The sequence below is a fragment of the Salmo salar genome, chromosome 12 (genome assembly GCF_965601325.2).
Source record: "Salmo salar chromosome 12, fSalSal1, whole genome shotgun sequence".
Taxonomy (NCBI): Eukaryota; Metazoa; Chordata; class Actinopteri; order Salmoniformes; family Salmonidae; genus Salmo; species Salmo salar.
Window position 1 is genome coordinate 49845305 of NC_138302.1, and position 115146 is coordinate 49960450.

General features: G+C 41.2%; 1 protein-coding gene and 1 long non-coding RNA gene across 2 annotated transcripts; one reads left to right on the plus strand and one right to left on the minus strand.

The window, feature by feature from the left end:
- The first annotated feature begins 49096 nt into the window (after positions 1–49096).
- On the plus strand, positions 49097–106750 carry LOC106565237 (integrin alpha-5). The gene is made up of 30 exons (XM_014132131.3): positions 49097–49466; positions 71405–71535; positions 77292–77392; positions 77756–77879; positions 78146–78207; positions 80700–80745; positions 81384–81509; positions 82543–82587; positions 83130–83173; positions 86301–86357; positions 88030–88082; positions 88732–88943; positions 89210–89401; positions 89526–89571; positions 89810–89923; positions 91666–91721; positions 92115–92275; positions 92812–92949; positions 95050–95117; positions 98991–99141; positions 99422–99514; positions 99814–99893; positions 100175–100255; positions 100529–100634; positions 100808–100966; positions 101309–101419; positions 103026–103139; positions 103731–103832; positions 104031–104153; positions 104599–106750. Exons 1-30 carry the CDS (start codon positions 49258–49260, stop codon positions 104680–104682), a joined length of 3189 nt encoding a protein of 1062 aa, XP_013987606.2. The 5' UTR covers positions 49097–49257; the 3' UTR covers positions 104683–106750.
- Positions 53986–75575, minus strand: LOC123725513 (uncharacterized). The gene is made up of 3 exons (XR_006758006.2): positions 75441–75575; positions 60010–60245; positions 53986–57120 (listed from the first exon to the last, which is right to left on the minus strand). It is a non-coding gene; the product is annotated as an uncharacterized LOC123725513 (long non-coding RNA).
- Positions 106751–115146: the final 8396 nt, after the last annotated feature.

Consider the following 115146-nt stretch of genomic DNA (forward strand, 5'->3'; position numbering starts at 1 on the left):
TATCTAATTGTCAGCCATTCTGTTAATGCAAATTAGTGCTAGTTTGACCACCAGAGGGCATCTTTGAGAAGCATTTGATAGTCTTCCATATTGGCATTACCAGAGAATGTAATTTTTTTTTGTTTGTAATAACATAGTATATGGGATTGATTTTAAGAAATTTGGCTTAATTTGATTAATATTATGGTGTTTCTGTTCTGAGAAAAATGAAACCCTCAGGGTTTCCGTTAGGATAGAATGGAAAATATGGCGATGTACGTGACGGTCGGGAGCGGGCTACTGCATAAGAAGATTGGAGGATTCTAAATTGTTTGCCTTCATTAGACAACTTTGTTCCAATATTTCTGTAAATCAGTGATATTTATTCCCATAGTAATTCGTTATAACTAAATCAACATATGCATTTTGAAAGAGTATTTATCATTATTTTATTAAAGAAAGCATACAGATGCTGAAGAAATACAGTACTGCATATGCTTTTACATTTGGATAATAATGCATTTAGAAGACATAAGCCATCTGCATTTGTTTATTAAGCGACTGTGCAGTCTGACAAGGAAACATAGCCTACAATACATACTGTAGTAAACATGGGAAAGTGCCTAATTCCCTTCATAAGGGAGAGCAGGCCATGTCTGTACTACAGAATTCGGGCACGGAGGGAGACCTGGGTTCAATTCCCTGACGGGGAGGAAGGAGTAGGCTGCCCTTGTAAATAAGAATTTGTTCTTAACTGATTCCATATGTGTTATTTCATAGTTGTGATGTCTTCACTATTATTCTACAATGTAGAACATTTTAGAAATAACAAAAAATCCTGGAATGTGTAATGTATACTGAGGGAGAAAAAGGTGTAGATTCACACGCAGATCGCGGCAGGTGTTTATTTCACCTTCGCAGAAGGCAGGAATCGTGGTCACAGGCAGGCAATGGTCATACACAGGAAGGCAAACAGGCAGGTGAATCAAAACTAGGACTGAAGGCTATAACTGGTTCTCACAAACGAGCTAGGAAAAGGCTTAGTAGAGTCAAAACGAACAAAACCTCACAAAGGCACAAACAGAATGAACTGAACTAAAGAAGGAGCTGATGAGACCAGGTGAGTAACTAACACAGGTGAAATCAATGAACAAAAATGAAAGACAGGGCTACATTCAAGAACACAACGAAACAGAACACAAAGTTAACTAAGAAAATAAATACAGAACCTTACAGAATGAGTAGGTGTGTCCAAACTTTTGACTGGTACTTGCTTAATTAATTTGATTAATATTATGGTGTTTCTATTCCAAGAAAAACGACAAACCCTCTGGGTTTCCGTTAGGATGGAACGGAAAATATGGCGCTGTACAATGTGACGGTCGGCAGTACAGTACTGGGCTATTTAGCTAAAGAATCCCTGTGTCGTGCGGGCATGGCATGTGGGAGACCGGTGTTCAATTGCCCGACGGGGAGGAAGGAGTATGCTGTCCTTGTAAATAAGAATTTCTTCTTAAAAACCTGTTGGGGGTAGGGGGCAGTATTGACACGGCCGGATAAAAAACGTACCCGATTTAATCTGGTTACTACTCCTGCCCAGTAACTAGAATATGCATATAATTATTGGCTTTGGATAGAAAACACCCTAAAGTTTCTAAAACTGTTTGAATGGTGTCTGTGAGTATAACAGAACTCATATGGCAGGCAAAAACCTGAGAAGATTCCTTACAGGAAGTGGCCTGTCTGATAAGTTGTTGTTCATCTTAGCTCTTTTTATTGAAGACTGAGGATCTTTGCTGTAACGTGACACTTCCTACGGCTCCCATAGGCTCTCAGAGCCCGGGAAAAAGCTGAATGATATCGAGGCAGCCCCAGGCTGAAACACATTTACGCTTTTGGCAAGTGGCCGATCAGAGGACAATGGGCTTAGGCGCATGCCCGAGTCGACCCTATGCTTTATTTTCTTTCGTCTGTTTACCTAAATGCAGATTCCCGGTCGGAATATTATCGCTTTTTTACGAGAAAAATGGCATAAAAATGGATTTTAAACAGCAGTTGACATGCTTCGAAGTACGGTAATGGAATATTTAGATTTTTTTTTGTCACGAAATACGCCATGCTCGTCACCCTTCTTTACCCTTTCGGATAGTGTCTTGAACGCACGAACAAAACGCCGCTATTTGGATATAACAATGGATTATTTGGGACCAAACCAACATTTGTTATTGAAGTAGAAGTCCTGGGAGTGCATTCTGACGAAGAACACCAAAGGTAATAACATTTTTCTTATAGTAAATCTGACTTTGCTGGGTGTCTAAATAGCTAGCCCTGTGATGCCGGGCTATCTACTCAGAATATTGCAAAATGTGTTTCACCGAAAAGCTATTTTAAAATCGGACATATCGAGTGCATAGCGGAGTTCTGTATCTATAATTCTTAACCTGTTAGGGCTAGGGGGCAGCATTGACACGGCTGGATAAAAAACATACCCGATTTAATCTGGTTACCACTCCTACTCAGTAACTAGAATATGCATATACTTATTACATATGGATAGAAAACACCCTAAATTTTCTAAAACTGTTTGAATGGTGTCTGTGAGTATAACAGAACTCAAATGGCAGGTCAAAACCTGCGAGATTCCTTTACAGGAAGTGGCCTGTCTGACCATTTGTTGAACTTCTTTTCCATCTCTATCATTTACTAAGGATCTCTGCTCTAACGTGACACTTCCCACGTCTTCCATAGGCTCTCAGAGCCCGGGAAAAAACAGAATGTCGTCATTCCAGCCCCAGGCTGAAACACATTATCGCCTTTCTCAAGTGGCCCATCAAGAGACACTAGCTTATGCGCGTGACCCCGACCGCCCCCGCCTTTGGGATTTTTTCCTCTGTTTGCCGAAAAGGAGATTCCCTGTCGGAATATTATCGCTTTTCTACGAGAAAAATGACGTAAAAATTGATTTTAAACAGCGGTTGACATGCTTCGACGTACGGTAATGGAATACTTTGAATTTTATTGTCAGGAATTGCGCCAAGCGCGTGACACTTCTTTACTATTTCGGATAGTGTCTGGAACGCACGAACAAAACGCCGCTATTCGGATATAACGATGGATTATTTTGGACCAAACCAACATTTGTTATTGAAGTAGCTGTCCTGGGTGTGCATTTTGACGAAGACAACAAAAGGTAATGACATTTTTATAATAGTAAATATGATTATGGTGAGTGCTAAACTTGCCGGGTGTCTAAATAGCGAGCCCGTGATGCCTGGGCTATGTACTTAGAATATTGCAAAATGTGCTTTCACCAAAAAGCTATTTTAAAATCGGACAGAGTGCATAGAGGAGGTCTGTATCTATAATTCTTAAAATAATTGTTATGCTTTTTGTGAACGTTTATCGTGAGTAATTTAGTAAAATGTTAGCGAATTCCCCGGAAGTTTGCGGGGGGTATGCTAGTTCTGAACGTCACATGCTAATGTAAAAAGCTGGTTTTTGATATAAATATGAACTTGATTGAACAAAACATGCATGTATTGTATAACATAATGTCCTAGGTGTGTCATCTGATGAAGATCATCAAAGGTTAGTGCTGCATTTAGCTGTGGTTTGGGTTTATGTGACATTATATGCTAGCTTGAAAAATGGGTGTCTGATTATTTCTGGCTGGGTACTCTGCTGACATAATCTAATGTTTTGCTTTCGTTGTAAAGCCTTTTTGAAATCGGACAGTGTGGTTAGATTAACGAGAGTCTTATCTTTAAATGGCTGTAAAATAGTCATATGTTTGAGAAATTGAAGTAATAGGATTTTTAAGGTTTTGAAAATCGCGCCACAGGCTGGCAGTGGCTGTTACGTAGGTGGGACGAATTCGTCCCGCCTAGCCTATTAAAATAATTGTTATGCTTTTTGTGAACGTGTATCGTGAGTAATTTAGTAAATTCACCGGAAGTATGCTAGTTCTGAACGTCACATGCTAATGTAAAAAGCTGGTTTTTGATATAAATATGAACTTGATTGAACAAAACATGCATGTATTGTATAACATAATGTCCTAGGTGTGTCATCTGATGAAGATCATCAAAGGTTAGTGCTGCATTTAGCTGTGGTTTGGGTTTATGTGACATTATATGCTAGCTTGAAAAATGGGTGTCTGATTATTTCTGGCTGGGTACTCTGCTGACATAATCTAATGTTTTGCTTTCGTTGTAAAGCCTTTTTGAAATCGGACAGTGTGGTTAGATTAACGAGAGTCTTGTCTTTAAAATGGTGTAAAATAGTAATATGTTTGAGAAATTGAAGTAATAGCATTTCTAAGGTATTTGAATAACGCGCCACAGGATTCCACTGGCTGTTACGTAGGTGGGACGATTTCGTCCCGCCGGCCCTAGAGAAGTTAACTGACTTGCATAATTAAATTCAATTTGGAGTGCCTGCGCTCATAAATTCAGAGCGCTGTCAGTTTGTAATTTCAGACAGTTTTGCTCTTGGAGTGCACACTGGACATTCGGGCCGAGGAGTAGAGTTGATTTGAGCGTTCTGGCCTTTGGCCTTACAATGGCAGTCAAGCACCGAAGCTAACATTGGCTAGCTTGCTTCTTCTAGACACAAATGAGACCACTCTGACCATTTTACTCCCCCTAGCAGAGCTGGTTAGGCAATTTTTGTGTTAACCAGAGCATTGGTGACTGTAACTGTGCTGTTGGAAACAATTTAATTACGCTTTTTGCCAACATTTTCTCACACCGGCCATTCTCAATGGGTGTTGAGCGCTCGTAAATTCATTATTCTGCGCTCTGGTACACTCAGATGAGAGTGCTCTGAATCGGAGTAAATAGCCAGAGTGATTTTACGAAAGCACCCGAATGTCCATTGAGAACGAACAACAACTATACCATTTAGCTAAGCAGGTTAATAGGTAAAACATTTCACTTTTAATTCCAATGCTTTTTTTCAAGATACAACATTATCATCTTTGGCGGTAGAGATGGGTTTTCAAGGAAGGTAAGTATATTATATATTTGTATGCATATTGCATATTTCCCATCACCTAATGAACAACCACAATACCAGTCTGGTGTTAAGCTTTCTGTGCTGTACTGACATATCCTGAAAATTACATCTGCTGCTGTAACGGCCGTCGTCAGAAAGAGACCAAGGTGCAGCGGAGGATGTGTTCATCATAAAGGATTTAATGAATCGCATTAACACTATAAAATAAACAAAACGAATAGCAACAGTTCTGTCCGGTTACACACTAAACAGAAAACAATCACCCACAAAAACCCAAAGGAAAACCAGGCTACTTATGTGTGACTCCCAATCAGCAACAACGAACTACAGCTGTGCCTGATTGGGAGCCACACACGGCCCAAAACAAAGAAATACAAAAACATTGAAAAATGAACATAGAACGCCCACCCAATGTAACACCCTGGCCTAACCAAAATAAAGAACAAAAAACCCTCTCTATGGCCAGGGCGTTACAGCTGCTTTAGATTGAACGGTCATATCTCAGTTATTGTATTCATATCTACAAAAAATAAGCTATTATCTTTACTTTCAGAGTGCGAGCTGATCAAGGGGTAGAAAATGTAGATATTGCCAGATGTACTTTCACTGTCCGAGGAACAGGCCGTGGAAGCTTTATTGCTGGCAAAAGTGTCCATAAGCAGAGGTAATTTAACTGTTGTGTTCTTTTTCTCTCTTCCTCTCTGCCTATCTTGTTGTACATGGAACCTGTCTCACATGCATTAATATAAAAAAAAACTTAAGATGTCAGCTGATAATTTTCAGATTTACACCACATAAATACCATTTTCACTGGACTATCAAGCCCCTGTTGCTGCCAAGTCATGATTTCAATAACCAATAACCAAGTGGTGAGACACATAGCCCTCTATATTTAAATGTTTCAGGTACACTCGGATAGGTGTCTGCGTCACAAATAGTCAGTAACCACTCACAGAGGCACACATAACTTATAACCTCGGACCAACCTCAGTGTTCACAATCATGGAGGAAGACCATAGGACCACAGAGATTATGTCGTCGCCCACCCCCCCCACAAAACCTTTTCTTTCTCTCTGTTAGAGTGGAAAGTTTATGGATAGATGTTTGGACTGCTGTGACATGTCAGTACTACAATTTGCTGAACAGTTTGGAGGAAGAAGGCTACCTTGACCTGTCGAATTCTATCCACCTCTTCTGTGTGTGATATGTGTTCCTACCTTGTACCGGGCAGATCTGCAGCATTTCACAGAGAGTTGGAATAATCACCCTTTAAGTACAGAGGCGAACCTGACACCTCACCACCAGCTTCAAGTGGTATTTATGTATTAATTTGTGATGTGGTAATGTAAAAGTTTAATAATGACATTATCTTCTATTATTTGTCCTCATGTGTCTGTTTTTCAGCATAAAGTACTCTGTAGCCACTTAGTGTGGACACCATGTGAGATTACACACACACAGTTATATCAGCTGTGTTGGTGAACCCCTCCCGGATCTGAACTGGCTGACACAGAGGGCACAGCATGATCATAGGTGAGAGGTCACTTGGTCGGGTCAACAGGAAGTATTATTAAGAGATGCTTCACATTGAAATACAGATAGAGATGTCCCAGAGTTAATAATCCAAGGTCAGTTTTGCATTTCACCTCCTGATGATTATGATGACTGACTGTGTTAGAATTTAAAAAAACAAAGCTTAATCATGCTCTCTCTCTATCCATTTGTCTCTCGTCGGCAGGTATGTTTTGATGTGAGAGAGGAAGCCAGTCCCGTCATCGCCACCTCACCCGCTCGTAAGATAACCTTCGGGCCGACTGGGAGCCCAATGCTGGTTAGGAGACACTGCTAGAGACGCTATGTAATTGTAATGAACTGAGAGAATATTATAATTCATGAATCATATGCCGCTCCTCTGTTTTACCTCTTTCCTTTTCTGTCTTCTACACCTCTCTCCCCACCTCCTCATTGTTCCTCTTTTTTTTATAATGCATACCATATGTGCATTGAAGTAGTATCTTGTATTTATAATATAATATCACAATTATAATATTTGCAATGCATGTATTATGTATTTATAGCACCTGGATAATGAACTTTCAATAAAGCGTTTCACATTCTCCACTGGTTGAAATTAAATATCTCATTGAAATACTACACCTATCCTGTGTCCTCAGATTAATGAAGATGAAGGGAGTTAGATATAAATAGGAAGTGTAGTGTACTGTTTTTTCTGTATATATGAATTACAAATCAGCCTTACTTAAATCATGTTTATAGTCTATTGCATAGTTACAATGTGTAATCATTGATGGAGCAGGAGTGGTAAACACTGTCGAAGTGTATAATTGTAATACATACATGCAGACACAGCATCAGTCAAAGAATGGAGTTTGATACACCTGGTATTGGATATGACTGAAAAATGTCTCACAGAGATTCATACCTGAACCGCACCTTTATTTGCCAAGGAAGAGTACATGATCAGTGAATATATTCAATGTACAGGCTACAATGTGGGGATCTCATGCGTGGTAATAACTGCAGTACATGTATCAGCCGATAGACGATGTTCTGAAAGAGCTGCAAAATCTGGACCCTTACAAATCAGTCGGGCTAGACAATCTGGACCCTCTTTCTAAAATTACCCACCCCAATTGTTGCAACCCCTATTACTAGCCTGTTCAACCTCTCTTTCATATCGTCTGAGATCCCCAAAGATTGAAAAGTTGCCGCAGTCATCCCCTCTTCAAAAGGGGAGACACTCTAGACCCAAACTGTTACAGACATATCTATCCTACCCTGCCTTTCTAAGGTCTTCGAAAGCCAAGTTAACCTGTTGGGGCTAGGGGGCAGTATTTTCACGGCTGGATAAAAAAAACGTACCCGATTTAATCTGGTTACTAATCCTACCCAGTAACTAGAATATGCATATACTTATTATATATGGATAGAAAACACGCTAAAGTTTCTAAAACTGTTTGAATGGTGTCTGTGAGTATAACAGAACTCATTTGTCAGGCAAAACCCTGAGACATTTTCTGACAGGAAGTGGATACCTGATGTGTTGAATTACCTTTAAGCCTATGCCATTGAAACACACAGGGGGTGATTAATGTTTTGGCACTTCCTATTGCTTCCACTAGATGTCACCAGCCTTTACAAAGTGTTTTGAGTCTTCTACTATGAGATCTGACCGAACAAGAGCCTTGGAACGGTGATGGCCGATTAGACTCTGGCGCGCGAGGTCATGTTGGGTACCCTCGTTCCAATACGTTTTAAAAGAGAATGCATTCGTCCACCTTGAATATTATTCATGTTCTGGTTAAAAAAGGCACTAATGATTTATGCTATACAACGTTTGACATGTTTGAACGAACGTAAATATATTTTTTCCCCTCGTTCATGAAGTGAAGTCCGGCGGGCTTAGATCATGTGCTAACAACACGGAGCTTTTTGGACATAAATGATGAGCTTTTTTGAACAAAACTACATTCGTTATGGACCTGGGATTCCTGGAAGTGACATCTGATGAAGAGAATCAAAGGTAATGGATTATTTACATAGTATTTTCGATTTTAGATCTCTCCAACATGGCCGTTTGTCTGTATCGCAAAGCGTATTTTTCTGGGCGCAGTGCTCAGATTATTGCAAAGTGTGATTTCCCAGTAAGGTTATTTTTAAATCTGGCAAGTCGATTGCGTTCAAGAGATGTAAATCTATAATTCTTTAAATGACAATATAATATTTTACCAATGTTTTCTAATTTTAATTATTTAATTTGTGGTGCTGACTTGACTGCCGGTTATTGAAGGGAAACGATTTCCTGAACATCAACGCCATAGTAAAACGCTGTTTTTGGATATAAATATGAACTTGATAGAACTAAAAATGCATGCATTGTCTAACATAATGTCCTAGGAGTGTCATCTGATGGAGATTGTCAAAGGTTAGTGCATCATTTTAGCTGGTTTTATGGTTTTGGTGATGCCTGTCTTTGAATTGACAAAACATTACACACAGCTATTGTCAATGTACTCTCAAACATAATCTAAGTTTATGCTTTCGCCGTAAAACCTTTTTGAAATCGGACAACGTGGTTAGATTAAGGAGATGTTTATCTTTCAAAGGGTGTAAGATAGTTGTATGTTTGAAAAATTGGAATTTTGACATTTATTTGGTTTCAAATTTGCCGCTCTTGAAATGCACCTGCTGTTGATAGGGTGCACCACGGGTGGCACGCTAGCGTCCCACCTAGCCCATAGAGGTTAACTAACCTCCAGACGAGCTTCAATGCCATACAACTCTCCTTCAGTGGCCTCCAACTGCTCTTAAATGCAAGTAAAACTAAATGCATGCTTTTCAACCGATCGCTGCCCGCACCTGCCTGCCTGTCCAGCATCACTACTCTGGACGGTTCTGACTTAGAATATGTGGACACCTACAAATACCTAGGTCTCTGGTTTGATTGTAAACTCTCCTTCCAGACTAACATTAAGCATCTCCAATACAAAATTAAATCTAGAATCAGCTTCCTATTTTGCAACAAAGCATCCTTCACTCATGCTGCCAAACATACCATCGTAAAACTGACTATCCTGCCGATCCTTGACTTCGGCGATGTCATTTACAAAATAGCCTCCAACACTCTACTCAGCAAATTGGATGCAGTCTATCACAGTGGCATCTGTTTTGTCACCAAAGCCCCATATACTACCCACCACTGCAACCTGTATGCTCTCGTTGGCTGGCTCTCACTTCATATTCGTCGCCAAACCCACTGGCTCCAGGTCATCTATAAGTCTTTGCTAGGTAAAGCCCCACCTTATCTCAGCTCACTGGTCACCATAGCAGCACCCATCCGTAGCTCGTGCTCCAGCAGGTATATTTCACTGGTCACCCCCAAATTCAATTCCTCCTTTGGCTGCCTTCCAGTTCTCTGCTGCCAATGACGTGAACGAATTGCAAAAATCACTGAAGCTGGAGACCCATATCTCCCTCTCTAACTTTAAGCACCAGCTGTCAGAGCAGCTCACAGATCACTGCACCTGTACATAGCCCATCTGTAAATAGCCCATCCAACTACCTCATCCCCATACTGTTATTTTTTTTGCTCCTTTGAACCCCAGTATCTCTACTTGCACATTCATCTTCTGCACATCGATCACTCCAGTGTTTAATTGCTAAATTGTAATTATTTCACCACTATGGCCTATTTATTGCCTTACCTCCCTTATCTTACCTCATTTGCACACACTGTATATATACTTTTCTATTGTGTTATTGACTGTGTTTGTTTATTCCATGTGTAACTCTGTGTTGTTGTTTGTGTCCCACTGCTTTGCTTTATCTTGGCCAGGTCACATTTGTAAATGAGAACTTGTTCTCATCTGGCCTACCTGGTTAAATAAAGGTGAAATTTAAAAGATATATATAAAAAAATGTATATAGGACTTGCATGCTTGGCACATTAAAGTTATTATATTGTACTCAATCCACAGGCTTCATTAATGCCATTTAGACTTGTCGATACAACAACTATGATAGCTGAGATGCATAGGTTCTGAACTATGCATAGGTTCTGAACTATTCTGAATTATTCTGAAGTCGATACAACAACTATGATAGCTGAGATGCATAGGTTCTGAACTAACCTGTTAGGACTAGGGGGCAGTATTTACACGGCCGGATAAAAAACGTACCCGATTTAATCTGGTTACTACTCCTGCCCAGTAACTAGAATATGCATATAATTATTGGCTTTGGATAGAAAACACCCTAAAGTTTCTAAAACTGTTTGAATGGTGTCTGTGAGTATAACAGAACTCATATGGCAGGCAAAAACCTGAGAAGATTTCATGCAGGAAGTGGCCTGTCTGACAAGGTGTTGTTGTTCTTGCCTCTGTTTATTGAAGAGTCAGGATCTTAGCTGTAACGTGACACTTCCTACGGCTCGAATAGGCTCTCAGAGCCCGGGAAAAAGCTGAACGATGTCGAGGCAGCCCCAGGCTGAAACACATAATCGCCTTTGCCAAGTGGCCGATCAGAGGACAAAGGAATTAGGCGCGTGCCCGAGTCGACCCCATGCTGTATTTTCTTTCGGCTGTTTACCTAATTGCAGATTCCCGGTCGGAATATTATCGCTTTTTTACGAGAAAAATGGCATAAAAATTGATTTTAAACAGCGGTTGACATGCTTCGAAGTACGGTAATGAAATATTTAGAAATCTTTTGTCACGAAATGCGCCGTGCGCGTGACCCTTATTTACCATTCGGATAGTGTCCTGAATGCACGAACAAAACGCCGCTGTTGGAACATAACTATGGATTATTTGGGACCAAACCAACATTTGTTATTGAAGTAGAAGTCCTGGGAGTGCATTCTGACGAAGAACAGGAAAGGTAATCAAACTTTTCTAATAGTAAATCTGATTTTGGTGAAGGCTAAACTTGCTGGGTGTCTAAATAGCTAGCCCTGTGATGCCGGGCTATCTACTTAGAATATTGCAAAATGTGCTTTCACCGAGAAGCTATTTTAAAATCGGACATATCGAGTGCATAGAGGAGTTCTGTATCTATAATTCTTAAAATAATTGTTATGCTTTTTGTGAACGTTTATCGTGAGTAATTTAGTAAATTGTTAGTGAATTCGCCGGAAGTTTGCGGGGGGTACGCTAGTTCTGAACGTCACATGCTAATGTAAAAAGCTGGTTTTTGATATAAATATGAACTTGATTGAACAAAACATGCATGTATTGTATAACATAATGTCCTAGGTGTGTCATCTGATGAAGATCATCAAAGGTTAGTGCTGCATTTAGCTGTCTTCTGGGCTTTTGTGACATTATATGCTAGCTTGAAAAATGGGTGTCTGATTATTTCTGGCTGGGTACTCTGCTGACATAATCTAATGTTTTGCTTTCGTTGTAAAGCCTTTTTGAAATCGGACAGTGTGGTTAGATTAACGAGAGTCTTGTCTTTAAATAGCTGTAAAATAGTCATATGTTTGAGAAATTGAAGTAATAGCATTTCTAAGGTATTTGAAAATCGCGCCACAGGATTTAACTGGCTGTTACGTAGGTGGGACGATTTGGTGCCACCTAGCCCAGAGAGGCTAATATTCATACCAAATGTTAAGTTCCCCAGTTTCTGTGTTGTGGGTTTGTGTATATGTATGTGTGTATTTCAGGAAATGGCATCCTGGATCCCCCCAAGTAGCTGATTGGTCGGCCCCATTGCAGATTGGAGCTCTGAGCCCGCCCTCTCGTCAGGAGATACAGCTGTCTGCAATTACCGACTCCTTCTGCAGCTTGAAAAGACAGTTTTCCTTTGTCCGGAAGAGAGAGCTTCTTGGATGTCCTGTGTTGGTTGTTGCGCATAGGCAGTTTTGTTGTAAAGTATTTTGTAGCTGCAACTTCTGAGGTATGTGTGCCAATAGAATTGTGTTTTGATTATTGAAATTGTTCACTTTAAGTTTGTATTCTGTTTCAGTTGTTCCCAGGGGGGAAGGCACATTGGGAGTGCTTAGGCAAGAGGCCTGCGGGCATACATATTCCCGTAGTATGTACTGTCTATGCACACTAGTTAAGAACTGGGCGCACCATCCCCTGTATTTTGGTTACCTAAACGCCACCTGGCGCGCTAAGTAGTGGGTAAGGTAGGAGAGGGGACTCTAACTTTTACTTTCTTTGCTTTGGTTCCATCCAGCCCTTTTTCTCCACATTACTGTGTTAAGGAAATAAATTCCCAGTTAAGGGTAATATTCTCTGCCTCTGTCATCCTTACCCGCACCTACAATCACATTCCTCTTTCACTCCACGGGGAGTTGCGTGTAGCAGGGTGTTGCGTTCCATCTTCCAAGATGCGTACGTAACACCAAACATTTTAGGGTCCATACACAGATCGGCTACATACTGAAGCTAGCTACACATCCATAGGCATAGTTATTTTTATCCTCCATTATACAATAAGCAAATAAATAGTTAGCTAGCTATGTTACTTCAGCTGCATAGCAAATATAAACAAGGCAAGCTAACACAATTGTACATTCAATTTGCAGTAAATGCTATATTTAGCTAGCTAGATTCTTTACAACCACTGTTTCACAAGACAATAGCCTGGTTTGCTGGTTTTCTCAGGAGTCCCCAAAACAAACACAAATTACAATTTCATTTAATAACGCTAGCTAGCTGGCTAATGTTAGCTAGTCAGCTAACTTGCTAAATTGTGATTTTTCTGGAAATTAACCATGACACACAATATGCACAATTGTTTGTCTCTACATTAACATATTCCTCTCAATTGTAAAAACATTGACTCATTATAATTACTTACATTTGCTTCCACTGTAATGTTTTGTCAGCCATCTTTGCTGAAGAAAGTCACCAGCGACAGATGGCTCGCGTCAAATTCGTCATTGGAACCACTCAATATGATTGGTCATATGACAACCTTGGGACCCAAATGCATAGAGTGCTCTAACTCCCTCTTGCGGTGGTCTGGAGCAATGAAGACGTGACGCTGGAGACCTCTAAGTCCTGCGGTGTACGCTTGCAACCTTTAAAGGAGGAAACACTGTACCTTCAAACATGGATAACCCTTTATCATTTTGGACCTGACACAACCTCAACGATAATACACCGTCAATCAGTTGGGATAATTCCCATAAAAGAATCGGGCAAAATAGTTCCTCTAAAAACATAACTACATTTCTTGGAAATTCTGTAACAAAAGGGCAAAACAAGGACAATCGGCTACTGAGGGGGTGCCCTGGCTTTCCTGGAAGGACACTGTCACAACTGTCATGGAAGAGAGAATGGGACCAAGGTGCAGCGGAGTTAGTGTTCATCATATTCATTATAACAATGAGAACACCACGGAAAAACAATAAACAAACTAACGACAGGAACAGAGAAGCAGGCTCAACAAAAGCAGTGCTCTCAAACAACTACCCACAAGTGACAAACAAAACACACACCTATTTATAGGACTCCCAATCAGAGGCAACTAGAAACACCTGCCTCCAATTGAGAGTCCAGCACCCAACCTACACATAGAAAAACTACCCTAGAATATACACATAGAAATACAAACATAGACCAGTGACCAAAAACCCCGTAATACATAAATAAACTACCCTCTGCCACGTCCTGACCAAACTACAATAACAAAATATCCTCTATACTGGTCAGGACGTGACAGAGACTAGGTTGTCTTGATCAATAGCAAAGGAAATCTCCATGTGACAACTGTTCCAAGATGATGTCGGAATATGTTGAGTTCAACAGTGTTTTTTGTGATGTAATGACTGACGTGGTAATGACAGTCTATAACTTAGAGGTGATGATATGTGGTTTGACCTATGGCTTTGACTGTTGGACTGCTTTAGAAGGAGAGAACAGGATTTGGCAACAATCTCTTCCTCAATGGTAAGTACAATTACCATCAATAAATCAGCTATTCAAACTACAGGAAGCCATTGGAGGACAGGATGCATGTTGATAACAGCGATAGACACCTTATCAATTTCAGCAAAATTATTGATTATTATTATATTATTATTTGTATCCTGGTCCTAATAAGAGCTCTTTGTCACTTACCACGAGCCGGGTTGTGACAAAAACTCACACTCATTCTTATGTTTAATAAATGTATCGTGTAGTGTGTGTGTGGCAGGCTTACAATGATGGCAAAAAACAAAATTTGAGAGTGTGCTGACCCTGGTGTTAGAGGGGGTACACAGCTGGAGGTTGAATGTTTTCAAGGGATACGGGACTATAAAAAGTTTGAGAAGCACTGCCTTGGGGAATTTAGATCAGAAGAAAGGGTGCATCCTACTGGCTATCCAAAACTTAGCTTCAGAAGCAAGCCAGCAGTGGGACGCAGGGTGGTATGCTGCTGTCAAGTATAGTGTAGAGAATCATTGTACCATCTAAACCAGTGTGAAATATAATTTCTATAACAAAAGATATTGTATTTTCATATGTTTAAGCTGTTGTACACAACCGAAAGTAAAACATGCAAAAATGAAACATAAGAACAGGAAGCATAGAAATAGTGCACATAGAACAGATCTACCGCTTCTTAGACTTGCTTTCAATGAGTGACAGATCTATAACACACATTTTTATGTGAACTTGGTCAGGTCGCCAAAAAGTAACATATTGCAGCTTTAAGTGGAGTTCCTCAAGCAACAAGGCAATCTAGTGTCACAAAATCTATGCAGCATTTCCTTGTTCAAGGAACATTTTGCTCCATTCAAGTACAATCCGTTCAAGTACAATCTGCTCCATTCACTGTTTCCCTGTTGTGCAGGTTGTCCAATGGCTGACAATATTGTTTCCTCTTTTTTTCATGCAGTAGGTTAAAGGAATAGGTCAGGATTTTGGCAATGAGACCCTGTATCTACTTCCCTGGAATCAGATGAACTCGTGGACACCATGTTTATGTCTCTAATTTGTTAGAGGGAGCAGACTGCAACAGGGAGTATTAGAAGCAGTGCCATCATCAACAACACTTCATTTGTGTGTCTCTTCCAACTGCATTATAAACAGCTTATTTTTCTCTTGGCTATGCAGGTCACATATGGGCGCACAGAATGAAGTTCATGAATATTAGTCCTCTCCCCTGGCCCTCATAGCGCCAGACTTTCGACAGGGCCATTTCTCAGTTGACCATTGGGAATACACACACACATGCATACACTTGCAAACTCCAGTCTAACAACAGGTGCCAAAAGGGGGTCACACACTATAACAACCCCCTCAGTAGAATAGACTGAAAGTCTGTTATTAATAGTACTCTTACAAAGGTCTGAAAGGTTAACTTCTTCGTCAAAGGTTAGTGATTAATCTTAGTTGTATTTCTGGTTTTTGTGACGCTTCTCCTTGCTTGGAAAATGGCTGTGTGGTTTTTCTTGTCTAGGCGCTGTCCTAACATAATCTAATGGTATGCTTTCGCTGTAAAGCATTTTTGAAATCGGAAACTGTGGTTGGATTAACGAGAAGTTTATCTTTAAAATGGTGTATAATACTTATATGTTTGAGAAATTTGAATTATGAGATTTTTGTTGTTTTGAATTTGGCGCCCTGCTATTTCATTGGCTGTTGGCGAGGGGTTCCGCTCGCCAACATGTCTTTCCACAACAGATTTTAAGAGGCAAAGGTGATATTCTCCTAAAAGGATCGACAGTCCGTTCCTTGTCTTTTCTCAATGAGGGGTCTTACTTTCCCCACTTACTCGTACTTGGTTTTGCTTGCTTGTTGTGTGAGTTTTTCTTCCCAATCCTCTTGGGAAAGGGTGTATGGAGGTTGCGCAAGCATAACTGTGTTTTATTAGTGTTTGGTCCCATTAAGAAATATCACTTTGTCGACAAGGCAGATAATTGATGATCAGATACGTTTTTATACAGTCCCCTAGAGACCTTTGGAGTTTGAACCGATGCTGACATTGTTCTTCTTTGGTTGCATGCATGCCCAAGGTAATCGAGATGGGATATTAAACTAAGGACTGGATTCAATCTAAGCTACATGGCTGTAGCCGTGTCTATGCAGTTGTTTATACAACTACTCCCCTCAAAGACAATTGTCTTCTTTGGAAAACTGGAGGTCTTTATAAAAATTGGAAGCATCTTCCTGTGAACGTTGTCTCCCGAAAGGTGGTGTCATTCATACATGATGTTAGTGCTTGGACGAACAGTTCATTTAGCCTTTAGGGTGCATTCCAAATACACATTTTATGTGCAGGTCTGCTCAGATTATAGGATTGTTCATTATAAAAATCTGATGACCTGCACAGAAAATGTGCAAACGTTTGTTGAGGGAACCTACCTAATGTCTCCTCAACTGAAAAATCAGTCAAGATGTTTGATTGAAAAAGTAAAACATGAGGTAAACATTAAACATGGATTCTCACTCTAGAGAAGTGAGGGCTGAGATGTTGTACCCTTGAGCTACATTATATTTGCATGTGTGGTCGGAGGGTGTCACTCAATCACCGCAGGGGTCATATAAAAAAAATGGATTCGCGGGCCAGACATGGCCTATGTATATTTTTGGGTTGTTTAAAAAACATGTATTCTGCTACGACCTAAAATGGCAATTATTTAATAAAAAAAGATGACACTTTAAATTGTTTCAAAACTCCAAATAACAACACGTAGACGTTGTAATATTCAAACTTAAAACAATCATATAATCATAATTGTCCAACCTATTTAAGGGTCCCCCAGGAGGTTTGTAGGCCGATTGAAGCTACAGATTTCCTACTGCTTGAGCAAGACACCTGCCTTATTTTCTTTGATGCAAGTTTATCAATCTTTGGGTTGGCTGCTGCAACTCTCAGAATGGAGCGATGTTAATCAGTAAGATGTGAGATTTTTTTGTTTATTTTCATCACGGAGAACAGCTGCTCACAAAGGTATGTGCTACCACACATGCACAGCATACGGGCGGCCTGTAGGCGGAGCCATGGCATTTTTTTCTGGGATGAAAGGGGGAAAGTGGTCTGCCCCGACTGAATCCTACTAAGCCTTCAGTGTGCTGTTACATTGCAGTTCTATCAGCTCCATTTGAATGTCCATTGGTGTGCTGTCCACATCAACTGCAAACTATTACCAAGCTCAAAATTGAATTTCTGAGCCTCAGAAGTCTGCAAATCTTATTTTTGACAGTGCATGTGAGAGCAAAAACCAAGCCATGAGGTCGAAGGAATTGTCCATAGAGCTCCGAGAAAGGTTTGTGTCGAGGCACAGATCTGGGGAAGGGTACCAAAAAATGTCTGCAGCATTGAAGTTCCAAGAACACAGTGGCCTCCATCATTCTTAAATGGAAGAAGTTTGGAACTATCAAGACTCTTCCTGAGCTGGTCGCCCGGCCAAACTGAGCAATCGGGGGAGAAGGGCCTTGGTCAGGGAGGTGACCAAGATCCCAAAAACTCCAGAGTTCCTCTGAGGGGATGGGAGAACCTTCCAGAAGGACAACCATCTCTGCAGCACTCCACCAATCAGGCCTTTATGTAAGCCATTCCTCAATAAAATGCATGACATCCCACTTGGAGTTTGCCAAAATGCACCTAAAGGACATTTGCACCTAAAGATTCTCGGTTCTGATGAAACCAAGATTGAACTATTTGGCCTGAATGCCAAGTGTGACGTCTGGAAGAAACTTGGCATCATCCCGATGGTGAAGCATGATGGTGCCAGCATCATGCTGTGGGGATGATTTTCAGCGGCAGGGACTCGGAGACTAGTCGGGATCGAGGGAAAGATGAATGGAGCAAAGTACAGAGATCTTTAATGAAAACCTGCTCCAGAGCGCTCAGGACCTCAGACTGGGGCTAAGGTTAATCTTCCAACAGGACAATGACCCTAAGCACACAGCCAAGACAACGCAGAAGTGGCTTTGGGACAAGTTTTAGAATGTCCTTGAGCGGCCCAGCCAGAGCCCGGACTTAAACCCGATCGAACATCTCTGGAGAGACCTGAAAATAGCTGTGCAGCGACGCTCCCCATCCAACCTGACAGAGCTTGAGAGGATCTGCAGAGAAGAATGGGAGAAACTCCCCAAATCCATATGTGCCAAGCTTGTGGCATTATACCCAAGAAGACTCAATGCTGTAATTTCTGCCAAAGGGTCTGTAAACGGTCCGAAAACTTACAGTATGTAAATGTTATATTTCATTTTTTTATTTGTAATAAATTTGCCAAAATGTCTAAAAACCTGTTGTAGCTTTGTCACTATGGGGTATTGTGTGTAGATTTAAAAAAAAATCCATTATAGAATAAGGCTGAAACGTAACAAAATGTGGAAAAAGTGAAAGGGTCTGAATACTTTCAGAATGCACTGTAGGTGTTATTTTTTGTCCAGGTTGGAAAAGGCAGTGTGGAGTGCAATAGAGATTGCGTCATCTGTTGATCTGTTGGGACGGTCTGCGAACTGGAGTGGATCTACAGTTTCTGGGATGATAATGTTGATGTGAGCCATTACCAGCCCTTCAAAGCACTTCATGGCTACAGATGCGAGTGCTACGGGTCGATAATCATTTAGGCAGGTTATCTTGGCATTCTTAGGCACAGGGGCTATGGTGGTCTGCTTGAAACATGTAGACATTACAGACTCGGTCAGGAATAGATTGAAAATATCAGTGAAGACTCTTGCCAGTTGGCCAGCGCATGCTCTGAGTACACGTCCTGGTAATCCATCTGGATCTGCGGCCTTGTAAATGTTGACCTTTGTAATCCATAATAGTTCGCAAGCCCTGCCACGTCTGATGAGTGTCAGAGCCAGTGTAGTAGAATTCAATCTAGTCCCGTATTGCAGTTTTGCCCGTTTGATGGTTCATCAGAAGGTATAGCGGGATTTCTTATAAGCGTCTGGATTAGTGTCTCGCTCCTTGAAAGTGGCAGCTCTAGCCTTTAGCCCAGTGCGGAGGTTGCCTGTAATCCATGGCTTCTGGTTGGGATATTACGTACGGTCACTGTGGGGACGATGTCATCGATGCACTTATTGATAAAGCCAGTGACTGATGTGGTATACTCTTCAATTCCATCGGATGAATCTCGGAACATATTCCAATCTGTGCTAGTAGGATTTTAGATGTGCAGATAGACCAAAGCCCAGTCTATTTTACCATTACTACAGTCAGGTCTGTGGGTTATGGTATTTTAATATAGATGTTACCATTTTAGTAATCAATTTAGCTAGCTAGTAAAATAAATGTTTGTTTTTTTTGTCTTTCAGATGGGCGGACTGGAAACCCAGTGACAAGACTTGTGTCTGCAGCTGCCATTTTCTGGTTGGAAAGAGAAATTACCCTGTATTTACAAGAAAAGGTAGCTTATCCACCATGGCAGAAGAGGAAGATCAAGACTGTTGATTGGGAAACAAGAACAAACAATGAGGCATGAGGATTGGTTGTTGAGGGACCACTTGTCACATTGTCCAAGGTGGGTTGTCTGTGTTATAATAAACAATGCATTTTCTGCCCAGACAAAGATGTTGATACGGCATTGAAAAAGAAGCCCACTGACCAAATGTCACTTTGTTTTCCAGTCCAACAGGAGTGCATCCTTCAGACCATCTGGTGCATGTACATCCTGTGCCAATGTGATCTGAGCATTAGCGTCCAGTTATGGAGACTACAGCACATTGAACCTGCGGACGGACAGGTCAGTAACTCATCAAATATGACATCATATAGTGTAAAACATTGAATTCATAGATGCATCAAAGAAAGAAAATCCCCATGTTTTAGACATAAGACGTGACATGCGGAACATCTGGCGCATGATCAACAGCGCATGATCAACACCACCCTCAGCAAGAATATCTGCTGGAAGTGATGCACTCTCACTCACTCTGGGGTTAAGACATAATTTAAACATCACAGTTATAAATTCCCACTGTGCTCATGATAAAATGCAATGTGAGTTGTGTTGTACTACTGAATGAAACTGTGAGAAGATGCGTTTAGACCAGACTTTGTGATACTCCCCTCGCTCACACATATCTAAATAGGAGATTTTTTATGTATTATGTACTTTTATGTATTTTTTTTACCGCTTTTTCTTGATATCCAATTGGTAGTTACAGTCTTGTCCCATCACTGCAACTCCCATATGGACTCAGGAGAGGCAAAGGTCAAGAGCCATGCATCCTCCGAAACATGACCCTGCCAAGCCAGACTGCTTGCTTAACCCAGAAGCCAGCCACACCAATGTGTCAGAGGAAACGCCATCCAACTGGCGACCGTGTCGGCATGCATGCGCCCAGTACGCCACATTAGTCGCTAGAGTGCGATGGGACAAGGACATCCCGGTCAGCCAAACCCTCCCCTAATGACGCTGGGCCAATTGTGCACCACCTCATGGGTCTCCCGGTCGCGGCCGGCTGCGACACAGCCCAGGATCGAACCCGGATCTATAGAGACACTTCTAGCACTGCCTTAGACCGATGCGCCACTTGGGAGACCCTAGGTTGTTTACTTTTACTGCAGAATATTAACAATAAAACACAGTTGGGAGTGATTTTTCTTCTCCCCCAAAGCATCTTCAGGTGAGTCATGTCAGGATCTGTGAATACCTAGACAGTTACTTCAGACGTCGAAACTGGGTTCCCACGCCTACCATGTTTTTGTTTAACCTGTTGAACCCCGTTCCGCCTGCGGAACCCCTAGCCAACAGCCAATGGCATAGCACGGGGCGAAATACAAAACCAACTAAAATACCACAATTCAATTTTCTCAAACAATCAACTATTTTACACCATTTTAAAGACAAGACTCTCGTTAATCTAACCACATTGTCCGATTTCAAAAAGGCTTTACAGCGAAAGCAAAACATTAGATTATGTTAGGAGAGTACATAGACACAAATAATCACACAGCCATTTTCCAAGCAAGCATATATGTCACATAAACCCAAACCACAGCTAAATGCAGCACTAACCTTTGATAATCTTCATCAGATGACACTCCAAGGACATTATGTTATACAATACATGCATGTTTTGTTCAATCAAGTTCATATTTATATCAAAAACCAGCTTTTAACATTAGCATGTGATGTTCAGAACTAGCATACCCACCGAAAACTTCCGGTGAATTTACTAAATTACTCATGATAAACGTTGACAAAATATGTAACAATTATTTTAAGAAATATAGATACAGAACTCCTTTATGCAATCGCTATGTCCGATTTTAAAATAGCTTTTCGGCAAAAGCACATTTTGCAATATTCTGAGTACATAGCTCGGCCATCACGGCTAGCTATTTTGACATCCGTCAACTTCGGGGTCACCTAAACTCAGAATTACTATTAGAAGAATTGGATTACCTTTGCTGTTCTTCATCAGAATGCACTCCCAGGACTTCTACTTCAACAACAAATGTTGTTTTGGTTCCAAATAATCCATAGTTATATCCAAATACCTCTGTTTTGTTCGTGCGTTCAGGTCACTATCCGAAGGGTAACGCGCGAGCACATTTCGTTACAAAAAAATTCAAAATATTCCATTACCGTACTTAGAAGCATGTCAAACGCTGTTTAAAATACATTTTTATGCTATTTTTTCTCGTAAAATAGCGATAATATTCCAACCGGGCAACGTTGTATTCATTCAAAGGCTGAAAGAAAAAAATGGAGAAGTCTCGTGAACGTGCATCTCAGTCTCACTGTCCCCAGGCTGACCACTTACAAAGTCTGCTGCTGTACTTTGCCCAGAGACAGCAGACACCCCATTCCACTTTCTGCCGGCTTTAGAGAGCCAATGGAAGCCTTAGAAAGTGTCACGTTACAGCACAGATGCTGTAATGTCGATAGAGATGCAACAGAAGGACAACAAATTGTCAGACAGGGCACTTCCTGTATGGAATCTTCTCAGGTTTTGGCCTGTCATATGAGTTCTGTTATACTCACAGACACCATTCAAACAGTTTTAGAAACTTTAGAGTTTTCTATCCAAATCTACAAATTATATGCATATTCTAGTTTCTGGGCAGGAGTAGTAACCAGATTAAATCGGGTACATTTTTTATCCGGCCGTGAAAATACTGCCACCTATCCCAAAGAAGTTAAATAGCTCTAATTCTGTGGTTTCCTATGTGTGTGGCGTGCGGACATGCAAGCGTGGGTGTGTTTAGAAATGATCGCTCTCGCCATCTTTCACAAATCACAAGGCAAGAGACAGCCACGTGGGTGTCGTGTTTCTTAGAACTTTGTTCTGACACAATACAGACATGAGCCTGTCATGCTGGTGTGAGTGTGAAGGGTGGATGAAGGAGAGCATAGATAAAGAAAACAACATTGAGTCATCCAGACTTATGTCTGCTCAAAGACCTCTTTGTATTGCTGACAACAATGTGATTATTGTGGCTAGCCAGGTTAATATAATAGTTTGTCTAAAATGTTTACATGCTTTGCAAGAAGAATGATTTCCCTAATAATCCTGTTTACATGGACACATCTGAAATCAAGCTACTGATGGGACTTGTGATAAATGCAGAAAATCGCTGGTCAAAATAAACTTTTCATCCACAGTGACCATGTTATTTTTGATTCCGAGTTCGGACATATAAAGTTTGCATGTAAAAACGATTTATGAGATGCATACTTTCAGTTCCCGAACTCACTTCACTTGACTTGTGCATAAGAGGGAGGCTTGCGCTCCCCACTGCTGGCACATGTGCAGATCAAATACACAGCTGGAACGCCGATTAAAGGAGCATTATGTTGAATTTTGCATTATAATGTAATAAAGTCATAAAATGTCCATAATATATCTGCAGTAATAGTGGAATGATAGTGTTTCACAACAAAAAAATGCTTTGGGCCTTGCATTTAGGTTTTCAGTTATCCTATTGGTCAACAAAAGCCGGTACGGCTCTTGTTTTCGAATTGGAGGGCTGCACCCTCTTTGAGCAGCGTCACGCGGAGAGGTGGTCATCTTCTTCCGAGTGCAATCAACAATGGCAGATTTCTTAGGCAAGCGTCCAGCCCCACAGGTTGCGGATACAGGTGCAAAACAAATAAGACGTTTAGTCAAGCAATTTAATGATAAGGCTCAGGGGGAAAAACAGAGTAAATATAGGTAACAATTTTAATCACTGGAGAGAAGTTATGGCCCTAAAAGGGCTGAAGTCTGATGCAGCGATGGCCTGTTTTCTGCATGACAGGTAACGTTACCAAGACGTTGCACCAGCTAGCTACAGCTAACTAACTAATGTTAGCTGTGATGTTTGTGAATGGAAAATCCGGGTTAGCTTTATGCTATTTAAATTAAATGGCGGTCTTGAAAAATAACTAAGGTGTGCATGGTATTTACGATCTAAAACCAGTCAGGATATTGATATAAGCATTGGTGTTTTTGAGAGTCATGATCATTTAGAACCTACTTACATTTTGCATTGGCGGTTAGCCAACGTTTCATGTGCATTTCTTTGTTTGAGAGTGATAGAACTGTAATGAAGTTAGCAGCTGTAATGGTGCTCAGTAGTATAGTTAGCCTCACCTTTTCGAGACTTCCAAGTGACTAACGTTTTTACAGGCCAAAAAAACGTGAACCCCAATAGCTGTCCCTCAACCATTCGAGACCCCTCCCACAGCCCCCCCCCCCCAAGAATAAAAATACAAAATACAATGAATTCCATTCCCCACCCCCAAGAACCCCCAATGCACCCAACAACCAAGAGAATGAACTAAAGAGAAAAAAGAAAAAGACAGAAGAAAACAGCACAAAACAAAGCAAAAAATAAAAATAATAATAAATAAAATAAAAACAAAGGACATCAAGGACAACTAAAATCATAACAGCAATGCCAACTGTATATGTTTGTGTGCATGTCTGGCACTATTACATGTTAAAGATAAATGCTTTTACTAAGACTGTTAGTATATTAATAATTGTGTAACCCTGTCACCAGGCTCGAATTTTACTCTCACGATATTACCTTACATAGAATATCTCAACAGCATGGGATGTTAGGTGAGAAGGACATCTCCAATAAGAAACCCTATTGTAAACTATCTAGGGTGATGACAATTAGGGTATTAACTTCAGATGAAATGATTATAGGTTTCTGTTATTTTATCCGGATATACTTTCCCATGCATTAAATTAAATTGAAACAGTAAATGACTCCACCAAGGAAACATACATAAGGTTCAAAATGTGTATTATTACATTTTCAAAGCACGACATCAAAATAAATAAAAATAATAAACCCCAATGAGTCGTGCACAACCCATGTCCAAATTATTTCAAGTTTGTTTAAACCTGTTAGGGCTAGGGGGCAGTATTGACACGGCTGGATAAAAAACATACCCGATTTAATCTGGTTACCACTCCTACCCAGTAACTAGAATATGCATATACTTATTACATATGGATAGAAAACACCCTAAATTTTCTAAAACTGTTTGAATGGTGTCTGTGAGTATAACAGAACTCAAATGGCAGGTCAAAACCTGAGAGATTCCTTTACAGGAAGTCTGACCATTTCTTGAACTTCTTTTCCATCTCTATCATTTACTAAGGATCTCTGCTCTAACGTGACACTTCCCACGTCGTCCATAGGCGCTCAGAGCCCGGGAAAAAACAGAATGTCGTCATTCCAGCCCCAGGCTGAAACACATTATCGCCTTTCTCAAGTGGCTGATCAAGGGACACTGGGCTTAGGCGCGTGACCCGACCGCCCCCGCCTTTGGGATTTTTTCCTCTGTTTGCCGAAAAGGAGATTCCCTGTCGGAATATTATCGCTTTTCTACGAGAAAAATGGCGTAAAAATTGATTTTAAACAGCGGTTGACATGCTTCGAAGTACGGTAATGGAATATTTAGAATTTTATTGTCACGAATTGCGCCATGCGCGCGACACTTCTTTACTATTTCGGATAGTGTCTTGAACGCACGAACAAAACGCCGCTATTCGGATATAACGATGGATTATTTTGGACCAAACCAACATTTGTTATTGAAGTAGCAGTCCTGGGTGTGCATTCTGACGAAGACAACAAAAGGTAATCAAACTTTTATAATAGTAAATATGATTATGGTGAGTGCTAAACTTGCCCGGTGTCTAAATAGTGAGCCCGTGATGCCTGGGCTATGTACTTAGAATATTGCAAAATGTGCTTTCACCAAAAAGCTATTTTAAAATCGGACATATCGAGTGCATAGAGGAGGTCTGTATCTATAATTCTTAAAATAATTGTTATGCTTTTTGTGAACGTTTATCGTGAGTAATTTAGTAAAATGTTAGTGAATTCCCCGGAAGTTTGCGGGGGGTATGCTAGTTCTGAACGTCACATGCTAATGTAAAAAGCTGGTTTTTGATATAAATATGAACTTGATTGAACAAAACATGCATGTATTGTATAACATAATGTCCTAGGGTTGTCATCTGATGAAGATCATCAAAGGTGAGTGCTGCATTTAGCTGTCTTCTGGGTTTTGGTGACATTATATGCTGGCTTGAAAAATGGGTGTCTGATTATTTCTGGCTTGGTACTCTGCTGACATAATCTAATGTTTTGCTTTCGTTGTAAAGCCTTTTTGAAATCGGACAGTGTGGTTAGATTAACAAGAGTCTTGTCTTTAAATAGCTGTAAAATAGTCATATGTTTGAGAAATTGAAGTAATAGGATTTTTAAGATTTTGAAAATCGCGCCACAGGCTGCCAGTGGCTGTTACGTAGGTGGGACGAATTCGCCCCGCCTAGCCCAGAGAGGTGTTGGAGCGCGTTGGAGATCCAAAAAATTACGACACACATAAAGTCCAGAAGCACCCCACCATTGTGGTTACTCACTACTCGTATAAGATATTCCCTCAGCGAAGTATGGCAGTTCCTTGCAGGTTTCCTCACAAGATCCACAGCAAGCACAGCTATCAATGCAGTCAGTACTCCTTAGCCGTAACCGATATCCCATGGAAACATGAACTCGTTAAGCTTTCCCAAGCAACTCTCTCGGTTTCACACGATGCTAGGCTAACCTCAAGGCTGTCAAATACCTCCACGATGAGACGGTAGCTTCAGTCTTTACAAAGTCTTTCTTAACAAAATTATAACAACTCTCTTATAAAATAAAATCGGTATTTCCCTTCAATCTCGGTAGGTATTTGTTTTGTTCAAATTTTTATAACAAATAAACTCAATACTTGGTTTTAACAAGAATAAACTCAATACTTGTTTCTAACAAGGGTATTACAATTGTTATTATTAGTAATTATAAATGCCTGGATTTTTTCAATTTCGGTAATTCTCTTATAAATTGGGTAAAAATAAGGCATTTCACTATTAGTATATTAGTAATTGACTGACCCAGTCTCTCCAGATCTCCTAACAGTACTACAGTCATGGCCAAAAGTTTTGAGAATATTATTTTTCACAAAGTTTGCTGCTTCAGTGTCTTTAGATATTTTTGTCAGATGTTACTATGGAATACTGAAGTATAATTACAAGCATTTCATAAGTGTCAAAGGCTTTTATTGACAATTACATGAAGTTGATGCAAAGAGTCAATATTTGCAGTGTTGACCCTTCTTTTTGAAGACCTCTGCAATCCACCCTGGCATGCTGTCAATTAACTTCTGGACCATATCCTGACTGATGGCAGCCGATTCGTGCATAATCAATGCTTGGAGTTTGTCAGAATTTATGGGTTTTTGTTTGTCCACCCGCCTCTTGAGGATTGACCACAAGTTCTCAATGGGATTAAGGTCTGGGGAGTTTCCTGGCCATGGACCCAAAATATCGATGTGTTGTTCCCCGAGCCACTTAGTTATCACTTTTGCCTTATGGCAAGGTGCTCCATCATGCTGGAAAATGCATTGTTCGTCACCAAACTGTTCCTGGATGGTTAGGAGAAGTTGCTCTCGGAGGATGTGTTGGTACCATTCTTTATTCATGGCTGTGTTCTTAGGCAAAATTGTGAGTGAGCCCACTCCCTTGGCTAAGAAGCAACCCCACACATGAATGGTCTCAGGATGCTTTACTGTTGGCATGACACAGGACTTAAGGTAGCGCTCACCTTGTCTTCTCCGGACAAGCTTTTTTTCCGGATACCCCAAACAATCTGAAAGGCGATTCATCAGAGAAAATGACTTTACCCCAGTCCTCAGCAGTCCAATCCCTGTACCCTTTGCAGAATATCAGTCTGTAATTGATGTTTTTCCTGGAGAGAAGTGGCTTCTTTGCTGCCCTTCTTGAGACCAGGCCATCCTCCAAAAGTCTTCGCCTCACTGTGCGTGCAGATGCACTCACACCTGCCTGCTGCCATTCCTGAGCAAGCTCTGTACTGGTAGTGCCCCGATCCCGCAGCTGAATCAACTTTAAGAGACGGTCCTGGCACTTGCTGGACTTTCTTGGGGACCTTGAAGACTTCTTCACAACAATTGAACCGCTCTCCTTGAAATTCTTGATGATCCGATAAATGGTTGATTTAGGTGCAATCTTACTGGCAGCAATATCCTTGCCTGTGAAGCCCTTTTTGTGCAAAGCAATGATGACGGCACATGTTTCCTTGCAGATGACAGAAGAAGAACAATGAATCCAAGCACCACCCTCCTTTTGAAGCTTCCAGTCTGTTATTCGAACTCAATCAGCATGACAGAGTGATCTCTAGCCTTGTCCTCGTCAACACTCAGACCTGTGCTAACGAAAGAATCACTGACATGATGTCAGCTGGTCCTTTTGTGGCAGGGCTGAAATGCAGTGGAAATGTTTTTTGGGGATTCAGCTCATCTGAATGGCAAAGAGCGACTTTGCAATTAATTGCAATTCATCTGATCACTTTATAACATTCTGGAGTATATGCAAATTGCCATCATACAAACTGAGGCAGCAGACTTTGTGAAAATTAATATTTGTGTCATTCTCAAAACTTTTGGCCACGATTGTATTTCTAGGGTCAATTTTAGATCAATGCTATGCATTTTCAGCCATTCCTGAACCTGAGACCAGAAACAGGCTACCTGAGGGCAATAACAAAATAAATGGTCTATTGATTCTGTATCTTCACAACAAAATCTGCAGAGCTTCGATGATTTTATGCCCCAAATATTCAAAAAAAATATTGGTGGCAAGAATTCTATACAATCATTTTAGCTGAAAAGCATTGAATTTTGCGTTGTTTTATATATCAACTCATACCATACCATGGAATCGGTACATCAAAAATCTCTTCCCAACTATTTTGCAATCTGTATGGCACAGTTGTCAACATCCTGGTCCTCAAATTAAACTGGTATACTTTCCTATTTATGCTTTTTTTATTCTTCCGCCAGTTTTGATTCTTTATATTGGGCAGACAGACCAGTTCCCTACCTCCTCCCGCTGCCACCTGCCTCCTCCATTTTTGGGGAAATGCTGTAATCAATTGGTTGTACTCTTGGATTGAGCAGACCTTCCCATACAATTCTGATAACTCCATGAAGGACATAACTCTACCATTCCAATTTACAATATAATTTAAGAACAAAATACCCTTTTCAAACATCTTTCCCATAAATACAGGTATTATATCAACCAGCACATTTAAGTTCAGCCATAATATTTGTTGTAATATTTCTTCTATCTTTTCAGGTGGATGAAATTGAAATTGCAGCAAGCTCTGCAATGCTTGTTTGAAAAAGAGATGCTTTGAAAAAAGTATTATTTTCAATTAATCAAAAATGAGACATGGCAATCTGCAAAAAGGCAATTTTTAAACAATGGATGAGCTTTTCTTAGTAATCTCCTTGAGAACCATTTAGGGTTCAAGTAAAACTTTTGAATAAGTGAAACTTTTAGAGAGAGGTTTAGTGCTTTTATATTTAATAATCTCAGCCCACCCAATTCATATTCATTATACAGATAGGTACACTTTATTTTGTCTAGTTTAGCGTCCGAGATAAAGCAAAGACATTTTTGCTCATAAGATTTGAAAAACGAATCATCAGGAGTAGGCAGCGCCATAAGTAAGTGAGTTAACTGAGATATGACTAAGGAGATAATCAGGGCAATATTTCCTTAAATAGACAGGTTTTTACCTCTCCATGGTTGCAGGATCTTGTCTATTTTTACAAATTTTCTATTGAAATTCATTGTGGAGAGCTTATTTATATATTTTGTGATATGAATACCAAGTATGTCTACTTCACCATCAGCCCATTTTGTAGGTAAACAGCAGGGTAATGTAAAAGTTGTATTTTTTAAAGATCCAATACGTAATATTGCACACTTAACATAATTACGTTTTAGTCCAGAGAGTACAGAAAAGTTATCTAGATCTTCAATGAGACATTGCAGGGATCTAGCTGGCGGACTTAATATAAAAACGGAGTCATCGGCATACATGGACACCTTTGTTTTTAAGCCTTGGATTTCTAATCCTCTAATGTTGTTATTGATTCTGATTTTAATAGCTAGCATTTCGATGGCCATAACGAGTAGATATTGTTTAACTCCTCTTGACAATTCAAAACTCTGTGAGTGTCACGCTCTGACCTAGGAGAGCTGTGTTTTCTCTGTTTAGCTAGGCCAGGGTGTGATAGGTGGGTGGGCATTCTATGTTTTTGTTTCTATGTTATGGCCGGGTATGGTTTCCAATCAGAGGCAGCTGTCTATCGTTGTCTCTGATTGGAAGCCATACTTAGGCAGCCTGTTTTTCCCTGTGTTTTCGTGGGATCTTGTTTTTGTGCAGCTGTGTTTGTGCAGCCCCAGAATGTCACGTTTGTTTCAGTTTCACCTGTTTATTGTTTTGTTCGAGTTCACAAAGACAGCACTCGTGACAGTGAGAAGTAGCCGCTATTTACTATTTTACATCTGGGGTTGCTATACATTATTTTCTACCCATTCTAAAAGAGAATTACCAAAATTGAAAAAAATCCAGGCATTTATAAATAAAATTCAGTCTTACTTTATCAATTGCATTTTCAAAATCCGCGATAAATACCAGGCCTGGCTTCCTAGATGTTTCATGATGTTCTATTATTTCTAGTAGTTGTTGTATATATCTCCAATGTATCGTCCATGTAAAAAACCTGTCTGATCAGGATGAACAATACCTGGTAAAACACTTTTAATTCTGAGTGCTATGCATTTCGCTAGTATTTTTGCATCACAACAATGAAGTGTAAGTGTTCTCCAGTTTTTTAGATAGACTGGGTCTTTATATTTGCCATCTGGGTCTTGTTTTAATAATAGAGAAATCAGACCTTCCTGCAGAGTACCTGACAGACTACCATTTCTATAGGAGTAGTTAAAACAATCTAACAATGGAGCTTTTAGTACATCAAAAAAGGCTTGATATACCTCTACCAGTATGCCATCAAGCCCTGGGGTTTTTCCAGACTGAAAGGTTTCAATAGGCTCAAAAAGTTCTTCCTTTGTAATTTGGCCTTCGCACTGATCTTTCTGTACATTTGTTAATTTTCCATTTTTTATATTATTTGGAAAGAATTCCTTACCGTAATCTTCATTCAGTGGGAGAGGATGAGACGAAAAAGAAAACATCTGCCTAAAATAATTAGCTTCCTCTTTTAAAATATAATTTGGAGAATCATAGATGACTCCGTCTTCAGTAACGTGTTTCTGCAAGTTCTTTTTGTTAGCGTTCCTGTATTAGAGATTCAGGAAGAATGTTGTGAATTTTTTGCCATATACCATCCAGTTTGCTTTATTTTTGTAATATATTACAATAGATCATTCTTGAATACGTTCCTCAAATTATTTCTATTTTTCCTCTAACTTATTTTGCATCTCTGTAGTATTGCTTTTATTGCTATCTACCTGCACTATTAGTTCATGGATTTCCCTTGTTAGTCTTCTCTTTAGTCAGAAACTGCTTTTTTATTATTGATGAATATTGAATTGAATGACCTCTGAAGGTACATTTAAAGGTATCCCAAACAATAAGGGGATTTGCTGAACCCATATAATACTGTAAAAATTCAGTTATACATTCTTTTGTCTTAGTTTTTGTCTTAGTCTTAAAATAAGTTTTCCTCCAGTAAACTTTGATTAAATTTCCAATATCCCCGTCGAAAATCTATAAGAGTTATGTGAATGCTAATTAGATGACGATCCAATCGCATTCTGTCTCCTATTAAAACTTTTTTAACCTTTGATGCAAGAGAGAAAGAGACAAGAAAGTAGTCAGGCGACTAGCTTGATTAAGTCTCCTCCATGTATATCTCACTAGGTCGGGGTTTTTTAGTCTCCAAATATCCACTATTTCTAATGTGTCCATAATATTTGTGATTTCCTTAAGGGCACGGTGATGATAGTTTGTAGAGTGATTACCTTTATGGTCCATTGAGGTACTTAACACTGTGTTATAGTCTCCTACCCTAATGATTAGATCATTTGTTGCCTGTAAGTTCAATAAATTGGTATAAATGTTTTCAAAGAAGTTTGGATCATCCTGATATGGACCATATAGATTAACGAGCCAAATCTCTTTTTCGTCCACTTTCATATTCTAAAAGATCCACCTTCCTTGCGAATCATTCCTGACTATTTGCACATTCAGATCGACATTTTTGTTATTTAATATCATCACACCTTTTGAGTTCCTTTGTCCATGACAGAAAAGTATTTCACCACACCATTCCTTTTTCCACGCAACTTCATCTAAGGATGTAGAGTGAGTTTCCTGTAAACAGTATATGTTATATTCCTTTTCATTTAGCCATGTAAAGACTGATCTTCTTTTTTATAATCTGCTAAACCATTACAATTATAACTGGCTATACTTATTTCACTCCTTACCATAACTAGATACTGTTCTCAGTCTAAATTGACAATAATTAGTGCTTGTAAAGTTACTGCCATCGGAGGTTTTATGACGGTCAAAATTAGAGCTTTCAAATGTCTGATATTTAGAATTCAAGAAATAGGTTCCAGCAATATTTGTTTTATCCCCTTGCCTGTTTGCCTGTGAGCCAATGCCACAGATGTTAGAAAATTGAGACAAAATATTATGTGTGTAGTAAATCTGAGTAGGTTGATGTGTATGATATTGGATGTGATTTAGTGAGAGTGTGTATGATGCCATTGTAAGAGTAAGACTATAATGTGTGATGTCCAAATAAATAATAACTCCGCCAATTTGCATGGTTGAGTGTCTACGTGTGTAACATGTTGTGTGTATAGCCTTAATATTTATGATGATAATTGTAATCCATATCGTATCACCGTCATAGTTGCATCATAATTACCTTTAACATCATTGACAAACACATCCCAGCATTTCCATAGCAACTGATGTTACACATGATCATGAAAGAGACCTTGAATTACTCTAGAGACGGCTTCACTACAGTACAAATGTATTCCGTACAATATGTTATTATTCCCCAATGCCCCTATTCTGATATCTTCCCCTTGCTTGTTGTAAAAATATATAAACTTGTAGACAAATACATAAAAAAGATAGACAAACAATAAACATATTAAATTATAAAATGGTTCTCGACAATAGAGAGAGAAGAAGAGAAAAGAGAGAGAGTGAGAGAAGAGAGCGATATCAGGTGTGTATGTATAAGTCTGTATGTGTAAGCGAGCATGTAATTGAGTACGTGTCTGTTCATATCCACTTCATAGTGTTCAGATATTTTTACAGTTCCCATACTTTCTTTTTTTCGTAACCTGAAGTCCCTGTAGAATATAGTACAGCCATAGTGTTATGGAGCTGTCTCGGAAAAGTTGTCCATCACACAGTCGTGAAGAAGGTGCGACAGTGCCTTAAGAGTTCTTACTCTAAGGATTGTTGTACAGATCTTATTCAGTCAATTTACTTTTTTGGTTATGTTTTATCCCTTCTAAAGAAACGTCCCTTTTTCAATTTGGAGGTGGAGGGTCTGTCATGCTCTGGGGCGGTGTGTCACAGCATCATCGGACTGAGCTTGTTGTCATTGCAGGCAATCTCAACGCTGTGCGTTACAGGGAAGACATCCTCCTCCCTCATGTGGTACCCTTCCTGCAGGCTCATCCTGACATGACCCTCCAGCATGACAATGCCACCAGCCATACTGCTCGTTCTGTGTGTGATTTCCTGCAAGACATGAATGTCAATGTTCTACCATGGCCAGCGAAGAGCCCGGATCTCAATCCGATTGAGAATGTCTGGGACCTGTTGGATCGGAGGATGAGGGCTAGGGCCATTCCCCCCAGAAATATCCGTGAATTTGCAGGTTGCCCTGGTGGAAGAATGGGGTAACATCTAACAGCAAGAACTGGCAAATCTGGTGCAGTCCATGAGGAGGAGATGCAGCTGGTGGCCACATCAGATACTGACTGTTACTTTTGATTTTGACCCAGCCTTTGTTCAGGGACACATTATTCAATTTCTGTTAGTCACATGTCTGTGGAACTTGTTCAGTTTATGTTTCAGTTGTTGAATCTGGTTATGGTCATACAAATATTAACACATGTTAAGTTTGCTGAAAATAAACGCAGTTGACAGTGAGAGGACGTTTATTTTTTTGCCGAGTTTATTTATCCTGATGAATATGAGCATCTCCGAAGAGACCATAGAATTAAATGAATAGTGTGTAAGATTTTTCTTAGTATTTGTGATGTGCTAGTGTGCTTACTTTTGTTGTTTGTATTTACAATGTACCATTATAATATTATGTCTTATTTGTGATAGCATCGATTGGGATGATGAAGTTGGTGCTGATGAGAGTGGTGCCGATGAGACCTGGAGTCCTTCAAAGGAATCCCAGGTGAATGAAGATTCTGATGAAGAGGAGTCTGACGAGTTTTAAGATTCTGGGGACAGCAACTCAAAAACTGTCCTCCTTTTCAAATTCATGAACATGGGGATGGTTTCCAGTAGCACTTTTTTCAACATTCAAGACTCGTACTGTGTGGACTCAATAAAATTGTTGGAGAAAAGGGATGTGATCATTGACCGTCTGCGAACCAAAGACAGTGTTGTAGTCCTAGGTAGGACTTAATTGTTTGTGTGCTTACAGTACACCACAATTATTTAACACGGATGTAATGTTTTTTTATTGATTACTTCAATGTCTCTTACAATTTCAGCTGATGGCCGCATGGACTCGCCAGGCTACTCTGCACAGTATTGCACCTACACTATATTGGAGAATGATTCCAGAGACATCATCTCCGTAATGAACATTGACAAGAGGGAGACTCAGAGAAACTGTCACCATGGATTAGGACCATGGATCAACTGATTACAGAGATCCCGCTAAAATAAATCTGCACAGATGCACATTCTCAAAATTCTGCTTTAAGGGAGTAAGTTTGGTTATGACCATGCACATCTAAAATGTTTATTTTGCAAGATTGAATCGTTTTAGAAATATATACATCTCATGTTTTTTCAGCCCCAGCAAAAGGAAAATATGAACACAGCGGAATAAAGCACTCTCTTGATATGTGGCATGGTGTGAAGATGTTGCTCCAGTGTTGGAATTGTTATCATATCTAAACAGCACAGATTAAAGGCCAGGCAGAACTCATCCTGTGGTTGAAGGAGGTTGTCAACCACTTTTGGTTGTTCTGTAAAAGGGCTGACACATATGAGGAGTTTATTGTAAGTCATATTTATCTTGTCTTATTTATTACTCTCATTTATGTATTATGGTTGAGTGATATTGTACATACTGTATTGTGCTTTGCTGTGAGCAAGTACTTGTCCCTGAGTCTGTGAAATCATATCTGCAATACGTAAAATGGGGAATGACACTGTGTTGAGGACAATGTCTGTGAAAGCCTGATGTGCCTAACCCAAACCCTTTTTTATCCATTCCTTCGTGAAGTTGTCCCCTAGGCAGTTATGTTCGAAATGTCCCAGTGTCCATGTGTGTTCATTCACCACATGGTGAAAAACACCGCTCCACAGGTCCTGAAACATACAATTGCAATGCATGCATTTTTTCAACAATAATCAAAGTGGCTGAAAGATCTTCATAAATACAAGAACTTCAGGTTGGTTACATATTTTCTCAAGAATCCTTCCCACTATTTAGCAATTGGTTACAGATAATGCTCCATTATGCATTAGTGCAGTACTGTCCTTGGGCAGTACAAGAACATTTATAAAAAATATTGGTATATTGGTCACAGAGGAGATGGTTGGGAATCCTGGTATTAGGGCTATGTTTGACATTTACACATCCGAAGGAGGATTACACATTTCTTGATTTCATGATTCATTCAATTTGACTTGTCTGTGTTCAATTATTATTTTAACTTTTTTACAGATCAACAGCTGATATGTGACTTACCTGCTCGATTCCGTCTTATGTAGCAACATTTGAAATTGTGTTTTTTACATTAGATAAAAGTAGAGACTCAGAGCTAGAAAATGGTATATCATACACTACAGTTGAGGAACAATGGGAAAGTAATTCTGCTTTGAAAGTTGATAAACTTGTAACCCCACTTTTGAAAAAATGGCGCTTGAATGTTTTGGTACACCTACTGGTGAGCTATTCTTTGTCTACACCCATTCAGCATCATTCACACCCTCTTAAGCGTTATCCCCACCCATCTCTTTAAGAATTCACATGCATGACATCAGCAGCCTGGTGGTCCAAAATAGCATAACTGGTGTATTTTAACACCAATAATCACATCTGTTTAAAAATGTATTAAGTATATCTCAATCTAAAAGCAGCTTTCTAAACAATGTTTTGGTTCGTTTCTAGCATGTTAAGTTAGCTGGCTAGCCAGTTCAAATAATGACCATATCATATAGCTGACAACGTCTTAACTTTAGCTAATTTGTATTCATTATTACAGGAAAAGAAACTCACAACAAGACCATTATTTACAAGTTAATGGAAAGCTAAATACAGAAAATAGCTTACGGTTGTGAGTCTGACGAAATAAAAGCAGGGCATACTACCAGAGAATTTTAGAACTTGGACACTGTCTGGTTGGCCTAACTTTATATCCTAATTTGACTTTGGTGCAGGTCATGTTGTTCTTCACATTACCATCTCTGGTAAACACACACTATATCAAATAAAATCTAACTTTATTTGTCACATGCACAGGATACAGAAGGTGTAAACGGTACAGTGAAATGGTTACTTGCATAGTGGAGTCTTGTTTAGAGATGTAGCTAGCTAACTAAACAATGAACCATAATCCCAACTCATAACGTTACTGCCCTGCATGAATCTACAGGTAACTAACACACTACGTTCAATGTTAGCTAGCTAGCTAACATTAGGTTATAACCAGCAATGCAAATGGCTCTGAGACACAAATAATATTACTACACAGATCATACACGTAACGTTAGCTAGTAAGCCAGCCACTAGGCTCGCAATTTAACAATTGTATTCATATTTACAGATGGCACACAAGTTTGTTATTAAGGCACATGAAAGTTCACGTTCCAGAAGGCATTACTGCATTACTGCCAAAAAGATTTAAAATGCCTCTCCTGTGACTTTTCTTTTGGCAGAAATGCCTTGTGGAACGTGTTTCCTGAAACGAGTCACATATTGAGTCCTACCAGAATCATATTCTGATGTAGGCAAGCAAGCATTTTTCCTTTTCACCACCAGTCTATGAAGCCCAATCATTGCTGGTAGCACTAGATTACAAATTCCACAGGAACAGACCAGCCAGGCAGAACGTACATGGCACCAAGTCCCCACTCTATTAAGTCGATAGGTTAGAGAAGGAAGTTTTGAACAACAGAACTTTTCAAGTCTGACCACGCACCTTTTCTCACTCACAAAATGGCTAGCTAGTTATGCCTATGTAAACAAATCCACACGTTTTAAAATGAAAGAGAGAGTGTGCAAAGTGGGAGTGACTTTTGGCTTGTTGAGAAAGGGGGCAGGGGACGACCGGGGGAAAGTTGTTTGAAAATAGCCTAACCGTTGTTGTAATTCGCCAAGCTTCCACAATGTGGAATCGGAGAGGTGCGGAGGGCTGCCTTAATCGACATCCACATCTTAAGGTGTTTACATGAGTAATGCTATACTTGGCCAGCTGCCATAATCAAATTAATATTGAATTATTAGTGTGCATGTAAACATACTCATTGTAGACAACCTTTAATGTCCTATTTCTGTGCAATGTCTGAAACAATGATTTGTTGCATATTATGCGTGTTTATAGCAGAGAAACAAGGGAAATGTCAGAGGTGGTGTGTGTGTAAGTACATCTGACTGTGAAAACAGGCACCAATAAAATCCTCTAGGTACTTTATTAAGAGGTTCTCAGTCATGCTTTGCACAAAGTCAGCCAGAGTAAAATAAAATCCCATATACTTAATGAGCAATTACATTACAAAATAATGACAGAGTAATTGCAGTGAAAGCTGCAATAGGTGTTCTAAACGGCTTCCCTCAGACTGTTTGAATTACCCAGCACACTGTCCTGAAATGTGCTCTTTTTCCACAGAAAGGAGCCAAAACTTAAAAAGGTCAGTCATTATTCTCTCCTGTTTTTCCGGGTAATCACTAGTTAGCAGAGCCACAAAGTCAGAAGCCTGTCTACCTGACTAGTCAGATGAGGGAGTGTGATGATGTGTATTCTGGTAAGTGGAGAAACGCCTCATTTTTGAAATGGCAAGTTTGAGGACCAAATAACTAAATACATTCGGGATCAATAATATCACTAGAATTCATAACATTGAGAAAGGACAAAAAGATGAGTTATCTTTTCTTTTTTGGTATTCCATACGGGATTCCGAACATTGTTAGGTTCTCTACAAGCCTCAGTAATATAGAAAATTATTGAACTTCAATGCAGGAAAATAAATGCAGTTGGGAGAGTAAAAGTCTCCCATTCAGTGGTGTTCTGTTTCAAGTTGTGGGCACAAAGTTGTATGAATGCCACCGGGGGAAAGACAAACAAAAGCCAAAGAGAAATATGCTGCTGAAATGAACAAGGCCATAAGTTAAAAGACATATCGCTGTAATTTATACCATTCACTTTTACAATATCTATTTCATTTTGATCATGTTGAAGTACAAACTAACAATGGAATGTTCCTCAATGAAATTGAAGATGGGACTTTAAACGGGTGACCCAACTCTGTGGTCACTAAAGATCCCATGGGGGGCGTATATTTGTCCTGTTTTCACTGCATGTGTATATCAAACTGTATTCCTATCATGTAATACTGTGTATACAGTGAGGGGAAAAAGTATTTGATCCCCTGCTGATTTTGTACGTTTACCCAGTGACAAAGAAATGATCAGTCTATAATTTTAATGGTAGGTTTATTTGAACAGTGAGAGACAGAATAACAACCAAAAAATCCAGAAAAACGCATGTAAAAAATGTTAGAAATTGATTTGCATTTTAATGAGGGAAATAAGTATTTGACCCCCTCTCTATCAGAAAGATTTCTGGCTCCCAGGTGTCTTTTATACAGGTAACGAGCTGAGATTAGGAGCACACTCTTAACCTGTTAGGGCTAGGGGGCAGTATTTGCACGGCCGGATAAACAACGTACCCCATTTAAACTGGTTACTACTCTTGCCCAGAAATGAGAATATGCATATAATTAGTAGATTTGGATAGTAAACACTCTAAAGTTTCTAAAACTGTTTGAATGGTGTCTCTGAGTATAACATAACTCATATGGCAGGCCAAAACCTGAGAAGATTCCATACAGGAAGTGCCCTGTCTGACAATTTGTTATCCTTCTGTTGCATCTCTGCTGTAACGTGACATTTTCTAATGCTTCCATTGGCTCTCAGAAGGCGCCAGAAAGTGGAATGACGTGTCTCCTGTCTCTGGGCGAAGAACAGCAGGAGATTTTGTGAGTGGTCAGGCTGGGGACAGTGACACTGGAGATGCGCGTTCATGAGAATTCTCAATTTTCTTCTATCAGCCTTTGAATGAATACAACGTTGCCCGGTTGGAATATTATCGCTATTTTATGAGAAAAGTAGCATAAAAATTGATTTTAAACAGCGTTTGACATGCTTCTAAGTACGGAAATGGAATATTTTGAATTTCTTTGTCACGAAATGCGCTCGCGCGTCACCGTTTGGATAGTTACCTGAACGCATGAACAAAACGGCGGTATTTGGATATAACTATGGATTATTTGGAACCAAAACAACATTTGTTGTTGAAGTAGAAGTCCTGGGAGTGCATTCTGATGAAGAACAGCAAAGGTAATCCAATTTTTCTAATAGTAATTATGAGTTTAGTGAGCACCAAACTTGGTGGGTGTCAAATTAGCTAGCCTGTGATGGCCGAGCTATCTACTCAGAATATTGCAAAATGTGCTTTCGCCGAAAAGCTATTTTAAAATCTGACACCGCGATTGCATAAAGGAGTTCTGTATCTATTATTCTTAAAATAATTGTTATGTATTTTGTGAACGTTTATCGTCAGTAATTTAGTAAATTCACCGGAAGTTTGTGGTGGGTATGCTAGTTCTGAACATCACATGCTAATGTAAAAAGCTGGTTTTTGATATAAATATGAACTTGATTGAACAAAACATGCATGTATTGTATAACATAATGTCCTAGGAGTGTCATCTGATGAAGATCATCAAAGGTTAGTGCTGTATTTAGCTGTGGTTTTGGTTTTTGTGACATATATGCTTGCTTTGAAAATGGCTGTGTGATTATTTTTGGCAGGGTACTCTCCTGACATAATCTAATGTTTTGCTTTCGCGTAAAGCCTTTTTGAAATCGGACAATGTGGTTAGATTAACGAGAGTCTTGTCTTTAAAATGGTGTAAAATAGTCATATGTTTGGGAAATTGAAGTTATAACATTTTTGAGGTATTTGTATTTCGCGCCTCGCGATTCCACTGGCTGTTGACTAGGCCATAGAAATTAAAGGGAGTGCTCCTAATCTCAGCTTGTTACCTGTATAAAAGACACCTGTCCACAGAAGCAATCAATCAATCAGATTCCAAACTCTGCACCATGGCCAAGACCAAAGAGCTCTCCAAGGATGTCAGGGACAAGATTGTAGACCTACACAAGGCTGGAATGTCGCTAGTGGTCATCCAGTGTGATACAACATTAACAATATTGCATCTCTATCATGCCTGAGAACCACTGCATTCATTAGTTATCATTTTCTCTGTCGGGTCCGATTTCCCCATCAGATTTTGTGCAACACGTAAAGAGTGATGTGTTTTCCGATGGTGAGTTGGGCGGTGCCACTGTTCAAGGATATTCTAACGGGTAGTGGTAGGATATCTAGCTAGTTGAGCCCATGTCCACACTTGGCTTTCGGATATCTAGCTAGCTGAGCCCATGTCCACACTTGGCTTGCGGATATCTAGCTAGCTGAGCCTATGTCCACACTTGGCTAGCGGAGACCTAGCTTACAGACATGACAGATGTGAGGGGCAAACGACCTAACCTAGCAGTAGCTACTGTACTCCTCCATCTAAGCCAAAGAAACAGAGACATTTGGAGAGCAGACAGGCGAAAAGGGAAAATGATAGAGCCCTTGCGAAGGCACAAGTAAACCTTGGATTTGCGTTTACACAGTGGAGAGAACTAAAAGAGTTGAAGGGATTCAAAATTTACCCAGAGTTTGCATTGTTTTTCTGTAAAGGTAAGACATTGCTAACTTGATAATATATCACCGGAAAATAAATGGGACGAACTGAAAGCACGTATATCCAACCAACGGGACATTAAAAACTGTAATATCTTATGGTTCACCAAGTCGTGGCTGAACGACGACATTAAGAACATACAGCTGGCGAGTTATACACTCTATCGGTAAGACATGGGTCAGGGGGCCTATGCATTTATGTAAACAACAGCTGGTGCATGATATCTGAGGAAGTCTCAAGGTTTTGCTCGCCTGAGGTAGAGTATCTCATGATAAGCTATAGACCACACTATCTACCAAGAGAGTTTCATCTGTATTTTTTGTAGCTGTCTACATTCCACCACAGAGCGAGGTTGGCACTAAAACTGCACTAAATTAGCTGTATTCCGTCATAAGCAAAAAGGAAAACGCTCATCCAGAGGCGGCGCTCCTAATGGCCGGTGACTTTAAATCAGTTTTACCAAATTTCTATCAGCATGTTAATTGTGCAACCAGAGGGAAAAGAATTCTAGACCACCTTTACTACACACACAGAGATGCGTACAAAGCTCTCCCTCACCCTCCATTTGGCAAATCTGACCATAACTCTATCCTCCTGATTCCTGCTTACAAGTAAAAATTCAAGCAAGAAGCACCAGTGACTCTATAAAAAAGTGGTCAGATGAAGCAGATGCTAATCTACAGGACTGTTTTGCTAGCACAGACTGGAATATGTTCCGGGATTCTTCTGATTGCGTTGATGAGTACACCACATCAGTCACTGGCTTTATCAATAAGTGCATCGAGGACGTCATCCCCACAGTGGCTGTACGTACATATCCCAACCAGAAGCCATGGATTACAGGCAACATTCGCACTGAGCTGAAGGGTAGAGCTGCTGCTTTCAAGGAGCGGGACTCTAATCCGGAAGTTTATAAGAAATCCCGCTATGCCCTCTGATGAACCCTCAAACAGGCAAAGCGTCAATACAGGACTAAGATCAAATCGTACTACACCAGCTCCGATGCTTGTCAGATGTGGCAGGGCTTGCAAACTATTACAGACTACAAAGGGAAGCCCATTTTAAAGACAAGACTCTCCTTTATCTAACCACATTGTCCGATTTCAAAAAGGCTTTACAACGAAAGCAAAACATTAGATTATGTCAGGAGAGTACCCAGCCAGAAATAATCAGACACCCATTTTTCAAGCTAGCATATAATGTCACAAAAACCAAAACCACAGCTAAATGCAGCACTAACCTTTGATGATCTTCATCAGATGACACTCCTAGGACATTATGTTATACAATACATGCATGTTTTGTTCAATCAAGTTCATATTTATATCAAAAACCAGCTTTTTACATTAGCATGTGACGTTCAGAACTAGCATACCCACTGAAACTTCCGGTGAATTTACTAAATTACTCACGATAAACGTTCACAAAAAACATAACAATTATTTTAAGAATTATAGATACAGAACTCCTTTATGCAATCGCTATGTCCGATTTTAAAATAGCTTTTCGGTGAAAGCACATTTTGCAATATTCTGAGTAGATAGCCCGGCCATCATGGCTAGCTATTTTGACACCCAGCAAGTTTGGCACTCACCAAACTCAGATTTACTATAAGAAAAATTGGATTACCTTTGCTTTTCTTCGTCAGAATGCACTCCCAGGACTTCTACTTCAACAACAAATGTTGGTTTGGTTCCAAATAATCCATAGTTATATCCAAATAGCTGCGTTTGTTCTTGCGTTCAAGACACTATCCGAAGGGTGACGCGCTCATATCGTGACTAAAAATGTCAAAATATTCCATTACCGTACTTCGAAGCATGTCAAACGCTGTTTAAAATCAATTTTTATGCGATTTTTCTCGTAAAATAGCGATAATATTCAGACCGGGCGACGTTGTTTTCGTTCAAAGACTGAAAATGTAAAATGGACTCTTCACGTGCGCACCCGTTTCATTGTTCTCAGATCGACCACTATCCAAATGCGCTACTGTTTTTCAGCCAGGGACTGCAGAGTCATCATTCAACGTTCTGGCGCCTTCTGAGAGCCTATGGGAGTCTTAGAAAATGTCACGTTACAGCAGAGATCCTCTGTTTTCGATAAAGAGGCTATAGAAGGCCAAGAAATGCTCAGAGAGGGCACTTCCTGTTTAGAATCTTCTCAGGTTTTGGCCTGCCATATGAGTTCTGTTATACTCACAGACACCATTCAAACAGTTTTAGAAACTTTAGGGTGTTTTCTATCCAAATCAAACAATTATATGCATATTCTAGTTTCTGGGCAGGAGTAATAACCAGATTAAATCGGGTATGTTTTTTATCCGGCCGTGAAAATACTGCCCCCTATCCTAAACAGGTTAACGAGTGCGCTGAGAGTTGGGAAGCAAGTTCAGAGAGTGAATGTTTTAATAAATAAAATTAACAATGAACACGAAACACAAACAACGCATTGACATGAAAGCAGAGTCAATAACACCTGAGGAAAGAACCAAGGGGAGTGACAGATATAGGGAAGATAATGAAGAAGGTGATGGAGTCCAGGTGAGTGTCATAAGACGATGGTGACAGGTGTGAAGGATAATCAGCAGCCTAATGACCTAGAGACCAGAGAGGGAGTATACATGACAGTACCCCCTCCCCGACGCGCAGCTCCAGCCGCAGGATGCCGTCAAAGGGGACGAACTCGGGGATCAGGAGCGGACCGGTCACTCCTGCTGATGTGCGAGAACCTATCACGCACAGCTGAGGCACGGGAACCTTTCGAGTCAGCTGGGGCACAGGAAACCTGACAGATCGGTTGAGGCAGGGGAGCCTTGTGATCCGGCGGAGGCATGAAAGCCCGACGAGCTGGCTGAGGCAGGGGAGACTGGTGATTCGACTAAGGAATGAGAGCCTGATGAGCCATCTGAGGCAGGGAAGCTTGGCGATCTGGTTGAGACATGAGAGCCTGTAGCAGTTCCCGGACCCGACGTCATTACTCTGACACAAAAAAATGCAATAAAAAAATACTTCCTGATGCTTCCCTTAGGTGAGATGTTATTCTGTAACGAGTGCGCTGACAGTTCAGAGAGTGAATGTTGAGTCCGAGTGTCTGAACCGGAGCTACCTGGGAGGCCTCAGCTGGTTTGTCAGGATCCCCTGCCTCAGCTGGCTCGACGGGTTTCCATGCCTCACCGGGATCGATAGGCTCCCATGCCTCAGCGGGCTCGATAGGCTACCATGCCTCAGCGGGCTCGATAGGCTACCATGCCTCAGCTGGTGAACAGGTTCCCATGCCTCGACCGAGGCAACCAGGGACGTCTCAGCTGGCTCATCAGGCTCTCACGCCTCAGCCGGTTCGTCAGGTTTCTGCGCCTGGTCCGCTCCGGATCCTAGGCCGCGCGTCAGGGAGGGGGTACTGTCACGTGTGCTCCCTCTCTGGCCTCTAGATCACCAGGCTGCTCGTTATGGCGCACACCTGTCACCATCGTTACACGCACCTGTGCGTCATCAGACTCACCTGGACTGCTTTTCCTCTTTGATTACCTGCCCTATATATGTCACTCCCTTTGGTTCCTTCCCCAGGTGTCATTGTTTCTGTTTCATGTCTGTGCATTGTTCGTGTTTCTTGTTTTGTATTATGTTTTCATTTATTTCTTAAATGATTCTGTAATGCGTGTATATGGGAGGCGAAGTCAAGTGCAGGAGTGCGAAATATAATAAACAGGTGCACTTTAATACCGGTTACCAAATGACAGCACATAACACATACAAGTGCCAAAAACATGGTCTAAAACAAAAGTGCAACGCCTGACAATCATCCACGTAACAAATAACAATCACTCACTCATACAACATGGGGAACAGAGGGTTAAATAATAAACAAGTGATTGGTGAGTGAAGCCAGGTGTGATAAGACAGAACAAGTGGAAAATGAAAAGTGGATCAGCGGTGGCTATAAAGCCGGTGACGTCGACCGCCAAACTCCGCCCGAACAAGGAGAGGGACCGACTTCGGCGGAAGTCGTGACAGATTCACTCCCTGAACTTGCTTCCCGACTCTCACATCATTACAGTTAGTTGTCCTCTTGTGAAAAAGATTTGCATGATGTAATACCAAAAATGACAATTTATTAGGACTCATTACAATATATTATATGTTATTGCTATTATATTTTCAACAGATGTCAACACTACAGTTCTGCACTGATAGTAATTAAATTCTATAGACAAAAAACTCACCAAATATTATCATTTTTCAGCTAAAGGACTCCACAATAACGAGTCCCGAAGGTGGAGTGCCTACGCCAATGATGTATATACACCCTGGGTTGCTGATAGTATATTTATTGGCCATTAAGAGGCTTTGAAGCCACCGGTTGGCGAAATTGGCACTCCCCAGTAGGAGCTGTCCTCGATAGAAATGAATGGAATTCTACAGTATTGAAATTAAATGTTTCAAGGACAGAATTACATGTATTTAAGTATTTATTTGTTGTAGTGGGGACAGTAACATTAGTAATAAAAAAACATTTTTTATCTAGATTTTATTTTTATATACAGTACCAGTCAAAAGTTTGGACACACCTACTCATTCCAGGGTTTTTCTTTATATTTACTATTTCTACATTGTAGAATAATAGTGAAGACATCAAAACTATGAAATAGCACATATGGAATCATGTAGTAACCAAAAAAGTATTAAACAAATCAAAATACAGTACATTTTATATTTGAGATTCTTCAAAGTAGCCACCCTTTGCCTTGATGACAGCTTTGCACACTCTTGGCATTCTCACCTGGAATGCTTTTCCAACAGTCTTGAAGGAGTTCCCACATATGCTTAGCACTTGTTGGCTGCTTTTCCTTCACTCTGCGGTCCAACTCATCCCAAACCATCTCAATTGGGTTGAGGTTGGGTGATTGTGGAGGCCAGGTCACCTGATGCAGCACTCCATCACCCTCCTTCTTGGTCAAATAGCCCTTACACAGGCTGGAGGTGTGTTGGGTCATTGTCCTGTTGAAAAACAAATTATTGTCCCACCAAGCGCAAACCAGATGGGATGGTGTATCGCTGCAGAATGCTGTGGTAGCCATGCTGGTTAAGTGTGCTAAATCACAGACAGTGTCACCAGCAAGCACCCCCACACCATCACAACTCCTCCTCCATGCTGCACGGTGGGAACCAAACTTTCGGAGATCATCCATTCACCTACTCTGCGTCTCTCAAAGACACGACACATCATGTCATGGAACCCAAAATCTCACATTTTGACTCATCAGACCAAAGGACAGATTTCCACCAGTCTAATGTCCATTGCTCGTGTTTCTTGGCCCAAGCAAGTATCTTCTTCTTATTGGTGTCCTTGAGTAGTGGTTTCTTTGCAGCAATTTGACCATGAAGGCCTGATTCACGCAGTCTCCTCTTAACAGTTGATGTTGAGATATGTCTGTTACTAGAACTCTGTGAAGCATTTATTTAGGCTGCAATTTCTGAGGCTGGTAACTCTAATGAACTTATCCTCTGCAACAGAGATTACTCTGGGTCTTCCTTTCCTGTGGTGATCCTCATGAGAGCCAGTTTCATCATAGCGCTTGATGGTTTTTGCAACTGCACTTGAAGAAACGTTCAATGTTCTTGAAATTTTCCGCATTGACTGACCTTCACGTCTTAAAGTAATGGTGGACTGTCGTATCTCTTTGCTTATTTGAGCTGTTCTTGCCATAATATGGACTTGGTCTTTTACCAAATAGGGCTATCTTCTATATACCAACCCTACCTTGTCACAACACAACTGATTGGCTCAAACGCATTAAGAAGGAAAGAAATTCCACAAATTAATTTTTAACATGGCTACTTTGAAGAAGCCTTTTTAACCAGGCTACTTTGTCGTCTGCGACGACAAAATGCTTTTCACCAGTGTATTTAATGCATATCCCGCTATGTGCATGATGCAATTGTCTATCGGAACTCAGACCTGCACCAGATGATTACCGCCAACCCGCACTCTATGGTGCCCAACGACACCCACATCCTGGGGGATCCAGATTACCCTCTACAACCATGGTTGCTGGCTCCCTTAAAAGAGTGAGTTCATGAGTTCAAAAAAGCTTCAACAACTCATTCTGCAGCACAAAGTGCACAATAGAGAGGTCCTTCGCCCACCTAAAGAGAAGGTTCAGGCACCTGACGTACCTTGATATGAACCACATTGACCTGATCCCACGCTGCATACTCACATTTTGTGTGCTACACAACATTTGCCTCTACAATGATGATACCATTAATGGTGTGCTCCTGGGCATGCTACACTGTGAACAGGAAGAAGAGCAGGATGTCAATGATGAAGAGAGGGTGATGTCTGTTGCATCGTAGAAGCGGAACTACATTCCTGCCCTGTTGTCTCATGAGCTATAGGCTAAAACCCAAACCCACCCCAAGCCCCTGGACCAGAGTTGGGCACCCCACCTCAAGATGTGTGTATGCGATGGAGCCAGCATTTACTATTCCACTGCAGCTCTCTCGCTGTCCCCCCATCTCTCTCTGTATGCCCACATTACATAGTTCACAGTTGAACAAACAAAAACAGAAAACAATGTTAAATAGTTTTTATTGAATAATGTAAGTCAATACATTTAATTTACTACAAATAATGAATTTGTAAATAATTGTTTTGATATGCCTATATCAAACATAAACCTGTTCTGATGTGACTACATTTATTTGATATAGAATTAATAAATAACATTGTTTAATTTCTTTAAATTAATTTAATTTCAGGTTCTTAATTTTTGCCACTTCACTTGATCCATTACATTTGGCAATATGTTGAATTATAACTTCAAGTGTATCAATATACTGTAGCCACATCCATCACATCTTGCAGTTACGTACACTGCCATTTTGAAATTGGATAGAAGGATCGAACTCTTGCAGACGCTTGGATCAACCCTTCTCCTTGGCCAGAGTGTCCAGTGAGTGTCCAGTGTGAACGAACAGACAACCTGACAACGCTCTGAATTTATGAATGCCCAGAACGCCCTCTGAGTGCTCTCTGGAACTCGAGAGTGAATTTTACGAACGCACCCATAGAAATAGAATGAATAGAACGGGTTTGGAAGCTCTAACCCAGGCAATTTGACTTGTATACTCATGGCCCTGGGTACCCTCGTAATGGCTGCCTGGTATAGTGATGCAATCATGTCCATGGTAATTTGGAATGTACTATCAACTGATGCTGGATTGCCATGGTAATAGAATGTTCATTCAAATTATGCTAACTGGTGTGGCTCATGCAATGGAATATATTTTTTGTAATGTCAGTTGAGTTGATTTAACAAATCACAGCATAGATTGAAGGGTATACTTCCTGCATTTAGGGCGCACACTGGACGCTCTGGCTGAGGAGTATGGTTGATCTGAGCGTTCTGACCTCACAATGGCAATCAAGCACCTAAGCTAACTGGCTAACGTTCGCTAGCTAGCTACTTCCAGACAAAAATGAGAGAACCTCATTGTGACCATTTTACTTGCCCAAGAAGAGCTGGTAAGGCTGTTTTCATGTTATCCAGAGCATTGGTGACTGTAACTGTGATGCTGGCAACAATTTAACTACGTTTATTTGCCGACATTTACTGGCACCGGCCAGCGTTCATAAATTCATCAGTTATTCTGCGCTCTGGCACACTCAGATTACATGTTCTGAAATCAGATTAGATAGCCAGAGTGAATTTACGAACGCACCCCTAGGGATGGGTACACTCGAAATGGCTGCCAGTCCGCTCATTATGCCACCATTGACTTGAATGGGGACGCCGGTTCTATTAATTATATTTCTGTGTTCATCTCTGCTGCCCCACCATTCCCCACCCCTTGTCTTTAAATGAAGTGCCCTGTTGAAAATGCATTATATCTTCACAAAATTATAACTAGGCTTTTTTCATCGATTTTGATAGGCCTACATCTCATAGAACACACACCACACACACACACACACACCAAAACAGGTAATGAGTGCTCCCACATCCCAAGTTTAATATCCAAAGCTCCACCCCAAAATGTGTCTCCCTCCCCGAGTCTAAATCAAGTAGCCTATGAGAGCGAGAAGCAGAGCGTAACTGGGTCCTATTCAATTCACAAGGAATTAATGGTCTCTGCTGGAATATGCATTACCAAACATATTACACAGGCGAATGATGAGTTTCACACCTCGCAACATATTAAACAGTATCTAGCGATTCGATGAAAGAAAAGACGCACAAAAGAAATGGGCACTGAACGGCAATTTGCAACAATTTCAGTAAACTCAACCCCGCGAAATCCAGGTTATTGCGCCCTGTTCGTTGTACTTACATTGGTTTTTATCCAGCAGTGCGTAACGTTTAACTTGGAAACGGAAAACCGCGTAGTCTACACTGGACCAAAGGACAGTTTTTTCGGTTATTCGGTGGATGTTTTCTACAATAATTCATCTAGGTGAGTGCTTATTCATTTTACCCCTCGGTTAGCTTTGCTTTCTTTATATTGTTCTAGGCAACTGTTTGGCACAATAATACACAATTTCATTCACTTAAAAAGTTATTATTTTAATGATTCCATATAGGCTATTTCGATATTGTTGTTATTCACAGTCTAATATCACAGTTTAGGCCTATAACTACATTACCATGTTATACAGCTGCCTAACAAGCCTACACATACGATTTGAATAACGGTTTGTAGGCTACATAGAGGCAAAGGGAACACGTTTTTGACAAGCCCACCGCCACAGCTCCTGCCCCCTTCTTCCCTACAATACCACACCGCTTTAGGGGGGATATTATCTAAAGTTTTAGCTCAGGGGTATTCAATCAGGGGTCCACTAAAATATATATATAAAAGGGGGAAATATATATGTTTAAATCAAAGTTTGTATGAATACAGCTAGCAACAAACAGTATAGACGGATTGTGAATTACATACCTACAGTATAAAAGAGGAGAATATCTTCTTTCAAATGATGTCAACTTTATTACACAAATTACACTCACTGGAGTATCTGACATAGGCTTTGTAAAAGCACCCGCCAATAGGCTACCAGTCAAGTGCCGCTGGCTGCAGGGAAGCTTTCTTGACTCGGACACCAACATATAGCTAATACATAACACATTTTTGGCAACACATAGCTAACCTTTTTTTTAACCAGCTTAATGCCTAACACACCTACAGTGTTTTTGCGCAAAATGGTACGCAGCATCATCTGGACATGGGTGGAACAAAAGTTCAACATTCACCTTCTGTCAAGCCTTCTACTTATATAATTTGATGCATGTGTTCGATTTATCCACACAGAAAGCTGCAAGGCAAACGCAACGTTCCATTGAAAATGAATGTACTTGGTTGTTTTTATAAACTAGGGTTCCAGTGAGCATTTCTCGTAGTGGACAACTGTTTCGAGCTGTTACAAAGTCATTCATAATACTAATTTAAAAAAAGAATGTGAATACATTGATATAAAGGGGAACATAGATATATTCAATATAATTCATGAGGTGAAACAAAACCTATGTTTAAACCCTTTCTCATGCCTTGGCAAAAATCGTTTTACATAAAACACTACCTTTCTTTCCTTACATTTATGATAATGTTGTTTGTTGTTATATCATATACTAAGTATTTAACAATTTAATCACACATTGACCTTGATCTTGTGAAATTCCTGGGTATTGCTGTCGGACTCTTTTTTTGTGTGTGGCGATCTCGGAAGTGTACTGTATACTCATAACATTTCGTATCTCCCTATGTTAAGGTGTGAAACGCGTTTTCATGGGCACACATCCAAAATAATGTATGCGATTGCAAAATCCAGTACTTCAAACAGAAATAGTAACTTTAATATGATTAATGAAACAAAAGTCGATACTGTCATTAACAGGATTATTCAATAATTACGCATAAAAGTTGTTTGATGTCTAGCTGTTTAGTTACATGGAGACATTATCGCGCAACAGCTGATTCGGGAAAGGATTTTCTGAATGACAGTCAAGTGATGAAGACCTTGTGTGATACTCCACACGATTTAACAACAGCCAAAGTGTTGGAATTCATGTTGACCTCGAGGATTAACAGAACATTTTAGTGTATATGTTGTTAAAGTGGTCAAGATACAGTAGTTAGTCTACTTTATAGACAACGTTAAATTAATATTGCTGAGGTAAGATTAAGGTCCGTGTACCTTTTGTTTTACAAGTTAAAACGGAACAATCTGGAACGTGAAAACGTCCTGATTATTCGTTTTGAATAAAGTAAAACCCACAAAACTACTCGATATTTTGATGTTCAAATGTAGGTGGGGTTAAATGTGGAATGCCTGGTCAAGTACACATCCAACACTTCCTCTCATTTCAAAGTAGGTCACTCTTCAAACTGCATTCTATAAATCTATAATGTATTAACTCATTGATTAATAGTTGCTCATACTGTGCCACAGTGCCAAGATAAGGTAAGATTTCTCAATTTCTGCATTATATTTATTGTGTATTAGACTTATTAATGAACTGCTGTTACTGTAAATGGTTAGCTGACTGATATTAGGGTTGGGCAGTATCATATCATCATACTGTCCTTCTCTACCCCGGGATTTACAGTATTACCGGTTTAGTACACAAGGGGGCGCCAAAAAAAGCCCATTGTGCATCTATAAACCAGAATGCTTACAAAATTAGCAAAAGTAAAAGTGAGTTTCCATGGAGGCTGCTAGCTAAATATGCTAACCAGCTTAAATGAACATAAACGAATTGCAGACAGGCAATCCAGCTCATAAAGAGATATAGGGCGACGGGCCTGCCTGGTCTGCTTGGAGAAGAGGGGAGAGGAGCTAACGAGCAGAGAACGTAGAAAATGTATTACTAATTTATTTAACTTATGAATTTAGCCACTTACTTATTACATAGCAAGTTATACTTAGGGGTATAACTAGAATTCAGCATTTTTCACTCAGGAAAAAAATATAAAACACTTCAGATATATCTTGCTGCGTTTTGTAAACGCAGATCTAAAATTATTCTTATTGTAATTTCTGCTCGGCATCAGACTAATTTCGTGCTTCAGTTGCACTTCTAAACTCAGATGAGAATTCACAAACGGGCATTCTATCAGCAGACAACGCTCTGACTGATGTGTAGCTACTTTTCTCGCTGTAGCCATCCTAGTTTTCTCCATTAAAATGCATGATTACCTTGAAGCAAAACATTTAGAAATGTAGGTGGTAACACTTTTTCTATGATAGGCCTAAACATTAGAAATACGAAGGCCATCCATCATTTTTGCAAAAAAATTACATCTACTTGTGTGTCTGCCAGCAAAATTGTGTTGCACTGATGAAAATTGAGCTAATGTATTTTCTCTGAAGAAAAACTATAGTTGCATGTCCCTGATCACTCTATTGAAGCAAAAAAACACTGCAGACTTTCAATATATCAGCTGGACACAGCTGGACCGTTTTCTCCCATTGTGCTATTTACAAACAAATACATGACTGGCTCAACTGTTCTGGGTAACTACATAAGTTTCATAATGTAAAAGTTTGTGACAGGTGAAATAAGAACGCGATCTGCTTTATCTCCTAACGCATTGCATCATTTGACAGCAGGTATTTACTTAAAAAATAGCTACAAAGATTAAAATGTATCGGAAAACTTCAAAGATATAGTTTCAACGGTATTGAAAAATACCCCGCTATATGGTATATACTTTATACCGCCCAAGCCTAACTGATATATCCTAGATTCCTAGCTAACCATTGGTCATCTTATTAAAGGATGCTATACAGCCAAAACAACAGTATCTATTGCTAGACTAGAGATATGCCCTAGCTGAAGTTAGCAGTTGCACATCTAACTACCGTAATTTCCGGACTATAAGCCGCAACTTTTTTCCCACGCTTTGAACGTCGTGGCTTAAACAATGACGAGGCTAAAAGATGGATTTTTCCCGCTTTCCATTTTTTTTTCTCCAAAAAAACACATTCTGTGACGTGCTCAGTTTTTTGGCGGCATGAAGCTTTCATTAGACCAATGAAATTGCCGAACGGGTTAAGGTCAAACAACTTTTTGTTTACTGTTTAGATTAAATCGAGCGCTCTCAAACTTCCCATCATTCTGATTACGGTAGTCATTTTGTCACCCTCATCATGGCAAAGACACGGAGAAATGCATATGATGCAGCTTTCAAGTTGAAGGTGATTGATCTGGCTGTTGGAAAAGGAAATAGAGCTGCTGCACGGGAGCTTGGTCTTAATGAGTCGATGATAAGACGTTGGAAACAGCAGCGTGAGGAATTGACTCAGTGCAAAAAGACAACTAAAGCTTACTGCTGATTTTTTATTTTTTGTTACAAGCCGTGTTTCGTTAAAGCCTGTGTAAAGTTAATTTGTTTCAATGTACTGGTAGGCACCTGCGGCTTATAGACATGGCCGGCTTATTTATGTTCAAAATAATAGTTAAAAAAACAACAACATTATATTCAGGTGCGCTCAATAGTCCGGAAATGACGGTATTTGGATTGAAACAAGGGTGTGTGGTTTCAATGGTTTACTGATTTCATTATTGGTTATTATTGTCAATGATTTTGTTGACAGAACCCATTGTATTATATTATTGTATTCAATTCTTATATCAACAATTAAAAATATATAGAAATCCTGTTGTTTATCTTTTATATTCTTCTGAAATATTTAAAAGGGCTATACATGATTGACAAGTTGACTAAAGCACAAACAGACCTGGCTACTAGGCATGACAAAGAAAGATGCAGTGTCCATGTTTCACGTGACATTTTGAATGACATGTAGATGTTTTGTTTTGCTAGGAGTTATGGTCTCATTGAGCCTATCTGGACTCTTATTCCTGTAACTACACATTTGAAACGGAAAGAAAATCATATTTAAATGTATATCAAACCATTTAGAAATGTTGACCCTGATGTCACACATTGCAATGACGCTGTAGGTGGGATCGAGGCGTAACAGCTGCTCTTAGCGAAAATGTGTTTGGAGTTTCCTTTCTAGCTAGTAGACTATGTTATGATGTAGAGAGGTCAAAATAATGTAAAGCTATCGACCAAAACAATTAATTTTAAAATGTTGTTTACTTCTCCTTACCATTATCATTCACCTGATGGTACTTTTTTTTCTTCTGCTAACGTATGATGGTGGTTTCTGGGTCACCAGTTTGCCTGGGAAGGGGTCCCTAGGCAAGAAAATGTTGAAGAACATTGTCTTTGCTTGTAATATCCCTTTCATACACAGACCAAAATCCCACACATTTACCATTCCTGCTTCTTTTTGCCTGTTTTTTGATATATCTGAACGGGGTAAGGGGTAAAACACATGGCAAATTAAAATCCACCTAAAGACCTAATCACGATTCCTGCATTTTCACAGACCTTGTAATCAAAATACAGGTATCGGGTCTGTAAATTCAATAACACTTCCATTGTTTAACACCTGCCTAATTTAAAATGCAAACAGCCCCCATGGTTTAAAAAAAAAAAAAAAAAAACAATTTGCCAGTTACCCACTGATATGTATAAAAGGGGTATACCTACAAGAAAGTGGTATTTTATTTTTATTTTACCTTTATTTAACTAGACAAGGCAGTTAAGAACAAATTCTTATTTACAATCACGGCCTACCCCAGCCAAACCCTAACCCGGACGACTCTGGGCCAATTTTGCGCCGCCCTATGGGACTCCCAATCAAGGCCGGTTGTGATACAGCCTGGAATCGAACTAGTGTCTGTAGTGACGCCTCTAACACTGAGATGCAGTGCCTTAGACCACTGCATCACTCGGTAAATAAGGGGCTGTTTGAAAGAGGGTCATCAATATTGCCATACATTTTTTACAGGTAATATATCACATTTTCTGTCTGAAATTTGTATAACTCAGCTAAGAAAGCTATTTGCCAGATGTTCACTTTCTTCAGCAGAGCCTCTGATCAGTAACTAGGCTTGTACCAGATTGAGCATTTGTCATTATTCAGCTATTATTTTGTGATATATTACACACATACATATTCAGCATTTTGTGGGAGTTGGATAATATATATTAAGAGGAAATTCAAATCATTGGGTGAATAGGGATGTCATTGACTTTGACAAATACAAGAAGGACCCCCTTGCTGTTTTACTAATTGGTGAGTGAGATTAAATAGGATTCAAACACGTAGCTAGGCCTACTTAGCCGATGCCCACAGCAGGTAACACCACTTTCCACCTTTTACTAAAATACAAATCTTAGCATTCACAGCTGAAATTAAGTAACAAAATTATGCCTGTTCTACCAACTGAAATGGGTTTTTGTCTTAGCCCATCAAATTAGGTACTCAAGAGTTGCATTCTTTTTGTCCAACTAATGTTATAGGAATGTAGTGGTACCACAACCTTCACGGATCAAATCAACAACTGAATTTGTGTAATGTGCTCGCACTTCATACAGTACATCACATGTACACAAATGACGCAGTGCATTGTAGGCCTGTTATTGTCATAAACACTTTGACAAGTGTGCATCGCTGCTGTACCACCCCTACCCCATCCCGATCCTTTCAAGACAAATGCATTAAACTTCAAGTTCACTTGTTTATCATCAACTCTGTCATATTTACAGATTCATTGATATAAAATGATATAGGCTACAGTAGAAGGAAAAATGTCATGAAACTTTAACACCATTCCCCTAAAAACTCAAATATTTCCAGGCCTATGCTGATAAAAAAAAATATTCCAATGAATAGGCTTTTCAGCAATTTTGGCAAAGGCTTATCCTACATTTTAGGACGGACACACAGACTATTTAGAATGACTATCGTCGTCAACAGCATCATGGCAGCTGAAGATAAAAGGGCATGGGCCGGAAGGCATCTATTATAGTGAACTTCAACTCCTTTTTCTTTTAAATTACCATTAGGAGACCATCAGCAGAGAGGAAGTCCAATGGTTTTGACTGAACTGAATTATCATCTTGCACTATTACTCAGGAAGTAAGCACAGCCTTTGTACATGTACTGTAGGTTAATCTCATGGTAGCAATTGAGCCTGAGGATGAGGTTATATGTAGGTAGCTTGGTCAAATAGTGAGAGATGATGTACCCTAGACCTAGGTTTTGAACAACTGCAGTGTCATACTATGGTTGGACTAATCCTGAGAAAAGGGCATCAAGTTAGTTATGTTGGCCTAGTTTACAATGGGACCACCAGAGATTTAGCTGTGACATTATCATTAGGCCTATCATGTAAGTCAAGGGTTAGGTCACTTGTTGCAAATGCTCATTTCACTAATTGTCAAGGACAACCCATTTACTCAAATCTGAGGGTCACCATATGGGCTGAGCCAATATTGGCATAGGGGCTGAGCTGAGTGATGTTTAAACAAATAGAGGCCTATATCAACTCCGCCTGTCACAGCGCCCCTTCTACCATCCTCTGAGGCAGAACTGGTTTTATGCCATTGACTTAAATGTACACGTTGTCTGACACCAGCAGGAAGGAAATTGCTTAAGTCTCCCTCTGTTTGCTTAGTTAAGCATTGGGGGGCAGAATGTGTGTTGTGGAGCCATTATGAAAATGTTGATTCAGTCGCCTTGTAGGAGTTGGCTCTTTTTCCCCCCCATGGTGCATTTTTTAATCTGGTTGTAACGGAGATGCTGAGAGTTGAGAAGCAGGTGAAATGTTTAATAAAACATGGAACGAGACAACAGTAGCATCTACACAAACACAGGAACAATACTGACTGGGGAAAGAACCTAAGGGAGTGCCAGATATAGGGGAGGTTATGGAGTCCAGGTGTGTCTCATGATGACGTGCAGGTGCATGTAATGACTGATGCCAGGTGTGCGTAATGATGAATCCCGGTCCGGGAGGCGAAGGTGGAAATCAAGGATGATGTTGGGATCCAGAATGTCCTCCAATGGAACCCAATGCCGCTCCTCTGGGTTCATACCCCTCCCAGTCCACTAGGTACTGGAGCCAACCCCCACGATGTCGGGAGTCCAGTAGAGATCTGACGGCATAGGCTGGACCCCATCGATGTCCGGGGGGGCGGAGGGGTGTTGTGGGGGACAGCATCAGCTAGGGGACCAGGAACCACCGGCCTGAGAAGGGAAACATGAAAAGGTGAGACACAGTAGTCACTGTGAAGCTGTAACATATATGTCACCTTGTTGGGGGGGGGGGGGGGGGGGGTCTGCCTGCCCCTTTTGACAGTAGATGGCACACTGGATCTCAAGTGCACGCCTGAACCACTCATCAACCGCAGGGGCTTCGGTCTGGCCTGGGGTCCACGGAGCCAGGGCCAGCTGAAAACCCAGAACACACTGGAAGGGGGTTAACCCAGTGGAGGAGTGACGTAGCGAGTTCTGGGCGTACTCTGCTCATGGAAGGAATCAAGCCCACTCTCCCTACCGGTCCTGACAGCAACTCCTCAGGAACCTCCCCAGCTCCTAGTTCATCCTCTCCATCTGCCCGTTGGACTAAGGCCTATACCCAGGAGTGAGGCTGACCGTGACCCCAAGCTTCTCCATACCCGTCTGGCGAATGTCCACATTATAGGTGCATTTTTGACAGGACCCTCTCCTGAATCGTAGAAGGGACAGGGCATTGGCCTCGGTGTTTTTTTAACCTGGGCAATAGGTCAGCGTGAAGTCGAACCTCGTGAAGAAAAGGGTCCACCTTGCTTGGTGCAGATTCAGCCTCATCGCTGTCCGTATGTACTCCAAGTTCCGATGGTCAGTGAAGATGACAAATGGTTCCTTGGCTCCCTCCAGCCAGTCTCTCCAATCCACTAATGCCAACTTCACCGCCAGGAGCTCTCGATCACCGACGTTGTAATTCCTCTCTGTGGGAGGAATTTCTGTCGATTACCCTGTCGTTGAGACAGTACTACCCCTACGCCCACCTCTGAAGCATCCACCTCCACCACAAATTATATCCTGGGATCTGGGTGTTTGAGCAATGGGGCGATGGCCTCATTGGCTGCTGGGCTCCACGCCAACCTACGGGGACCACCCTTGAGGAGAGAGGTGAGGCGACAGAGCTGAAATTCCTGATGAAACGGCATTAGAAGTTGGCAAACCCCAAAAACCGTTGTAACCCTTATGGTGGTTGGGACTGGCCATGACCTGACTGCATCTACCTTCTTGTCGTCCTTCCTCACTCCCTGCAGGCTGATTTGGTAGCCTAAAATTGGCACTTCTCAGTCTTGACGAACAGGTGGTTAGTCAGGAGGTTTTCCAGGACTGCTCGAACGTGAGTGATGTGATCCTCCAGGGTAGCCTAGTAGACCAGGATGTTGTCAATATACACGACCACCTGGCATCCCAGCATTTCCTTGAACACCTCGTTAACGAATGCCTGGAACACTGACGGAGAATTGGCTAAGCCAAATGGCATCACTAAGTACTCGTAGTGGCCAGACATCGTGCTAAACGCAGTCTTCCATTCATCCCCCCTCCTGGATGCGGATGAGATTGTATGCACTTTGTAGATCCAGTTTGGTAATGAACTGGGCCCCGCGGAGCTGTTCAATAGCTGCCGGCACCAACAGGAGAGGGTAATGGTATTTCATGGCGATTTCATTGAGTCCTCTGTTATCAATACATGGACGTAACCCTCCATTCTTCTTGGCTACGAAGAAGAAACCAGTCGACGCAGGAGATGTGGACGTGCGGATGAAACCTTGTTGGAGTGCCTCTTGGATGTAATGCTCCATGGACAGGGTCTCAGCCACCGACAGAGGGTAGATGCGTTTGCACAGAGGCACAGACCCTGCAAGCAGTTCGATGGCACAGTTCGCGGGTCTTGGAGAATACCTCCCGCAAGTCCTGGTATACCTCCGGGATGTTGGGCTGAAGGGCAACCTCAGGACTCTCAATCAACGTGGAACCACAGCAGATGGGGGAAGCAGGTCCTCCGGCATTCGGGTGACCAGTCTGATTCTCATCCTCGACCATGGGAAGGTTGGGGTTATGGCATTGAAGCCAAGGGAGGCCGATCTTGTGAACTGGTGCACTGGGGATGTTCTCCTGATGAATGGACTCCATGGTGAGGGTGAGTGGTTGGGTGATGTGTGATGGTTCTGGATCCTAGTGGCCGATTATCGAGGGCTTGAACTGGGAAAGGAGAGGAGAGCAGGTATGATGATGTTAAGAGAGGAGTCAAGGGTCTGGTCAATAAAGTTCCCCGCGGCACCAGAATCCACTAACGCTGTAGACACAGTACATGAGGGACAGTCAACTAGTGTGATGGACACCAAAAAGAGAAAGTGATAAAGATGGAATACTCACTCCTTTTTTTAAATTAAAAAAATAAATCGCATGACTGTCCCTCTGCTCTTGTGGATCCCGGATTAGGAAGTGCCTGACACCGTTGCAGCCCTCCTTGACCACATTACAGACAGAGCCCCGGCTGTCGCCGGCACTCCGCTGGGAGGCGTGTGTTCAGGCTCTGATCCGGAGTGTTCACTCAGGGAGGGAGAGAAGCGATGAGAGTACCGGTGCTTCTGAAGTAGGTTATCCAGACGGATGGCCATTGCAATGAGTGCGTCCAAGGAGAGGTTGTCGTCCCGACAGGATAGTTCCGTCTGGACCTCCTTGTGCAGACCGCTTCTGAGTAGCGTAGAAAGCATCGGTTTGTTCCATCCCCTGGATGCTGCTACTGTCCGGAAGGTGAGCGCATACTCGGCAGCTGTCTGGTCCCCCTGCCATAATTGGAGTAGGCACTCAGCCCCCTATCTGCCCTCCGGGGGATGATCGAAGATGCATTTGAACAGAGCCATGAACCCCTCATATGAATCTAGCTCCTCCTTTCTCCCATTCCAACACCCAACCAGTCAGCAGAGAAATAACCGTGGCAACCTTGGACCTGTCGGTGGTGGGGGCTCCCATCTGGTGCGTAAAGTAGAGGGAGCACTGAAGTAGGAAGCCACAGCATTTACATGGGGTGCCATCATATTTATTCGGGAGGGACAAACGGTTATCACTTACCTGAGCTGGTTGCTGAATGGGCTGTTGTGCTAGCTCGACTGGTTGTAGAGTATCCTCCGTTAGTTGACGACAACTCCTCCCGGGTATGTTTGAGACGTTGCACACTGCGAAGAACCTCTTCCATAACCGTCCCCAGTGGTGTCAGCTGGTCATGGTGTTGACGTAGAAGGTATCCCTGCTTGTCGACCGTCTGGGATATATTCTGTTTTCCTGCTGCTTCCATTGTAACAGAGATGCTGAGAATTGAGAAGCAGGTGAAACGTTTAGCAACAAACATGGACCGAGTCAACATAAAACTAGTGTCTACTCATAAACAAAGGAACAATACTGACTGGGGAAAGAACCTAAGGGAGTGCCAGATATAGGGGAGGTAATAAGTGAGGTAATGGAGTCCAGGTGTGCCTCATGAAGACGTGCAGGTGCGCGTAATGATTGATGCCAGGTATGCGAAATGATGGATCCCAGGACCGGTGGTTAGTATACCGGCGACATCGAACACAGGAGGGGATGAGCGGGAGTAGACGTGACACTGGTTAGGACTGGACAATGTTAGTCTTTATGCTGAAATAAAGAAAATAATTGAATAGCTAGCTATTGTTGCTGTTTTGATTTCCCAAATGTTATCATATGCCTGTTGCAAAAGCTTCTGTCTTGTTTGGGGTCATATAAATCAAGTTGGGATAGGTGGAGCAGTTGCGGTCGTAGAGAGACAAAGAGTGACACACTCGCCCGAAAATGTTCTGCTCAATTTCATGCATGCCACATATTAGATTGTTTTGCCATACAGGCAATATCCAGAGTTTGCTGTTTTTCAGCATGCCACTGTTGTTTGTGTATCGGCGACATCCACAGTGTAAGTCAATAAGCCTGGTGAAGATAGAAGACCGTTGTTTTGGTAAAGAGGGTGTCGGGCAATAATATGTAATGAGCAGTAGCTGTAGAATGGTTTTGGTGAATAAGCAATGTTAATGCAGTGTTTCCCTTAGATTTTCTTTTTTTTAGGCAGAGCAACAACTGCAGTAACACCCTGAGATGACATCAGTTGAAGGGGAGGGGGTTAACCATTCCTATGTACCAGACCTGGGTTCAAATAGTACTTGTTTTCTTTCAAATGCTTTAGTTGCACTTGATTTATCCAGTGGTGGAAAAAGTATCCAATTGTCATACTTGAGAAAAATAAAGATACCTTAATAGAAAATTACTCAAGTAAAAGTCACCCAATAAAATACTGCTTGAGTAAAAGTAAAAAAATATGTGGTTTTAAATATACTCAAGTATCAAAAGTAAATGGAATTGCTAAAAAATACTTATGTAAGTATAAATCATTGAAAGTATAAATCATTTAAAATTCCCTATATTCATTTTCTACTTTTTTTTATTTATTTACGGTAGCCAGGGGCACACTCATACACTCAGTCATGATTTATAAACAATGCATATGTGTTTAGTGAGTCCACCAGATCAGAGGAAAAAGGGATGACCAGGGATGTTCTCTTGATAAGTGCATGAATTTGACCATTTTCCTGTCCTGCTAGCCATTCAAAATGTACTTTTCGGTGTCAGAGAAAATGTATGGAGTAAAAAGTACATAATTTTATGTAAAACTAAAAGTTGTCAAAAATATAAATAGTAAAGTAAAGTACAGATACCCCAAAAAAATGACTTAGTAGTATTTTACTTAAGTACTTTACACCACTGGATTTGGCTTGCCTGGCACCATGGAACCAATGGAATAGACTCAAAGGTGCAAGCCCTACCCATATAGCACTCCAGGCAAGCTCAATTAAAGTACTCAAAGTAACTCAAAGTACTTGAAAGAAAACCATATTATTTGAATCGAGGTGGATAACATAACTGTGTTGCTATATGTTTGGCCAGTAGATTCAAGTTGACTCATTCATGTGTCATTACTCTGATATTGTTTCTCTATGGTATGGTTTTCCTTTGTTGTATGTTTTCATATTCTTTTTAGTTGTATATCATTGACTTAAAGGGCACTTAGCAACTCAACACTTTGAGAAATCACAGGGGAGCTCGAGAGTGTATCTGAAAGAGAACGGTTCCCAAAAACTCAGTCCTCAAGAGTGAGCGACTGCATAGTAAATGGTTTATAGGAAAGTTAATCCTGCCGTGTAAATATTCCTCTTATGCTCGCCAGACATTTGGGGGCCCCTTGACTCGGAGGCTGTCTGATCTCTGTTAATGTCATCATTCATTGACATCTAAAGCTTTGCAATTCCCCTGTGCTCGGCTGTTTGTGTGGCTGCCTTGAAAGGGTAGACGGATTGTCTCTCTCGCTCTATCTTTCTGTCTCTGTCCCCCCCACACACTCTTTTTTTTCAGACCGTTAGCTCAGTTAATTCTCAGTCCCACTTTTTCCCATTTAACATTTTCCATTCTCATTCGTAGGAAACTATAAGGATCCCCAATGCCTAATATTCACTGTATGTCTACGATTACCATCTTGCAAAGTCATAAAAACCTGCTAACTCCCAAAAAGACATGCTTCCCACTGGACACAGACGTCAGTTCAACGACTAATTTTGATTTACATTTGGTTAAGTTGTCAACTAATCTGAAACGTGAAATGAACAAAAATGTCACCATGTCATTGGATTTAGGTTAAAAGTTGAGACGAAATACCCTTACTGTAACGGTCGTCTGAAGGTGAAGAAGTGGACCAAAGCGCAGTGTGGTAAGTGCTCATGATATTTATTTTCAAGAAACACTCAAACAAAATAACAAAAGGGAAAAACGAAAATGCACAGTTCCGTCAGGCACATACGCTAAACAGAAAATAACCTCCCACAAAACTCAGGTGGAAAACAGGCTGCCTAAGTATGATTCCCAATCAGAGACAACGATAGACAGCTGCCTCTGATTGGGAACCACACCCGGCAAAAAAACTAAGAAATAGAAAACATACATATTCCCACCCGAGTGTAATTGTCGTGTGTGTAGGTTGCAGGGAAGTCAGGCGCAGGAGAAACCAACTTAGTGTAACTGGAGTAGTTTAATTTATATAAAACAAACTCCAAGAAACCAACATACATAAAAATAAACACGGGTAAACTAACCCGTCGCACACCTATACAAAATACACGAATACATAACACTAAACAATCTCCGACAAGGACATGAGGGGAAACAGAGGGTTAAATACACAGCATGTAATTAATGGGATTGGAACCAGGTGTGTAGGAAGACAAGACAAAACCAATGGAAAATGAAAAATTGATCAATGATGGCTAGAAGAGCAGTGACGTCGACCGCCGAGCACCACCCGAACAAGGAGGGGTATCGACTTCGGCAGAAGTCGTGACACCGAGTCACACCCTGACCCAACCAAACATAGATAATAAATAACATCTCTAAGGTCAGGGCGTGACACTTACGTTGATTACTTTTTGCATATCCAACCAGTTTTCCGTGTTGATTCAACGTCATCACATTGATTTTTGGGGGGTTGAAATGACGCGGAAACACCGTTGATTCAAACCGTTTTTGCCCAGTGAATTCTGTCTAGGTACACTTGATAGTCCTGTCAGGCAGAATCAAATCTTGATTCAGTAGCTTATTTCTCAGGCATGGGTAGATGGATCCAGAGATCCTAGATATTATCCTTTCATACCCTCAGAAACCAAATACTTTTTAACCACAAACCCAAAACCCTCCACCCCAGCCCCTCTTTAGCCCAATACCTCAATGAAATATGTGCCATGTTTAGCTTCTTCGGTGGAATACTATCTGAACAACTTAATGTTGCATATGTAGTCTTTTTGATTGTGGAAAGATGTTTGAGCCCACTGGAAGTAGACTGGACTAGAATGGGTTTCCTGTTACTTCAGTCTCACCACATGTTCAAAAATGGCCTTTTCACTTTATTCAGATTACAACCTCTTTTTTTAAAACAAGCCATATAAAGTTGGTTGCAATTTCAGTTTAATCCACCAGAAAAGACAGAACAAATAATACAACAAATATTGTGGTTAAACTCAAATGTACTAATTGATTAAAAACACATGATTTTTCAACAACTAATTGCAGCATTACCGCAAAAATGAGACAAGTGGAAGGGGGGAAAAGTAAGGAACTTGTCTGTCGGCCCTGCATTAAAGACCAAAATTGGTTGAAGAAAATTGTAATAAATAGAAAAGTATACCAGTTTCCTCTACGACAGTGGTTCCCAAACTTTTTATAGTCCCGTACCCCTTCAAACATTCAACCTCCAGCTGCGTACCCCCTCTAGCACCAGGGTCAGTGCACTCTCAAATGTTGTTCTTTGCCATCATTGTAAGCCTGCCACACAGACACTATATGATACATTTATTAAACATAAGAATGAGTGTGAGTTTTTGTCATAACCAGGCTTGTGGTAAGTGACAAAGAGCTCTTATAGGACCAGGGCAGAAATAATAATATAATAATAATCAATAATTTTGCTCTTTATTTATCCATCTTACATATGAAACCTTATTTGTTAATCGAAAATTGTGAATAACTCACCACATTTAATGAGAATGGGGTGCTTGAAAGGATGCACATAACTCTGAAATGTTGGGTTGTATTGGAGAGTCTCAAATCTTAAATGATTTTCCACACACTGTCTGTGCCTGTATTTAGTTTTCATGCTAGTGAGGGCCGAGAATCCACTCTCACACGATACTCTGAGAGCAGCCCAATCCAGAAATCTGGCAGTGGCTTCTGATTATATTCAATTTTCACAGAACCGCTTGTTGCAATTTCGATGAGGCTCTCTTGTTCAGATATCAGTAAGTGGACTGGAGGCAGGGCATGAAACAGATAACGAATCCAGTTGTTTGTGTCATCCGTTTTGGGAAAGTACCTGCGTAATTGCGCACCCAACTCACTCAGGTGCTTCGCTACATCACATTTGACATTGTCCGTAAGCTTGAGTTCATTTGCACACAAAAAATCATACAATGATGGAAAGACCTGTGTGTTGTCCTTGCAGACAGAGAAGAGCTCCAACTTCTTAATCATAGCCTCAATTTTGTCCCGCACATTGAATATAGTTGCGGAGAGTCCCTGTAATCCTAGATTCAGATCATTCAGGTAAGAAAAAACATCACCCAGATAGGCCAGTTGTGTGAGAAACGCGCATCATGCAAGTGGTCAGTGTGAAAATTATGGTCAGTAAAGAAAACTTTAAGCTCGTCTCTCAATTCAAAAAATATGTAAATACTTTGCCCCTTGATAACCACCGCACTTCTGTATGTTGTAAAAGCGTTACATGGTCGCTGCCCATATCATTGCATAGCGCAGAAAATACATGAGTTCAGGGGCCTTGCTTTAAGAAAGTTAACCATTTTCACTGTAGTGTCCAAAACGTCTTTCAAGCTGTCAGGCATTTCCTTGGCAGCAAGTGCCTCTCGGTGGATGCTGCAGTGTACCCAAGTGGCGTCGGGAGCAACTGTTTGCACGCGCGTTACCACTCCACTATGTCTCCCTGTCATGGCTTTTGTGCCATCAGGGGCAGAGCACAGCTACGTTTGGCTACATACGGACCATTAGTGGAATTCCCGAGAGAGTAATGGTTAATGTGATTGGATGTTAATTATTTGACTAGGCTACCTGTATTTGACTAGGCTACATTGTGTTGTTATTTCGCTGAACACTAGATGGTTTAATTTAATTTTTGGCAGTGAAACGAGGCTACTCGGGTGAGAAAAAAACCTCACCCAAATGTATAGCCCCATTGGAAAATATAAATGGACTGTTTGAAAATGGACATAGACATATCTTATATGGGCAGAAAGCTTAAATTCTTGTTAATCTAACTGCACTGTCCAATTTACAGTAGCTATTACAGTCAAAGGGTGCACAATTATGAACTTGAAAATGTATTAATAAACTGTAACGACGGTCGTCAGGAATGGACCAAGGCGCAGCGTGTTGAGTGCTCATAATTAACTTTAATGAAAACACTTAGACAAACAAAACAAAACGATGGACGACGAATACAGACTTGAAGGCGAACAACAGCAATTCAAGTGACAACCTCCCACAAATTACAAACACAAACACACCCTAATATATAGGACTCTCAATCAAAGGCAACTAGACAACACCTGCCTTCAATTGAGAGTCCACACCCCAATTAACTAAACATAGAAAACAGACTAACTAGAAAGAACATAGACTAACAGAGCAGTGACCAAAAAAACCCGGAATACATAAATCCACTACCCTCTACATAATACACACACCCCAAACCACATAAACCAAATACCCTCTGCCATGTCCTGACCAGCCTACACTAACAAAATAACCCTCATACTGGTCAGAACGTGACATAAACCAATTAGGCACATTTGGGGAGTCTTGATACAACATTTGGAACAGATATGTAATGGTTCATTGGATCAGTCTAAAGCTTTGCACATGCACTGCTGCCATCTAGTGGCCAAAATCGAAATTGCATCTAGGCTGGAATAATACATTATGGCCTTTCTCTTGCATTTCAAAGATGATGGTACAAAAACAATCCTGTTTTTTCTTTGTATTATCTTTTACTTGATCTAATGTGTTATATTCTCCTACATTCATTTCATATTTCCACAAACTTCAAAGTGTTTCCTTTCAAATGGTATCAAGAATATGCATATCCTTGCTTCAGGTCCTGATCTCCAGGCAGTTCGATTTAGGTATGTCATTTTAGGCGAAAAAAAAAAAGGGTCAGATCCTTAAGAGGTTGGGACCAAAAAATGGACAGCTGTGCCATATAGATTGCAAAATAGTTGGGAAGAGATTTTCGATGTACCGACTCCATGGCACATGGTTTATGAACTGATACGCAAAACAACGGCAGTTTCAAAACTTTTTTCAATTTGAATTATTATATAAAATTCTTGCAACCAATAGAATATTATAAATATGGGGGAATACAACCTTCCCAGCTCTGCAAATTTTGCTGTGAAGAGACCAGAGTCATTCGGATTATTTTGGTACTGTCCATATGTAGCTTGTTTTTGTCACAGGTCCAGGAATGGCTGAAGAATTGCAACATTTACCTGGAGCTAACTCTGCAGATAGCACTACTGGGTGATTTGAAAAGTCATAGTCAATCGATGGATAATATTATAATACTTTTAGCAAAATTGTTTATCTTTAATTTACAATTTGTAAAATCTATGAGAATAGAAAGGTTCAGAACTTTTGTGAAACATCACAGCACAGTTGAAAAATATATGGCAAATAGAAATCCAAAAGGGATGGTGTTAAGAGATAGATGGGAGAGGTTGAATGGAGCTGAAGGGTGGGACTAATAACAACAAGATAATTAATGTAAAATATACTGTGTCCATACAATGTATATAGGTTCAGAACTTTTGGGAAACAGCACAGTTAAAAATATATGGCAAATAGAAATCAAACTGAATGGACATCAGAAATAGATGGGAGAGGTTGAGGGTAGAGGAAGGAGAGGACTAAAAACAAACAAAATATAACTATTGTAAAATAGCTTGTGTCCATAAAATGTATATGTATGTATAAGCTGGAAGTAGAAGTCTAAGTGTTGTTGTTCATTAGTTTACTACAATTAAGGGAGGGGTGGTAGGGTTAGTGGAAAATAATAAAGGAAAATATATTTTTTAAAGATATGTACAGTACCAGTCAAAAGTTTGGACACACCTACTCATTCAATGGTTTTTATTTATGTTTACTATTTTCTACATTGTAGAATAATAATGAAGACATCAAAAATATGAAATAACACATATGGAATCATGTAGTAACCAAAACAGTGTTAAACAAATCAAAATATATTTTATATTTGAGATTCTTCAAAGTAGCCACCCTTTGCCTTGATGACACCTTTGAACACTCTTGGCATTCACTCAACCAGCTTCATGAGGTAGTCACCTGGAATGCATTTCAATTCACAAGTGTGCCTTGTTAAAAGTTAATTTGTGGAATTTCTTTCCTTCTTAATGTGTTTGAGCCAATCAGTTGTGTTGTGACAAGGTAGGGTTGGTATACAGAAGATATCCCTATTTGGTAAAAGACCAAGTCCATATTATGGCAAGAACAGCTCAAATAAGCAAAGAGAAACGACAGTCCATTCATTTCAAGAACTTTAAAAGTTTCTTCAAGTGCAGTCACAAAAACCATCAAGCGCTATGAAGAAACTAGCTCTCATGAGGACACATCCACAGGAAAGGAAGACCCAGAGTTACCTCTGCTGCAGAGGATAAATTCATTAGAGTTTCCAGCCTCAGAAAACAGCAATTAATTGCACCTCAGATTGCAGCCCAAATAAATGCTTCACAGAGTTCAAGTAACAGACACATCTGAACATCAACTGTTCAGAGGAGACCGAATTAGGCCTTCATGGTCGAATTGCTGCAAAGAAACCACTACTAAAGGATAGCAATAAGAAAACAAGACTTGCTTGGGCCAAAAAACAGGAGCAATGGACATTAGACCGGTGTAAATCTGTCCTTCGGTCTGATGAGTCACAATTTGAGATTTTTGGTTCCAACCGCCTTGTCTTTATGAGACACAGAGTAGGTGAACGGATTATCTCTGCATGTGTGGTTCCCACCGTGAAGCATGCAGGTGGAGGTGTGACGGTGCTTTGCTGGTGACACTGTCTGTGATTTATTTAAAATTCAAGGCACACTTAACCAGCATGGCTACCACAGCATTCTGCAGCGATACACGATCCCATCTGGTTTGCGCCTAGTGGGACTATCATTTGTTTTTCAACAGGACAATGACACAAAACACACCTCCAGGCTGTGTAAGGGCTATTTTACCAAGAAGGATAGTGATGGAGTGCTGCATCAGATGACCTGGCCTCCACAATCACCCTACCTCAACCAAGTTGAGATGGTTTTGGATGAGTTGGACCGCAGATCAAAGGAAAAGCAGACAACAAGGGCTCAGCATATGTGGGAACTCCTTCAAGACTGTTGGAAAAGCATTCCTCAGGAAGCTGGTTGAGAAAATGCCAAGAGTGTGCAAAGCTGTTATCAAGGCAAAGGGTGGCAACTTTGAAGAATCAAACATGTGAATTATACTTTGATTTGTTGAACACTTTTTTGGTTACTACATGATTCCATATGTGTTATTTCATAGTTTCTATGTCTTCACTATTATTCTACAATGTAGAAAATAGTAAAAAATAAAGAAAAACCCTTGATTGAGTATGTGTGCCCAAACTTTTGACTGTTACTGTATATATTTACACAAAAATATATGGGGGATTGGAAATCATGCAGACAATTACATTGATGGAATCTACAATCTATCTGCAATATTAAAGTTATATTAAAGCTGATCTACCCCCCCCCCCCCCCCCAAAAAAAAATGGTTTCCTGTTTCTCCCACCTTCGCTCCCATGCTTCTCTCTCTCTTCTACCCCCTCACCCTTCTCCTCCCTCTATCAGTCCAGTAGAGTCAATGGAGATAAGAACTAGCCTTTGCTATGATCTGCCCTTTATCCTTTATCTTTTCCCCAGATTCAGTACCGTCATCATCTGCTCTTTCTTTTTTTGCTCAGAGGAACAACCTCCCAAATGATAACCTTAGTTACGCAAGTCTATTTCCTGAAATGGATCTAATGGGGAACGTTAAGACAGATTGGTGATGATAATGATAGGGCACCTATAAAATGAGAGTTGGGGGACCTCTAAAATGAGGGTGATGCTCACACTGCATAGAGAGGATCCTTGTATTCACAAATTGTCTCAGAGTAGAAGTGCTGATCTAAGATCAGTTTTGCCTTTCAGATCATAATGGAAAAATATAGGCGAGAACCAGATCCTAGATCAGCAATACCTCTTCAAAACGCTTTGTGAAAGGCTTACAACTGTATTTTGGTGGGATTGGATTTCTGACCTATCTGAAAGTATTCAGACCCTTTCACTTTTTCCACATTTTGTTACGTTAACACCTTATTCTAAAATTGATTAAATCGTTTTTTCCTGCTCATCTATCGACACGCAATACCCCATAATGACAAAGCAAAAACAGTTTTTTAGAAATGTTTGCACATAAAAAAAAATAATAATGGAAATATCAAATTTACATAAGTATTCAGACCCTTTAGTCAGTACTTTGTTGAAGCACCTTTGGCAGCAATTACAGCCTTGAGTATTCTTGGGTATGACGCTAGAAGCTTGGCACACCTGTATTTGTGGAGTTTCTCCCATTCTTCTCTGCAGATTCTCTCAAGCTCCGTCAGCTTGGATGGGGAGCGTTGCTGCACAGCTATTTTCAGGTCTCTCCAGAGATGTTCGAACAGGTTCAAGTCCGGGCTCTGGCTGAGCCACTCAAGGACATTCAGACTTGTCCCGAGGCCACTCCTGCGTTGTCTTGGCTGTGTGCTTAGGGTCGTTGTCCTGTTGGAATGTGAACCTTCGCCCCAGTCTGAGGTCCTGAGCACTCTGGAGCAGGTTTTCATCAAGGATCTCGCTATACTCTACTCCATTTATCTTCCCTCAATCCTGACTAGTCTCCCAGTCCCTGCCATTGAAAAACATCCCCACAGCATGATGCTGCCACCACCATGCCTCACCATAAGGATGGTATTGGCCAGGTGATGAGCGGTGCCTGGTTTCCTCCAGACGTGACGCTTGGCATTCAGGACAAAGAGTTCAATCTTGGTTTCATCAGGTCCAGAGAATCTTTTTTGTCATGGTCTGAGAGTCGTTTAGGTGCCTTTTGGCAAACTCCCAAGTGGGCTGTCATGTGCCTTTTACTGACAGGTGTGTGCCTTTCCCAAATCATGTCCAATCAAATGAATTACCACAGGTGGACTCCAAGTTGTGGAAACAACTCAAGGATGATCAATGGAAACAGGATGCACCTGAGCTCAATTTTGAGTCTCATAGCAAAGGTCTGAAGATTTAATGTAAATAAAGTAGTTCTGTTTTTTTGTTTTAATAAATTTGCAAACACTTCAAAAAAACTGTTTTCGCTTTGTCATTTGGGGTATAGTGTGTAGATTGATGACAAAATAAAGTAATTTTATCCATTTTAGAATAAGGCTGTAACATAACAAAATGTGAAAAAAGTGAAGGGGTCTGAATACCTTCTGAATGCACGGATCCATGAAGGGAGAGTAGCCAAATCAATAAAAAATAATTACTTAGGGCAGCAGGTAGCCTAGCGGTTAAGAGTGCTTGGCCAGTAACCGAAAGCTCGCTGGTTTGAAACCCCGAGCCGATTAGGTGAACAATCTGCCAATGTGCCCTTGAGCAAGGCACTTAAACCTAATTGCTCCTGTAAGTTGCTCTGGATAATAGTGTCTGCTATATGACTCAAATGTAAATGCTTCCTGTACTCCCACTTGTTATTTTTGGATGCTGTATTTTAGCCTAACTGTGCGCTAATGTTGTGTTTCTGTGTTCTATTTTAACTTTAGTGTCAGCATTCTGATTGGTGCTCCCAAAGCTAACACCAGCCAACCGAATGTCAACGAAGGTGGATCTGTGTACTTATGTCCCTGGAGCCAGGGCCAATCTAATTGCAGTGTCGTCCACTTTGACAATGAAGGTAAGGTACCTGGCTGAATAACCTGGTGGAATTAGTAGTGAATGAGTAGCACTACCGTAGAGCTAACGTGTCAACTATCCACTGTGTGATTCTCTCAGCTATTCCATCTTAGATCAAAGCCTTTGAGTAAATTAATTTCTTGATTATTTAACCTGTTTGAGGGGATGAGGAGAATTACTTTATTACTCCTTCATAAGAAAACAAGTAACATTACCGTTCATTATAAAACTGGTTGTTTGGATCCTGGATGCTGATTGGACGAGCTGCGTTCTGACACATCTATGCCTGCTAACAGTTCCATCTGAAAATGATCACTGCACCTCCATCAGAATATCATGTTCATGTTGCTGTCCGAATTGTCTCTTGTATTTATTTCAACTCGCACATCATTTCCCCTTGCTTCCAGCCTAGCATTTAGTTTGGTACAGCGGGGGTTAATATAAGCCTCACTGTCTGCAAGTCTGACTTCGGAAACCATGTTTCACTTTTGAAATTTCGGATCTCTGTAGTACCGTACATAGAGTGAACGGTGCTCAGACGAGACAAAACAACGTTTTCTAAGCCAGTCGAAATCACGCATCAACGACATTATCATGGATATATCCAAGTAAATACCAATAGAAAAAAAGCTCAAACAAACAAAAATTCAGCTTGTGTACTGTCATTCCAGGTTCAGTGTTTGACGTGACTGAGTTAGCTGAAGTTGGCTAGCTAGCAAGTGACAAGAACGTTATCCGGCCTGCATAGCAACCATTTTGTTTAGTACGGACGACCAGTCCTTTCACGTCTGTAGCGATATGGCCAAAAGAACTAACAACCAGATTTTTGTCCGGACTATATTTTGGTGGAAGAATGAAATTGTATCAATTGACTTATCAAAATAAAGTTCTAATCAAAATATGTAATTCATTGTTATTTTAATATATTGGTAACAGTTTTATAAAAGTGATAATGTACGCAAGGCTCCGCTATCGTGTCGGGCAGAACAACGGCATTTACCTGTGTGTCGCGTTCCTCGTATTCTCCCTCATCGGAAGATATGTCGAAATCACTCGATGACCAATACGCAGCAGGTTGACTGTTCCACATCATATTTATTTTAGATGGAAACGACAAAACAAAATAAACACTCAGAGGAGAAAGGTGACAGTTTCACAGGTGAAACGAAACACAGTGCAAAATTACAATTACCCACCAAAATCAAACACAAACACACCCCACTATATGGGACTCTCAATCAAAGGCAGATAGACAACACCTGCCTTCAACTGAGAGTCCCAACCCCAATTAACCAAACAAACATACACTCACTAAACTCCACATAGAAATACCTAACCTAGAACCTACCCCAACACTCACAACCCCACTATACCATAACCAAACATAACTGCCACGTCCTGACCAAATATAATACAAAAAAACCTAAGTATATGGTCAGGACGTGACACTGTGACTGTATTCATGATACAGCATTGCCTCTTGTGCCGTGTTGTTTAACTAGTGGTTACAACATTTACTTTTTTTGATTTATTAATTTAACTAGGCAAGTCAGTTAAAAACAAATTCTTATTTTCAATGACAGCCTAGGAACAGTGGGTTAACTGCCTTGTTCAGGGGCAGAATGATACATTTTTTACCTTGTCAGCTCAGGGATTCGATCTTGCAACCTTTCGGTTCCTAGTCCAAAGCTCTAAGCACTAGGCTACCTGCCGCCCCAGCATTATGTCAACTGCTTATGTCAGCTGCCATAATGCGGCTATGGAACCCTGACCTGTTCACCGGACGTGCTTGTTGCACCCTCGACAACTACTATGATTATTATTATTATTTGACCATGCTGGTCATTTATGAACATTTTAACATCTTGACCATGTTCTGTTATAATATCCACCCTGCACAGCCAGAAGAGGACTGGCCACCCCTCATAGCCTGGTTCCTCTCTAGGTTTCTTCCTAGGTTTTTGGCCTTTCTAGGGAGTTTTTCCTAGGGAGTTTTTCCTAGCCACCGTGCTTCTTTCACATGCTTTGCTTGCTGTTTGAGGTTTTAGGCTGGATTTCTGTACAGCACTTTGAGATATCAGCTGATGTACGAAGGGCTATATAAATAAATTTGATTTGATTTGTGTATTTCCTTGTACAAACGTCTAATACAAATGTCTAATGAATTTCCCGATTAACAATGTTAACGTCAGGTGTCACAAAGGTTTCATACGTACATTTTACAAAGAATGTATACCGCAAGGCTTTCATAGCATACCTCTAGTTAAAGTTGGATTGTATATACATAAAAATGTGCCTTCAGCCATTAAAGAATAAGGCTTCTATTAGTGAGCTCACTGGCTATGATGACCCTGAGGTTATAATGGCAAACCTCTCTGTCAAGGCTTAGAGATTCTTCCCCAGCGGTGCTCTGTCTTTATTTAAACCATTCTTTGAAGTTTCTCCTCCTGTGCTTAGTAGTGAGTGAGCCCTGTCTCATCTTCCCCCTTTCTAAAGCCCCTAGTTTGAGGTAAAGTTTAGTTAAAGCTCTGTATCCACTACATCCAGTGTCTCCACAGGATTTTGGTTGATTTCCTGCCTGGCTGGATTGAAGCCCAGTATTGTAACTTTAATTAGGTCAAAGCAATGGGCCAGGGTTCTGGTCTACAAACACGGTTACGACTGCTCTTAGAGTTTTGCTTTGGTACTGCAGTTTACTGACGCCCAGACCAGGAAGACAATTTCCATACACGGCCACATAGAGAAATCAGATTTGAAAATTCCTTTGTGCACATAACATCCATTGAATTATTCAAATAATTGTTGCTGAGGCTCATTATTTTCCCATCAGCCCGAAGATATACATTTTTTATATTCATCCAATGTCTGCCGTGTTTTTGGATGACATGATTACGCCGTTGCTGCTCGCGCTGTGCACTCTGCACAATGAGTGCATGTGATGTTGGTTCGTATAAACTGGATGCAACCCGGATATAAACGGTCTATGAATCAGCGAATGCGAACATGAGTAGATATCTTTGAGAACAACGGGCGGACTTCTTGGACTCGGTCTCCAGTTGTTATTATACTTCATTGGGCCAAAGTCATTATGGGGACAAGGACCCCTGGTCTGCCTGCCCTAGCTCTGCCTGCCAGTGAAGCGGTCACAGCCACATCGGATATAAGCAGGAAGTGATAAGGTCCACAGTTTGAGGATCAGAGAGCATGCGTTATCGCATACGCTCACACACATACTACACATTACATATACACATACACACACTGGATACACACATACTGACACACACCCACACATGCATGTGCACACACATACACACATACCGTACATTACATAGACACATACAGACACTGGACACACATATTCAGACACACAAACATGCATACACAAACTGTTTGCACGCATTCTCGTGTACCTAAACTGTTTATAAATACACAAATATAGACACATGGCACTGCTTACAAACACAAACTATGTACACAAACATGTACACATCCACAGGCTTACATATGCAGTCATGCCCACACACACCCCCTAATATGTACACTCTCCAAATTGAAGGTACAGCTGATGTGATATGTGAATTCAGGAAATTAGCTGACAGCCGTTTTACACAGACAGACAGGTACAGTAGACACACACACACACACACTGCCCCAGGCACTTCCTTTCCCGGTTTTGTGCAGTGCAGATTTTCCCATGCAGGTCTCTGGGTTCAAAAGGCACAGTGTGTACAGACTCCTGCAGCCAGACAGACAGACAGACATAGGGCATTGCAGTGGTTAGGGAAGGTTAATGTCACCTGTCATGTCCATGAGTCAGACAAATGAATCAAACCACACACCCAAGTCTACTGCATTAAAGGGATGGTTCATCCACATTTCTAAATTTGTTCAGATTTTTCTTACCTTGTCAGTAGTCTATTGGCCAGGATTGTTTCACACCCTGATCTGTTTCACGTGTCTTGTGCTTGTCTCCATCCCCCACCAGGTGTTTCCCATTTGTTCCCATTATCCCCTGTGTATTTATACCGGTGGTTTCTGTTTCTGTTGCCAGTTTGTCTTGTCTTGTCAAGCCTACCAGCGTAGTTTTCTGTACTCCTGATTGCCTCGTCCCTGTTTTCTAGTCCTCTCGGTTCCGACCTTTTCTGGCTGCCCTGAGCCTGCCTGCCATTCCATTCTGCCTGCCCTGACCTCGAGCCTGCCTGTCGTCCTGTACCCATCTGACTCTGACCTGGTTTACGAACTTCTGCCTGTCCTCGACCTGCCTCTTGCCTGCCCCTTGTCTATTAATAAATATCGGAGACTCTAACCATCTGCCTCCTGTGTCTGCATTTGGGTCTTGTCCTGTGTCGTTATAGATTGACTGTCTGCAGTTGACGACACATGCTTTTTTAATGAATTTGGGTGAACTATCCCTTTAAGGAACATTTAAGGGTGTTCATAGCAAGGCTTGTCCTCATTCGTTTTCATTCTCTCTCAACATTACTAATATATACTGTAAGTTTGACCTAATGTTACCACCCAGAAATTTTGGGTGTACTCTCTCAAAGCCAGCTGCTCAATGTTTTTGTCTGTCACAGGAGACTGTTTTACCCCCCACGCCTTCATAAAACCGGGACCAGACTACGAAGGACAAATGTTTCGATTTCAGTAAAAACGCGTTCCAAGTCCTGCTGAACAGTTTGATGTTTGCCAATAGCATGGTGGATGGATTAAGAGTTGAGGCCCGGAGACGGAGGTTATAAAAACATCAATGCAAATAACCCAAGGACACACATGGAACCATCTGACATGTAACAGGAACATATGACATGGGGGATCATGTGGAGACATAGTTACAATAGACATCACTATGGTTGTTTGGAAGTTTTGCTCTCAAATAAAGAGTCACGCGATGATATGGTGTGTGGTCCTTCCACTACGACTCGAGAAACCATGCAGTTTATTAGGATACAGATTAAATAAGTTATGAACTTCGCAGGGTGATGAAAGTGCACAGTGATGAGCTTGATGCTGCTTTCCAAGAAATATTGAGGGGTCCTATTCTGGTGACACGATGATCGATGCTTGACTGCCATTTGACATATAAAACTATTCTCGCTCTTATCCATAATAATCTCATCATGTAGACTAGACAACACAAACTGTCCACCCGCACTGTATCTGCGAGCTATTGTCTAGAGCACAGGTGCCAAGACCAGAATAGGCACATTTGCTATTTAACGCAACTGTTTTTGTGACAAAACTATCGGTAAAGTTGAAAATGCGATGGAAACAATTTAAACTTTATATTTTTATTTGGTACATTTTGTGTGCACTACGTCATCATGCACTGATTTCTGTCTGCAGTTAGTCCATTTGGTGGAAACATACCATTAGTGGGAAAATGCAGATATTTTAAACTGCAATATTTTCTCTACGCCCTATGGTAAAATGTGTACAATTGTGGGAAATTAACTCTAAAATGTACATTTCTCTCCGCTGTCAAGAAGGGAGCCGCTAAAATGTTTTGCTCGCAAGATGCCCCCCCCAACAAAATTTCACTTAGGGCCCCCAAAAGGCTAGGGCCAGCTATGACTGAGTGTGTGGGTATGGATATGAGTATGCAGACCCGCAAGCCACTGTGGCCCCTCATGATGAGTTACATTTTTTTGATGCCCCCAACCCATGAAAGTCACACATCCCTGTTTTAGGCTATTAAATTCATAGAAGTATTGTATTATAAATGTAAAGGTGCGTTTCTTTGGCATCGTCCAGGAGATCGCCGTTTCCATGTCAACGACGTCGACGTCCAGGTGGAGTTCAAGTCCCATCAGTGGTTTGGGGCGACAGTGCGTTCCCATGGCAACACTGTCCTGGTAAGATACTATGTTCTGCGGGATAGAGAGAATTAGGTCTAGCTCTCCAGTTAGAATTGATCAGAAAGCCAATACGGACTTGATTGATTTGATGATTTTATGTGTATTTTGATATTGTTTATTATTTGACTACTGTCACAAGTCGACCATAGCCCCAGTCATGAAAAGCTTTTCACAGTGTGTCAGTGATGCCTATGAACATCTGACAGCATTGTCTTCCATCAGATAGCACAACGGTGGTTTTAGAATGACGCCATCTGACGGAAGACAATGCATCTGACAGTTGATAGTTGAGTTTCTTATGTGTTGTTTTGAATTTTAACCCTGTCTAACCCCTATACCCTTCTTTTGAATGTGTCCAAGGCTTGTGCCCCGAGGTATTACTGGAGAACGGAACACGACGACCCCTTCTCTGACGCCACAGGAACTTGCTACCTCTCCGTGGACAACCTCAAGACATTTGTGGAGTACGCACCCTGTCGCACAGGTACAGTATTGCAAATGACACCCTGATTCAAAATACTGTACCTGAAGTCAATTGAATGAAGTAGTGCCAAGGCATGCAGCCACGACTTTGAGTTGTGTGAGGGCTGAATCCTGACTCCAACTTGAACTTTCTTGTAAATTGACCACTGATGTCAATTGGAGATTTGTGTGTGCACATGTTATAATACAGCTCTGGCTAGCCCATTTGGGTAGTAGCCTTTCAGTGTGACTCGTCAATGTTTTCTGCTTCTCTTCCATTTACCTCAGAGAGACATGGTCCTGCCGGACAGGGCTACTGTCAGGGCGGGTTCAGTGCTGACTTCACCAAGGTATGTTCAAGAGGAAAAGGAACAATTCATTAACAATTCAAAATAGATTATCTTGGGAGCTTTTTATATGGGGGCTTATGTCTTGGGGGCTGTCCCAGAAATCAGGATAAATGAGCCAGCTAACTGTCCCAGAAATTCTGATATAACTTAATCCTTTTGAGAAATATATACTTGAAATTAGCATGGAGTAATTGACTCGACAGCCAACAACCTATATTCAAGTTTAGCTTTCTAAATGAATCAGCAAATCATGAGATATACACTGCTCAAAAAAATAAAGGGAACACTTAAACAACACATCCTAGATCTGAATGAAAGAAATAATCTTATTAAATACTTTTTTCTTTACATAGTTGAATGTGCGAACAACAAATTCACACAAAAATAATCAATGGAAATCCAATTTATCAACCCATGGAGGTCTGGATTTGGAGTCACACTCAAAATGTAAGTGGAAAACCACACTACAGGCTGATCCAACTTTGATGTAATGTCCTTAAAACAAGTCAAAATGAGGCTCAGTAGTGTGTGTGGCCTCCACGTGCCTGTATGACCTCCCTACAACGCCTGGGCATGCTCCTGATGAGGTGGCAGATGGTCTCCTGAGGGATCTCCTCCCAGACCTGGACTAAAGCATCCGCCAACTCCTGGACAGTCTGTGGTGCAACGTGGCGTTGGTGGATGGAGCGAGACATGATGTCCCAGATGTGCTCAATTGGATTCAGGTCTGGGGAACGGGCGGGCCAGTCCATAGCATCAATGCCTTCCTCTTGCAGGAACTGCTGACACACTCCAGCCACATGAGGTCTAGCATTGTCTTGCATTAGGAGGAACCCAGGGCCAACCGCACCAGCATATGATCTCACAAGGGGTCTGAGGATCTCATCTTGGTACCTAATGGCAGTCAGGCTACCTCTGGCGAGCACATGGAGGGCTGTGCGGCCCCCCAAAGAAATGCCACCCCACACCATGACTGACCCACCACCAAACCGGTCATGCTGGAGGATGTTGCAGGCAGCAGAACGTTCTCCACGGCGTCTCCAGACTCTGTCACGTCTGTCACGTGCTCAGTGTGAACCTGCTTTCATCTGTGAAGAGCACAGGGCGCGAGTGGCGAATTTGCCAATCTTGGTGTTCTCTGGCAAATGCCAAACGTCCTGCACGGTGTTGGGCTGTAAGCACAACCCCCACCTGTGGACGTCGGGGCCTCATACCACCCTCATGGAGTCTGTTTCTGACCGTTTGAGCAGACACATGCACATTTGTGGCCTGCTGGAGGTCATTTTGCAGGGCTCTGGCAGTGCTCCTCCTGCTCCTCCTTGCACAAAGGCGGAGGTAGCGGTCCTGCTGCTGGGTTGTTGCCCTCCTACGGCCTCCTCCACGTCTCCTGATGTACTGGCCTGTCTCCTGGTAGCGCCTCCATGCTCTGGACACTACGCTGACAGACACAGCAAACCTTCTTGCCACAGCTCGCATTGCTGTGCCATCCTGGATGAGCTGCACTACCTGAGCCACTTGTGTGGGTTGTAGACTCCGTCTCATGCTACCACTAGAGTGAAAGCACCGCCAGCATTCAAAAGTGACCAAAACATCAGCCAGGAAGCATAGGAACTGAAAAGTGGTCTGTGGTCCCCACCTGCTGAACCACTCCTTTATTGGGGGTGTCTTGCTAATTGCCTATAATTTCTACCTGTTGTCTATTCCATTTGCATAACAGCATGTGAAATTTATTGTCAATCAGTGTTGCTTCCTAAGTGGACAGTTTGATTTCACAGAAGTGTGATTGACTTGGATTTACATTGTGTTGTTTAAGTGTTCCCTTTATTTTTTTTAGCAGTATATTTGTCACGTCCTGGCCAGTATAAGGTTAATTGTTTTTGTAGTTTGGTCAGGACGTGGCAGAGGGTATTTGTTTTATGTGGTTCGGGGTGGTGTGTTTGTGTAAAGGGTGTTTGATTTAGTATTTCCGGGTTTTGGTTTATGTTTAGTTAATTCTATGGTTAGTCTAGTGTGTGTGTTTCTATGTTTGGTTGATTGGGGTTGGGACTCTCAGTTGAAGGCAGGTGTTGTCTATCTGCCTTTGATTGAGAGTCCCATATATTAGGGTGTGTTTGTATGTGTTATTTGTGGGTGATTGTTCTGTGTGTAAGCCGTATGCTTTACCAGACTGTTTGTAGTTGTTCGTTCGTTTTGTTATTTTGTATGTTCATTTTTGTAGTTAATAAAAATCAAGATGAGCATACACGTACCTGCTGCGTATTGGTCCTCCTTCACCGACAACAACCGTGACAATATTTGACTGCTTATCAAAGTTAGCTGGCTAACTGAAGGATCCTGCTTTCTGGAACACCCCACTGTATGAATTCTGTATGTTTAGCGACATAAGACTTAAAATGTAGTTATATCTGAAAGCCCCTTATACATATTCTTGATAAAAAGTTGCTTGATATGTAAGGTTCTCATCAGAGTGGTTGTTTTTCTGTTTGTTTCAGGATGGGAAGATTGTTCTTGGAGGACCAGGAAGCTTTTACTGGCAAGGTAAGTGCACTATTGGATTTATAGGATATAGGATCCTATTGGGACCATATGTGGATTTATATGAATTGGTTCAACTACAGGACGTAGAGATAGCATACAGTTTAGCCTAGAAAACCATACATCAACTATTTTTTTTCCCCCTTTTCTTTAAAGACTGGGAATTCCCATTCTTTCAAACGTTTCCTTTTTATTAGACAGATACAGTGTAGAGAGACACGAGAGAGATATTATTTATGTCAGCATAACGACAGAGCGGGATTAAAACCTGCGCAGACGCGTACATATGGTTGCCAAGCAGCGAAGTTACCCCCTAGACCAGTGGTTCTCAAACCTCTCCTCGGGGACCCCCAGCCGTTCCATGTATTTAATCCATTCCAGAGCTAGCACACCTGATTCAACTTGTCAACTAATCATCAAGCCCTTGACTAGGTAAAGCAGGAGCGCTAGTTCAGGGCTCCAACAAAATTGTGAAATGTCTGGGGGTCACCAAGGAGAGGTTTGAGAAGCACTGCCCTAGACCATCCTCAGTGCCAAACTTCAACAGTCATTTTACTGCAGCTAAAACCCCATAAGACAAAGTTCAAAAGTCACAGCTCGTCTTTACCTCTGACCCTTATCCCCATCCGTCCTTCCCACAGGTCAGCTGATCTTAGCCACCACAAAGGAAATAGTCAAGGCCTACTACCCTTCCTACTTCCTGCTCTCTGTTACCGGACAGATCCAGACCCATCAGGTGCAGGGGAGCTATGACGACAGTTACCTGGGTGAGCATGGTCCACTTCTTCATAGGAGTTAGACAGAAGCTGCGTCTGAAATGACACCCTATTCAGTTCACAGTGCACTGCTTTTGACCAGAGCACTAAGTAGTTGCCTTACCCGATTTCGCATTGCACTACTCCCTCTTATTGACCCATCATTTTTCTCCCATTCTCTCTCCCCCTCTCTCTCGCTCTCTGTTCCCCCTCTCCTCTGTCTGTTTCTCTGTCTGTCTGTCTGTTTCTCTGTCTGTCTGTCTGTTTCTCTCTCTGTCTGTCTGTCTGTTTCTGTCTGTCTGTCTGTTTCTCTCTCTGTCTGTCTGTTTCTCTCTCTGTCTGTCTGTTTCTCTGTCTGTCTGTCTGTTTCTCTCTCTGTCTGTCTGTCTGTTTCTCTGTCTGTCTGTCTGTTTCTCTCTCTGTCTGTCTGTCTGTTTCTCTCTCTGTCTGTCTGTCTGTTTCTCTCTCTGTCTGTCTGTTTCTCTCTCTGTCTGTCTGTTTCTCTCTCTGTCTGTCTGTCTGTCTGTTTCTCTGTGTCTGTCTGTCTGTTTCTCTGTCTCTGTCTGTCTGTCTGTTTCTCTGTCTCTGTCTGTCTGTCTGTTTCTCTGTCTCTGTCTGTCTGTCTGTTTCTCTGTCTCTGTCTGTCTGTCTGTTTCTCTGTCTCTGTCTGTCTGTTTCTCTGTCTCTGTCTGTCTGTTTCTCTGTCTCTGTCTGTCTGTTTCTCTGTCTCTGTCTGTCTGTTTCTCTGTCTCTGTCTGTCTGTTTCTCTGTCTCTGTCTGTCTGTTTCTCTGTCTCTGTCTGTCTGTTTCTCTGTCTGTCTGTCTGTTTCTCTGTGTCTGTTTCTCTGTGTCTGTCTGTGTGTCTGTTTCTCTGTCTCTGTCTGTGTGTCTGTTTCTCTGTCTCTGTCTGTGTCTGTTTCTCTGTCTCTGTCTGTGTGTCTGTTTCTCTGTCTCTGTCTCTGTCTGTCTCTGTCTGTCTGTTTCTCTGTCTCTGTCTGTCTCTGTCTGTCTGTTTCTCTGTGTCTGTCTGTCTGTCTCTCTCCAGGTTACTCTGTGGCCGGCGGGGAGTTCAGTGGAGATAACATTGAAGGTGAGGGTCATATTTACAGTGCTGACTGGCTTGCGCATGATTGGGCTTAGGGTTTGCTTACCCCATAATTCTGTCTAATAGTTATTAACTATCGGAAGTCCATCTAAAGTCCCCTATGCACTAATATACTCGTGTGCTCTAATCATTAGAGCTTTAGTCATTAGAGCACACAGTATATCAGAAGAATATCAGAGCACAATGTAATAACCTACTTATTACATGACATTGGAGTCGACTGTACTTAAGTAGCTCACTCAAGGCCACAACATGAAGATGTTCTGCTTGTTTGAAAATAAATGAAAAACTTGCATGGTGTGCTTGGCCGTATTACTTCAGTTCCTTGAGCTTTTAAGATTGAATCAAATTATTGCCACAGACCTGCAACAAGCAAACCTCAGCTTTTCATATTTTAAACACTGCTTATGATCAGCAATGTTTTAACCCCTCGGTTGTTCATATTTGGAAGTGCCTGGAGTCCTAGCCCTAGCTTGACCTCAACTCTTGAACTTCCTTTCTCTCTTTCTCATTTTCTGTCTTTGCAGATTTCGTCACGGGAGTCCCCAAGGGACTCATGTTGTATGGTTTAGTAAGGAGTCCTCATATTTTACACATATTTCATCATTCATTCTAGATGAAAGTTAATGAGGGGTGACATAGGGATGACCTAAGGATGACATAGAGGAATGTTACTGTGAAGAAGAGGAGGGGGTGAGAGAACGCCAATATATGAAACGGGAAAAGTTTCAAGTTTTAATGTCACATGCACAAGTACAGTGAAATTCCTTTCTTGCAAGCTCTAACCGCAGCAATGCTTTAATCAATAACATTGTAATACTTCTGGAAGTGAATTAAGAGAGGGATTTAAAGAAAGATGTTCTTATACAAGACTGATGTGCATACATATTCATAAATGCATGTGTTACAACTAGGGCTGTTACGGTGACCGTATTACCGCCACACTAGCCGTCATTAGTCAAGATGGCAGTCAAAATCCATGTTACCGTTGAGTCACGGTATTTAGGCTTCTCCAAGCTCTGATGCGGCTGATGGTCATTAGTAGCCTGCCAAACTTGCTAACTGCCTGGTACTCCGCACTCTATTGTCCCTCTAATCACTCTGACATCAACACAAATGTAATCGAAAATCTAATCAAACACTTCATGAGAGAGAGCCCATGAGCTTATATTGCGCAACATTGCTATAGGCTATGCAATTGAGTGAGAAAACAGTGATGGCCTCTATTAAATAGAGGAGAATCCCATCAGCTTTCTATAGGCAAGGCCTACAATATTTATTTCTCAACCTTCCTAATATTGAGCACATTGCTTCTTTTTAAAACAGGAGTATAGCCTACCTGGCTGGCATGTATATAAACCACGGGGAAAGCATCCTCCATTCGCTATTTAAGTGCATAGATGACATGCATTTTTCCCCCTGCCCCTGTTTCAAGACAGGTGCATAATAATGGTCCATTCTAAATCAAAACAAATGTCACACTTATATTATTTAGTATATGTAAAGACAAGCTTAAATCAAGAATAGTGTGATGGGTGACAATATTAGCCTATCACTTGTGAATGATATATTATCACTTGTGAATGATGCCCAGCATAAAAGAAACAGCGCATGCCTTTTCTGACTTTTTCAAATCATAGTCCCACACCTCCTGTAGCCTAGCCCATAGCCCTATATGTTTTGATGAAGTTTGTATCACAACTAAAGTGGCCAAATAACTTCTTAAAATTAAGCACATTAATCCGCTTTACAATGGTTGTAGAGCCAAACTGGCATACATACGCAACGTGTGAGTTTCAAGTTTGGGGAAGATCATTTTTACCATAAATGCACCTTTATAATAAAATCTCATTTGTGGTCACTTTTGAGAATTGTATTTTCCTGCAAATGTAACAGTCGCGCTTATAGCCTACTGCCGTGTGCGCATTGCTGCGCTTATAATGTGAAGAAATAGCCTAATAGTTTATCAACATTTTAAGCTAAACGTTTTAATCTGTTGCATCAGGCTCATTGCTTAAAACAGTTTTTTTGATGCTAGTGGTTGTATTAATTTGGGATCTATCGCATCCCACAACTGTCCTGGACTATGCTTGGAATATTTATTTCTCGCACAGAATAAAATAGGTCAATTTTGTACTATGTAATAGGTGTCACAAGCGTCGAAAGGAACAGACCAAGGCGCAGCGTGTAGAGTGCTCATCCTCATTTATTTAAAGAGAACACTTAAACAAAAGAAACAAAATGACATACAGTTCCGTAAGGTACACTTACTATACGGAAAACAACCACCCACAAAACCCAAAGGAAAACAGGCTGCCTAAGTATGGCTTCCAATCAGAGACAACGAAAGACACCTGCCTCTGATTGGAAACCATACTCGGCCAAACCTGGAAAACGAAACATAGAAAATGAAAAATAGAACACATTCCCCTAGAAACACACAAACCCCAAAACACACAAAACAACCCCCCTGCCACGCCCTGACCATTCTACTATGGCAAATGACCCTTTTCACTGGTCAGGACGTGACAATAGGCTAGTGCTTTTGCTGTTCGTTAGACCTACTCATCTTGTTGGCTGACAAAAAGTAAATGTGGACAGTTCTTCCAATATCTTCAATATGTGCCTCGGAATTGGAGAAGGACATGCGCAGTTGCGTACCAAATGTGTCTGTCTTCACTTGTAGCCTGTGAGAAAGACCCTATCACTTGATTGAGAGCCATATGAGTGAGAGGTGCTTCGGCATGCAGTGGGGAGAAAGGAATTATAATTATTATATTCAGCCCAAGGGCATAACGGCCACTGACCTCAAAATATTTTTTTAGGGGGATTATGGCCAAACAAAGGGGATGCAGCCGGGAAATTTGAGGCATTATCAAGTGCATTATCAAGTGCATTATCAAGTGTGTACAGCCTGTGCAAAAAACAAAGCAGAGCTCATGCCTTTCATGCAACTTTTTTCCAATCATCATTAGAGTCCCATCATGCAGCCTTAGAATGTATTCAAATCTAAACATAGAGCTCAACATTGGTATCACAACTAAAGTTACATAAATAACTCTAAATTAAGCATATAGGAGTACACGTTTCTTTGTTAACCGCTCAACACAGAATAGCCGCATGTCGCACTCCATCAAATCCTTTGGAGAAAATATCCTTTGTATTTTATTCAGCTATGTTCAATTGTATTCTTCATACTATAAAATAATTCCACGGAATTCTAAGCAAATCTTGTCTGCTAAATTAACTAGTGTAGCCCACAGCCATATGACATAGTCAGATCACCGCCTAAAATATGGACAATGCAGAGTATGCTATTCTGTTCTTCTGAAATAGACTACATTTTCTTCATATCATGTTTCTTTAGACCTCTCTCAAATAAATAATGGGTTTATTGTGATGGTGTAGGCTATATTATATGGATTTATTAGACTTTTTAAAATGTACATGTTCCAAAGGTCTGCATCAGTGGCTTGTAGGCTATGCGTGGAATACAGGAGATGCTAAATGTGTTTATGTTAATTAAAGGTCAATTATTGTGAGGTCAGCAGTTATTTGCTTGACAATCACCGGCTGACAAAATTTCATGACCGCCACAGCCCTAGTTACAACCAACAGTATTGCATGTCATTTTCATGATGGTTCTCCTACAATCATGGTTGATAACTGAAGGTTTTTTCTAAACTCTCTCAATGCAGGTGTCCATACTCAATGGAACAGACCTGACATCCATGCTGAACCTAACCGGAGAACAGGTTGGTGCAAATCTACTTAACAGCAAGGGGGCTAGGCTATACTGGACTTTTGGCGCCTCTATTTTGATATGTGGGTATATATAGGGGGGCTGAAGGAATTTGCCCCCAGGAGATAACGCTTTATCCCTGGGTCAGAGGTGAGCCCACAAAGCCCTATGTGTTCCATACGTTGTGAATCACGCAATCACATACACACGTAGACACACACACACGAATACATCCAAGTACACACACACACACGTGTGTGTGTGTGTGTATACACATGTCTTGTACTAACCTTGTGGAGACACAAAATTCAGTCCCATTCAAAATCCTATTTTCCCTAAACCCTAACCTTAACCCCAAAACCTAACCTTAACCCTAACCCTAGCTCCTAACCTTAAAACTAACCCTCGCTTCTAATCTTAAACCTAAAAATAATTCTAACCTTAACTTTTAACCCCCCTAGAAATACCATTTGACCATGTGGGGACCAACAAAATGTCTCCAGTTGGTCAAATTTTGGTTTGTTTACTAGTCTCCACAAGTATAATTAAACACGTCCACACACACACACAAACAGTATTACAGCTACATGTTGACTCAGGATTTTGTGTTGCAAAATAAGGGGGTGGGGAGCATGTTTATGTCAACCCACCATTGTGCCAAAGGGTTTGGATTCCTCATTGGCTAAATTGCTGGATTTTTTTGATTATGTGACATGGTTTATTGCATGTTACTCCTGTAGTCTTCTAAATTCTCCATGGCTGATGAACAAGACAACTACTAATGTACATGCATATGTATGCTTTGTATGTATACTTTCTGTGTAAGCTGCTAACGAACTGCTTATTGCATAGTGAGAACGATCTGAAATGAACTCCTGGTTGGATTTGATTTGACGGTCTCTTTAGGTTGACTACTCTCCACATGAGTGCTTTGGACTGCACCGTCGGACTCAGCTGTGTAAACAAAGCTGTGTCAACAATGTCTCCGTGCCATACATTTTACATGTCTCTATACAAGTAGTCATACCATGAAATTGATCTCGCTGGTTCGAGTTTACTGCTGCGAATTCGGGGTTAGCTGAGACCGGGAACTCCAACTCAGGTCCAGGGACTGTTAACCCAACACATTAGCTGATTTACGCCAAGAGATCCAAACCTTTTGACGAGGTCGCTATGTGTTGGGTTACGGTAGCTACACTACAGTAGCTCTAACATCACTTCCTCTCAGCTTTATAGAATGACCAACATACTGTACATTGTCGATTAGTCTGGTGAAGTCATTCACCAGGGGATAATAGCTGTGACATAAAACTCTTGACAACAGTCCATCATTTATGGCATAATATAGAATCGTCAAAGATAACGACACTGAGTGACCAATCCTCCCTGTCTCTCTGAGATGCCTATAGCGGCTTGAGTCCCCCACCTCCTCCGAACACCTACCTCCTTCTACCTCTCATGTAACTCACAGAAGCTCTGGCACTGAGCTTAGAGACAACAGAGAGGAAAGAGGGAGCCAAGGGGGATGGATTTGGGGGGCCCGATTGAAGAGGCTTCTAGGGCAAGGGGATGTAAGAGAGAGAAGTAGAGAGAGAGAGAAAGAGAGAGTGAAGGAGAAAGAAAGAGCGATACTATGCCCACCGGTGTGATTACACGCTAACTCTGTCTGCTCTAATGTCTTCCAGATGGGGTCCTATTTCGGCTACGCCGTGGCAGCCACGGACATCAACAACGACGGGTGAGTGAGCTAGCATAGAGAGAAGGAGAGAGAGATGGAAAGAAAGAGAGAAAAATCGGGCGAGCGATAAAGAGAGAAAGACAAAGTGTGCAAAAAGAAGGCAGGTATGGCAAGATTTGGACAGGCAGACTTGGACGGACAATGTATGCTAACAAGGGAGAAAGGAGAGAGAGATGGAGAGCGAGGAGGTGAAATACAGTATGTCAGAAGATCCCATTGTCATGAATTTCCCTCTGTCATGTGTCATGAAAATTCCTTGTCATACAGTAGCTACTCCTACACTTCCTTTCTCCTGGTTTCAGGTTCTCTATTGGCCAATTCCGCTTTCCCTATCCTATTAGACTCATAGTCAGGAAACTCAGGACATCACACTTGCTACACTAATGCACGCTAGCTCAACTTTAGAGGCCTTGATTTGACCTAAAGTTCTAGTCCAAGACCGTCGTGAAAATAAAATAACATTCATAACCGTAAAATATATATATTTTTCATTTTACCTTTATTTAACTAGGCAGGTCAGTTAAGATCAAATTCTTATTTACAATGATGGCCTAACCCGGCCAAACCCGGACGACGCTATATATATTTTTATGAACAGCTGACTGAATGAGCACACATCATCTCTTCCTCTCTCCTCTCTCTACCCCAGGATGGAAGACCTTGTGGTGGGAGCTCCCATGTTCATGCAGAGGGGTTCCGACGGACTGCGTTGGGAGGAGGTGGGCCGTGTCTATGTGTACCTGCAGCGGCGACCCTTGCTGTTTGAACCCAGGCTGCCCCACCTGGGGGGGAGCCAGGCCTTCGGGAGGTTTGGCAGCTCGCTGGCCCCACTGGGAGACCTCAACCAGGACGGCTTCAACGGTGAGAACTCTGGAAAATCTTGGGTCATATTCATTAATGAACACTGTCGCAAAACATTTTGCAATAGAAATTGAAGCTGAGGATTTCATATTGGACAAGTTCAGTTAGTACCTTTCCTTAGTTTTTCCCATTTGATGCCTAAAGGCCGCACATAACAATATGTGATACATTTCAATCGTTCATGCAAGAACATAACTAAAATCAGGGCAGAGGGAGTGGGGATAAACCATTATCCTGAAGTGTCATAACTCTGTTGATTAACTTAGATATTGCCATCGGCTGTCCCTTTGGCGGAGACGACCAACAGGGATTGGTCCTCATCTATAATGGACATGCCAGTGGACTGATGGACATGCCCACTCAGACTCTATCTGGCCAATGGGCCTCTGGCACTTTTCCAGCCAGTTTTGGCTACGCCCTCCGCGGAAATAAAGATCTGGATCATAATGGCTACCCAGGTAAAAGAGAAAATGGTTTAGTCCAATTGCCCAATTTTGTTTTAAATTATTTAGCTTTTTCCTATTTCAGAAGGCATCACATTGTTCTTGAATTAGTGTTAATCTTGGGGTCATCTTTGTGCAGATCTCATCGTAGGTGCTTTTGGGGCTGACAAGGCTGTTCTGTACAGGTATATCCTCTCACCAGAACATTATTGGCTCATTGCACATGCAAATTAGCTAGCTGACCAATTACACCCCATTTTTGTATTTGTATTTTAATTAAGCATGTACCTTCATCTCAAACTATTGTTTTATATGTGACCTTTGTGTAATTTTGAATTACACTATTATTTTTGTATTGGAATCAAATCTTTTGATTAAGGTAATCATATCACATCTTCCAATTGGTTGCTATTCTTCTATCAGGGCTCGGCCTATTGTCATTGCCAGTGCTTCTCTTACGCTGCAACCTACCATGATCAATCCAGAGGAGAAGAGTTGTACGGTGTCCAATGGGAACGAGACTATCTCTGTTTCTTGGTATGTTGATACAGATGTGCTGTCTTAATTTGACCCTGCTTCTCACAGCAGGAAAATAATCCTGCAGTAACGGGAAATGTAAATTATTATGTGGATTATAATTAATGGACATTTTTGTAGAGTTTGATACATTTTTTGTTAGGGCAAATAAAGTATGAAATGTTAAAGTGTAAATTACACCCTTTAGAAGCCTTTCAAAACCTTGAATACACTACAATTTGTATTTCCTGCTGCGCAGGAAGATTCTGTGTGACAACAGATTGATCAAATTAAGATAACACATTTGTACATCCTTTTTCCTTTTCAAATAAATCTGATTGGTTGAAACACTGCTGATATTCCATGGGTTAAGATCTTTGTGAAGTCAAGCTTAGCCGGTAACACTTCATTTTGAGAGTCCCCTTGTACAGCAAAAGCTATCAGTAACATGTCAATTGTACTTCCGGACACCACCACTATCATTGACTAGGATATTACTATAGCCTCATACAGACCAACCTTGATCGGAGGGAAACTGTCTTCAGCAACAATATAAATTCAAGTGCTAGACATATTATGTAGTACATTTTCCACTCTTAAACCATGTCAATGGACAAAACGTCCGGTATTCACCACTTGAGAATGTCAAATGACACCATGTTTGACAAGCTTTTCCAGTCTCCGGTCAAGTGTGAGCGTTTAATGGCGAAGTCTATATTCTGAGCCCAAGCCAAGGGAACATTTCCCTACTTTTAGTCTCACAAAAATTCCTTCCATAAATTAAAGTAAAACATGAATTATTTTTAGACTCTTCAAAAAAAGTTATGACTAGTGGCTGGTATCTTGGTATCCGCCTTTAGTACAGAACAAGTCGCTTTTGTTTGTGTCTTGATTACCGTTTATGTTGCTGGGAGACTTGGGGAGGCAGAGGGAGGAGTAGAGGTGGGGTGCTGTGGACAGAGGAAAGGGTGGAGAGGGTTGGCATTCACTTTGAATGACATATTATTTGGCACACCAGCCTAGGACACAGAATGCATGAGGTGACACACCCACACACGCACATTCACACGTGCGCAGGCAGATGACCATTGGCCACACACACTCAAACACACACACACAGATTTACAGTGGAGCATATAGATGTTGTATGTGCATGCACACTCTCATAATCAAACACACACATTCTCTGCCTCTGCTTGTAAAGTTTGGGTAATTTCTATTAAAGGGGAGAGGTTGAATTGGGCTTCAATTCTGTGCAAAGATTGAATGCATTTACATTCAACGGGTTTAGCTGAGCATGTACCAATAAGATTAAACTTCTCAGAGATTTCTTACTATTAAATAAAATAGATTTTTAAAGTCATTTTTACATCTGCAGATGTCACAAAGTGCTTATACAGAAACCCAACCTAAAATTCCAAACAGCATGCAATGCAGATGTAGAAGCATGTTGGCTAGGAAAAACTCCCTCGAAAGACAGGAACCTAGGAAGAAACCTAGAAACCTAGAGAAGCACCAGGCTCTGAGGGGTGCCCAGTCCTATTACTTGATCATATGTTCAAACTTAATTACAAGATTAATAGATTTCCATTACAGGGTATCTATTCAAATGTAGCATTTTTTACATGGAATGCATCATTCAAAATGCAGTAGTATTGTATATTATCACCGTATGTATCAGAGCTCTATATGGATCTATTGAATATACTGTATACTGAAATAGTCCCCCTTACTATTTTTTTCTCTGTCTTCACCCCCTCCAGTGTCAACCTCAGTTTCTGCCTCTCGGCCAATGGGAAGCACCTCCCTGCTGATCTAGGTGAGCCCAGTGTTTTCATTTTGAAAGACCCCAACACAGCTGTTCCCTATTACCTTCCCTTGTGTGGCCACAAATATGCCTGAACTCACTGTGGTCAATTTAGCAGTTAAGATTAAGATAAAAGGACAATAGAGTAAGTACAGGGCAAACTTTGCAAGGTTTGTGAGTGTATGTGTGTGTTTATGTTTGAGTATGTGGGAGTGTGATTGTGTGCATCTGCACTTGGGAATGGGTATTTGTAATTGTGTGTATTGTGTTAGTGTATCCACAATAACTGACTATGTAATTAAATGCATGTGTGTTTCAATGGGTTTGTTTTTGTGAGTATAGTTCTGTGTTCTATCGTGTGTGTGTGTGCACGTGTATGTAACCCACCCTGTGTGTGTGGTGCAGGTTTTGTTGTGGAGGTACAGTTGGACCATCTGAAGCAGACCCAGAAGGAGTCGTTAGTGAGGAGAACTCTGTTCCTGGACAGCCAACAGCCCAGCCTACTGAAGACCATCACCATGGCCAACGGAGGACGAACGTGTCACGACACCCGCGTCTACCTGCGCGTTAGTCACTTCAAACACTCAAAGAAATGTTGGGAGACCTTGCTATAAGACATTTTAAAGACCCGGACGTGCTTAAAACAAGTTATAAAGCATTAAACCTGCAGGCTTTAAGTAAAGTGTTACAGAATTGTTCAAAGACGCATTGGAAAAATTGCCCGTTCATAAATATGACAATGATCCAATGAACTCTTCTCAAGGTGGACTTAAAGTTTGTGGGAAAATGTTGGCAAGTTATTTCGAATCCAGCCTTCAAAGACCAGTAAATTGAAACATTTAATGTTATATTTTACAGTTAATCGTTTTTTTTATTATAGTTTCAATATGACTGAAAGTTAACATTTTCCCTTACGCTGTACATTTACACTGATCTGTAACATCTAGAGGCACACGGTGTCTTATCTCAACCAGTTAGTTGACAATAAGTAAAGTAACAGTTTACTTTACACATCATGAACATGAGTCACTGTCACACCGATTCACTTCCTCTTGAGTGTGTTGCTGATGCCATTGCCCTTCTTCCCCCATGTGTGTTGCAGAGTGAAGGGGAGTTTAGGGATAAACTTTCCCCCATTTACGTCACACTCAACTTTAGCCTGGACCCCCTCGCTCCACTGGACCTCCATGGCCTGAGACCCATTCTAAAATACCAGACAACACACCTTATAGAGCAGAAGGTATGTATTAACTACGCTATTCAATTAGGAAACATTTTGGAATTTCTGTTTATTGACTGAATTGAACTGGAATTTACCCCAACCTTGCCAGACATCTCACCTTATAGAGCAGAGAGCGTGTACTTCCAGAATATCATCATATTTACCAGACCACATATCTTACATTTCAGAGCTGGTATGTACATGACACTACTACTGAAACGCCAGTCCACACAACGTATAGAGGGTATGAACATAGGTGCACTATGAACAATGTAGTCCAAAACTATCAGACTTCACCACGATCAGACTTGCACATTTGTGCACCATGTCTAAATCCCCCAATATCTACATTTTGTGCCATAAAGACTTGTTGAAGTAGAAAAGCATAAGTGGCCAGTTTAAATATGGACGACTCTTTAGTAGTGCTGGTCCCCATATGTCTAAAGGTTGGGGGTTAGTCCTGATACACAAAGCACAGAATAACAATATGTGGCAGCCATAGAGTTGGATAGATGGCACACTTGCTACAAAGCCTTTTTTACTTTACTTAAGATGAAAGCCTTCAATGGCACTACCCATGCTGTCACATATGCGATAATGGCAAAGAACGTGGTGGGCCCTCTTTCCAATTCTATGGTGGTAGCTTTTCCGAATTGAGAATAGAATCCTCAGGGTTGAGTCACGGCTATGTGATTAAACAGAGGGAGAACTGACAGCTCTTTCTGGGTGGGGCACTGGGGCTAGCCATCTGGTTGTGGTTTGTTTATGTATGTAGCCTTTGGTCTCCGCCATGTTGCGAGCCAGACGAGCCAGGCTTGGGGCATGTGCATGTGTTTATATGTGTGTGTGAGTATAAGCGTGTGTGTGTGCACATGTGTGTCTGTGTAAAAGTATGTGTGTGCTCAGAGCCTCTCACTTATTGGCAGGGAAACCAATACAACTTAGCTAGAACAGCTTTTGGGAATAGCTCAGACTTTCCATGCTTACATTATTACACAGAAATATGTTTGCACTCTCTACCTCTTTCTCTTGCACTTCTCAACAATAAAGTTTTTACCGCCCTTTTTGTCCCACGGAGATGGAGGGATGAAAGAACATGACAGTGAGTAAGTGGGGGAGAAGATAAGCAGAGAAGGGCAACCCTTGGTGTTTCTGTGTGAACATTACTAGTCCCCGTGCGCTCCTCCGTCTTGTGGTCTTGTGCTGACTGACCGATTACCACATGGACTTTAGTGAACGATAGCATTGAGGACTTTAAATGAGCCATCGCCATGGATACGGAGTGAGTGACCGCCATGCCGACTCTGCACTCTTGTAGAATTCTTTTTGGGTCTAATGTTTTCCACATGTTGCTGCCCGGGATGGGGTAGTATTGTAACAATGGGTTCACAGTGCACAGAGCAAGAGCAATGTTGGAGAAGGAGAGAGGCGGAAGAGAGGGAAGGGGAATACGGTCTAATCTAATCATATTCGATTTATATTTTATTGTGGTTTGTAAAGTCTTTACACTTCAGTGACAAATTGCTTAGGAGACCAATTCCTCTCCTCACTAAGCAGCAAGACTTTCTTTTTTCTCCCAATCCCTCCTTTCTTCACATTGGAGTCTGTCTACCTTTCTCGAACATCATTGCTCTCCTCATTCCACCAAAACGAAACACTGTTTCCGTTCATTCCTTCACCCCTCATTTGCGTTCTCTTTTTCTGCCCTCCACTTATTCCCTTACTTCTCACTCCTCTACCTTTCCCCCTCATTCTCTCATTTAAGGCGTTAGTCTTCATAAAACTGTATTGCCGTGGTAAATTTACCAGTGGTTGTTCAAAAACCAATGTAAATAGTCATAGAACTGCATGCTGTTTTTGCAGTCTTAAGAAAATATACTGGTAGTACGTAATAAGCTGAAAGTCTTAGTGAGTTGTATTAATGTCTTTCTTGGTATTACACAACTCTCTTGCTCTCTCTAAATATATCTCTCTCTTTCAGTAGAAGTGCATTTTTTTAGCATTCTAAGATGAGGAGCTAACTGAATTGTGCCAATAAAGTTCTCCAAATCGAAATATCTCCCTCTCTCTCCCATTAACATTTCTCTCTCTCTCTCTCTCCACACTTCTGTTCTGCAGGCCCAGATTCAGCTGGACTGTGGTGAGGACAACATCTGTGTCCCTGACCTCAAACTGGCTGTTTATGGGTGAGCTGAAGTCCCCTCTCCATTACTCCGGAATAGCCTACCTTGTTATTCTCCCCTCTCCCTCTTGACCTATCGATAGGTGAAAGGCCTCAGTAGGTCTTCAGCCTATTGCTTTCACCTGTCATGTCCTCTCAAAGCAGTGGCAACCAAGAAAGAAGAGTAGGAAAGAAACAATTGGATACGGACTGTTGAGAGGTCTATAGTTGGGCTTTTGTGTTAAAGGTTGCTTTTTTTATTTTACTGGTGATGGCCTGCTTCTGATGGTCAGTCTGAGGGGAGGGAGGGAGCAGCTTTGAGGCTGCCTCTTACACGTCTCACCGTCCCTCCTCTCTCCCTCCCTCCCTGCGCTGAGAAAAGGGGACACAATCTTCCAGCTGTTGGCGAAACTTAAGTCGCCCTGCATTATTTCTGCCTCATGCACCAATTCATGTTGTTTCTCCCATGACCAGAGAAAGTGAAATATTCCTCGATATTAAAAAAGACAAGCCACAAATAATAGCTTATCGAAACACTTTGCAGCTGCAGCGCTGGTTGTAGCGTGAGTGGAAGTAGGGAAAATATGCATTTTATGACTTGTAAAACTGTTGAACAAAGTATTGACAGTGCTGAATAACTTAAACATGAACAAACTCATAAAAACAGCAATTCTTTGCAGGATTCGTTGAGTCTCTCTCTAGTCATGGTTTTAAAGGTTTTTAAATCTCACATTATCATCTTTGTTGTGCGTTCGAGGCTTCTTTTTACAGTCTATGGTGCGAGGAAACTGAGCAGACACGGTGATCTGAGCCATCTGATTGGCCAGCAGTAGGCCTATACAGTAGGTGCACTTGATTTGCTCTCTGGGACTGCCGGGTAGGCAGAGTTCTACCTTCAAACACATGAAATGGTTCATAATGGGAACACTTTGCCTTCCTGGCGGTAGGGTAGCTGAATCAAGTGCACCTAACGGCAACAGCAAAAAAATTACAAATTATAATAATAGGAATGCAAGGCTTTATCGTTGGGGGTTTTACAGAAATGTTTGGTGATCGACTAGGAATGGCTTGGAGATCGACCAGTCGTGATCGTGATCGACAGTTTTGGTGGCCACTGATATACATGTATGTTTATTTGTCCTTGATTTAAGAAATGCACTTTTATTCCAAGGAGAGTAATTAATATCCTCACGACTCTTTACTTGCTCATGGTTATTAATGGTTAATCATTGTTGTTTGAGTGTGGACAACAGCAGGGTATGTTGCACTATAGGCTGAATGGAATAACTGGGGCCATTCACAAACTAGTAGCTCTAGCTCTTTTCTTGCTCTGTCTTGAGTAGTGTATTGCAGAACTTCGCCATGTGATTTTTATTAGCGGCAGAGTACAATCAAGTTAAGAGTTTCCCATGGAAAATTGGGGAATGTGTGTTTTCTGTTTCCACGAGACCAAGTCAGTCAAAAAAGCGTCTATGATTCAGTACTTTCACTATGCCGCTTCGACGACCTATCTCCATTGGAATGTAATACACAGCTTGTTTTTTAGTACTTACATTTTTTGCTTCCCGAGAATTCCCATGCGTGAGGTTGTTTTGTGTTCACAACCTTGAGGCCTGTCTTAGAGATAAATGCCCTTTATTATTGGTACTTTGTGTAGTACATCCTCTGGGTTCAATTATACAGTAGATTTGGAAAGTATTCAGACCCCTTGATTTTTTCCAAATTTTGTTACGTTACAGCCTTATTCTAAAATGTATTAAATTGTTTTTCCCCCTCACCAATCTACACACAATACCCCATAATGACAAAGCAAAAACTGTTTTTGTTTTTTTGCAAATTTATAAAATGAAACAAAACTGAAATATCACATTTACATAAGTATTCAGACCCTTTACTCAGTACTTTGTTGAAGCACCTTTGGCAGCAATTACAGCCTTGAGTCTTCTTGGGTATGACGCTACAAGCTTGGCACACCTGTATTTGGGGAGTTTCTCCCTTTCTTTTCTGCAGATCCTCTCAAGCTCTGTTAGGTTGGATAGGGAGCGTCCCTGCACAGCTATTTTCAGGTCTCTCCAGAGATGTTAGATCGGGTTCAAGTCCGGGCTCTGGCTGAGCCACTCAAGGACATTCAGAGACTTGTCCCGAAGCCACTCCTGCGTTGTCTTGGCTGTGTGCTTAGGATAGTTGTCCTGTTGGAATTTGAACCTTCACCCTGCTCCGGAGCAGGTTTTCATCAAGGATCTCTCTTGTCATTGCTCCGTTCATCTTTCCCTCGATCCTGACTAGTCTCCCAGCCCCTGCCGCTGAAAAACATCCCCACATCAGGATGCTGCCACCACCATGATTCACCGTAGGGATGGTGCCAGGTTTCCTCCAGACATCACACTTAGTATTCAGGCCAAATAGTTCAATCTTGGTTTCATCAGAACAGACAATACTTTTTATCATGGTCTGAGAGTCCTTTAGGTGCCTTTAGGCATACTCCAAGCTGGCTGTCAAGTGCCTTTTACTGAGGAGTGGCTTCTGTGGCTACTCTACCGTAAAGGCCTGATTGGTGGAGTGCTGCAGAGATGGTTGTCCTTATGGAAGGTTCTCCCATCTCCACAGAGGAACTCTGGAGCTCTGTCAGAGTGATCATCGTGTTCTAGGAAGTATTTTTTTTATCAATTATATTTCTATATTTGAGTTTAACCATAATATTTGTTGTAATATTTGTTCTGTCTTATCTAGTGGATTAAACTGAAATTGCAACCAACTTTCTATGGCTTATTTGAAAAATAGCAATATTTTGGAGATAATTTCATTTTCAAATAACCAAAAGTGAGAGGTTGTAATCTGAATAAAGGGGAAAAGCCATTCTTGAACATGGGGTGAGACATTCTTACTAATCTGCTAGAGAACCAGTTTGGATTTAAGTATGACTTTTGTATGACTGAAGCCTTTAGGGAGGCGTTAATAGTTCATAATTTCTGTCCTCCAAAATTCATATTCATTATTTAAATAGGCCTGTTTAATTTTGTCTGGCTTGCCATTCCAAATTAAATTGAATATTTTTTTCTCGTATAATTTAAAAAACTATTATAAATTGATTACATTTCATATACATGTTTGTCTGTATCTGATAATATCTTAAAAGCTTTGAATCAAATACAAACTCCCTCTCCCCCCACCACCTTAAACCTTTCCTCCTCTCTTGAAGTCTGCAGTGATAGAGTAGCGATGTTATCACCTCCTCTGCGTTTCGTTAAACCTTTTTACATAGGTCCCTGTCCTCACAAGGAACAAATTTGCCTCAGGGATCCCATAAGGTCCCCCATTATGGATTTTCCGCCAATTAGAATTTTATGAAAAACACTGACCGATCTGCACAAAACTTGATATGTGGCATCTATGGACAAAGGTCTCTCAATGCAAAATTTGGTACACATGTTGCAAACAATGTCAAAACTCAACATATACAAGAACATTCATATCGACCTACGGTAGTGCTATAACAGACATATATCTCTTGATTTGTTTGACTCAGAGTGATGAAATTTGGCACACATGCTCAGGGATATGAGTCTAGCTAACCCACACGATATCTCAGACACCACTCTGCTGATTTTAGTGAAACTTAGGCGATTGATGCGTATTTCCATAAATATCTGGCATTTACAAAATGACACTGATTGGCCTAAGGGGGGAGTTACAGTAATCATTAGTCACATGCAATATCACAGACATCACTGGCCCAATTTTGACGAAACTTTGGTGAATAATGCGTCTTTTCATAAAGATTTGTCATTTACATTAGTTACACTGATTGGCCCAAGGGGGGCGCTGCATCATTCATGGGGGATGACATGTTTATTGTTGCTTTGTTTTACGTTGTTGTATTTTCTTGTGGTTTCCTTAGCGATAGGACGGAGGTGTATCTGGGTGACGATAACTCCCTGACCCTGACTTTCAATGCCAGGAACGAGGGAGAGGGCGGGGCCTACGAGGCAGAGCTTTACATGGTGCTTCCCCCAGAGGCTGACTACAGTGGTATAGCCCGCAACAATGCGGTGAGGGAGCAACCATCTGTCTTGTCCCTCTTAGGGGAAATGCTAACTCAAAACGATGCTACGGCTAATATTTCTAATAAAAATTACAATGCTAAGATAATAAATATCCACATGACAATGACCATAATTTAAGTCATATCAATGTAATACTGTTGATACTAACGATGGCCTGATGACTAAAACGATGGTAATGAAATAAATGGTTAGAAAGAATTTGCAAATACTGTGAAGTCAAGTCTATGTCTCCCTCTCCATGTTTGTGCTTGGATCTCATAAGCAGAGTCTGACTCAGCTAACCTGTAGCTACGAGGCAGAGAATCAGACCCGCTATCTGGTCTGTGACCTGGGCAACCCTATGAAGTCTGGCACAAGTGTAAGTGGACCATCATGGACTAACTGTTTCTTAAATTCAAAGTCAAATAGAGCTTTATCGTTATGAAAGGAACTTCCAATGTTGCTGAAGCAATATGGTACTTCTGTCCTTCTGATTGTGGGTTTCTGTATGTCTGTACAATTATCTGTCTTTACGAATGATGTTGTGTGACCCAGACTGATCCTGTTAATGACTGTGTGTGTGTGTTTATGACGGACTGTCTTTCTGACAGATCTGAGGTCAGTGTATTTCTAGTGTCTTTGTGGTTGATCGTGTGTCTTTTGTGTGGACCTTCACAGTTGTGGGCAGGCCTCCGCTTCACTGTGCCCCGACTGAAGGACACTTACAATACGGTGCAGTTTGAGCTCCAGATACGCAGGTAAGTCACAGTTGTATCTTCAGAACAGAAATTGTATAAACTATAAATCACTTTACTGTGTACTGTATTAATATTTAGTTAAATGTTGGTGTGAGGTTGAATGTTTTTTGTACCTCAATCCTCCTAAATACTTCCATACTTACGTGTCCTGACTTGAGCTAAGCTTAGGGTTAGTGGATAGTTAGGTATAATGTTGTCGACAGTTAAGTGAACATCTACAAACCATCTTTTTGGCACAATCTAAATGAAGTGTTACACTTCTCTGTTCTCTCTCCACCCAGTAAAAATGAGAATAGCTCCCAGAGTGATGTTGAGCTCTATGATCTTGAGGTGGCTGTGGTAGCTGATGTTATCCTACAGGGGTGAGTCAGCATGGATGGATGGATGGATAGACGGATGGATGGACGAACAAACAAATGAATTAGTGGTCTCCATCACTATACTAATGACATATTCCCTGTTTAGCTACACTCAAAGTGACTGGGTACCAATATATTGGACTTCAACAGCCCCAGCCCCAATTACATTTGAAATAATGTTTCGGTACCACGTTCTGTTGGTTATGTGCACTGCATCTTTTTACTGTTTTGTCCTTTGTCCTACGGTGTTACTCTCTCTCCTTTTCTCGATTGAAGCGTTTCTCGTCCGGACAAGCTCCTCTTCCCTCCCCCAAACTGGAGGATGAGCCACAGCCTCCAAGAGGAGCAGGACATTGGGTCTGAGATCCAGCATGTCTACGAGGTACTCAACGTGTGCCACTAGAGTTGATTTTGTGTTATTTTGTTAAGTGGGGTCAAGTGGAGTTGTAGGGTTAGGTGGTTGAACAAATGCTTATCTCAGCTTCCTGGCACAGTATGCTAACATGGGTTCTCTCTCTTTCTCTTTCTCTCTCGCTCTCTTTCTCTCTCTGTAAGTTGGTGAACAACGGGCCCAGTATGATCAGTCAGTCGGTGCTGGAGCTGCGATGCCCTCTGAGAGCTCAGGGTCACGACCTTCTGTACCCTGTGGAGGTCATCACTCAGGGACCACTCAACTGCAGCTCCAACCACACCCTCAATGCACTGAAACTCAAGGTGAGGAACACACTTACACGCACACATGTACACATGCATAGATGCATGCAGGCAGGCACACACATGCACACACACGCACACACAATCATACTGGATGCACACGCTTGCTTATAATCTACATCCACAGACACTCATCCCAGATACTGTATACATTCACACCCAACCCGAATACATTGTCATTTATTTTGTGTGGTGTCACATAATCATTCGCAGTATTTACGCCAAGGATATGCAGTAGTCCAATATTACCCAAGTTTATGAGTCACAATGACCATATGAGAGTTTGTGTTATGTGTCTATGAGTGGAATGGCACATGTGTAGTATTCTGTGTGTGTTGCCAGCTCCAGCCTCCTACAACAGAACAGCCTCCCTCCTCACAGACGGTCAGCCCTGAACACCACATCCAGAGGAGAGAGGTCTACAGGGATCCTCTGGCCAAACAAAGCAACTTGGTGAGACAGCCGTGTGTGTGTGTGTGTGTGTGTGTGTTGTGACCCGTTAGTGGTACTTTTAATAGGTAAAAAAGGGTTAGCAGGCCAACTTGGTTTCAACAGTCACCTCTCATGTTTGGAGTAGCTTTTAGAGGGAGAAGCTTCACCTCATGTTTGGCGTAGCTTTTAGAGGGGGAAGGGGGGTGGGAGTAAGTGGAGTTAGTGTGATGTTGTTGGCTTGTACTGTGAGAGTGAATACATGTATGGCTGAAAGGAAACCACCAGCCCAGACCCATAAATTACAAAACTCATTGTAGCTACAAATTCTTCAAATGGAAACATGACCATGCACGCACTCACACAATCATCCACTGACAGTACTGACCACACTCTCAGTCCCTACAGCATTATAAAGCCAGCCAGTAGTGCCTCTCGAGAGCTGTTCATCTGATCCCCATATGAAGATTCCGGGAGATGTTTTCTCTCCTTCTTCCCTTAATCTTCTCTCCTTTTTACCTTTTCTTTTCTCTTATTTCTTCATTATTTATTTATCATATTTCCTTATTTTCTCCCTTTTTTTCTCTCCCCCTCCCCTCACTCATCTTGTTTAGGGACTCGACATGCTTAACCCCATGTGGAGTGAACAGTGACACACGGCCGCTGAGGTCTGTTGACTCTAAAAACAGTAAAACAGCAGATACCGACTGTTAAATGAAGTCACTTGGCACATAGTCCGGGAGCACAGAGATTAGAGAGTTAAGGGGTAATAATGAGTTTCTTATGTGAGGCCTGTAGTTCACTAGCTTGTTAAATAGACTGTCCTCGAACGCTGCTGGTGCAGCAGTCATGTTTATTGGCCTGCCTAACCTCTTCTCTCTTGAAGTCATTGTCTGTTCTTTTTACTTTGTTTGTTGTTTTTCATTGTAATTCAGTCTCTTTTTGAGTCTAGGCTTTCGTTTCATGTCCTAACGATAGCCTTATGAGCTGAATTACCACAAACAAAACACTAAGAACCAACCGTGGCTTCGCTAATACCACAAAAGACCAACTGAAAGGAAATGATTCTCTCGTAAAAGGGATATGAGGATATCTATCATAATAAGATCTGCTCGTAGTTATAAGTTATATAGCGTCGTTGTATGTGAAATAAACTTCTCAAAACAAAACTTCTCAAAACAGCTGTCAAATCAAAACGGTTTTCTTTTGGGTTTTTTTCCTTTATGCTCTCCACCCATTATTATTCAGTCGTGCAATCATTATTCATTCCCTCTCTCCCCGTCATTCAGTATTCTTTCACTTCAAAAAAAAAACAATGACCACAAAACGTTTTACAACAAATTAACCATGGCTCGCCACTTTTCACAAAGGGCACAAAACTACAACCTAGTATCATTCCCTTTCATTAAAAGCAAAGGGATTAGCTCTTTATGGAAAACTTGAAGATACACTAAGTTTAGTTGCTCATTGTTTACATAAAACGTTGGCTTGAATGATGCCCCAAAGGCAAAAGTTCACAATAGCCTCTTACTGCTCATAATCGCAGATTGTTAGCTATAACTGTTTGTGAGACTGACTGAATGTCATGTATTGGTGGTCTGTATTGATTACTGTTTTCCTTCCTCCGTAGTCATGCTTTACGGTGGAGTGCTGGAGGCTGCACTGTCATGTGGGGTTACTGGAGAGAGGAAGCAGTGTCATTCTGACAGTCCGCTCACGCATCTGGGCTGAGACCTTCATCGAGGTGAGAGAGCGTGACTGTAGTTTGTACTACTGTCATGTACCGTGCAGTACTGTTTATATTAAATGATCATTTGGATAGGACATGTATATTGTGTTATGTAGATAAAATGTCATTTAACTTGGTACTAACAATCCTTATGTAGTATTAGTACTATAATACTACTGCTATTATTGGTAGTTCAAATGAAGAATGAAGCTACTTCAGAAAGTATTCATACTCCTTGACTTATTCCAAATTTTTCTTGTGTTACAGCCTGAATTCAAAATGGATTAAATAGTTGTTGTTTTTTTATCTCACCCATCTACACACAATACCCCATAATGATTTTTTTGTCGTTGAAAATCTATTCAAAATTAAATACATAAATATTTAATTTACATAAGTGAAGGCACTGTAGGTTCTGCTAGTCGGCGGTACAATGTTGCCCTCTCCTTGTAGTACATTTGTAAAACATATAAAACATTTTTTTAGAGTGTCCGTTTTTACAGTGAAAGGTGTTGGATTTTTTTGTACACACTTTGGCGATATTTGGCTAAGTAGTTCAGATGATCTATTGTCTCATGATTTCTTTTCTTTGAACTAATGCTACAGAGGGCATACAAGCAGTATGTGCTGGAGTGTTCTGCCCAGTACAGAGTCAAGAACATGCCCTATGCCATCGCTCCCAAACTCAAACCCAGTGGATCCACGAAGGCAAGTGCAATTTATTTATTAAACTGTTCATTTTTAGGTTTTTGATGGTTTAGACCGGTCCTGTCTGTATGATTTGGGATATCGTTTGAAGAAGTGCACACAAAACATTTTTTTTTAAAACATTGTTATGAGTAATGTCAGATTTTTTCCAAGTGACCTCTCACTCCCCAACGGTAACAACATATCATTGCGTTGCAGGTCCTGACTCCAGTGATGTGGAACAAGCCGGAGAGCCAGTACATTGTACCCCTGTGGATCATCATTCTGGCCATACTGGCTGGACTGCTGCTGCTCGCCCTGCTCATATATGTACTATACAAGGTAAGTGTAGCGTAAAGGACAATAAACCCAATGGGCAAAATCACATGCATGTTACGTCATAATGACGTAATGTTCTGTTTGTAAACTGTTTTTATGGTTGGGAATACATTATATAACCAGATAAAGATGTTGTCATAGGATAGACGTCATACTATTACAACCAGTATACAACCTGACCATGAAGTCCCATAAGAGGTCATCGTGATATCATTGCAACCGGTTTTGCCAGCTAGGGAGAAGCATATCATTCTTAAAATAATATCTAAAAACTATAAAATAATATCAAGATTAGAAGTGTTCAAAATGTGCAGTCTTGAAAGCGTATGTTAGCAAATAACGATGAAATGCAATCTAACTGAACTGGTACTATGACATCTGAGGGCTATTCATGTAATTATTGCCTTTGAAATTGTAATAAGTCTCCTTTCTCTTTCCATCCTTCCAGATGGGCTTCTTCAAAAGATCCGATCCCTATGGTACAGCCATGGAGAAAGCTCAACTCAAACCCCAGGCTTCTTCGGAGGCCTAAATGATGGACCATCACAGACGTCGTTTTGAAAACTGGAAAGTCATTGTGTTGGACTGAACTTGTAACTCCAAATGAACTACAGAATACTCATGCATGAAGGGCAGTCTTCAACTAATATTAATAGGATGAGTACTACTTGGACCTCACTGGTATTCAGCCTGGTACTACACTAAAATGCTCAAGCAGGCAAACACATAGTGAGATGTCTGGCCCAAACTACAACAGAGCTATCCTGAAAAAATATTTTCTGGCACGGTTGAATGGTCAATAATGTCTTTAAAATCCTGATTTTTGCTTTGGGAAAATCTCCATCAAAGTAGCAACACTGGATGGGGCAATGGAGCATTCATTCAATTGTTTAATTCACCAAATACGTCTTTACCTAAATCAAATCAAAGTTTATTGGTCACGTACACAGTTTGGCAGATGTTATAGTGGGTGCAGTGAAATGCTTGTGTGACTAGCTCCTAACAGTGCAGCAAAAATTTCAAACAAATACATTTTTTTATTTTTTATTAACTTGAAACAAGAAATCACGAATGGCAGAATGAATCCAGTTAACAACCCAAATAACACTATCAGTAATCCAAATGGAATCTATGCGTATACATACAAAGATATACTTAAGAACAATGGAGGAAAAAGTACACAATTGTCATACTTGAGTAAAAGTAAAGATACTGTACCTTAATACAAACTGACTCTAGTGAAAGTGAAAGTCACCCAATTAAACGCTATTTGAGTAAAAGTCTAAAATATTTGGTTTCACATTCCTTATATTAAGCAAACCAGACGCCACGATTTTCTAGTTTATTTTATTTAAGGATAGACAGGGGCACACTCCAACACTTAGACAATCATTTACAAACAAAGCATTTTTGTTTAGTGAGTCAGCCAGATCAGAGGCAGTATGGATGACCAGGGATTTTCTCTTGATAAGTGTGTGAATTGGACCATTTTCTTGTCCTGCTAAGCATTCGAAATGTAACAAGTACTTTTGGGTGTCAGGAAAAATGTATGGTGTAAAAAGTACATTATCTTTCGGAATGTTGTGGAGTAAAGGTAAAAGTTGTCAAAAATATGAGTAGTAAAGTAAAATACAGATACCCAAAAACTTCTTAAGTAGTCATTTAAAGTATGTTTACTTAAGTACTTTACACCACTGCTTAAGAATTATATGTACGGTGGTAGACATTTTACCTACCTACCGGTAAATGAGAAGAGAATGTTGAAGAAAGTCTGCTATTGAAGGGAATCAGTGTGCGGCATAACGGTAACAGCCAAAGACCTCCGAATGCTAGGAGCAAAAAATGACACATGGAAGGGTATCAGTCAAGATAAATGTTTTCCTAATGTCACAAAACTCCCTCTATCCTCCCGACGTATGGAAAGACCCCACATTGAAGGAGAGTTTGCTACTCCGAGTTGCCTTATTTTGGCCCAAGCTTACGGTGGCCCACCATCGACAAAGTCGGCAGTAGCTGACAATGCTAACAGTTTCATGTTGACCATCAGTTGGTCATTGCGTTGCTGGGCTGCTGGCGATATACCACCATATCTGTCAACACGGGTGCAATATCAGCTTGCCGACAGAGGTGTGCTGCCTCATAGCCACCAGTTGTCCAATAAAAGCTTGTTAGCTGGAGAGTTTTTGATGTTGTTGAGAAAATGAAAATTGCCTTTTTGCTGATATATATTACATTTGTCATGCACTTCCTGATGCATTATGTTACTGTGCAACTTGACCACATTTGTAAATACACTGCTAGAGCTTTTTAGATACTTATTACAGTTGAATGATAGATATAACCTCGCACCCACTAATCACTATTTATAACCCATTTTTTGTGCATTCAACAAAAGGAACTTGGTCATACTTAAGGAAATGTTGTTGTTTTTTTTGGGGGGGGTGTATGTTTCAAAGTTGTACACTTATAATTTCGTGAAGACTATGTAAAATGCAGTGGAAATACGTTTTTTTTGTAAAACTATTCTCTCCCATATTGGGAGTTGTCATATCTTTTTCATAAGTTGATTTGAAATAAATGTACCATTTTATATAACCCTATCCAAATACTTTTGAGAAGATAAATGTTTATATTTAATGTGCTTGCTTCTGAAAGCAAGAACACTAGTGTTATTCACCATACTTCTTAGACATTTACATTTTAGTCATTTAGCAGACACTCTTATCAAATCAAATCAAATTTATTTATATAGCCCTTCGTACATCAGCTGATATCTCAAAGTGCTGTACAGAAACCCAGCCTAAAACCCCAAACAGCAAGCAATGCATGTGAAACAAGCACGTGGCTAGGAAAAACTCCCTAGGAAAAACTCCCTAGAAAGGCCAAAAACCTAGGAAGAAACCTAGAGAGGAACCAGGATATGAGGGGTGGCCAGTCCTCTTCAGGCTGTGCAGGGTGGATATTATAACAGAACATGGTTAAAATGTTCATAAATGACCAGCATGGTCAAATAATAAGAATCATAGTAGTTGTCGAGGGTGCAACAAGCACGTCCGGTGAACAGGTCAGGGTTCCATAGCCGCAGGCAGAACAGTTGAGACTGGAGCAGCAGCACGGCCAGGTGGACTGGGGACAGCAAGGAGTCATCATACCAGGTAGTCCTGAGGCATGGTCCTAGGGCTCAGGTCCTCCGAGAGAAAGACAGAAAGAGAGAATTAGAGAGAGCATATTTAAATTCCCACAGGACACCGGATAAGACAAGAGAAATACTCCAGATGTAACAGACTGACCCTAGCCCCCCGACACATAAACTACTGCAGCATAAATACTCGAGGCTGAGACAGGAGGGATCAGAACACACTGTGGCCCCATCCGATGATACCCCCGGACAGGGCCAAACAGGCAGGATATAACCCCACCCACTTTGCCAAAGCACAGCCCCCACACCACTAGAGGGATGTCTCCAACCACCAACTTACCGTCCTAAGACAAGGCCGAGTATAGCCCACAACGATCTCCGCCACGGCACAACCCAAGGGGGGGCGCCAACCCAGACAGGAAGACCACGTCAGTGACTCAACCCACTCAAGTGACGCACCCCTCCCATGGATGGCATGGAAGAACACCAGTAAGCCAGTGACTCAGCCCCTGTAAAAGGGTTAGAGGCAGAGAATCCCCGTGGAAAGAGGGGAACCGGCAAGGCAGAGACAGCAAGGGCGGTTCGTTGCTCCAGCCTTTCCGTTCACCTTCACACTCCTGGGCCAGACTATACTTAATCATAGGACCTACTGAAGAGATAAGTCTTCAGTAAAGACTTAAAGGTTGAGACTGAGTCTGCGTCTCTCACATTGGTAGGCAGACCATTCCATAAAAATGGAGCTCAATAGGAGAAAGCCCTACCTCCAGCCGTTTGCTTAGAAATTCTAGGGACAATTAGGAGGCCTGCGTCTTGTGACCGTAGCGTACGTGTAGGTATGTACGGCAGGACCAAATCGGAAAGATAGGTAGGAGCAAGCCCATGTAATGCTTTGTAGGTTAGCAGTAAAACCTTGAAATCAGCCCTTGCCTTAACAGGAAGCCAGTGTAGGGAGGCTAGCACTGGAGTAATATGATCAAACTTTTTGGTTCTAGTCAGGATTCTAGCAGCCGTATTTAGCACTAACTGAAGTTTGTTTAGTGCTTTATCCGGGTAGCCGGAAAGTAGAGCATTGCAGTAGTCCAGCCTAGAAGTAACAAAAGCATGGATTACTTTTTCTGCGTCATTTTTGGACAGAAAGTTTCTGATTTTTGCAATGTTACGTAGATGGAAAAAAGCTGTCCTTGAAACAGTCTTGATATGTTCATCAAAAGAGAGATCAGGGTCCAGAGTAACGCCGAGGTCCTTCACAGTTTTATTTGAGACGACTGTACAACCATCCAGATTAATTGTCAGATTCAACAGAAGATCTCTTTGTTTCTTGGGACCTAGAACAAGCATCTCTGTTTTGTCCGAGTTTAAAAGTAGAAAGTTTGCAGCCATCCACTTCTTTATGTCTGAAACACAGGCTTCTAGCGAGGGCAATTTTGGGGCTTCACCATGTTTCATTGAAATGTACAGCTGTGTGTCGTCCGCATAGCAGTGAAATTTAACATTATGTTTTCGAATGACATCCCCAAGAGGTAAAATATATAGTGAAAACAATAGTGGTCCTAAAACGGAACCTTGAGGAACACCGAAATTTACAATTGATTTGTCAGAGGACAAACCATTCACAGAGACAAACTGATATCTTTCCGACAGATAAGATCTAAACCAGGCCAGAACCTGTCCATGTAGACCAATTTGGGTTTCCAATCTCTCCAAAAGAATGTGGTGATCGATGGTATCAAAAGCGGCACTAAGATCTAGGAGCACGAGGACAGATGCAGAGCCTCGGTCTGACGTCATTAAAAGGTAATTTACCACCTTCACAAGTGCAGTCTCAGTGCTATGATGGGGTCTGAAACCAGACTGAAGCATTTCGTATACATTGTTTGTCTTCAGGAAGGCAGTGAGTTGCTGTGCAACAGCTTTTTCAAATTTTTTTGAGAGGAATGGAAGATTCGATATAGGCCGATAGTTTTTTATAATTTCTGGGTCAAGATTTGGCTTTTTCAAGAGAGGCTTTATTACTGCCACTTTTAGTGAGCTTGGTACACATCCGGTGGATAGAGAGCCGTTTATTATGTTCAACATAGGAGGGCCAAGCACAGGAAGCAGCTCTTTCAGTAGTTTAGTTGGAATAGGGTCCAGTATGCAGCTTGAGGGTTTGGAGGCCATGATTATTTTCATCATTGTGTCAAGAGATATAGTACTAAAACACTTTAGTATCTCCCTTGATCCTAGGTCCTGGCAGAGTTGTGTAGACTCAGGACAATGGAGCTTTGGAGGAATACCCAGATTTAAAGAGGAGTCCGTCATTTGTTTTCTAATGATCATGATCTTTTCCTCAAAGAAGTTCATACATGTATTACTGCTGAAGTGAAAGCCATCCTCCATTTGCGAAGGCTGCTTTTTAGTTAGCTTTGCGACAGTATCAAAAATAAATTTCGGATTGTTCTTATTTTCCTCAATTATGTTGGAAAAATAGGATGATCGAGCAGCAGTGAGGGCTCTTCGATACTGCACGGTACTGTCTTTCCAAGCTAGTCGGAAGACTTCCATTTTGGTGTGGCGCCATTTCCGTTCCAATTTTCTGGAAGCTTGCTTCAGAGCTCGTGTATTTTCTGTATACCAGGGAGCTAGTTTCTTATGACAGATGTTTTTAATTTTTAGGGGTGCAACTGCATCTAGGGTATTGCGCAAGGTTAAATTGAGTTCCTCGGTTAGGTGGTTAACTGATTTTTGTCCTCTGACGTCCTTGGGTAGGCAGAGGGAGTCTGGAAGGGCATCAAGGAATCTTTGGGTTGTCTGACAATTTATAGCACGACTTTTAATGCTCCTTGGTTGGGGTCTGAGCAGATTATTTGTTGCGATTGCAAACGCAATAAAATGGTGGTCCGATAATCCAGGATTATGAGGAAAAACATTAAGATCCACAACATTTATTCCATGGGACAAAACTAGGTCCAGAGTATGACTGTGGCAGTGAGTAGGTCCAGAGACATGTTGGAAAAAACCCACTGAGTCGATGATGGCTCCGAAAGCCTTTTGGAGTGGGTCTGTGGACTTTTCCATGTGAATGTTAAAGTCACCAAAAATTAGAATATTATCTGCTATGACTACAAGATCCGATAGGAATTCAGGGAACTTAGTGAGGAACACTGCATATGGCCCAGGAGGCCTGTAAACAGTAGCTATAAAAAGTGAGTGAGTAGGCTGCATAGATTTCATGACTAGAAGCTCAAAAGACGAAAACGTCATAGTTTTTTTTTTTGTAAATTGAAATTTGCTATCGTAAATGTTAGCAACACCTCCGCCTTTGCCGGATGCACGGGGGGTATGGTCACTAGTGTAACCAGGGGGTGAGGCCTCATTTAACACAGTAAATTCATCAGGCTTAAGCCATGTTTCAGTCAGGCCAATCACATCAAGATTATGATCAGTGATTAGTTCATTGACTATAACTGCCTTGGAAGTGAGGGATCTAACATTAAGTAACCCAATTTTGAGATGTGAGGTATCACAATCTCTTTCAATAATGGCAGGAATGGAGGAGGTCTTTATACTAGTGAGATTGCTAAAGCGAACACCGCCATTTTTTATTTTGCCCAACCTAGGTCGAGGCACAGACACGGTCTCAATGGGGAAAGCTGAGCTGACTACGCTGACTGTGCTAGTGGCAGACTCCACTAAGCTGGCAGGCTGGCTAACAGCCTGCTGCCTGGCCTGCACCCTATTTCATTGTGGAGCTAGAGGAGTTAGAGCCCTGTCTATGTTCGTAGATAAGATGAGAGCACCCCTCCAGCTAGGATGGAGTCCGTCACTCCTCAACAGGCCAGGCTTGGTCCTGTTTGTGGGTGAGTCCCAGAAAGAGGGCCAATTATCTACAAATTCTATCTTTTGGGAGGGGCAGAAAACAGTTTTCAACCAGCAATTGAGTTGTGAGACTCTGCTGTAGAGCTCATCACTCCCCCTAACTGGGAGGGGGCCAGAGACAATTAATCGATGCCGACACATCTTTCTAGCTGATTTACACGCTGAAGCTATGTTGCGCTTGGTGACCTCTGACTGTTTCATCCTAACATCGTTGGTGCCGACGTGGATAACAATATCTCTATACTCTCTACACTCGCCAGTTTTAGCTTTAGCCAGCACCGTCTTCAGATTAGCCTTAACGTCGGTAGCCCTGCCCCCTGGTAAACAGTGTATGATCGCTGGATGATTCGTTTTTAGTCTAATACTGCGGGTAATGGAGTCGCCAATGACTAGGGTTTTCAATTTGTCAGAGCTAATGGTGGGAGCCGTCGGCGTCTCAGACCCCACAACGGGAGGAGTAGAGACCAGAGAAGTCTCGGCCTCCGACTCCGACTCGCTTAATGGGGAGAACCGGTTGAAAGTTTCTGTCGGCTGAATAAGCGACACCGGTTGAGCATTCCTACAGCGTTTCCCTCCAGAAGCCATGAGAAAGTTGTCCGGCTGCGGGGACCGTGCGAGGGGGTTTATACTAACGTTACTATCTGTACTTACTGGTGGCACAGACGCTGTTTCATCCTTTCCTACACTGAAATTACCCTTGCCTAACGATTGCGTCTGAAGCTGGGCTTGCAGCACAGCTATCCTTGCCGTAAGGCGATCGTTCTCCTGTATATTATAAGTACAACGACTGCAATTAGAAGGCATCATGTTAATGTTACTTAGCTTCGGCTGTTTGAAGTCCTGACGAACCATGTCCAGATAAAACCTCCGGGGTGAAAAAGTTGAATGAAAAAAGTTGAGTGAGGAAAAAGTAAAAATATACGGTAATGAAAAAGTAAAAACCGTCAGGTAGCAAAATAAGATCGGCAACAAAACGCACAGCAGCGACTTACAGTAGTGAAGGCATACATTTCATACGTTTTCATACATTTTCTTTCTTTTTTTTCCATACTGGTCCCCCGTGGGAATCGAACCCACAACCCTGGCGGTGCAAACACCATGCTCTAACAACTGAGCCACACGGGACCTATTAGTGGGCCTTCAGTTGCATTGAGCGGGAGGGAAGAAGTGCATACTTCTGGGTGAAGGGTGGTACCTGTGTTAACATGGTACCTGTGTTCCGATTGTCTACCGTTCTCCCCGTCAAAGATTTAACAATGTTGGAAACTCCCTCCAGCCAATGCTTACAACAATCCAATGCTTTTTTAATAGGGACGCAAGTTAAATGACATTTTCTTTACTTTTTTTGGTTGTGGATGGGTCAGAAGCCTGCCCTGGATTGGATTTTTGTATAGCAACACTGTTATTGGTTAGAAACAACTAGCTATAGTGAGAGAAAAAAAAACTTAACTCAGAATATATGGTGCAGCACTTTGCTTCAGCTCTCACGATCAGAAGGAACTAGAGCGGATAACAATTAACCACAGTAAAAGTACAGTGCCTTCTGAAAGTATTCAGACTTATTTCACATTTTGTTGTGTTACAGCCTGAATTCAAAATGCATTAAACTGATTTTTTTTCTCACCCATCTACACACTATACCCCATAATGACAAAGTAAAAATGTATTAAATGAAATACAGAAATATGGAATTTACAGACGTATTCACATCCCTTTGCTATGACACTCCAAATTGAGCTCAGGTGCATCCAATTTCCTTTGATCATCCTTGAGATGTCGCTACAAGTTGATTGGAGTCCACCTGTGGCCAATTCAATAGTTTGGACATGATTTGGAAAGAAACACATTTGTCTATTTAAGGTCCCAGTTGACAGTGCATGTCAGAGCAGAAACTATACCATGAAGTCCAAGGAACTGTCCGTAGATCTCCAAGATATAATTGTGATGAGGCATATATCTGTGGAAGGGTAGGCATATATCTGGGGAAGGGTATAAAACAATTTCTAGAATGTTGAAAGTTTCCAAGAGCACAGTAATTTCCATCATTGGGAAATGTAAAAAATATGGAATCACCGAGACTCTGCCTACAGCTGGCCGTCTGACCAAACTAAGCAACAGGGCAAGAAAGACCTTGGTCAGAGTTCCTTGGCTGAGATGGAAGAACCTGCCAGAAGGACAACAGTCTCTATAGCACTTCATCAATCTGGGCTTTATGGGAGTGGCCAGATGGAGGCCAATACTAGCAAAAAGGCACTTGAAAGACTCCAGGCACATGTCATCACCCATCTAACACCATCCCTACCGTGAAGCATGGTGGAGGCAGCATTATGCTATGGGGATGCTTTTCAGCGGCAGGGACTGGGAGACTGGTAAGGATAGAGGGAACAATGAATGGAGTCAAATACAAGAAAATCCTTGATGAGGACCTGCATCAGACTGGGGCGAAGATTTACATTCCAGCAGGACAATTACCCCAAGCATACAGCCAAAGCAACACTGGAATGGCTTCAGAACAAGATTGTGAAAGTCCTTGAGTGGCCTTGAATCCCACTGAAAATCTGTGGAAAGATTATTGTTCACTGCCGTTCCCCATCTAACTTAACAGAGTGTGGGAAAGTCTGCAAGGGAGAAAATCCCCAAATCCACATGTGCAAAACTGATACACATAACAAAGACGACTCAAAGCTGTAATCGCTGTTAAAGGTGCTTATACAAAGTATTGACTCAGAGGTGAGTCACTTATGTAAATGAGATATTTCTGTATTTCATTTGCAATACATTTGCAAATGAAATAAAAAAACATGTTTTCACTTTGTCAATATGGGGTATTGTGTGTAGATGGGTGAGATAAAAATATCAATTTAATCCATTTTGAATTTAGGCTGTAACACAACAAAATGTGGAGTGAGTCAAGGGGTATGAATACTTTCTGAAGGCACTGTAAGTATTCAACTTAACTACCTTTGTTGGTAAATTTCTTTAATCCTGAGGTGCAGACCTGTTGCACCTTCTATAACCACTGTGATTATTATTTGACCCTGCTGGTCTTCTATGAATGTTTGAACATTTTGAAGAACGATCTGGCCTTAATGACCATGTACTATAATCTCCACTGGCACAGCCAGAAGAAGATTGGCCACCCCTTCCTTTCTAGGTTTCTTCCTAGGTTCCTGCCTTTCTAGGGAGTTGTTCCTAGCCACCGTGCTTCTACACCTGCATTGCTTGCTCTCTGGGGATTTAGGCCCGGTTTCTGTATAAGCACTTTGTGACAACTGCTGATGTAAAAAGGGCTTTATAAATTTGATTAAATTGAATCAAAGTACCATACCATATCTTGTTTTCTGAAAATGTTGGTGATCATTTCCAGTTCTACAGTCATTAAGAATCATACTTTTTGTGTTAGTGTCTTTATTTTATTTGAAGGATTTCTTTCTCACTGATGAATGATAAGGGCCATATGTTTCAAAAGCCGTATCAAAAGCGATGATTATTGCCGTTTCTAAACGTTAAAACAGAGTCGGGATTGTAGTTCACATGAGCCAGTCACGGGCGAAGCTAACTGCTGAAAACAGTATGGAGAAGGCAGAATGCAGCCTAGAGTTTGAGAGCTATGCAATAACATGTGACATGGTATGCCAAAGCTATATATAAAGCTAGTAGGCAAACAAGCCAGCAGTATTAACAACAAAGCCGGTCTTAATTTGCATAAAAAACAAATGCAAGAAAGGCGCAACAACAACGTGCCAATTAACTACATGTAGCATAAACAAAACTGATCAATTAATCAAAATTGCTGCTTGACTTGGACTATTAGCATGTAGCGGCCAGTAATGTCCGAAATGCTACATAAAACCAATATTCTTGTTGAGTGAATTCCTTTTCTGTTTACTTCTTCAATGTGATAACATTTTGTACTCAAATTTTTATTGACGCATACTTTCTATGATTTCTGCTGACCATTTGGTGTACGCTCACCTCTCTGAGTTCAAGAAGGACCTG

Coding starts and splice junctions, on each gene's coding strand:
- LOC106565237 (XM_014132131.3), top strand. CDS start 49,258: ATGGGCACTGAACGGCAATTTGCAACAATTTCAGTAAACTCAACCCCG. Junction 77,393..77,755: donor CCCATGGCAACACTGTCCTG/GTAAGATACTAT, acceptor AATGTGTCCAAG/GCTTGTGCCCCGAGGTATTA. Junction 103,833..104,030: donor AACCCAGTGGATCCACGAAG/GCAAGTGCAATT, acceptor ATTGCGTTGCAG/GTCCTGACTCCAGTGATGTG.